Genomic DNA, 139,429 nt, shown 5'->3' with positions numbered 1-139,429 from the left:
GTAATAGCTATAGTATAGTCTCCTTTATATAATACCGGTTAATACTAAATTAATATAGCTTATTAGTTTTTTATAAGAATTTAAGGTATTTATTAGGTTTTAATTTTAAGTATTTCTTTAAATTCTTTAAAGTATAAAGCGTATTCTTTAATTATAGCTTTTTCCTTTAATAGTAAGGGTAGTAATATAAGTTTATTTTTATCTTTTATTTCTCTAGGTATTTCTTATTCTTTAAAGCTTATATTATCGATACTTTATTATTCCTCCTTAAGTTATTATCTAAGTTTTATAAGTATAAAGGCTACGTTTATATCTTTTTTATTATATTATTTATAAACTACCTATTATTATTATTAATTTTTATTTTATATATTTTCCTAGAATTATTTACTATTCTTCTTAATTTAATCTTAAGAAACTCCTTTAAGATAAGGGTATTTTAGTTCTATAAATATAACTTATTTTTATATTTTAAGATCCCTTTATTATATTATTATAAGGGTTTTCCTTAGTAGCTTTAAGAACTATCTAATACTATTTTTATTACTTAGGTATATTATATATTTATTATTATAGTATATAGTCTAACTAAGGAGTTTATATTTTAGTTCTTATTTATTAATAGCGTTTAAGTATTTCTTACCTTCTAGGGCTAATACTTAGTAGGTTTTCTTCTCCTTATAAAGTTATCTATATTCTTTAAAGTAATATATAAGTTTCCTATAGTTAAAATACTTTCCTTTACTTTTTTATATTATATTTAGATCTATCCTACTTAGGTTAGTTATATAGGTATAGGTAATAGGAGTTTCGCGCTTCTTTTTATAGTTAGCGCGTTAATTAAAGTTATTCTTATAAGAAAGGTTCTAGTTTCCTTTTCCTTATTTCTTTTCTTAGTATTACGTATACTATTTATCGTTAATTTATACTACTATAGTAATATAGTTTAAGAGGTTATTAAGTCGATTTTCCTTATAAAGCTCGTCCTTAACTTCTTCTTTAAGCTTATTATAAAATTATAATATAAGAGGTTTATTATCTTAATTAAGTTTTAAGGTAACTTAATAGAACTTTATAGTATAATTTAATACTAAGATTGTAAGAAGGTATAAGCAATAAGCGTAGAATCGGGTAATCGATAACGTAAGCGGAAAGATCGGTCGAAGGAGTATAGGGTAGGATTTTGTCCGGAATTTATAACGAGCATATAAGGGGCCGAATAATATATTAAAAGAATAGCGTTGTAAAAGATACATGCGAACTTACTTATTCTATCTACTACTCCTAGGGAAATCCTTCGTCTTTTATAGACCATTGCTCGCCTACTAGTAGACCAATTAGTTATCTTTCTAGCACATTCTATAGTGCTTAAAAAGCTCTATCTATAGTATATCTTCCTAACTTAGTAGGTGGTCTAATTGTAGCGTGATGGTTAACGTAAGACTATAGGTTCTGGCATAAGTAGTGGATTTAACTAGAATGTTCTATGCCCTACCTATTCTCGTATCGCGGATATCTTCGGAACCGCTAGGCCAAAATAGGCAATAAGGTATCCGTTCTGCTCGTAATTAACTTATGCCTTTTATGCATATTTTTGTTTATAAGGATAGGCTTATCCTAACCCGCTTTTCCTAGAGGAAGGTATAGATGTTTAGTAGAGGTCTTTGACTTTTAAGGGTTATTCCCTTAGACTGTATTATAGAGCCTCTTTTTACTAGCTTATTCTATAAAGCCTCCCTATGCCTATTATTTCTTTATAATAGTAGAATAGGAATATAAGGGTATATTCTTATAAAGATCTTTTATTAAAGTTCTTAAAGTTTCTATTTAGCTTTTCGTTCCTTATTAGTTATTTTAAATACTTTTATAATAGCTTCTTTAAATCCTTAGAAACTAGTAAAGACTTTATTTATCTTATTATCTCGTTACGCTAGTTAATTATTAAGAAAATCCCTTATAATAGGTCTAAACTAAGTAAGTACTATTCTAGATAAATAATTTCCTATATAAAGTACCTTTTTAACTAAGTCTAAGAGTTTAGTAGGGTAAAACTAGTAGTAGGCCTTAAGTTAAGTAAGAAAGTCTTAAAGCGTACTATAAGTACTATTAAATAGTCTTAGCTATTTTAGTTTAATTACTTCTCTAAGGTCCCTAACTAATCTATTACCTCCTTTATTCCTAAGTAACTATACTTTATATCGAAGGGTAATAATCTCGCGTATTATATCCTAAGGCGATATAGTAGCTCTAGAGTTAGTTAATCTAGATTCTTATATAGGTATATTAATAGTTACGATATTACTTAGAGTAACGCGGTATTATACTAAATAAAAGCTTTTAATATATAACGACTAGTATTATTCTTAAGGGATAAACCTATTAAGGGGTTTATATTAATAGATATAATAAGGTATAGTCTAAGTAATAATAAGTATATTATATTAGTAATAAGTCGGAGGTTATAGACTATAGACTATAACTAGGTAATTAAAATTAAAGATAGAATTATAATAAAGATCTATATTAAAAGCTAAAGAGCTATCTATTTAAAGGAGTAAAAGTAAGTAGCTATATATACCTATAGAGACTATCTTTAGATTATAGACCTAGCCGTGATCCCCTTTATAGCTTACTATAACTTACTTATAAGCTATACTCCTAAGTAGTAATCTATTTATATAAGGCTTACTTAGCTTATATATACTCTAGGTAAGCTAAGCTTAAGTAGCTTCTTATTCCGACTATTATTCCGAGCTATCTTATTATATAACTATAGCCGGCTCTCCTATGGCCTACTAACCGTAGTCGTAATAATAGATTACTTATTACTTTAACTAAAGAGGAAAAACCTTTCTTTTTATAAGCTTTAGTCTTATAATAAGGAGAATAGAATATATATAGCATAGTACCTCTAGCTATCTTTACTACCTAACTAATTATACTATAATATATATTCCCTTATAAAGAGTATTATAAGGGCTATACTAGAGCTACCTAAGGAAATAGCCTCCTTAGCCTATAGCTTATACTTTAAAGCCTATAAGTATAGGTTTATTCTAGATAGTTATAGTCTTTTAAGACCTCCCTATATAGCTAACGATATACTTATCTATAGTAAGGTATACGCTTAAAGCCTAGAGCTTAAGGCACGCTCGTTATATATAGTTAGACTACTTATTAACCTACTTAAGGGGTAATTTATAGGCTTAGCTAAGGTTAAAGGGTCGGGTATACTATTAAAGAAGCTAGAAGCGGTTATATAGTATAAATTATAGTATTAGGTATATAGGAGCGATACTAAAGGGGCTTTAATAGTTAGTAACTACCTTTTCCTTATATATTCCTATATAAATTAAGGTACTAAGCTATAGGAAGATCTCTTTATATAAGGTTTCTTCCTATACGTTTAATCGTAATTATTCTTACCTTAAGCCGAGCTATTATATCGCACTTATATTTATATAGCTAGCCTATTCCTTTACTAGGGAAATAGGTATAAAGAGCTAGAAAAGCGATAATAGTATAGGTAGCAGTATATAGATCTTAAATTCGCGCTCTAGTATATAAAGGGGCTTAAATTAAGCCCCTTTTTAAGGCTCTAGGGGAAAGTTAGGCCTAACTATGCTATCAGCTGCCTACTCGCGCTAATAGTAGTCTAGCCGTATAAAGAGGGCTTTATCGAAGCTATTTATAATAGCTTAGGAAGGCGTTGACGGCGGTAGGTCTTATTGCGGCTCTATTAGGAATTGCGTAAAGCTTTATAGTAGAAAATTAGCTGCGTAAGGTTTTCCTACTACTACAGCCAACGTGGCCTGTATCTATATTATAGCTACGTACTAAGGGGCCCGTGACCTTAGTGCGGCCTTCGCGCAGCCAAAGGGATAAGAGGTAAGGTTTAGTGCCTAATTAGAGGGCGGCATTTATATAGGGGGGATTTAATAGCGGCGTTTTTATCCCGGGGAAAACTAATAGAACCTTTCGTCACCACGTTCCTCAAGGCATAGGCTCTGCTTGTCTCCACCTCGTACCTGGTAGGTCTGGCCTTTGTCCTATAACACTGGCATTCCTAGCGCATTCAGCTTGTAATGTTGCGCGCCTCGCCCAGCTATATCTTATAAGCCGGGAAATCCCGCTTCAAATCTTCCCTTGACCTCAAGCAGCCAGATGTCACGTCCACTTCGCCTTATGCCCTAAGACGCACAGCCCTAATTCCCGAATCCATCACTTCTGGGGCGCAGACGGTACAAGCCACGCATCACAGCCGGTGGGTAATTACCTGGCCACGCGCAGGGATCACAAACGGAGGAAGTCAGCCGATTATGGGGAGAAAAAAAGCAATTACTCGTCGTTATTCGTCGCCACTACAAACAGGTAATACCTGGTCGGTACAGCCCACTTGGCTCACAAAGGCCGAGTGGGTAAGTTATAGATCCCGCTCATAAGGCTCGTCTAGTCCTATCTTGATGTGCTTGAAGGCTCTAATGCTACGGGGCTGGTACTCCGTATTCGTAGAGTGGACCCATCTTTATTATTAGTCTTCGAACATTGGGGTGCGCTTGTGGCCCTGGCCCTTTGTGTGCATAAACTGGGTCAAGAACCCCTTGGCTCTTTACACGGCTCCTGTGTACGCGTTCAACCTCGGCCTACTTTATTAAATACCATGCTAATTGACTGCTCAACCGTCTTGCCCACTCGCCGAAGACTACCCCCAAACCGCGCCTCCCAGGGGCTCATCATCAGGCGTCAGGAAAAAGCCTCCCTGGCTCATTACTGGTCCGAGCCGTTTCCCCTCTTTCATGCTTGTTGTTATTGTTCTCCACGGAATGCCTAATGCAACCGGCCGTCTAGTTAGGTAGCGTCTAAACCGGACCACCTAAAGACCAAGGTTGTACCCAGTATAACTTATACTTCGTACCGCTGGCACGTGGACGGCATTTGGGCTTGTGGGCCGGCTTCGACAGCATGAAATGGAGCTTGAAATTTTCGTGGAGCCTCCCAGCGGTAGCACTGTTTTCCGTGGCCACCTATCTCCGGTACCCATGCTGGTATTAAAAAGTCAATTTCAACCCTTCAAGAGGCGAGGAATGATGCTGGCTAGTCATTGGCGCCGTGGAACTATGTGGGCTTCCTATAACACTCAACGCGACCTATAATGGCCAGTTCTAATGTTCCCTAACCTCCTCTTCCCCTTCCTCCCCTTCTCTCTCGCTCCTCAACCATCATCACAAACTCGTTCCGTTAGTTCACGTCACTCGTTTTACGCACGTCGCTCCTTATTGTCGTTTGTTACCCTTGCCTCGTCGCAAGCACACTCCTTTTTAATCCCAACCAGAATTCCATTTCGCAAGAAAAGCCTCGAATCACTCAGCTTTCTGTAAAATCTTGACCATCATGTCCTTGTTCAGGACATGCGTGGCGGCCCTCGTCGCCATGCAGGCCGTCGTCGGTCTTGCATCGCCGTCGCAGCCCGCTGACGCTCTCGAGAAACGCTCCGGAGCCTCTTACGTCAACATGGTCTACTGGCCATACTGGTATGATCCCCTCGTCTCGTCTGGCTGCCGAGCCCGCTTTCGGTTTTGCTGATCCGGCGTGTAATCTAGGGCTAACAAGGAGCTGCGGGACGTCGATGCCGCCGACATCTCCCACATTATGTACGCCTTCGGCAAAGTCCTCCCCGATGGCACCGTGTAAGTGTTCGGCCCTTGTACCACCGTGCCCAACCAGTCAAGGGCGATCCAAAATAGCAAAATACTCATGGCTCTCGCAGCGAGCAACGCGAGCCTGTCGCCGACGTTGGTTCTACCACCCAGAGTATGTCCGCCTGGAGGGACCCCCCCGTCTCTGCCTTGAAACGATTTCTCCCTCGATGCAGCATCGTCTAACTCGGATGATAGCCGAAAACGCCGGTGGCAAGTGGGCTCAGCTCTTCCTTTTCAAGCAGGCCAACCCTCATGTCAAGACGGTGCTGTCCATTGGCGGATGGCCTAAGGACGAGGAGAAGGCGTGGTTTGCCTCTGCCGCCAGCACGGTTGAGAGCCGCGAGCGATTTGTCGAAACGGCCACGCAGCTCATGCTCGACGGCGGCTTCGACGGCCTCGACATCGACTGGGAGTACCCAGTGGGGGCCAAGGAAAGCAAGGACCACGCAGAGCTTCTCAAGGCCCTTCGGCAGAAGCTCGACGGGCTCAAGGAGTCCTACAGCGGCTATCACTTCCTCCTTACCCTAGCGACCTCGGCCAGCTCCTGGTGGCATAGTCACCTGTCCTTTGATGACCTCATCCCCGTCCTCGACTTCTGGTACATCATGGCGTATGACTATACCGGCTCATGGGGAGATGTGCTTCTACATAATGCCAACCTCTTCCGGAGCAAGAAAAACCCCAACGGCACCCAAATGTCCACCGACGAAGGCATTGAAGCGCTTAAAACCAAGGGCATCTCTGCCAGTAAGATGGTTCTTGGCCTCCCGTCCTACGCTCAAGTCTTTCGCGACCTTTTGCAGCCAGGAGACAAGAAGACGACGAGGAATTTCGTCGCGTCCGAGTCGCTCAAGGACATGAAGCTCGACGAGTTCGACATAACATGCGACGACGAAGCCGTAGCCTGCATTGGCTACAACAAGGCGACGAAGCAGCTCGCCAGCTTTGATAACACACAGACTATTGCCACCAAGGCACAATACGTCAAGGACAAGGGCCTTGCCGGCACCTTTATGTGGGATGTCAACCATGACCTGCCCGGCAAGAATGCGCTGTATGTCGCTGCCGCCAAGGCGCTCGGCCAGCTTGATCGTAGCCGTAGCTGTCAGGAATACCCAGACTCGCGCTACGCCAACATCAGGGGTCAGGCCAAGCCCAAGACGACGGCGTCCACCACGACAGCGTCCACTTCCAAGGCCTCTTCTGCTACTTCAAAGCAGATGACCACGTCCACGGCTCCGAACTCGAGTTCCGCTCGCATCCTGACCTCCAGCAGCTCTGCCTTGGCCAGCTCGGGCAATCAATGGGGCAACAAGACTACGCCTGCGCTCCCTCGGCTGTCGTCATCGTCGTCATCGGTCGTCCCGACTAGCTCGCTCATGGCTTCATCGGCTTCGTCGGCTTCGTCGGCTTCGGACGAGACCGTCTCTTCCTCCGCCTCCTCCGGCACTCAGTCGAGCCACGCTGCCACCCGGACCAGCGTCACCGTTCCGTGCGCGCTTTGCAACCTTCCCGATTACATGATCCCGGCCATCAACGCCGACGGCATGGTCGTCAAGACCGTCTTCGTAATCGTCATCAAGCAGATCACCGTCGCGTGCCCCGACAAGGCTGCCTGCGCTGGCCCCTCGGCCGTAACCCTCACCCAGTCCGTCTTCACCACCGTCTGCCCCATCGACGCTAGCCCGGCGACCCCGACTGTCGACGTGGCTCCGGATGCCGGCGTTGAGCCCATCTCTGTGTCCGTGGCTGGCCGCGTCGTCGCCATGTGCGCGACGGAGCTCGGCTGCCACGCTACTGACGCCGCTCCTACTTCTGGTCCGGGCAGGACCGATTCTCGCTCCGGCAAGGCCCATTCCAGCGGCCCCAACGGACACCTTCCCGGCGGCTCCGACGGACAAACCTCCGACAAGCTTGCAGAACCCGCCCGGGTCGATATCCAGGCCAAGGTCGACGTCCAAGCCAAGGTCAATGGCCAGTCTGGTGCGAGCGGTGCCGGCAAAGAGGGTGAGCACAACCACCAGAAACACCCTGGCTCGCAGCCCCCCGTGGGCGGCTCTGCCTCCGGTGCTGGACGCCTCTCTGGCTCCAAGCCGACCCTCAGCTGCACCCCCAGGCCCAGCCACCCTGTGTCGGCCCAGGCCAGCTCTGAAGCCGCCCTGCGCGTTTCGCCCCAGTCCAACCCGGAAGCCGGGCACGGCGTCTCGGCTCAGGCTGACTTGGAGGTCAACTACCGCGTTTCGCCCCACTCCAACCCGGAAGCCGGGCACGGCGTCTCGGCTCAGGCTGACTCGGAGGTCAACTACCGCGTTTCGCCCCACTCCAACCCGGAAGCCGGGCACGGCGTCTCGGCTCAGGCTGACTCGGAGGTCAACTACCGCGTTTCGCCCCACTCCAACCCGGAAGCCGGGCACGGCGTCTCGGCTCAGGCTGACTCGGAGGCCAACTACCGCGTTTCGCCCCAGTCAAATCCTGGAGCTGGCCACCGATCTTCGACTAACGCTGAAGCCAATCACCGCGTCCCGGCCCAGTCAAATCCTGAAGTCAACCATGGCGTCTCACTCATGGTCGACTCTGAAGCCGCCCAGCGCGTTTCGCCCCAGCCCCACCCTGAAGCCGCCAACCGCGCTTCCACCCAGTCCAGCCCCGTCGCCGGCGCAGAGTCTATCCATCGGCTCCCGAACAGCGCAAACACCACGGCCATCCAGCGCGTCGCTTCGGCGGCCGCTCCCTCGGGCGCCCTCCCCGTCGACGGCCAGGCCAAGGCTGTCCTGACTGCCGGTGCCGCACAGACTTTTGTCAGCGCCTGGGCTGCGTTGGCCGTCTTTGCCATGCTTTTCTAGACTCCTTTCTAGTCTCGGTCCTATAGTCTTGCCAGTTGTCGATATACCTAAGCTTGAAAGCGTGTAATTTCAATTCCCCTTGCAGGCGACACATTTGGACGAATTGGATCTCTGGGTTATCTTGTCGAGAAGAAGGTCCGAACGAGTTGAGGTCTCTAGGTCTGTCTAGGTAGATCGCTATAATAATCCTCTTTTATTTGCAGCAATGGCGCAGTGGGGTACGTTACCTAATACGGATTAGATATAGGGAGGATAATACGGGCACAGAGGACACCTAAGGGGGGGGGGGGTCGATGTGGATGGCCTCGGTACCTCGTACGCTACTATTAACCACCGGGCTTCTGGATTCGGAAAGTAGCGTCCCCACGTGCCCGTTAGGAAGTGGTCGCGGACGGCTAGTTCCGCTAATGGAGATCTAGGGCATCGTGATAGCTCTGTAGGTAGCTATAGCCTATGTAGACGGCTATACCTCTATAGCATCTGGACATCTTCTTTACCAATTTCGCTACTAAGCCGCCTTTAGCTTCGTCTCTTAAAGCTATACATATCTCCCGCCAAGTCTACTATTTATTGCAACAGGGATAATGCATGTGTTAACGGCGGCTCATTGAAGTTACATAGCCAGTTTAAGGTTCCCGCGTTCCGACTCGGATCTACTATATACATGCTTTGCCGATTTTATGCGAGCTCAAGTACATTTAATGCCATTTTTCCTATGATAAGTACTCGGCGCACCACTTCTTTCAGTCCAGGCTGCCTTTCCTCTGGGTTTTTTCCCCCTTCGTCTAGTCACCTCGATCTTCTCGTTGTCAGGGGAGCTGCATTTCTCTGGCATGACTGACTGAGACATTTCTAAAGAGAAGACCAGTTGAACCTAATAAAGCCAGAGAGCGATCCAGTTCTCCAAGGTACCCAAGGGCCATGCCCCAAGGTGATGATGTCAGGGACGCTCAGGTTGGGGTCAGGGACGCCCAGCTTGAAGACTTGCATTCCTGCGAGGCGCTCTGGCCCCAGTGCAAGACATATATACCGTGCACCGTGGCAAGTGGGCAACAGCGGCAAGCTATATACAGCCGGCTCGAGCGGCAGCTGTTTCGTACTTCTTCCTATATGAGCTGCTAATATGATTCGTACAGCCATCTAGGATCATTGAATACGACAACACGAAAACGGTAAATATTTTGACTCGAGAGATGCTGCCTATTCCGGTTTGACAACATCTCCTTAGGACTGTCGTCGGTAATGGGCTTGAAGATGGTTGAGCAACATGTAACCCGGCCATGCATAATTGAACCCCACGGCGCTGTCTTGTCGTACGCGACAGGGCAGTACAAAGGCCGCCGCCTACCCGCCGCATTACGATCTGGCGTAGACAACTTGAAGTGCTCAACTGCACTTCCTTTCATCACTGAGCGTGGATTTGCCTCCTGCTTTCTTGAACGTCGACCTTGTTCCGGCCATGCGATTTCTGAGCCTCGTGCCGAGCGCTTTGAGTGCCTTGGCTCTCACGTCCAGCGCCTTTGCAGAGCCTGTTGCTCTTGGGAACGACACCGGCGCTTCATCAATTGCGCCAAACACACGAGGGCTGTTTTTGAAGGAGCTTCTTTCCAGGTCATCCCACTATGGCGATTTTCGAAGAAATAGGACGTCGTCCGGAGTCTCGAATTTTAAAGTTGGTATCATCGGTGGCGGACTTGCAGGCCTTTACGCTGCAGTTCTCCTAGATAGTCTCGACATCGACTACGAGATTCTAGATTCGACCCAGCGCATCGGAGGGCGGGTATACACTCACCGATTTGACGAAAAGAGGTGGAACGCTTCGAAGCCAGGACAGCCTGATTATTACGACTACTATGTTCGTTGTTACAATGCTTTACTCATGCTGTGGGTCGCTAATAATAGAGCAGGACGTCGGAGCCATGAGGTTTCCAGGGCTGGCTTGGATGGATCGAATCATCGGAAAGGCCAACAATTCTTTAATTCCTTACATTAACTCTAAGCTCAAGCCGGAAGAGCAGCCTATAAAGCTGATCCCTTATATATTCACCGCCAACAACACATTCCGCTTGTTCAATAGCAAATTGGTCTATGGCCAAGTTATCCCTTCAGCTAAGACCTTCAAGGTCCCATCTCGGGAGGCGGAACTATTAACAACGACACATTCTCCACCCTGTCGCCCAATACCGTAATGCTTAATACCTATTGCGGGCGTTGGATGCAGACTTTCACGGAGGCTTCAACACACTACTGCAGCACGATAAACTCTCCGTGAGAGAGTATTTGGTCACGAAGGGCTTCTCGGCCGAGCAGATCAACTGGCTCGAGACAATCACTGACGCCACCTCGCATTTCGACACCATGTCTCTGACACAAGCTGTCATTGAACTGTGGATCTTCAACAAAGCTCCCATCGATAGCTGGCTTTGCGTTGAAGGTGGCATGGACCGCGTTACCTACGGAATGGCCAGCATCATCAAGAAGCCGGTTGAGGTCGGGAAACGCGCGACGGCCATCAAGCCAGCTCCCAACGGTGGCTTAAAGGTTGCCATTGAGGGCTGCAAGGACAAGGTGTACGATCATGTCATCAATACCGTACCCTTGGGCGCCATGCAAGCTATGGACATGACTGAGCTAGATCTCGATTACCGCAAGAAGGCCGCCATCCGGGAACTCCAGTACGATCCTGCCGGGAAAATCGGCATGAAGTTCAAATCTCGATGGTTCGTACCAGATGCAGGCACCCCTCCCCTAGATGCAATCGGCTCACTCTGTCTCAACGTATAGGTGGGAGGAGCTTGACTCCGGCTCCTTCCAGGGCGGGCAATCCTATTCCGACCTCCCCATCCGCCGCTGCGTCTACCCGTCATACGGTGTTGACACCCACGGAGCAGCCGGGACCATGATCGCCTCCTATACCTGGGGCCAAGACAGTGCTCGCCTGAGCTCCTACTACGGCAAAGTAGAGGGGCGTAAAAGAATCGTCGAAATGACCCTCCGCAACCTCGCAGTTATGCATAACGTCACCTATGAGTTCCTGAAGTCGCAGTATGTCGACTCGCATATCTGGAACTGGTACGATGGCGAAGACGCGGTGGGCGCGTTCGCCCTCTTCGGCCCCGATGAGTTTAGCACTGTTATGCCGGCATTGCTGATGCCGGCCGCCAACGGAGCACTACATTTCGCCGGCGAGGCACTGAGCGCTGGGCATGCTTGGATGATTGGGGCTACCGACTCGGCATATAGGACGGTGGCGGAGATACTCGCGGCTGAGGGGATGGACGATAAGTTAGTCCAGTTGGTGAATTTGTGGGGTACGGTTGACGAGGTGGACATGAGCTGGTATTCAAATGCTTTCGCGGGAGAATAAGGGCTCACTGAAGGGGTGCTTGTGACTCGGGAGACACGAGTTGAGCGTATCTCATGTATATGTGCGAGACCAAGGGATGTGGCTTGCTTGGGGAAGGGTACGTGCATATAGTGGCAAGCGTAAATAATTTGTCGTCACTCTCATGGTCATCGAAACGTTGGGTGGTAATGCAATCGGTGTTCATCGTTCTTGAATACATCTTTGGGCGATCATTCGGGCATCTGTCTAATTAAAATATACTAATAGAGTCTTAGGACTCTATTCCTAACTTAAAATATAGTAGAAATTTTAGCTAGCATAGCTCTAGCCCGGGCCCTAGCACTAGGAGGTAGGAGAGAAACAGGAAAAAAAAGTTTGCTCCCGGGGAGGCTCGAACTCACGACCTTTGGATTACTCAAGCTTTATAGCTCGATCATAGAAATCTATGAGACCAACGCTCTAGCCAACTGAGCTACGGAAGCAGGCTTGTTGGTGGTTCGGGCTGATTTAAGAAATACTATATTGTTCTGTAGTAAAGATAAGGAGTTTAGTGTTAGAAGATTTACTTGATTTTACTAAGAGTTGTCAGGGATCGTACGCCGTGTATTTGGAAAGGCCCCAATAAAGGCACTAGCTGGCCAGGCTGGTATTCTCCACGTCTTCCCTCCTGGTAAGACCGAAACTGAGTCGTCTCCCCTTCAGCCCAGAGCGGGGTCGAGGCGCGTCGTACCCAAATGCCGTTAAGCCGTATACGGCCCTACCGGGGCCTGCTAATATTCCCGCAGCTCGGCGAACCTCGGCTCCTCCCTTCTGTAGCCACTTGAATTCGCGCGCCTTGGAACCCTCGCGCCAACGTGCTGGTAAAGCTCATCTGCACCAGAACGATCCCTTGCTGTCGGCGCTTTCCCTGTCGCCGTAGTCGGAGATGCTACCGATCCGTCACACCCCGACCGCCCAAGCCATCCCAGTCCAGGGAGCAGTATACATAGACCAAGGGACGCGCCGGAACTCGCGTCGTAGGCACTTGCTGCTAGCAACACTCTTTATTGTTCTCGGCCGAAATATCATTCGACCATGAGAAAGGCAAACAGCTCCGATCTTGCTTATACTGTAAAGTCTGCCATCCGATTTTCCTGTTGGTGCTGGAGATCTACGGGAAACCGTCGCGTCGAAGCGGTCGTCCCAGTCGACTAGCCTTCCAAGCTCTGGTGGCCGCCAGGTCAACTACTGCGGTCATACAAGATGCTCTTTACTAGGCGGCAGAGACTGGTTAGCAGGTGCACCAGCCATCATCAGACATTGAGCGATTTGATTCCTATAATCCTAAGCAAATTCTCTTCGCCACGCCGCCTGTCGTGATTTTTATGTCCTCCTACTGCCCTCCCTAATATACAACGTGAAGCAGGGCATGCGTAAATTCAAGTGGTACGATACGCCTCCAATGGTATAATGCATGACTTCATCCCACGCACAGCACACCGTGTACGCGCTGGCTGGCTCCCCTTTCCTTTCAGGAGTGGTAAAAAGCAGTTGCTCCTTCTCCGGCGCTCACGACGCGTCCTGTCCCGGAGGAGCCTGGAAAGGCGGAGGGGGAGGGGGTGGAGGAGGGGCTTCGGGCCGCTGTCCCTCTGGCGGCGGCGGCGGCGGCGGCGGCGCAATCGGCCGTCCTCCGTCGACAATGATTTGCTCGTCCAAGCGTCCCGTCAGGTCGCCGTACTCGACTCTCTTCCACGTCGTGATGCGAGCATTGTTGGTGTCCACCTCAAAGACGCGCACCCGCCGAACGTAGTCACCATACCCGGCGTACCCACCAAAGCCCACGCCGCCGGCGTAGCACATCCAAAGCGCGGGCGTCAGCGGCTGGTTCTTCTTTGGGTCCCGGTCGCCCGACAGGGAGAGGGAGCAATAGTCATTGCAGTGGTCGCTGTTGAAGGCCCAAGTTAGCACGTAGTCTGTATGGCATTTGACTTGGCCGTCCGGCGGCAGATGCAATGAAGAGGCCATTGGCCCTGTGGGGAGACGTACTGTCCGGCGCTGACCATGACAACACCCTCCTCGACGAGGGCATTGCGGAAGCCAGAGTTGAACATGGGGGCGGTGACGCCTTCTCTCCACTGTCCGACACGGGGGAGTTGCCAGTCGGCATACTCGGTGAGCGGGATGTGGATGAAGGCCATATCCATGTGCTGATGCGTGTACTCTCCATGCTTCTTCTTCAAGCTCGCCGCCGTGCGCTTGAACCATTCAATCTGGTTGGGCTTGACCCAGTCGTAGCCGGGAAACTTTTTATCGTCGGGAGAATAGGCGTGTGTGTCGAGTAAGTAGATGGTCAAGGCCGAGTGGTCCGAGCTGCCACGCGCCAAGATCTCGACGTAATAATTTCCAACGCCGTCGACCGCGGCGGGCCCGGCCGTGGAGAGGGAGTAGGGTAGCGTCTCCATCAGAGACATTTGCCGGGCTCGAGACATGGTCTTTTCGTCATCGTGATTTCCAAATATGCCAACGTAGGGAATCTTGTGCTTGGTTAGTATCGACGCGTACTTGAAGATGGCCTGCGAGGATGTCGTTAGTGCCGGCATTCCACCAAGAAAGAGGGGGGGGGTTAAGTGGAGTCAAAGCAAGAGAAAAGAAAAGGGGATCGAACCGTCGGCGCGTCGGGAGCTGAGCCGCCATTGACCTGATCGCCGCTCAGTACCACAAAGTCGGGCTTCTCCTCGTCGAGCATCTTGTTGACGAAATCAAGCGTTCTCGGGTCCGCCTCACATTTCCCGTCAGCGTAGGCGTCCGGGATCGGCTCTCGACACTCGCCTACGCCGTTGCTCAGATGTAGGTCGGCAATCTGCAAAATCTTGAACCGTCCGTTGTCCGGTATCCGCGGCTTGGGTTTCTTGGCCTCGGTGACGCTTCCCCGGTGTACGGAGAGATGAACGCTGAGAAGAGCGCCTCCCGTGTCGAGCAGCAACGGCGTGCCCACTATGGCCCAGCCTTGTCGCGCCTCGACGGCATCGTCGCCAAAGAGCACGTCGACGTTTGTGACGACGTCCTTGGAGTCGCTCGACTTCTTCTTCTTGGACCGCCTGATCCACAGCCCGCCGGGCCGGGATTCCCACCGTCCAATATCGTTGGGCTCGTTCTGGACACTGGGGTCGAGTCGGCCGACCGTCATGTCCATGACAACGCTGTCGTCGTCCGTCAGATCCTCCTCATGTTTGCGTCTAACGTAGATGTAGGCGCTCGAGGTCCAAGCCCTGCCGAGATAGAGCTCCTTGTCGATGCGATGCCACAGGTTGGGGTCGAGGTCGCAGGAAGAAAAGAAGTTAACGCTGGAGCAGGTGACGAGGGTGATGTCGGTGACGACGAGGCCGGGGTGGTGGGTCGGCATGTACCCATGGATGGCACTGGGCAGCACTCGGTAGTTGCGGTCGAGGAGGAAGATGACAAACAAGGTAAAGGCGAGGGCGGTGCAGAGCTGGGTCAAAGTGCGAACCTAGTCGAATCAGCCATCGATATTCAGAGCGGGAAAGGAGGAGGCTGGAGAAGAGACAGAGTCGTGGAGAATGAGGGGAAAAGGGATTGGAGCTTACGATTCGTCGTGTCATCTTGGACCGTCGGCCCGAGGGCGAGCAAACGTTGGATAGAGTGGTTTGGAGGCGCTGTGCGAGGGGGACAAGGTAGGGTTTATGACGGACGTCTCTGCCCTCAGGGTCGCGCGCTTGGCCGGCGCGCTAGTCCATGGTGAAGAGTATGGTCGTTGGCCTTTGGGGTTGTCGGGGGGCCAAGGGAGCCGATGATGTTGGCCAGGGGCGATTGCTGCTAGTTGGAAGCGATGGCTGGACGATGATGGAAAGAGATGAGTCGTGGACCCGGACTTTGGAGGCGGCAGACGCGCCAGAGACATCTGGAGTGCTAGAGCATGGGGTAAAGTACTCTTGGGTAGGTGGGTACTTGCGCGGAGTCGCCCAGTTTGTGCTGGGATAGAGTACTCCAAGAGCCCAAGGTACTTGGTGAGCTGACGAAATGCGCTGCTCCGCACCTCATAGTTGCAGCACGGTGGCCGTGCGAGGCACAGCAAAGACTGCCGTTTGAAAACGGCTGGAAACGTTGACTCCGTACCGTATGTCGGTGTGCTCATATTTTTTTTCATTGCGTGGGCGCATACCTGAGCAATGGTTTCGATGTCGCTTGTGGATCATTGTTTAGTGGGTAGTAAATGTATATGTATTGTGGACAGGTAGATGCCGGCGGCGAGAGATGGAGCCCGATGAGCTTCGGCGGAGCGAAGCCTACCTTGCGCAAGCTACATACGAGCTTCAGTACGCAGGCAAACAGAGGTATGTACAGTGCCATCCTCTTCTCTGTGTTTTTATCTTTCGGAGAATAAGTCATGCTCTAGGTGTAGCACAATACCGGTAGGGCGACTGTGGCACCACTCTCTCTCCTGCTCACGATTCGCGACGAATGCTGCATTCCCAGATTTGAGTTTAGAAGAGCGAGAGGCCAGAGAGGTTTCCCTCTCTGTTGAATCCTCTGTTGAATCCTCTCTGTTAGGCCCCTATCTTTCTTTGTGCCTTGCTGGGTAGGTACTAGTACTACCGAGTGCAAGAACAATGAAGTCGGTGGCCAGGTCTTTTGCAGCATGTGTTTACAGTACAAAGGGCAGTGAGCTCAGCATGGTGCGCCCTTGAGGTACTTGTCAGGTACCCACACCAGCACCGACCCGACCGTTTTTCCCTTTTCATCACCACGCGCGCGCCATCATCACAGCGCCATCCGCGAGCTGCTCCCTCCGCCTCTCCTTCTTTTCGCACCTTCATCCTCCGTGCCTCTTTACCTCCCGCTCCTCCGGCACTCCTCCTGACCTCCGTACTAACGATCCACGCCTTTTCGCCATCCCGCGATAGATGAATCTGCGCCCTTGATTCAACCGCACCGTCTCGCAGTTTGCGCGCGCACGCACCTTGTTTTGGCGCTGCCCATCTGCACCTCGCGCAGGTCCAGCCCAACGCGAGCCTCGACGAGCGCAACAGATAAGCCCTCGCAGTCATGGCCGAGTATTCCACCCTCAAGGTTCCGGAGCTCAAGAAGCTTCTGGCCGACAAGAAACTCCCCCAGACTGGCAACAAGGCCGACTTGATCGCCCGCCTGCAGGACGACGACGTCAAAAACGCCAAATCCCCAGGGGCTGCCGCGCCCAGTAAGCACCCTTTTCCTGGCCAAGCTTTCCGCGCCTTGGTCTCGTTGAGGCGCGCCGCCTTTGCCTGCCTCTGCAGCGCCCAGCTAATCCCTTCGCCACCAGCTCTCGCCCAGCTAGACAAAGAGGACGAGATCGACTATACTGACGACGAGGACATCACTCCGCTGCCTGCAACTACTCCTGCCACCGCGCCCAAGCCCGTCGAGGTCAAACAGTCCGAGCCGCAGGACAAGAAGCAGCAGGTGCCCGCTGCCGTGCCCGCCGCCCAGGAGTCTGTCGCCCAAGGTGAGGAGCCCAAGGACGAGACGGCCCCTGTTGAGTCGGCGCAATCCTTCGCCATGGGTCTTTCCAAGACTGCCGCCGATGCTGAGGCCAAGAAACGCGCCGACCGGGCCAAGCGCTTTGGCATCGACGAGGACGAGGACGCAAAAAGGCGCGCCGAACGCGCCAAGCGCTTCGGCATCGACGAAAACGAGCTTGCTTCGGGCCTTGACTCTGCCCTACCCGAAAAATCGCTCAAGCGCGGCCGTGGTCGTGGGGGAGAGGACGATACGCGCGCCGGCAAGCGCCAGAATGTCGACCGGCGTGGCGACCGACAAGGACGCAACGGGCGCAACGCACGCGCCCCTCGACAGGCCGGCAACAAAGGCCCGCCCAAGAGGACCGGCCTCATGGACGATCCCTCGGAGAGAGCCAAGGCGGAGAAACGAGCGGCCAGGTTTGCCACGGCCTAGGCTCGGCTCTATGGCGGGTGAGTGACGGTCTCGACACGTTGGGTGCTTACTGAAGAAGGAATCTCGGACTTTGCTTGTACTCTACTCGGATCGGAATAGCTGCAGGGGACATGGCGTTGGAGAGGCAGAAACCAGGCCGGCCGGAAGCAAGCCAGGGGGTAGCGACAATGCCAGCCTAATTATTCTCTTGTTTTGTGGCCATTTCTCAGCAACGACGAACCCCGTGGAAGTCACGAAACCAACTGACAGACTGTGCTTTCTCCCAGATTTGTCGTGTGCCGCTGGCCGGCATCGCTGCATGGCGCCTTGCAGAGGACGACCGACCGAGACAGACTCGCCGTAAGACGGACATTCGGGTTTCCAGTCCGTTTTTTTTTTCGATTACGGTCTCGGGAATCATGGTCTCGCTCGTCTATCGCGGCTCGGCCGGAGCCTGCCTGCGGCAACGCGATGCTGCTGCGCCTTCCCAAGTCATGTTGCCTTGCATGGCTGCCTTGGAAGGGCATGGCTGCCTTGGGAGGAGCGAGGGGGGTTCGTGAGAAAGTTCCCCGGGTTGGGGAGGAGAGAGCTGGATCGTGAGGACTGGTGGCCCGACAGCCCCCATCGAAACGGGCTTTCTTTCTTTTTCTTTACTCTTACACCCCTTTCCGCTGTCCTACCCCCCTTCCCCCCCTCTCTCTCTTCCGTTGACCCGCTCTCTTTTCACTTCAAACACCCCAGAGTGCCGTCTCGACATTCTGAAAGAGAGGGAAAGATGCTCAGTGTATCAGGTGATGGGTGGGGGCTGGGGAAAGCGGAACCACGGAAGTCAGTCTGCAGGGAGGAGGAGACTTGGAACACAACGTCGAGAACGAGTCTTTGCTCTGCGACAGCGCGTTAGGGGACGATGGGCTCCAGGGCCTGGCATTGGCGCAGGCCGTCTGTTCTATTTAGGTCGCGGCTATCCCCCCCTTGCTCGTCGCATTAGGGGCGCCCGTTGATGCAATCAGCGGTCTTGCTCGCGTCTCGCTAAGCCAACCAAGCAAATCAGGTGAAGTGAGAGGCCTATCGTCCCCATCGGCAGTGACAGGCGCCACGGATTGTCTGTCTGTCTACGGAGGACTATCAACCAAGACCCGTGCCCGTATTACCGTAGCGCATAACCGCATACACATACACACCCCCTCTCCTTGACGCGCACGCCAAGAGGCCGCGTTGTCCTAAGCTAAAGTACGCAAGGCCGACCTATCGTTTGGCCCCTGTGCTCTCGGGAAAAATGGCGCTGCGGCCGTTGTGGTCGCCTTCGCCGGCGCGCTTGCTGGGCAGGAGTACACCAATGATTGGCGGTAAGTGGGCAGTCGGCTGGGAATCCTTATTTTACTCGTAGCTGCGCAGGCGGCTGGGGCGGCGACTGGGGCGCGAGGGTCGTGGGGACGTCTTCCTCGTCAACTTGGGCGTCATCGTCGCTGTCGTCAACCTGGCTTGTTCTAGAGACAAGGTGGCTTCTTGCCCCATGCTAGAGCCGTCCCGGTGTCCTTGTTTTACGGGAGTGCTAGCGGCCGCGGCCATGGCCAAGGGCAAAGGTAAGGAGGCCGCGTGGGAGTATGGCGGATTTTTCTTTTGGGGAGACTCTGACACCTCGTGTATTCCGTACTCTGCAGCTTTTCCTTCCTGGCTCCCTGTCTCACTCGGTTTGTTCCATTTGTTCCATTTGTTTTGTTTCGTTTTATTTCCTTCTTACCTGATGTTATCTGCTGCAGAGTGCTTATCAATGTGAGTGCCGGGCAGAAGGGCATTTGCCGCGTCGTTCACCGCCAAAGCGATTGCGAGCAGGAAAACGAGACATGGGTGTCGTTTTGGCTCCATCATGCCAACCTCGCAGCCAAAGCTGTGAGCACTCGTCATCTTCCCCGTCATGGCATAGGCGACCAGGTCCCTCGTCAAGCATCTTGGTCGCCCCGGGGTTGATTCCCGGATCTGGCACCGGCCGATGCGGTGATTCGGCGGCCATCTGCCGTGAGACTTGACCTGCCGCCCTTGCGTGATGCCGTGCTGGGCTGGCAGCTGGATACGTTAGCCACACCGGCAGTGGTCCGCGGACGCCCGGCGACTCCAGCCACGCGTGATGTGCCACGTCGCCAATCCAGCTCGGCCCGCCTCGGACCCACTCTCCCGCGTGTGGCGGAGCTCGTTGCTAACAGTCCTGGCTGCCTCCGGCCTTCCGATGCTCGGATTCGACTCTGCGCCGGGTCACACAGGCGGGTTGAGGTTCCTTGAGCTGCAGCTTTCAGCTGTCATTGCACTGCTGGCCCATATTCGCACTGCCGGTTCGGCTCTTCTTCCCCCTGTTTGCGCCACGGGCCCTCTGGCTGCCGCCATGCTGGAGACCGGTCGACGTCAGCGCAGTAACCGTTTACCAGTAATGTTTGAGCGCCAGAGTTTCCCATTTACCGGTAACTCCCTTGTTTCGTTTTTCGTCTTCTTCCAATACAGTCATTTGCCTCCGTGCTCATCGTGCATTCGCCTGGACTCGGGCACATTCAGTGGCCGACGTATGGCGAGGCTTCTTGGACAGTTCAGCCGCTCAATTGTGTCATGTGGTAGACCTGGGTCGCCCGGTCTACTAGCGAAACAAACATTAGCTTGATAACACACCAGAGAGGAAGAGGGTTGGCACGCGGACGAATCCTCATGTGCTGCTCATCCCATAGAGGTAAGCACTTGCAGCAAGGAGAGACATGCAGGCAGAGAGGGTTGGGTGCGTCGAGTCCATATACTGTACTCGAAGACGTGTGAATATCTCGGGGCAATAATGCTCAGTATGGATTATACCGCTAATGTCTTAGCACATCACTGCCGGCCACCGTCTCTCATTGGCGGCAAATGGAGAGCAAGTCAGCCTGTTAGGAGGTAGAGAACAAGGGTCACTCTCCTTAGCCGAAGGAGCTTCAACGAATGGGAAGTGGAAGAAAGGCGTCTCGCGTGAGGCACGTGGGTGTCTCGTCCGTCGTAGAGACAAGAAGTGGACGAGGGTCTGTGGAGACAAAGGGGGGCTGGGGTCTGAACTTCCAGAATGTCTTGGTGGATCGGCAAAGGCTCGGCCAACCAACGCTGGCAAGGGCCATGGCTGGGCTTTGTTCTCGGAGCTGAGCGTCTGGGACCAGGACGGTCTTGCAGGACTAGTCCCACGAGGCGCACCCATGGCACAAGCTGCCGTTGCGGCGGAGCTTGAATTTTCTTCTGACTCCCGCGCGATCTAGCCCGCAAGCAGTAGAAGCTCCGACTCTGCGCACAAATGAGGCGTGTTGTCGCTGCAGAACGTCACACGGTTGGCAGGCTGGCAGAGGAAGCAGACGAGGTAGATGAGATGGCACGGCCAGCGAGGGCATCGCGCGGCCTCGATGACGCCAGGTTGCAATTCTCGGCAGCTTTCTGGCGCGTGACACGACGGCACGACGAGTTTGATTCGAACCATGGCGTCTGGAGAGGCAGTCGTCCAATGCCACACCACCAAGGACAAGCGCCGGGGCGGCAGGGTTCCAAGCCTGGTCTAAGACAATCATCAGAGACATGCGCCTCCCAGATCGTCCTGTCGGAGCCAGTGGAGTGAGACATGCAGAAGCGCCGCCCAAGATAGAGAGACGCTGTCCATTTTGCAGAGCGTAGTGGGTGCGAGTCGATCGAGGGGATTTCTGGTCGAAGGATTGGGAGAAACAAGGCCGACTCGCTTCAGGAGACCCAACATGGGTTGTTGCATGCATAACAAGACGAAATGATGCTTACATGCATAGTGGGCACCTCGAGTCTGTACAGTACATTCAGTACAAGGATACGAGCGAGAGTGCGGGGTGAGGGCGTCAAGAGGCAAGAGGCAAAATCAACTCCTCGATGCTGTGCAGCAGGCAGCAATATGGGAGGGAGAAAAGCCTCGTCGACCAACAAGCCGCCCTCGGCCTATTTCCCCTGCGGGCCGTTCAAGGCTTAGGTCCCCATTTGCGCCGTCAGTCCGAACGTCGCACCACTCACCGTCGTCGACCCTCCACCACCCCGAACCCTTGCAGGACCCTGGCCTTGTCTCACGGGCTGTCTACTGTGCGATACCGACAGTCGCCGCTCCAAGTCCCCCCGCCTGCCTAGACATCCACACATCGTCACCGACGGCTGTCCCTTCGCGGCCCTCGCCACTGCAAGACAGCCAGTCAAAGCATCATGTCCCCATCCATCGTCGCTTTCGTCTGGCTTAGCAGAAAACCCGGCACTAGGGCACCTTTGCACCATGTGGCTGCAAAGTCGCCCCCCTGCACAGGGCTTGACGCCCAATCGTAACCTCATCTTGCGTCTCGTCACCTCTCACTGGACGCTTCTATCTGCACCTTGCAGGCACTTTTCTCGACGCCCATGGCAGTGCACTGCATTTGCTCTTGCGGATTTCAATGGCAGCGGCAATGTCTTCTCTTCGGCTCCACAGCAAGCACCGGCTAAGCAGCCCTTGACTCGTCCTCGCTGCCTCCTCACCCTGCCCAGCTCCCACAATTAATAAAGCTGGAAAATACAGTGCAAACATGTCATCTTGGGCCCTTGCTTTGAACTGCCTGGGCCGCTGAGCCTTTTCAAGCTTCATGACCTTAAGGGTCTGCTTGTCCACACCTGCCCTCTTCCCAATGACCTACATCTTTGTGGCAACAACCATCACACTGCTTCTCCTTCACAGGTCATTGTGCTGATTCTCGCTTTCATTGCCTCAACCGAGCAGGCCGCCCACGTCGAGGCCATCAATCCTTGTCAGCAGGCGCCAATGCTGCATTTGACGTGGCATGTTGCCATACACCCACACCCTACTAGCCCCCCCCCCTGGTGGTGGCCGCATCTTGAGTCTGCAGTCGTTGTCACCTCGAGCCAGCCTTGGACCAGGGCCGCAAAAGCCGGGATTTAACAGGACATGTCCACTCGACCTTTTGACCTGGCCCTTCACCACCTAACTACTGCTTCTGTATAACCTCTTTGCAGCTTGCACACAAGTCTTCTATTCTATCCCCTCTCTCTTATCCCAGTGACCTTTTCCAGCCCACCTAATTTGTAATACCATCCTTCAGCTCACTCACGTAAACGCCACCGACGAGCAATCGCTTTCCCAGCCCGGTGCTGCCCAGTACACTGCGCAGCTTGCCGCTTCGTCCCCGATTCGAGCAGATCTGGTTCGGTTTGACTGTTCATCTGATTTGTGCGCTCGCCGACTCGACGAAACTGCCGATCCAGAGCCCGAGCATCACATTGCTTTCACCTGCTTGGTCAAACGATGGGCTGGTCGGGGAACGTGAAGGCATGTTGAAAGCGCTGGACGCATTTGATCAGATCGGATGAGCATGGCGTCTCTCAGAATGGGTTATGGGCTCCCGTCCAGTCCATCAGAAGGGATTCGGTCACTGAGAATGGACCCAACACGAGGCCGGCCCGGCATGCCGAGAACGAACAGTGTGGCACCGAGGGAAATGGTGACACCGAGGGAAATGGTGACACCGAGAACAGCCAATACTCAGCACTCACCACCGCCGCAGCCGCAACCGTCCGATAGGATTCCTCGAGCCTTATCGACGCGGCGCACTGGGCTCCCTAGGCCTCCTCCAAGGTTGCCTTCGGATTCCCCGTCCAATCCATGTGGTTTAGCGAGCAGACCCTTGGGCGATCACACTCGGAGTCCGTCGTCGTCTTCATCAGGGCTATCTCATCATGCCGGCCGCAACCCCGTCCCATCGCCCTTGAGAAACAACGGGTCTTCCCTTTCCCGCGATACGGCAAGCTTATCAAAGGACCCTATCCACCGGAGCTCTTCATTAGCAAGACGCGAATTGCAAGGCCCGCTCGAGTCAGGCACAAGCACCCAGTATGTCCGGAACGTGAATCGGAGCCCGTCTTTCGCCCGAGTTGCGGAAGGGGGGGAAATTCGCCGGCCTGCGATGCAGCCTCCCGTCATATATCCGGAACTGGATCGCTACCAAAAGCTGCAGCAACCTGGGCGCTCGGTTGACCGGCACGACGTCGATGTGCTCCACCGCTTGGCAACCCACGACCTCTCGCCGCCAACCCCGGCTTCCATCTTATTCTCAGGGAGTAGCAGTCAGGTGAGCGCCAGCCCCTCGACAAGGCTCTCCGAATCCCCAGGGCCAGGCCCGTATAGCCGTGACACGACTCCGACCTCTACGTCCTCTCAGTCCCCCATCCTCACTGCACCGAGCCGAATCATAGCCACGACAAGGGATCAGCAAAATGGCTCTGCTTCGACCAGGCCGCCTGTTACCCGGAGAGGGCCTGGGAATATACCGAGCGAAGACGATGCGACGACCAGCGCCAATCCCCATGGCCTCGCCCCCGTACGTGAGTCCATAGCCTCTTCCTCGTCAAGCTCAACGGTCCGCGACGGCGACAAGAACGTCAAGAGAGATAGGAAAGCGGATAGACAGCCATCCCCACTGTCGCCGAACCCCATGCCGGGCAAATCGTCTCAAGATTCCCCGAGGCGCAAGGACAGGATCGCCATGCCCCTCCCCGCGCCTCGAGAGATGCGCAAAACGAGCCCGGCGAATCGTTCCCTTCCCAGGGCCGAAGACACTTCCCCATCAAAGACGCCTTCGTCGCCAAGGACCGGGCCGCCTCTTAGGCCAAGCCGGGACGGCACCCAGAATATGCCCTCACAGTTCTCGAAAGCCACTCATGTTATACACAGCAATATCTCTTCGTTACCAAAGCCCTTTGAGAGGCGGGTCAGTGAGCCTGTAGCTTCCAGGTCGCTGCCTGTATCATCGACGTCGCTGCATCAAGCCAGGAGGAACGCATCTACCCCACAACTCCCCGTTTTACGACAGGCATCATCAAAGACTGCAAGCCCCGGAGCTCCCGCGGAGCCAAGACGAGTAAACTCCAATGAATCTTCTCGATCCAACCAGACTTTAAGCAAGGCTAGCTCTTCCTTTACCACTCGATTTCCCTTCTTCGGCCGCAAGAAGGCAACCCCGGAAAGCCTCAAGGACGACAAAAGCGAGCACTCTCCGCAGAGAAAACTCGGCCGCAAAGGGCCGGTAGCTGGCACAGGCCACGAGGGATACGGAAGGTTCGGCGCCGGCCGCAGACGAAGCAGCAGTGGCTCCAGCATGAGCAGAGGGTTGGCTGAGTCCCAGCCCTCGGAGTCCAGCTACGCTGGCAGCGACTCCTTCCTCGCGGATCGCGTCCAGCCCGTTGTCATCGCTGGCGGCGAGGTGGTCGAAAACAAGAATGCCACTGCTGACCTCGGCTCACTGGAGAGTGAAACGCCCCTAGCCCATCGCCGCCCTGGCGTGCACCAAAGGACTGCTCCCGAACATTCTCCCCTCGCTATTAAAGCACAACGGACGACCCTCTGGCCATCCCCGATATCCTCCGATGCGCGAGTTCCTCTCAACTCTGCGCATCTACGTGGAGGCAGCGGCATAGACGCCGTTATGGCAAAACCAACAATCGCCTTCCGTCGCTCGGTGCAGCGACTGAGGTTGTCTGCCGACAACCCCTTGAGGCTACCCCAGCCCATCATCACAGACACCCGGGCTTCAGCATCGCCGCCAATGACTAGCATAGACGCAAGCATCGCTTCTGAGGGTTCTCGCCTCCAGCTGCGTAAAGAGAGCTCGCGCGGATCCAACGACTCCTACCTGACAGCCAAGAACCCTCAAAAGAGAGCGCGCACCTCTCGCAAATGGAACCTGTTTGGTCGTTCCCATAGCCGGCCAAATACCAAGGGCGACGGTGAGGAGGTGCAAGCTACCGTCATTGCTGTCGAGAAGAAACGCGTGGCTTTTTACGCCATGATGGACTCTGCGGAACAGGCCGATGCTAAGCCTACGAGTTTCGTCGAGAACCTGCTCGAGCATCGTCCGTTGGAGATGCCACAACCTACCACAATGGCTAGGTCTCAGCCTCCATCTGCCGGCACGCATGACGCCTGGAACGAAGCAGTCCCCCTCACGAGCCGATCTCAGGTCCCGGGCCCCACGCCGAGCTCAGGCAAGCGTGGTAGGCTGCCTCAGGTCGGCCGGATACCGCACGTTGTTTCCCGTCGCCCCGACAATATTTCTCCGCAAACCTTCTCGCGTCCCTTCCGAAATAGCCTGCAGGCTTCTCCCAGAATCACCTTGGACGTCTACGACCCGGAGTCTATCGCGACGGGTCCCACCCCGCCGAAGCCCTCCACACCCGTGTTAGGTTGGACCACGGAAGAGCCTGCTGCCGACAGCGAGATCAACTCCTCTTCATATCGAGACTCCATCTCCAAGCTCTCTTCGGAGGTAACGCGGGGCGAGCGAGAGTTTCTTGCCTTTCCCTCTCGAAAGTCTTCGGTCAAAACAGTAGACACGAGCTCCAGCAGCTCCCGGGATATCTGTATCCTGGCCGATGCGACTGCCGTCATCCCCAAAGCTCATGACCCGCCAGACGAGGATGAGATTTGGGACGAGTACAACGATCTCCTCGACGAAGACAGTGGCAGGATGCTCTCAACACCCATGACTCTAGGAGTTGGACCGCTTCGGCTCAAACGTCACCACAGCAGGTCGATCAAGGCATCTTCCGTCCAGTCTGCCGTGGTTCCAGGAGACTGGCGCAAAGCGTCGACGCATTCAAAAGCGCCCACTCACTCGACCTCTGGTAGTGCCGACATGACGGAGAGGATTCGGAGGGCATTCCAGCCACATCCCAATCAGACAGCGGTTGTACGAGCGTCGGACGGAGAGTCGAGCCTCGACAAACAGAGACACGATGCTCTCCCGGCCAATGTGCATATTTCCGGGTCGAACAGAAACAGCTCGGCGTCGGGCAAGACTATTTTCACGGATTGTAGTGCAATTTCATCTGATGAAGAATCACCCCTGGCACAAGTCAACCTGCGAGTCGGGTCCATGACTGTAAGCAAATGGCTCTCTTTTGGGCACGTCTTGTTCAGCGACATTCGACACGAGCTAGATCTCGCCAAGGACCCCCCCAAGAAACATTCCATTTTGGTCATCGATGGCCTCGGCAACGACGATTGGTCGTTTTACGCCGCCGAGACATATCCAACGGCTTCTTTCTACAACCTGTCTCCGCGCGCGGCACTGCCAGCCGAAATGCGGAGTTCTCCGTCCAGTTTTCCTCTCAGCCCCCCCAATCACCACCAGGTACAGTACACATCTCACCTCGATAAGTTCCCCTTTGCAGCGCAAAGCTTCAACGGCCTGGTGTATCGCTTCCCCGTTGCCGCTCCGGAGTCGCACTACCGCAACATTATCAACGAAGCTCGCCGCGTCCTCCGACCTGGCGGCTACATCGAGCTCTCTGTGTTGGACGTTGACCTCAACAGCATGGGCAACCGAGGGAGGCGGACAGTCCGGTGCCTGAAGGAGCAAATCCACGACGAGGCTGCCGAGATCAACCTGGCCTCAACTGCGGACTTGATCCTGCGCCTGCTCGGCAAGGCCGGCTTCTCGAGCATCAGGGCTGCACGTGTCGGCGTCCCCGTGGCGAGCTCGATTACCCGCTCCAACGTTCACAAAACGGAGCGCAAGGATAAGTCAACATCGAGCTTGGCGGATATGATGCGGGACAAGAGCCCCATGGCGGACGAGAGCATCACCAAGCTCGTAGCAAGAGTTGGCCGCTGGTGGTACACGCGGTGCTACGAGAGTGCCACGGGCACCGAGACGGACAGGAGCATCTGGGCCAACAAGGCTCTACTTTCCGAGTGTGAGGAGCTGGGAACGAGTTTGAAGCTCATGGTGTGCTGCGCACGCGCGCCCAACCGAGTCCCCAGTTTCTAGGGTATACAATCCCCGATCCCGACATCCCGGCTCTCATATATAGAAAAGGTTGTTTTCCCTTAAGTCGCCTTCGGTGACGCGCCGGCTTCGGATTTCTTTTGAGCACCAAAGACATGAGGCGCGAGCCTGCGTTCGGAAACGTTGCCGGCAATGCTTGGACAGTCACTGACAAAATGACGAACTGAGCTGGGCGTGGACGAAGACACAAGCCACGCTCGTCAGTCTACTTTTTTACTTCAAGTTTATTATTACAGTTTCATCGCCAAGATGATGAGCTCGCGCTCCTCGAACGGTTTCCAAGTTGCATATTTGGTTCATGGAGGCAAGAAGCGACTGATATTAGCCGCCGGACGGCAGAAGACATGTTTAGGCGCCTTTTTTTCTCGATTTTTGCATTAGCTCGGATCACTGGAGCTTTCTTATTTCTGGTTCTTGGGACCGCTATTGAAGGTTGTCTCGCGTTGCTGTCCTTGCTGCATACTGGTGTTGAACAAAGAAGGCGGATAGCAAGCTGTGCGTGGATGACGGAGCATGAGTGATGATTGAATGGGCAAGGAAACGTGGCCGCAGCGTGTTTATGAGAGATACCCATATTCTTAATTCTGGATTTTAGGAAATAGACAGCAAGCATGATGATTAATGCGCAGTCGCCTGGAAGCAGACTTGCCAAGTCCATGCATCCATCACGTTGCTTCACTTGTACGTAAATGCCAGTCTTTCTTTAGGAAGCAGGTCGGAGCTTTGATGTATTATTTGTTGAGTGTTTGGGCGATTTCCTGTTTAGGCAAGTAGACGGGCGAGGCTTGTGGGGCCGGGGCGGGAGTTGCCGGTGCACCAGCCCCGCCGTTTCCGGTGCGTAATGTACAACCTACGGGCGACGAGATGTAGTCCATGTCACCGATTGATACATCTAGAACGCCAGCCTATATATTCAAGGCTCGGCTTCACTCAATCCTCCTTCGTTCCCCCCTTCATCGGCCATGGACGCAGCGGGTGTCCCTCCGACCGGCCACCGGCGGAACACGGCGACGAATCCGCCCCCGCCGATGCGATCGCCGACCTTGGGACGCAACACCTGCACCATTTTCTCCGATCCGGCCTGCTGGACTCTAGGAAAAGTCATCCGGACGTCCCATTGCCTGCCACCGGCAGAGTCGTTGAGGCCGTCGGTCGTTGTCGTAACGGGTAACTCGAGCACCTTCTCGAGCCGCAGGGGTTGGTTGGTTTGCCTGTTCCATGCCTCAAATTCGGCAATCTGGCTGATGGACGGCTGGAAGACGATGAGAAGGCCGTTGGGGTGCAGAGCCTGAACGACGCGCTCTGCGTTGTCCTGTGCCCCGGGGAGGTCCAGCACCGCGCGAGACAGGAACGGCTGGCCAGCGGAGTGGGCGAGGCGCTCCGATATGTAGGCGTCGATGGAGCCGGCGTGGAAGTCTATGGACGGGAGGTAGAGAGCACGGCGAAAGTCGCGCACGAGCCGGAAGGCGGCGTTGAGGTGCTTGAGTTTATTGTCGAGAGTGTGGAGAATGGCGCGGCGCGAGGCGGCGTAGGCGTCAAGAGCGACTTGATCGTCGGGAGAGAGGACGGGGCGAGCATGGCAGGCAAAGCGGTCGGATGCGACGCTGGCGATGCAGAGGGCATGACGGAGGGAGGAGGGCACGGGAGGATTGGCGGCATGAATGGCGCGGGCCAGGTGCAGGGTCAAGCTGCCCATGCCGGTACCGGCCTCGAAGATCTCGATGGGCGGTGCATGCTCGTCGTCGTCCTCGCCCGGGCGGCAAGGGTTCAGATCGAGCAGGGAGACGATGGTGTTTGCATCGTGGGGGTATATGGGGGTGGCGGGGCGCTCGCCTGGCTGGTTGACGACGTAGCTGGCGAGCGAGGGCTCGTGCAAAACGACCTTGTGGCCGCGGCTGTCTTGGACAACGTCGAGGAAGTTGCGGCCGATGAGGTCGGCGGCGGGGACGGAGGAGCCGTATGAGAGCTTGACGAGGGAGTCGGCTCGGATGGGCGCGGTGAGGTGCCACTTGGGGTGCTTGGCGCCTTGTTGGCGGAGGAGGAGGACGTCGTGCTCTGGAGGAGGCACGAGATGGGGAGGAAGAGCGGACTGGAGTCAGTCGAGGTGGTGCGAGAGAGAGAGAGGCTAAATGGTACCCTTGACGGTTCGGTTCGACGACAGTGATCGAAGGCCCCGGGCAGCGGCCAGCAGGCGGCTGGAGCTGGGCCGCCGGATCATGGTCGTGGTCGGGCTGGAGGCAAGTTGGCTCAATGGTCTTTTTCCTCGAGAGTGGGTGGTTGATTCCTTTTTTCGGGGGGGGACGTATCGGGAGATGTTCGGGTATTTCTTCCTCTTGCGCTGGGCTGGACTGTGTGTGTGAGCAGGTGCGCAATTCGTCCATAATGCTGTCTTTACTTGGCAACACATCATAACTGGGGCTTGACAAGCTGTCTGTCGTCGATTGCATACGGCTCTTGCACGGATCCTCGTTCCTTCTTTGCACTGTCGCTTTGGGCGGTCCCGGACTGCTTCGTAAAGGAACCCAGCATCGGCCAGGGAGCTTTCGCTTGCCTATCTCTTTTTCTTGTCTTTTTTTTTTCTATCCCTTTGATGTATATGTTTTTTGGTGAATAATTGTCTGCTGGGGTATCTGAATCGCCGCCTCGCGGGCCAAAGGCACAACAAGGAAGTTGCCCTGCCTGGCTGCTCCTTCTGTAGAACGCCGCGGGAGTCCTCAGGCAGCCACAGGCACTCGTCTGCCCCCTGCTGTGATTTTTGTCTTTTTGCTTCTGCCAGGCTCTTCTCCGTCTTTCGTCATCTTTCATCGTCAGGGTCGTGAAAACATCGCCGTTCCCTTGCCTCTCTTGCGCCCGGTATCTTGCTGCAGATAATCCCGTCCCGCTATTGTTACAAGCCCAACAACTCCCCTCAAATCGCCCCAAAACGCCGGCCCAATGGATTCGCAGCATGACCAACGTTCAATCAATGCTTGGGGAAAGCCCCAGCCATCGGTCCATAATTATGCACCCGTCAACGATGTGCCAGACTCCGGCCGCCGCATGGCATGGTTTGGACAAATATGGAACGCAGACGGCAAACAAGGGGGCCGCCTGGCGCTCACGTCCCTTTCCTGCCCTCGAAACCCTTTCCCACCTCCATCGTGGTCTGCCGGCCTCGATGTTGCGCGCTTCTTCCGCCACTGTCAGCTCGGCAAGACGCAGGCTGTCGCGACGCCCGTTCTGTGCTTTTCCAGGGGCCAACAACGCCCATGGCCCGAACCGACGACACGGCTTGACCCGTCAGGAGCTTCCGCTCAGATATATGCCCATTTAGCCGCCTGCATATGGTCGAGGGCCGCTGACCATGCTTCCTGAGAGTCGGGCGCATGCACCGTCGTGTGGAAGTCCTCCTCAAAGTAGGGGAGGACCTTGACTCCCACGTGCTCCTCCATAATGGCCACTCCCGAGTCGTATCGCCGCCGACACCGCTTCGTCCACGGGTCCACCTTGAGGAGGCTGTGGTAGCAGTACACGTTGGGCTTGGCGTCGCGTACCGAAAACACGACGCCCAGGCCCCTCACATGATTCCACAACTCCACGGCCGCCTGCTTGGTCGGCTCCGACTGCGGCCCCGCTGCGTACAGAAGCTGAAGGATCGAGTACCGCAAGCTGAGCACCTCGACGCTGTTGGCTCCGTGCCGCTGCTCCAGCTGCCGCTCCTGGTCCCGGAGCTCGTCAACGAGCTTGCCCAGCCGCTCCGGGTGGATGTGGTTGTAGAAGAGGGCCAGGTCGATCCACGCCCGCGCCACGTACGGGTGCCGCCGGCTGTATATGGCCTCGAGCTCCTCGGCAATGGTCGGGATGCTGCCCCAGAGCAGGTCCGACAGCGTCCCGGGCCCGTGCTTCTGCTGAACCTCGTACAGACAGGTGAAGATCTGCCGCAGGGGGTGCGACCGTTCCAAGTTGGTCGTCGAGTATGCCGCGAGGTATTTGCAGAGGGCCGTCATCATCCCCGGATCTCGCTGCACCATGCCCAGCAGCAGTTCATTGATGCCCACTGGGGACAGTTTCCTGAGATCAACCTCGAGCTGCTTAAACGCCCGCATGAGGAAATGTCCCCCTTGGTCAGCGTCTCGCGCCTCGAAGTAAAAGTTGGCCTCCATCAGCAAGTCGCTCGACCCGGCGCCCCAAACCATCGTCGTCGACCAACCAACCTGTGTGTCAGTTTCCACCTCGACTTGCCGACAGTGCAGGAAAGCCTTTCTCATGTTCCCAACGACAAGCTCCTGCGCTCGCACGAGGTCGGGCGATCGCAGATACTCCGGTGCAGGAGGGGGCGTCGGCGTCCGGCACTTGACGTGAGCTGGCAGGTCGGCCGGTAGCTCAAAGTCGATCAGGTCGTACTCGGTCACGCCTTTTCTCTTCAGATAGGTTCCCAGATTCACCACTCTCCCGTTGCGCACAAACTCGGAAACCTTGCCCTCGGCATCGCGCTGAAACTTCATGGAAAGGAGCCTCTTGACCTCATCCTCGGTGTTGTTCTTGACGAAGCCCCACTGGGAAAACCGCGTCTTGTACATCTTTGGCCTGCAGTTGACGATATTAGACTGAAGCGCCAGCAGCGGGGGGGTGCCTGGGTGGGAACTTACGTTGCCTGAAAGTTGTACTTTTCGGCCATGACGTTCATGACCTCCTTGAGTGGTCTCCGCTCATCCAGGTAAAGTGCTCGAATTGTCGACTTGAACTGCTCCCAGGCCTCGGCAGGCACCTGTTCCCGCGACGGGCGAGTCCCGGCGGCATGAGCACGGAGAGAGACCGACCCTTGCCTTTGGGCCTGCTTCTGCGAATGAGATGGGCACCAGCTCACACTTCTGGGAAAACAACAGGCACTACTCACCGGCAGGGCGGTAATCGATGGTGATAGCTGGCTTGCGTGGGGTGTCGCTGGTTCCTGCTTGATCTCGGGACTAAAAGGAGGAGGCACGGATGGCTGAGGGGCTCGCAGCCTTGGAGGCTTGGCTGGGGCTTTGCCTTTGACTTTGGCGCTAGGGTTGAACTCGAGGATGAACTGGTTTCCGGAAGCGTTGACGTTCGGTTTGGGCCTGTTGGGCACGGGGGGCTTGCCGTAATTGCCCGCGGGGAGAGCAGAGGACGTGGACTGCGGCGCCTCCGACTTGACGCTCACAGATCCCGGCGGGCGCCAGATTTCGAAGCCAGGAGTTCCCGATGTCGGCGGCGATGGCTGGGCCGGGGACACGACTGCCGATGGGCTGACCATGGGAGACGAGGCGCCCTGAGATAATGACAAGGAGGGTCCTGCCGAGCTTTGAACGCGGTTTCCGGAGACGAAATCGTCCAGGACCCCAAACTGCCCTGTTAGCTGGCCTGCTCCGGAATTGGAGCCTCGGGAAGCATCCTGAAGGCCAAAGGAGTTGGTGGCCACGGGGCTCGTCATGCGCGACTGCAAGCCAAAGACCCCCCAATGGGTTTCGCCCGGACTCTGGGCGGGAGTCACAATTCGGTTCGGGTTGAAGGACGACGCGAGGCCGGGGCCGTTTCCAAAGTATCCCAGGTTGTCGAATTGAGCCCGGGGAATGGATTGCTGCGTCTGGGCGCCATGAGCAGGTCTGGGGGGAAGGGGAGGCGCATAGCCCTTGTTCTCAAAGGGCACGAAGCCCTTGTTCTCGAAATGCGCCACCAGACGGCCGACGCCGCCTCCGGTTTGAACGGGGCTCAGGGAGTTCAGTTCGACGTCGTTTCCCCCGTGGCCGTCATGGTGATAGCCCGAGGGCACCTCTGATGAAGTGGGCGTCCAGTCCATGCCGGACGACGAGTTGAATGATTCAAGGGCTGCATGATGGGAGTGCGAAGGGTCGACCGATGACGACACGGCCTGGTTGAGGTCGAAGCGCGCCCAGGGCTGGGGAGAGAAGGCATAGGGGTCGCTGGCATAGGCCGAGGCATGAGGCCTGCTTGTGGGATGATTAAACATGGCGACGAGGCGCCGAGAAGCGAGGCCTCGTGGGCAGGCAGGCAGTTAGTCAGTTGGCGAGACTCGAGCGAGTCGAGAACCCCGGCCGGATGCTCATTCACCGACACAAGGACTCATCACTCGTGGCAGTGTCTGGATGGGTGTGTGGCCAGGAGTCGGGACGGAGACGATGGGACGGCCAGGCGGGCAAAAGTGCCCATAATCGCCGTTACGAATAGCCAAGTGATTGGTGTGCAACTAAAGGAAGGGGGAGAGAGCCAATGCAAAGGGAAAGGGGCAGACGTCGATAACGGTGCGGCCAGGATGGACTGCGAAGGTGTGCAAGGCCTCTCTCGATAAGGCAGGCTGGGCTGGGGAGGCAAAGAGAGTTGTTTCCTCGCTACCCGCGCACAACGGCTGTGGAGAGCAAAGCCACAGACGGTAGAGAGAGAGAGAGGGTGAGGGTGAGCAAAAGTTCCTCGCCTAAGTATCCTGGAAGGGAAAGCCAATAGCCTGGCCGGAGAGAACCTGGGAGGGGGGCGGTGGGCGGCTCTACGACAGTACAACTGCTGGCAGTTCACAGCTCCTGCAAGAAGCGCACAGCAAGCGCACCGAGGGACAAAAACCTTTCACGGACGGCAGAGTGGAGAGAATTGGGGGAGCCAGCCTGTGAGGGGAGGAGACTGGGGGGGGGGGATGTAACCTAATGCGGGCTGGGCTGCCATTGCGACCGATGCTGGCAAAGCAAGATGGTGAGGAGGAGCTGGAGTGCTGGACCGGCTCTGAAGAGCGAGAGAGAGAGAGAGAGAGAGAGAGAGAGAGTGTGTGTGTGTGTGTGAGTGAGAGGAGGGGGGGACGGCATGTGTGGGAATGCAACCATGGACCTGAAAGAGAAGGTGATATTTTGGAACCCGAGGCACCACACGCGAGGCCAAGAGACCAATCAGGACGGCATGACGGGCCCCCCCTGGCGGACCTGGGGCCGGGGACAGGCCCCGGGCATTCCACACAGCAACGGAGGGTCCTGAGAGGCTCGCTGGTGGGCGCCGGTAGCGATTCCAGAAGGATTCTTGCCGTCATGATTCGCCGGCGCGACGGAGCGAGAGATGCGGCCGGCGTGGCCGGGAGGCTTTGGGGCGTCACTGCCAAGCACCGATGAGAGGCACGGACAGGAGATGGCATCCATACAGAGCACTGATGACGATGCTAGCACGAGGGTCCAGACGAGGTGAGTCTTGTCGTGGATGACGTCCGGAGACGAAGCCCGAGAGCAGCCTGGATTGGGCAAAACGGCCCGCTGGCTGGAGCCACAATTGGCTCTGGTGCCTCGGGTAAAACCGCATCAGGCGACTTTTTCTCACTCCTTTGGCCCGCGCTACTCGGTGCGGTAATGTCAATACTAACTTTGGGGCAAGGTAGGATGAGCATCTCATGTTTTGATCCAAGAGGTCAAGGTTGCCAAGGCGAGCTGTCGCTCGGGCCGTTCCTCCTCTGGTGCCGAAGCTCTCACTCGCCCACATGCACATGACATGGCCAGCCAGTGTTCCAGAAGGGGCCACGGCCGAGGGCTGAAGCTGAAGCCTGCCGTAGGACGACGACGGCGAGACGAAGGGGGAGGGGAAGGGGGGAGGGCAAAGAAGAGGGGGGCATCAGCGAATCGCCAAGGCCTGATGACATGGGCGCCGACCGACGACGACGGAGACCCAGCACGTAGGTAGCAGGTATTAACACCGCCGCTGTACATGGGTAGATACAGTGCTGTCTTGCATGTGCCGGTATACATGCTCGGTATCTCCCTCTTTTCCATCCTTTCTATCTTTTTTAGCCTTTTTTCCCCTTGACCCTTCCGCTTGGCATGGGCGGAAGCGGAACGTGTCTTCCGAGGCAACGCTCGGCATCCCGACATTTTATGATGTGATTGCTGTTGCTGTTTTTTCTCCGGAGACGAGGAAGCGTTCGTCTATGCTGTCGGGGGTTTTTCTGCACAGACAAGGATACAGGCGTGGGTGTGTGGGTGTGTGGGTGTGTATGTGTGTGTAACTATGTGTGTGTATGTGTATGTGTCTGTGTGTGTGTGTGTCTATGTGTCTATGTGTGTGTGTATAAATAGGTATTATGTAAGTAGGTACTGTAGGTAGGCAGGGAGGGACGAGGGGAGCCGGGTCTGCATGGCTGTACGTAGGGATCCGCGATGCACGTTATTTGGCACACACAAAACAGCCCTGTGCGAAGTCATCTAGTGTGGCTCTTGCACGGCACGGCAACGGTAATTTGCAAGCTCGTCCAGTCATCAGCAAGTGCGTGTGCGACATGGAGGGGGATAGATTCGGGGTCCTGGGTGTGGAGAAGACAGTTGACAGTTGACGGCGGGCGAAGATGCTGCTCTGGGGCATCGCGCCCGCTGCCTGGCGGCACGCCCAGACAATACTGTACACTGTACATACGTCCGGGAGCGGCATGTCTGTACGGTACGGTACGGGACAGCAGAGGAAGAGAGTGTGTGTAGCATCGGAGAGCTGACTTGAGACCCCGTCTCGGCGGGGCTGGCTGTATGGCTGGGCTACGGAAAGGCGAGAGGGGAGGGCAGGGGGGAGGCAAGGAAACGTAAATAGACGGGGCTGGCCGAAGGCTCGCATGGGCGGACGGAGCAGCAGCGCACGGCGGGGGGGGGGCAATGCCGGTACTGAGCTGGGCTGAGCCGTGAGTGTTATGTATGTGTTGTAATTATGTGAGTATTTGTAAGTGTATGTGTACAGTATGTACGGATATGTATGTAAGACGTGGACGGCAGCTGGCTGGGTTGTGCCCTGGGTTGTGCCCTGGGTTGTGCCTGACGGCAAATGGCATGGCCAAGGCGAGCAGCGGACGGTGCTGTAGGTAATAAACCTTATACGCGGCTGCGGACATGGCAGTGATGGAGGGTGTGGTGGAAGGTGTCCTCCCCTCGGATGGATGCCTCGTGGCGGGAGCACCGGGCGAGGCGAGGCACGGCGGCCCGTCGGCACGTGATGTCGAGGCGGCGGCCGTTGTTGCTCACCAGCCACGACCTGATACTTCCATCTCTTTCTCCTTCTCTCCTTTTCTATTCCTGCCCTCGGTTTCTGTCCATCAGTCTTGTCGCCCATCTCTCTTCCCTCTACGCGCCCCCTCTTCGATAACACCGTTCCGCCCCTTGTCCCCCGCCCGTCCATCCCCCCGTCCATCCCCCCGTCCATACCCAAACCAAAACATGAATCCCCCCACGTGGATCGTTATGAGCTAATCTAATCCCCGTGTCCTCGCTGTCCGAGGCCTCCGGTCCCGACGAGAGGCCGAGGCGCGCGGGGCGGGGGCAGGAGAGCGGCTCTTGTCTCCCTCTGGGCCCGCTGCGAGGTGCTCGTCCTCGGACATATAGGCCGTTTCCCCCGCGCCCGGCGGGGGGGGGCCAAGGGGCCGACGACGCAACGAGAGAAATGGTCGCCTGGAAGCCATCATCGCCGGGGCGGCTCGTCGCGGCTCGTCGCGTGGGGAACCCAGCCTCGCAGAGTATGCCGCCAAAAAGAGCCGACGAGGATGATTCGATCCGTCCGGCGCGGGGTCCTTGCATCCTTCCCCTCTCCCCCACTGATGAAAACGAAATGTCCGGACGAGGAAGCTCGGGCGTGGGGGGAGGGGCATGAGGACGAGAGAGAGGCATCAACCTGGGCAGAGCGGCCAAGAGGCGGATTCGGACTGGGACGTGATATCGCGCCAGCCTGGGGCCCATCTGGCGTGGGCGTGTACCCGTCACGAAATATGCCAGGCCGTGGGTGGTGCGCGCGGAGGGGGCCGAGATCCAGACCGGGGCCGTGTCATCGATCCAACCTCTGGGCGCCGCGCCGATGTGTCTTGCAGGCCTGGCCTGGTGCCCCGGAGGGGGGGGGGAGGGATGCCGATAACATCGAGCGTCTCTATACGTGGTATATTCATTCATATATATGTGCGTGCGTGTGTTTACTGCACAGGTATATCGTAGACATCTCTATACCCGGATCCATCGCCCTGCCTCGTCTTCTCCCTCAAAGCAAGCAGAGGCAGCAACCGTCGCGCAGAGGTCGGAAGCAACATGGGGCTCGATGGATCCCAGGACCGCGCTTCCGCTTCCGCTTCCGCTGGTCCGCGGGCAGCGCTTGGAGAGGGATGAGAGCGTGGGAGCCAGCAGCGTCACGGTAACGTCCAGCGTCCTTGGCCCAGTGGCCAGGCAGAAGGGGGGAGGGAGGGAAGGTGCTCGTTCAAGTCGAGGCCGACGAAGGGTGGTGGGATCACAGCCCACGACAAGGACAGCTGGTTATTTCCTAGGCCTTGGTTTTTAGTGCCGCGACGCCCAGGCCCAGGCCCTCCCGGACCTCATCCAAAGAATCGAAGAAGCGAGAAAAGAAAGGAGAAAACGAAATAGACATCTCGATTGGGTTCCAGCAGCGCCGAAAGCGGGGGCCTCTTCATCGACGCCAGGCCGGGGCCGCCCTTGCTGAAGAAGACGCGAGCTCGGCCCCGGCGCGACGTGATTGGCCCGCCGGCCTCGTCTCGATATCTCCAGGCAATCTTGCGTTATCGAGCTAAAAAGGAGCAGACAGAGAAGAGTCCTCTCATCTCCAGCCGCGCCCCCGTCCAAGTCGTCGGCGTCCCGCAGGGGCCGACAATAGCCGCGCGACGGGTGTGCTGTAGGGAGCAGGCATGGCCTAGCGTGCGGGACGACGCCTGTTCGAGCTGCTTCTGGTTTCGTTGCGGCGGGCCGGCCGTCGTGGGTGATGGCGGGCGGTTGTTGGTCGTGGCCATGATGACGGAGCAGAGACGCATTTGCTCTACCTACTGGAGCGGGGGAGGAAGGGAGGAAGTGGGACCATGTCCTGGAGGCTTCTGCGTCCAGGTCATGGTCCCCCCCAAGCATGCACATGCACAACATGCGTAGCGATGTTGCATCGCAAAGAGGGCTGCAGCCTGTTGACTCGGGCATCGCGCGTCACCATGATGAGGGCCCTCGACGCTGCTGCTCCCCACGGGGATGCTCCAGACTCCTCCCCCTGATGTCTCTTCATCCTCGTGCCCTGGTCTGTATAACCCATACACATGTCCCCACGCCCAGCAAGCACTCCGACCGGCCGTCCCGAGCGTCCTGCTACATCCCAGCGCCCCCGAGACGGGACGAAACCTGGAGCTGATTCCTATCCAACTCCTTCGCTGACCGGCTCACCCGTGCTCTCTTCGTCTCCTCCGAAAGAGGCGGCTCAGATTCCTCGCCCTCCGCTGCTTGGGCCCCCTCCGCCGGCCCAACGCCAGCGGACGGACCAACAGAGAGTCGCATCGCGTCCGTGTCTCGCGCCGGCCCGCCACCCCAAGTGAGGGGAGGAGGGGGCCATGTTCCCTGCCGCCAAAGCGCCCGAGCCCTCGGTCAGGCCTCGTAGGCACCTCGCGCAGAAAACTCCGGACGTCGTCTCAGGGCGTTGGCTCTGCGAGTACTGCTGTCACCTGCCAGTGTCCAGAGCACGTCTATCTCTTGCATGGTAGGGGAAAGAAAGGCTTTCGCTGTTTCATGTACGCCGCAAAACTCCACACTTTAACCGGGAACAAGACTGCACAATCTAGCAATGTATTGCTTCCCGCTGCGCCAGCCTCGGCTCAATCATTCTTGCGTAAAACGAGTCGAATCAGGCCGAACCAGGTCCTCTGTCAAGAGTTCCTATCCATCACTGCTCCCAGCTCCCTTTTCCTATCCTGTCCTGTCCTGCGCGACCGTCCATCCGCCTGTCCGAGTACGTCGTGATCCAGTCAAGCTCCTTGCGACAAGCGCCCAAGGGGAAGAAACGAAAGAAAGGGGTGCTTGGAGGAACAGGGGCGCGAGATGAAGCGGTTGTTAAAGGTATAAGCATATGTAGATGAGAACGCCGTCGCGTCATGCCAGAAGAGACGAGCGGGAGAAAGAATGGCCGTCTGCTTTAGGCGGGGGAGAATAGAGAAAATACTTGAGAGAACTGGTCCCATGAAAGAGAATGCATGCGTTGCACAAATGTCAAACCTGGCCTTGCCTGTTGAACGAGTGCGTTGGGGCCGAGAGAACAGAGGGAGAGGCACATGTGCCGCCTCTACACTTCCTCGGCCTCGTCCTCTTCCCAGAATTGAAGTCCGCCGTCGACCTGGACGGCGTCTCGCACCCACGGCTGCGCAGTCACCTTTTCAACGCTCCAGCGGCTCCGCGCCCGCTTGAGGAGCCCCTCGGTGATTTCCATGGCGCCGGCGAGGCCCCGCTCCTCAAACTTGGCCAAATTGCCCTCGTGGTCGCCATCCTCCCCGGCATATTCGATCCAGCGCCACTCGACCCTCGCGATCCGATGGCTCGTGCGACTGCGCATGCGATGGGCGTCGCTCATGCCCGGGTGGGGGTCAAACGGCAGCCGGGCCTCGAGGAGGGCGTAGAGCAGGACGCCCAGAGACCAGGCATCAATGGCCCGGCCGTCGTACGGTTGGCCCATGATGACTTCGGGGGCTGCGTAGTCGTCCGACCCACATCGAGTCTCGAGCTTCTCGTCGTCTGCGACGCGGCGGGAGAGGCCGAGGTCCGTCAAGGTGACGACCGACTGCGGCAAGGTAGCCCAGTCCATTGTCGGGTCTGCCAGCTCGGCCGGGCTCAGGTTGACGAGGACATCTAAAGAACAAGCCGGTCAGCCTCGAGTTTCTCCGGGTGCAAGGGGCTCAATCAGAGTCGCCCGGGGGAGGGGGAGAGAGCGCTTACTCTCAAGCTTGATGTCTCGATGCACGATCCTCCTCTCGTGCAGATAGTGCACCGCGCCGACCAGCTCGGCAAACATCCTCCTCAACAGCGACGAAGTCAGAACCGCCCGGTGCGCCGTCGCCACCTCGAAGAGATCGCCGCCGGGGGAATAGTTGAGTACGAGAATGGCCCTCGTGGGCTCTATGCTCCAGGCCTTGAGGTTGACCAGCGACGGGTGGTTTATACTTTGCAAGATCTCGAGCTCGCGCTTCAGGCTCATCTCGACGCGCTCTTCGGACGCGCCGCCCCGCGGGCCGTGCTCGCACACCTTGACGGCCACGAGCTTCCTGCGAGCCACGCTGCACTCCGTTACGGGCGTCGTTGGTGTGGCTGCACTGGGCTCGCCGGAATCGCCATCGGGAACCGCCTGGCTAGTTGCCAAGATGACCCGGCTAAAGGTGCCCTGGCCGAGAAAGCCAATGGACCTCCAACGCCGCATCTTACGGTCGCTGCGGGCGCGGGCCTCAAAGTATTCATAGCCTTGATCCTTGAGCTTGCTGCCGTCGCTCGAGTCTCTCGACGACTCGCTCGGGGGAGGAGTGGGAGGCTGTGTGACGGTCGGGGTCAAGCCTCGAGACTCGGCATAGTTGAGCTCCCTTCGCATTTGCGACTCTTGGTCTCTGGCGCCAATCTCGGCGTGGGAGCCAGAGACGATCACCGGCCTCTTGGGCCCACTTACGGGATTCGGAATGTATTCGCTGATGCTGCGGTTCTTGGGCTGGTGTGCATGCTGCGGCTGCGGCTGTTCGGGATGCGGGGCCGTGTTGGCCGCGTCCATTGCCGCGTACATCTTGCGCTTGGGCGCGTTTGCGGCAGCCGACTCGACCGACTCGCCATTGTTCGTGACGAGGACCGAGACCTGGCCCATGCAGGCCAACCGAGCACGAACCAGAGGTGGCGACCCGGAGCCGATGCTTAGTCTCCTCCACGGGCCGGGGGAATCGCTGGAGAGGAGGGGGCTCGGAAGAGGCGTCATATCGCCCATGGCGGCGATGACGGGGCTCGGGATGGCGCTACTACTTCCGCCCGCGGATCCAAAGCCGTGTGCGACGGAAGACCTAAGGCTCGGGGTCCTGGACAGGGGCTGCAGGCTGTTATGGGAGGCCTTGTGAGTCACGGCTCGAGGCGTGGAGAGGTTGGCGTTGGCGCTCAGCGAGCCGCGGCGGGCAAGGCCGGCGGTGGCGAGCGCGGGAACCGAGATCTCGGTGGAAATACGCAGCGGTGTTGAAGGGCTTTGTAGAGTCTTGTCGTCTGCGGCCGGCAGCGAGGCCGAGGAGGCGGCGTCATCTTCAGAACATGTCCGGGCCAGAGGGGGTGCTTGGACTGGGGTGTCGGTATCGGAGCGGACCAGGGGAGCCGTGTTCTGGACGGCGGCGTCGGAGTCATGGGTAATGGTGACGAAGGGCTCGTGGGAAGTCGTCGGCGGGGACGGGTCGTCGTCCATGGTTGGTGGCAGGCAGGCTGTGGAGGATGCGGTGCGTGTGCCCAGAGTGCGTGTGCCCAGCGTGCGCGTGCCCAGGCGCCGAGGAAAACAAGGGGCTCGAGGCCGTAGGTTTCTTGGACCGGGACCTGGGCAGAGCGTACAGGTGGACGAGACGGGGGAGGAGAGGCTCCTCTATAACGAGGACATGGGGGCGGTGTTGTGTGCCGTGGCGATGGCGGCGGCGGTGGGCGGCGGCGGTGGGCGACGGCGATGGGCGATGGCGCGATGCAGGGCAGCGAAAGGGGGCACGAGGCGATGGGGAAGGGAGTCGAGGGGATTTGGTGGCGCGTGGTATGGTGTCGCGATGCGGTGCGAGGCGATGCGATGCGACGTCGTCGCTGCTGTCGTCTGTCGATGAGGTCAAGGTGAAGAAAAGAAGGGAGGGCGAAATGAGTTTGAAGTCGACGACGAGGAGCGGGAGTAGTCAGCCGCCATTGGCTGTCGGGAGTGGCCCGTAGTGCCCGTACCTGTACCAGAGGTAAGAGGTACTCGCATCGACAAGCTCCCCGGCGGCCGTGTCCAGCGTCCAGCGGGTAGTTCTGCGGTACCTGGGTGCGCCAACGTGGGAGTCTGGAGGGCGCCATCTGTGACCTACAGCGCTAGCTCAGCGCCGTCGCTGTCCGTCGGTTGTCAAGGTTCGGCCATTACGTCGCCCGGCTGGCCACTTTGCTCCTGCGCAGCTGGCTCTGTGTCCCTCTGCAGCCGTCTGCCAGCCGTTGAATATTTACCCCGGCATCTTGGCCTGCGGAATGCAAGGCCTACGGGCATGGACCTCTTGTCTGCTCTGCGCTGCACTGGCGGGCCAATGGCAGTGGTGCTTGGGCCCGGGGTGGAGGCGGGGGCCTGCGGAGCTAACAGGGGCCAGGAGTTTAATTGACGTGGCCACCAACAGGAATGCAAATCACGGCAGTCGAGTCCCATGCCCGCTGTACTGTGTGTCTAATACCTAGGGCAGTTGTAAATCAATACACGAGAGTAGCTTTGCGGCGTCAATATTAATAATAGGGGCTCGTCAGATCGGTCTGCCTTGTCACTCTACTCTACAGGCGCCAGCGCCAGGGGCTCTATCCAGTATCCCAGGCCGCTGGAGAGGCGGGTCGGACCAGGCAGGATGACCCGTCTCTTGGGGGCCGAGGGCAATGCGTGGAGGCGGCGTTGGGCCGTCCTCATTTCGACAAAGGGCATCTGCCATAGAGACCACGTGGGCCTGGACAAACGCATGACAAGCCCCGGTTGATGATGATACACAAGCTCATAACAAGCAAATTGATTCGGAAACTGAAGATCGTGATAACAACGCTGTGGAGCCCCGGAAATGAGACAGCGGCAGCCATCACTCCGGTACAGAGTACGACGAATTCAGTCTCCAACACATCCCGCTCATGGAGCAAGTCCCTTTGCCCCGTCGAGGCCCAGCTGCAGCTGCCTACTACGCATGCGGAGCGGGTGGCCGAGCAGACACGGACAGCTGCAGGTACGCGTCTCTTCCCCGGCCCTCGCCCCACAGTTGTTCGGCGGGGCCCGTCATCCCGGTCCGTCATCCCGGTCCGTCACCGACCTTCTGTGCCTTTGACCGGGGATGCAGACCGTAATTGGTGCCTCATACGAAATATCAACAAGCCTGCTGCGGCACAGGCATCGCGCAAGAAGCAAGAAGCAAGACTTTGGCCCCTACATGTTCCTGGCCCGTGGTCGATGAGCTCGGAACTTTCTGAACCCTGTCTTCGTCTGCCGTGCTTCGAAATCCCTCTATCCCTGCATCATGGCCTGTCGTCAGTCGTCGACGGTCCCGACAAGATGCCCTGTACAGAGTACCCGTGAGCATCTCTCGGGCGGAAACGCTTGAGCAGGTCCTCCAGTCCGCCGCAGTCGCACCGGGGGCCGGGTGAGGAGGCGGCCCACTCAGCCCGGTGTGTCCGGGGGTCCGGTACCTCCAGGTGGCACAGGGCAGCGGTGCGCAGCGGTGCCTTGCATGAGACGGATAGCAGCACGCCGTCGACAGGATTTGCTTGACCGAGACATTGCATTAGTATTTCTGGTGGAAGCTGGAGAAGCGGCGAATGTGTGTTGCCGGGGTTTGCAGTCAACTGTATTCTTTGTCAGTCTGAGCTACAAGATGGACACGGAGCTCTTACCATTTCAGGCGGGATGAGGAAAAGTACTGCACTGCGACAATCACCCCCAGGCCCCGACTTTGTTCTTCGGCGAAGACGAGGCGGCATGTTGACGGCCATGACGAGACATGACGAATGACTGCAAGAATGACTCCAAGAATGACCTCCTTTCCCCCAGGGAACAGGGCAACAGTATAGGGTAGGTAAGCCGTGTCGGGGGGGAAATTGCATCGCATATGATTGGCTGACCGCTTAATTGAAAAAACCCACTCTCGCCCGACGCGTTTGACCCGTCGCGTCTTCTCGACGCTCACCCCAGCATCCAATCTCCACGAACCCCCTCTCGAAATCGACAGCCTCGCGGCCACGGAACCGAAGAGGATCAGACAGGATGCTGCGACACGACCACAACCGCATCGACCCCAAAAGGCGCAATGTCATTGACCACCGCAAGAAGCAGTTTGCGACGCCCCTGTACAAGGACGCCGAGTATCCGCACCGCCTCAACTTCTACACGGACGCGCCCACGGCCGACATTACGCTCGAGCAGTTTGAGCAATGGGCCATTGACAGGCTGAGAGGTCCGTTTGACGAGCAAAGAAAAAGGCGGCCGCGGGAGAGCTGACCCTTGCCCACCATCTCCAGTCTTGGCCGAGCTCGAGGCGTGCTCGTATCGCAACAAGTCGCCCGCCGAGACGGCCGTCCACATCAAGCCGGCCCTCGACAAGTTCCTGCCCCTCGAGACCAACAGCTCGGCCTCGACAAAGCTGTTTGCGCAGCGGCAAAAGGACCACTACAGCCACTTTATCCTGCGGCTGGCGTTTGCCTCGACCGAAGACCTGCGCCGCCGCTTCAACCGCCTTGAGACGATGCTGTTCCGGCTGCGCTTCAACAACGACGACCTCAACGAGCGGTCCGCCTTTGTGTCAAGCCTCGACCTAGACTGGTGGGAGCCCGTGACCGACGACGAGCGGCGCGAGCACGCGGCCGAGCTGGCGGCCGTGGCGGGTCCCAAGAAGAGCAACAACAACGCCGACGTGGACGAGACCTGGTTCAAGGTCGACTGGGGCCGGGTGCCGGACCTGGTGGAGCAGCGCCGCGTCTTTCTCAAGGCCGGAAAGGCCTTTGTCCCGGGCCGGGAGCAGTCGAGCATGGTTGTCGCCGAGTTTTCCTCGCGACTCGAGCGACAACTCGAGGTAAGCAGGGACGCCGGAGTGTTGGGAGCAAGAGCAGCGGGCTAACGCGGCGCACAGCTGACGGCGCGTGCGCTGCCACGGCTGGACGAGGACGACCGACTCACGCCAATCCTCAACCACCTCTCCAAGAACTTCGTCACGCCGGACTCGGCCTACGCGTCGGACTCGTCGGCGCCGGCGGGGGCCCAGATGACGGCGGCCAACGTGGACAAGCTGTCGCAGCACTTCCCGGCGTGCATGTCACACCTGCACCGGACGCTGCGGCGCGACGCGCACCTCAAGCACTACGGCCGGCTGCAGTACACGCTCTTCCTCAAGGGCATGGGGCTCAACCTGGAGGAGTGCCTCGTCTTCTGGCGCAGCGGGTTCCACAAGGTGACGGATGACACCTTCAACAAGGAGTACCGGTACAACGTGCGGCACGCCTACGGCGACGTGGGCGGCGACGCGAACCGCAGGGGCGGCGGCTACAGCCCCTTTAGCTGCCAGAAGATCCTGACGGAGCACCCGCCCGGGCCGGGAGAGGCCCACGGGTGCCCCTACCGGCACTTTAGCCTGGAGAACCTGACGGCCCTGCTGCAGCAGATGGGCGTGGCAGACCGGTCGGTGCTGCAGGGCGTCAAGGAGGACAAGGACAGCACAAAGTACCACATGGCGTGCAATCGGTTGGTCGCCCCTTCTTTACCCCTCCTCTCCCATGCTGGAGGGTCCTTTCTGACAGAGTGACAGTGTGTTTGAGCATCTCCACAAGGCCGAGATCAAGAAGGCCAAGGACGAAGCCATCATGACGTCGAACCAGCTCGAGACGATAGCCCACCCCAACGAGTACTTTAAGCGGAGCTATCTGCTCAAGAACCTGGGCAAGGACAGCGACGTCAAGATGGAGGAGAGCTGAGCTGCCGTACGTCGTCACGAGAGAGGGGGGGAGAGATAAGGGGATGGATATCAATGGTGCCGGCGGACAAAAGGGGGGGGGTTACGACTTGCAAGCTGCATGCAATAAGGGCGACGATCATGCATACTTGACCGAGCTTTGGGGATCGAGGAGTACATGACATGCGACGGATGGCGTTTTGGGGTTGGTTGAATCGATGCCGCATACTCTGAACAGAGCACGTGCATGAATAAAGACTTCCTTCTGGATGAGAGGAGAAGGTCCTGCAGGACACACTGCCGAAACAGTCTTCTTTCTTGACGACAAGATGTGCTTGGCCGTCTCTGATGTAGATGGACATGCCTGATGCTCGTCTCCCAGACCGGGAACTTGGATGTAGGCCATGATCGGCGTCCGATCTCCGATCTTGAGTAGCTTGGGCCATCTTGCTCAATGCGACGTGGACATCTTGAGATCCCTCATCGATCGACAGCCGTCTAGTCCACGAGCACGGCTTTTGCGCGTAACAGCACTTCGTATCGGGTGAGGCATACCAGAACCATCATCGCCAGCACTCCCCCCACCATCACCAATAACGACATCGACACACTCTCCTCCACGGCAGCCAGCACACACACATGCACACTCGCAAAGTAGACCCTCAGCCCAGCCTGCAGCCTCCCCCTCCCTCCCTTTAACACCCCCCAAAAGGCCGGGGGAGGGGAGTGAGGGGACAAGCCAAGGCAAAAGGAAGCCTCTGTAATTGCATCTCCGAGCCACACGCCCCCTCTTTCTCGGGACGGATTTCGCGTGAGACCCTGCGTCTCGGGGGGAAAAAAACAAGGTGACAGGCCAGGCCAGTGAAAAAGCAAGGAAAAAAAGGGCGCGTGTCGCTGGAGAGGAACGAGGGGGATGCGCGATGAGGTCAGGCGGGGCAGGCACGGGATGACGACATGGCGACGTAAGATTTCCGATTCCAGAGTCTTCTGCGTCGGTTTACTGCCGGTGGAGATGCGCCCGTTTTTGCTTCTTTCTTCCTTTCCTTCATGGGTTTTCGTGGGGGATGGGTGAGGTGGATATGCGGCCCTGCGCAACGTGCTTCTGGCACGACGCGCATTGGGGGGGGGGGCTTCATTCGTGCTGTGCGTCGCGTGTCTGTGATATCGCCGTGGTCTCGGTGTTGGTGTTGACGGCTTCTTCTGCACCAAGACAGTGTCCCTAAGCCCCTCCCTATCTGCGACATGATCCGTACATACAGTATACACAATCAGGCTTCCATTTCCGTCCCGCGCCATGCCCGACGGGCCCCATACCGACGCCATGCCGCCGTGTCCTGTGCAGCGCAGCAAGGTGGACAATGACATGGCTGCTACGTGCCAAGTCGCGCTCTCTCTCCCCTGCCGCTCGCGTATGTATGTATGGATGTATGAACATGTGCACGCCCAAAAGTACGACACGTTGCGGAAAAAAGGAACATGCATTGGCTCACCGCCGCATTGCGCCAGCAGTCTGGAGGAAGCCAAGTGGGGGAGGGCTGCAAGTGGGTGAGACACAGCTTTGAAGAACTTTGGCGATGGCTTCATGTTGGGGGGGTCGGTCAGGACGCGTACATGTATGGAACTGGCTAGATCGGGCCGGTGGGGCAGGAGACGAGATGTCTATGGCTGACGGGCAGCCATAGATACATACATACATACGTAGAAGCAGATGCACGCATCGAACATACATATTCAGGTCCGGCAGGCGTGCATGCATACGAGGCCAGAAACTTGTTTGCGCACGTACATACAGGACAAGCCAAGCTCCGGGCTGCCGCCGTCATTCCGCGGCTGAAAGTTGAATCCCCCCACCACGCCAACCTACAGATTCATGTATGTACGGAGTAATACAGAACTTGTCACAGCACATGCAAAATGCACACACGGCGAGCGGTAGTGCGGCATCCTCGTCTCGGGCCTTGTCAAAGGGTGGGTAGACGGGCACTGGCTCCTCTCGGCCCGCTCGCGCGAGAGATAGGCCTGACACGCTGCATCCATGTGCGTCAAGGAGCAGGTGTCATGCAGGCATCTGGCCGCCGTGCCGTGGCTATCGGCACCCGCGCGGATCTACGGCTCCGGTCCCCCGCACCGCCTTTCTCCGGCCGGACCGGTCGGCCCACGGCCGGCCACCCACGGCCGGGCTTGTCATGGTCCTTGACCACCAAAAAAGGGAAAACGGGCTGAGACGAAACTCACATTTTGCAATGGTGAGCTTGGAAGCTTGGCGGTTGTTGACTCGAGCACCCCCCACCTCGTGCCCCCTTTCATGTCCAGCCTTGGTCATTTTCCACCCTCATCCTCTCTCCCGCCCTCTTTTCCCGCGCAAAGCCCGCCGGCCCCGAACAGGGACGTGCACATGCTTGTATGTGATTCTTACACCGGCCTACTATGGTGCCATTCCTCAGGGTCCAAGGCAAGCCGTGGAGACAGCAGCCCCCACGGAGGCAGAATGAGGTTTAGACCCGTCACGGCATCCGACGATACCGCGAGTGACGTGGGGGTGCCATCACCACGCAGATGCATGCATACATACTGTCGTGGTCTCTGCGGCGGCACGGGAAGCCATTGCCAAGAGCCGAGGGGGAGCCATGATGCCCGCTCAGTCCACCGGCCGTCTCCCTACTGAGGATAACTCGCGACGTGGGCGACAACAAACAAGAAGAAAAGAAAAAAAAACGACGATATCTTGCCCTCTCGCATAGTGGTCAATGGCCCCTCTTCCCTGCCCAAAGCCAGCCCAGGTATCCTGGCCATGGCAGCGCCCGGCAGTGGGCCGGACAAGTCAGTCTTCCACCTCGTTTCTAGGCTGGCACGGAACCGGGAACAGGATCACTAGCCATGTGATCCATCTCGTGCATTATATTCACATGGATTCTACGTAGCAATGGTCTCTTCCTCCCGGCACAGGGGCCAGGTCCAGCCATCATCATGCAAAAAAAAAAAACACAATTCGCACCCTCCACAACACCATAGAAACTCCCAGGGAACAAAAAGAAGAAGAAGGAAGAATAGCGGGCATCCCAAAACAACAAACAGAACCCCGGTGTTGAATCGCGCCCATGTGAACGTGCATGAAACAACTCTTTCTATCGCAGGCCTCCCCCCCTTCTGACTACTCTACCGTATTGTCGCGGCCCACCGAGTCACGCGCTGTTTCACGACTTTCTTCAGGGCCATGCCGGACCGGAGGACCCTCCATCCCTGTGCCAAGGCACGAGGTGAATGAAAAAAAAAAACCTCAGGCCAATCGCAATCGCTGCATTCCCGACGCTGCTTCATGCCCATTGCGCCGACTGTGCATGCTCCGTATTTTCGTCGCGCATCTTTCTCGTTGGGGCGCAGCAGGGACTCGAGGTGGCCAGAAGCGCCAAGACGGAGGAGATATAAACAACAAAGCAAAGCAAAGTTTGACCGATCATGACAACAGTCACCCGCCCCGGTTGGAGCCCTTTAAGCGTAGTCCATTCGAGGCCCACAAGCTTCTGGAGAAATTGGCCAAGTCAAGCCAACAAGAGTCATGCCTAAGCCACGGCGCCCTACGGGGCATTGGGCTGTGCAGTAGAGTGCCTTGACAGTTTTGCGAGCTGCGGAGATGCACTGAGGCAGTGTAAACGGTAGATGGGAAAATGGTCTTCTATTTCTGCTACATGCAAAGTTACCCCGTTCTCAACCAAGGCCATAATACGAACAGCCCACGGAGTGCCGTGGCCCTTGATCGCCATTGGCTCGGCCTCGCGTGGCTTGCGCTGCAACATCTCCGGGAACCCCTGACATGCAGTGACTTGGCCCCAGCAAATGGTAGCCCGCTACATCTCGTACCGCCGGAAAGCGTACCGTCTCCGGCTCGGCGCGTCCTGCCTGTCGCACCCTGCCGTCATGCCCAGCACCGCCATGTGTGGCTGCCGGTTCGTCGGTACATCCTACCAAAGACACTGGCAATATGCAGTTGCCTTTTGTGATCGATCGACAGGGACATGATCGTGACCGGCGCAACGTTGCGTTCTCGAGACGGCTCGTTGCCAGCAGTGTGTTGAGCTCCGATATGCCAATCGCCTGTGGCACCAGGAGCAGAGGCATCTACCCCTGGTTGTGTAAAATCTCTTATACACACGGCCTTTCCGTGCCGTGGTCATGCAAGCCCCAGCCAGTGGAATAATGGAAAAGTGTGGAAGAAGAACCAGATATAATAAAAAATGAAACAAGAAATGAAAGGTTGGCCGGGACCGCGGCAGCCGATGTCGTCGCAGCTCTGGCACAACTGAAGGTTCCCACAATGCATTGGTTGCGGGGTACACTCGGGGCGTAGATGAGAAGCCGTGTGCTTGCGCGTCCGGCGGCACATTGACCGTTTCCCTCTCGACTCCCATGGTCCCCAAGGGTGGGAGGTCGGGCGAAGTTCGACAGGGCGGACGAGCGGGCGCTGTCAATGGTCCCTCGATATGTCTCGGCGTTCAGAAAGTGACGGCATCAGTTCGTCCCGACAGCAAACAATTCCTCTCGCAACTGTGCACCTGGGAGGAAACAAGGCGAGAGGTCCGTAGACGGCGAAAGGTGAGGTTGCGAATCGCGTGCGCATGTCTTGGGTACAAGACATTCCCGGCTGCCGGCTGCGACAAAGGCCTCTAGGCCCGACGCCTGATTGTCGTGAAGAAGTAACCTGCAGTTGCTCGGGGCGTTCACGCAGCGGCGTGACTGGAGAAGTCCGTGGCTGCTCCAAAAGGGGGGTATCACAAGTTTTGATTCGCTGGAAAGAGCATTCTCGTGCGCGCGTTTCATCAATGCACCAGCAACACGCAACAAGTTGTCGTGCATGCCGTGGTGTGAGATAGGAGGAGGAGGAGGAGGAAGAAGTCGTCATCGTCATCAGATGTTGCTGTCCGTGGATGGTGGCAGGCGCGTCCCCTTATTTGTAGCCCACCATCTTGGCGCAACGTTGGCAGTAGTAGAGGTTGTGGGCGATGCGGACCATGCCCATGGTGCTGATGTCGTCGGTCGAAGTCGTCTCGACAGCTCGGGCACAGCGCATGCAGCGCAGCACCTCGACCGAGGCAATGGCACGAGGCCGTCTCGTGGCCGTCTCCATGCTGTGACGGAAGGAGGCGGAGGAAGCGTCGGTGGTGAGGTCCGAGTCGGAAGAAGAGGCCGAAGAAGAGGACGAGGTGGATGAGGAGGAGGGAGACCCAAAGAGTTTGCTGGGCATGGTGAAGATGTGTCTGGGTTCTGTTTGTTGTGTGTGGTAGATGAGAGAGCTGGAGGACGGGATCGAGGAAGACGCGGAGGCGGCAGGGCGACGGGATATAGTATGGCTCGAGTCGGGTGGTCGTTTCGAAGAGGGGACGTTGGCCAGCTGATGGATGGGGAAGGGGCCGACAGATTTATGACTCGTAAACGGCCTGGAACTGGGAGCTGTTCGGCTGTGACTGAGGGTGGATATGCGTATCCGTGGTAGTGGTGGATATTGCCGGGTCGGTCTTGTCAAGGATCTGCGGGGGAGAGTGTCGCGCGGCGTCCGGGTTGATATATATCGTGGGAAGAGCAACAAGAGAGAAAGAGAGAGAGAGGGGGAGAGTCGGCGGGGCGCAAGGAGGGGGCGTGTGCCTGTATGTATGCCTGTATGTGCGGAAGGGATTGGGCCTGTTCAACAAAGAGGTTGAAGCGAAGAGGCGGAAGGGAGGGAACGCTTGGGCTTGAGCCGTTGCGCACTGCTAGATTGGCCAAGTCTAGGCTGCCTGGGCTGCTGGGCATTGGCAGGCATGGTCGGGGGGGGGTGTGGCAGCGGCGAGCGTGGGATCCACGCGTAGGGGGTGGGCGGCTTGATCGACGATGATAGCATGTATGTGTGTATGTATGTAGCGGGACGCCCGTCTCTGTGCCGCAGTGCCGTAGCACGCTGTATGCATCTGCCTGGAACCTTGTCCAGGCGTCGCAGGAGTGGGATTTGAGTTGGGCATCGGGTTTCATGCAACTAAAGGGGCAGGGCGTGCGCGAGAACAGGCCCGGAGATGCCCAGGAACTGTATTGAGTACAGGCTCGGCAGGCCGCGGCGCGCGGGGCATCCAAGTGCCCGGTACACAGAGTCACCTCGCAGCCAGGCACAAGGAGAGAGAGTTCACCGAGGATGGTTCCCCAGCCCAGCTCCGTGGAGAAGAAGCCCAACTGGCCCTGCCTCCAAAGTCAAGCTAAGCTGTCTGTTGGGGAGAGACCTTTCCGGGTGTTTTTGACTCTGGTCGCAATCACGGTGCACTCAAGTCAAGCAGGCGTCGAGAGTTTCACCGAGCGGGCAAAGAGGGTCGTCTCGGCCTTTGTGACCATGAGTCTCTCGACAAGGAAGCCCCCATCGTGTTGGCGGCAGAGGCAAATGGTCCAGGGCACCTCCATCACCTCCATCACCACCCTCACTTGCGGCAGCCATGGCTGATGCAAAGGGTCCCTGTTGCGCGCGTGTACTCTGTACTGTAAATGTAATGTCAATAGCCAGCCAGGATCGCATGTGGACCCGTCAAACTGCGGATGGACCGGAGGCCTAGGACGGCGGAGAGAGCGCAAGGGGCGTGGCCCTACCGCGCGAAGTAAAAAGGCGAGGGAGGGCGAGCGCTACCGTACTCACGACGGCCTGTTTCTTCAGTGGGTTATTGACTTTTGCTGCAGCGGACTCTCGGCACATCTGGCCTGGCCCGTCAGACCCGCCCCGTCAGCCCGTCAGCCCGTCTGCCCGTCTGCGGCAACCTCTGGAGAGAGGGCGAGCGAGGCTTTGTTTCGTCAAGTTGGCCGGCCCCGGTTTGCGAAGCCGATTGTTTCGAGGCATTTTTACTGACTTGTCCGTGAAACCCCTTGGGCCCTTGGGGGCCATCTCGAAAGCCGAAAGGGGGAGAGAGGGCGAAAAAAGTCGACGGCCGCGAGACCAAGGGGAGTAACCGGGACCGGCCTTGTTGGTCAGGTCTACGAGGCAGTACCGGTAGTTGAGGGGGGTGGAAGGGGTGTGCGTGATACAAGGCATTTTGCAAGTCATGTCTCTAGCTGTCTTGAATGCTTATTATCCCGCTGCGCTACACCTACATACCTACATACCGGCCGAACGGAGCATTTGTGCAGAGGAAAATAAGAGATTAAAGTACAAAAACAAAGAAGACTCAGCCTTGCCAGCGGCAGATTTGATGCTCATGCGATTCAGCCGGTTCGCGACTGCATGAAGCCAATTTACACGGAGCGGGACGCGACCATGGGGATGCAACGACATCGGATGCCGAGAGGGGAGTGCATGCCGGTCGCGTCATGGATCGGGCACGACGACGACAAGGAGGAGCGCGGTGAGAGGGGAGCAGCGGTCGTGGCACAGGCAGCAGGCAAACGTACGAGCCGTCATCTTGGTGAGTGTCTGAGTGTGGATGGATGGGGGCATGGGTGTATGTATGTATGAATGTATGAATGTACATATGTATACTGTAGTGCGTGAGAGCAGGTACAGTATGCTCGGATATAACATGGACTCGTGACGAGCCGGGCGCGTCGTCGAGCGATGTGCGAGCCATGCTTGGATCCTGGGCAGTCAACTGCCCGACCTGCTCCGTCTATATGTATGTACAGTACAGTACTGTACCATGAGCCCGGGCTGTCAAGACGGCTTGATGGTGCTGACCAAGATGCTTGTGAGTCACGGCCGTCATCCTGAGCCCAGCCTGCGCCGCGCCGCGCGGTCTCGAGACGCAAGATGCCCACGCCAGCACGGAACTCAGGTCGAGGACACGTCGCAAGGGGGCATGTAGACAGACATGTTGTGAGCAGCCGTGCGAGACGTTTGCCGACGACGAGGCAACACGCAAGCTGCTGTCTCGATAACGTGGATTCGGAGGATACAGTACAGTACAGTACAGTACAGGACAGGACAGTACAGCACAGCACAGCACAGCACAGCACAGTATAGCACAGTACAGTACCGTAGTTGGCCTGGAGAGCAGAGCAAAGGGGGCAAAGGGGGGGGGGGGGGGGTGGGCCCGGCAAAGGCCCGTATGCATCTATGGGAGCAGCCACCACCACCCCCTGTTGGCTGCCGTGCATGCCTGTAGACGATGCTTGCCTGTAGACGATGCTTGCCTGTAGACGATGCTCATGCAGCTAAGTGGAATGCCAAAGAAGAATCGAAGGAAGCCAACGGTTAGAGGCCGGCGCCCAGGGGGGGCTTAGCTCCATCGGCAGCTCCTGATGGCCCTGCGAATCCCCGATCCGGAGCACCACCACGGCCGTGTTCGCAGGGCAGCTTTCGGCCGGCATCGAGTCATCAAGAGGGAAAAAGCACTTTGGCTCCCCCTTTTGGAGCGTCGCCCGCCAACAAGACGGGGGGGTCAACGAGCATCGGGCCAGTTTGCCCCGAATCGGACCAACGGGCCCCGATGGCACAAACTCTCTGCAGCAGCACATGCGCTGGCGACTCCGTCAGCCCGGCGATTCAGTAGAGAGGCTCGGAGCCCCGATGCTCGGATCCCGTGGGGGGCGGGCGGACGGCGACGGCGACGACTTGGCTAGCCCGGCGCAACTTTAATATTTTTTTTTTCATTTTCTTGCCACATATCCGGCCTTGCGTCTGTGCTCCCTCGCCACTGCGCCTTGCCAGGCGAGGGCGGGATGGCCTTGTTGAAGATGGGCGTGGGGGGGGAGAAGCGCACGGCCAGTCTCCTGCTGCTGAATGAATCAAGTGTCGTCCATCTCCTGTGCAGTATTGTACACATCGACGATGCACCGAGTCCCTAAACAATGGCTGATCGGCGGGCTCCCCCTCGCTCCCTTGGATAGCACGCTTCTCCCGCTGATCGGACAATGGATGCCTGCACATGACGGCCAGGGCCGGTGACCAAGGCGCCGCAGGGCAAACGAGAACAAAGGCACACCCCGCGTCGCTTGGCCATCTCTCGCTGTCTCCTTGCCACGGACATTCCCCGTTTTGACACCATGGCCGTCCCGATGTGGCCCAGGCGGCCATGTTTATCCCCCTCGGCACGGGGGTCCGTTCTCGATGCGGCCCGCGATTCACAAGATGAGATCGCGATACGGAGCATTGGATGCGACTCTTTCTCTTTCTTGCCCGCCGGCTCAAAGTGCCCGGCGCGAAACCTCGAAGACGTGTTGTGCTGCGATCGCTGATCTCTCCAAGGGACTGCATCAGGGGCTCGCATTGCCCCCGAACTGAACTTTGCGCGTGGCCCAATCCACGTGCGCCGTGGCCAGTGGGGATCGAGATGGATTATTCGCCACGAGATGCGGCACCGGAGCCTCGATTTGCGGCAGTGCTCTTGTGAATTGCTAGTCGAGGACAGTGGTCGCGGATCACACATCTCTTACTGTATACGTTGTTTGTACAAAGCAATCGAGGCTCCCAGACAAGTTGCATCATTCTCCGCGTCCCTTTGCTGGTCCCCGCACGTCCTGCATCGAGATGATGGCGGCGTTGGATATATTTCATACATGACGCCTCCATTTCCTCCGATCAACCCCGGCCGGCCACTTACTCTTGCAACCGCAAAACCCTCCCTGCATTCACCCACCGATGCTGGCTTCATCAACCTGGAAGCCTGCATGTGCCTGTCTGTGAGTCTGTACGTACTGACATCGTGAGTCATTACGTCCCTGCGCATGTGAGCAGCCGTCCTCCTCCACATGTTCGCGCCCCGGACTGCGAATCCCGAGACGGAGAGTGCTTCAAAGGGAAAAGATGCCAAGCCAATATTCAACAATCGTGTCTTTGGGCCTATTAATACGCAGCCGGGAAGTTTGGCTCCTCTCCTGCCATCGTCGGCCATGCCTGGATTCGGCCCCTCTCCAGAGGCACGGGCGTGGCCTGACGTGCGCAGACCCTGCTGCCGCGCGTTCGGCATTGCGCCTCTGCGGAAACCATGGTGGTGTTTGCTTCCTTTTTGCATCTGTTTCCCGGCCCCCCGTGCGCGTGTGCCTGGCACGGTCCAGACCATTGGATGCGCCCACTCCCTGTCATGGCCGAACGGCTTGATGGTGAATGAGACGACGCGGCGACGTGTCTCCGCCCTGCATCTTCCCCATGCTCGGCATCTCGTCGCCGCACACAAAGTCGCATGTTAGATTACCGGGGTCGGAGAATCCACTTGGCTCTGGCGCTTTTTGGCTGCACGTCTGCGGGCGGCGCTTGCTGCCATCGGGAACCCTGTTGTGCACCCTGATGTGCACCCTGATGTGCACTCACACAGACAGACGGACGGTCCTTTCCAAAGACCTTGGAAAAGACCTTGGGTCGGGTCAGCATAGGTCTGGACCCTCTCGCGACCATTGCCAAAGTTGTTTCCTCCCGTCCATGCACATACATGGCTCCACCCCCCTCCTGACGCCGCCTAGGTAGAGCCCCATGGCCCCGGGGGGGGAAACACACCCAAAAGGATGAAAAGACTTGGCATGCCGCAGGTCCTGCGGGCTCCACGGAGAAGCCGCCTTTCGCACACACGGGCAGGGACAGGCAGGCTGGTTGGCAGAAAGACGGCAGGTGTCCGACAAGGCGGCCGCTTTGGGTTTCTCCTCTTGCCCGCCCAACCATATCGTGCATGGACTGGCTTTGGGCTCTCCCTCGCCGCGGGTGGAGAGTCAGTCGGGTCCTTCCGTCGAGGGATGATTTCTTACCTAGTGTACATAGGCAGATGATAATCTTCTGTGTTTGTTGTAGTTGGACGCTGCCTACTTTGTGTGCATGCACTACGAGTGTCTGTCTACCGTCACGGGGAGAAAGACGTATTGCGTTGCGTTCATACATCTCCTACATGGTCCTGCGTACGCGTATACATGGAGGACAGGAGAAGCCGTTTCAACACCGAGCGTGCGAGAATTGCCAATGACTCGCCCCGACCAAGTGGAAGACGCGGCCGTGGACAAGGCACCACGAGGCACCTGATGCAGACCATGATAGGCAGAGGGCTCGTGGCAGAGAGTGCCAAAGTATGCATGCATGCATATACATACGTACATGCGGCAGAGTTTTGGCGGAGAAGCCGGCCGGCCCTGATCGCCATCCCTTGCATTGCTGCCATGACAAGAGTTTGCCGAGGGCGACGTGTCAAGACTCAAGACCGGCCTTGACACACGAGCGTGTGTGTGTGTGTGTGAGTGAGGGAAAAAGAGAAAGTCTGCGGCCCGGCAACCTGGCGTGGGCGTCGTTCTAGATCTCAGCAGGGTTCTGACAGGGCCCCTGGTTCCCCAAGGCGATTCCTCGGCGCCATCTGCGAGAGGTTTCACAGGAGCCCTGAAACCGACCTTTTTCTTTCTTTCTTTTCCTTGGTTGCTCGGTGAGCCTCGGCCACCCTGTCAGGACACACACAGACAAGCTTTTACCCTTATCCTTTGCTTGCGCCGTAGCTTGCAGGTCATGCTTTCACACGTCGACGAAGCTGCTCCAAGCCTCTCTGCTCAAGCCTTTTCTCTGCCCAGCCAACTAGGCCTTGGCAGGGAGGGGGCCAAGGGGCTCGGTCTAGAACAACAGGGCGAGAGAAGATGTCACGCTGTAAACAAAACGCCGCCTGATGTTGCACTTCGGGGAGGAGGGCATAAGCTAGCCGCCACACAGTAGAGTCGAGACCGGGAACCAAGAGCCAGGGGGGGAGGCAAAAGAAAGCAACGCCGGGCTCTGCATCCCGGCACCGCACGGACGCGTTCCATTTTCCCTGCACGCCTGTATGCTTCAGCCAGCCCGAATTCTCGGGCTGGCGGCCGACTTCTGGGCCGACGAGGAGGACCCCTAAAACAAGCGGGGCCGGGGGGGGGAGAAAGGGGAAGCCTGACTAACTTAGCAAAGGCCCTTGCCCTCGACAAGGCATGCACGACGGTCAAGGGCAAAAAGAACTGTTCAAGGCCTGGCTGGTTTGAACGGTTCCCCCCTTCTTGTACTCCGTAATCTTTTTGATCCGCCGAGTCTTATCCAATGGGGTCTTCCCTTATTCATGAACATCCCCCCCCCCAAGACCTTTGTTGAAACGACAAGAGACGTCCTCTCTCCACGACAGCTCCCCCTCTTCATCAAACCCTTCTTCTCCCTGTTTTCTCTCTTTCTCTTCCAAAAGGGGGGGGGGGGGGAGAGGGGGAGAAAGGCCCCGACCAAAAGCGTCCCAATGCCCAGTCCGCAGCACCAACAGGGCTGAAAAGAGTGCCCAGCCAACAAAGAAGAGGGCACGGCCAAATGGCAACTGGCGAAATGCGACTCCCGTAATGATAAACAAAAGCAACAAAGAAGCCTTCACTTGGCCTAGCACAAACACCCCGGCTCCTGTTGGCTGTCTTTGATTATGCTCGTAAACATTCTTTTATCCCGTCCAACCGTCGCCGCCTCATCAATGCAAACATCGTCTCTTCATGCTGCGGGTCGGACGACGCCCATGCTTTTCGGCCAACAAAACGCCATGAACCCAGTTGGCGGGTAAGCATCTACCAGCGCATCTTGTCTTGCTTGCCCCGGGGATTCCTGTTGGTCCTCGTCCAGACTTAGGCTCATACCCGTGGCTTGTTGATTGCTCAATCTTGTTCCCATCACCCATGTTCCGCCGCCATCGGTTGGGCACAGCACAGGGAAACAAAAATTGCTTCTACCCATCAGGCTGCCTGCCGCTTCCAGTCTGGACCGTAAGTTAGAGGTTCCACCGCCGCGGCCCGCGTGCGAGCCAACAACGGCTGGCTCTTGCGCTGCCTCGTGCTCGACAACCCCGTCTCTGGCTCGCAAAAAACTCACTGTACCTCGTTGCTTATGGCAGAGCCCGACACACGATCCAGACGCGAGACGAGAGCCGGAGTATGATCAGGTTGACTTTCTTTGCACCATCTCCATTATCTATAAGCCCCTGTGCCAGACGACGCCTGACCGGCTAGGAATCCTCGAGGCGTGCTCCGGACCCGAAGCAGCCTGCCGGTGGTGCTGGTAACGATGCGTCAAGTCAGACGTCAGCTGGTCTCCTAGCACCCTCTCCTTCCGTCTCCTCCATCACACATAAAACTCTATCCGTCCCTCGGCCGTTGGGGCTGGGAAACAAATCCAAACAGGCGTTTCGCCGCAAGCATCCCTCCCCATCCTCGACTCCACCCAAAGGCATCCAAAATGCATGGTCAAGGCCGCAGAGGCGCTCGCCCTTTGAATCTCGACCACCCAGTCGTGCGCCAAGCTGTCCTCAAGAGGTACATTGAGGGCGGCGGCGCAACAATCCTCACGAGGGCGCCAAGAGGATACCGAGACTTCCTAAGCCACCTCCAATTCGAGAGCGGCCGCCCATCAAAGTCTGGGCACAAGTCACCAGTGACTTAAAATTTCGGCACGGGAGCCAAATAAATCGTCTTGACAATTCCGAGTCCCGAATCCCGTGTCGGCAACGGACCGTACGCCGTCCACATAGTTGCCGTTGAGTGTGCCCTCTCCCAAGCCGTGGGATTGCCGAGCCGGGCATCCGTCATGTCCAAACCGGTCCGATCGGTCCGCAACTCCGTTCATGCGAGTTGCCGGCCAACGAGTCCGTCGACCCTGGCTTCTGCCTTTGGATCGCTCATGCGCCCGGGACTGGTCCCTCGGTCTCGTCCAGCTCGATGGTCGCTTCGCCTCACAAATCAAGCAAGGCTTTCCGAGACTTCGCCAGCGAGGTGGTCAGCTCCGTCTGATCGTCATCGTCCGGCCCCCGTGTCAGCCCACAGCCTCCGCGACGTCACATCACTCCGCCCTGCAGCCTCTGTCGACCCGTCCAAGGCATCACCGCATCAACTGTCGCTGGCACAGAAATAGCCGGCATGGCCACACCCCGTATATATTCCAAGGAAACCGCCTGACAGGAACGGGTCCACGGAGAGTAGCTGAGGGGTAAAGAGACTAGAATAAACAATGACAATGCTCGCCCATGCAATCGCAGTTTATGCTCAAGACAGGATATAAAATAGCAGAAACGATGGATGGTCACCTCGAGGTGCCTACCCTTGTTCTTGCTTTGCTTTTGGACTCAACGGCATCAAATCACTTTGCATTGTAACGCCAACGCCTGCCGTTGTCCTTGACCCACCAACGGCCCATAAAGGCCGCCCTCTCTGTCCATTGGGCGGCCTCGATGCCGTGCTTCTTCTCCACCTTTTCCAGAAACGGGGGGAAGGCAAATGCGACTACGGCGTCGTTCTCGCGCGGGTCCTGGACCGTGTCGGTGAAACGCCACTCGACATCGTCGATGACGGGCATGATGAGACGCCACTCGGGTCGGCGGGCGTCTCGGACAGCGACGGTGGCGCGGCCGGGGTTCATGACGGTGAAGAGCCAGTTGGCCTCGCCCGTCTCGAGCGAGACCTTGCGCTGGGGTCGGATCAGGGACTGACCCTCGTAGTTGTGCATCAAGTCGTGCGCCGCCTGACTGGCCCCCTTGGGCAGAGAGCCCGTCTCGACGAGCAGGTCGAGAATGGTGGGCAGGATTTGCATGGAAACGACGGCGTCGTTGATGTCGACGGGCGGCAGCTTGGGGTGCGACATGACCAGGGGGACGTGGAAGTTGCCGACGTTGCCGTTGTAATAGGGCGTGACGGCGCCAGTCTCGGGCAGGGACAGGCCGTGGTCGCCAACGAGGACAAGCAGCGTTTCGTCGGCCACGCCCTCTTCGTCGAGGATCTCGAGAATCTGCTTCAGCCAACGATCGACGTAGCCGACGGCGTTCATGTAGTGCGACAGGTCGTTGAGCTTCTTTTCGGCCGTCAGAGGAACGTACTTTTCCTCCTCGGGCATGCCAAAGGGATGATGGGTCGTGCTCGTCAGGTGCGACAGGAAAACGCGCTCCTTGTTCTTCTTGGCCTCGGCGAAGGCATCCCGGATGTAGTCCTTGATGGCCACCTCGGGCATGCCGTAGTAGTTGATGTCGCTCATGTTGACTTTGCCGAACTTGGCTTTGCCGCCCTGCAGATACTCCTTGTGGACGACATTCTCGGCGGCGTATCCCAAGACGGGCATCTCGGCGTCCTGCTTGTCGTATCCAATCGTCACCGACTGCATAAACTTGGACGTCCAGTTGTACGAGGTAAAGTCGTCCCCATCCTTGGGCTTGTCGTCGCTTGGCTTTTCATCTTGGTTGTCGAGCTGGTTAAAGGCATTGAAGATGTGGGGGAGGCATGGCTGATAGACGTGGTTCGCCTGGTCGACGTTGAAGTCGGCGACAAGCGGGTACAGGCCGCAGATGGTGCCGAACAGGCTCTTGAGGGTATAGGTGCTGGTGGTGTGGACGTTGTTGGCGTTGATGCCGCCGCGGCGTGGTTGGGTCGGGTGCGTGAAGCCATCGTCATAGTCGCCGGTGAGCATGTTGGCCGTCGGGGTCAGCGTGGCGAGGCGCTCGAGGGCCTCGGCGGGCATCGACTTGTTCTTAAAGGTGCCAATGAGCTCGTCCCAGATGGTGCCGCTCTTCTTGACGGGGAAGACGTCCTTGCGTGTGCTCTCGAGCTTGATGAGCACCACATGGCGGATCTTGACGTCACTGAGCTTGCTCTTGATCTCGCTGATGACACCGTGGTCCAGGTTGGAGATTCGGAGGGGATCGTCGGCTGCGCGGTAGTGCTCCTTCTTCTCGTACCAGTCCTCGAATCCCGGCAGGGGCGTGTCCTTGGGCAGCCAGGAAAATGGCACGGGGTCGGCAAGGGCGGTGCGGTTCCCAAGGTCGCCGTTGATATCGGTGCCGTACGAGGGGATCAGGTCGGCGAGACTGGGGGACGCGTTGATTAGGTCGACAAAGGGCATCAGCGGCAGTGTCCAGGACATGAAGACCAGGGAGTTGTCCTCGGGGCGAGAAAGCGTAGTGACGATGAGGGTGAGCAGCGAGGCGCCGACTGCGACATGCAGCCAGGTGAACCACTTGGATTGAGCCGGGCGTGCGTGGGCGGGTTTGTCGGAGGCTTCGCAGCTGACGTCGTCGAGCATCTTGCGCTCGGAAGCGCCGCCCTCGACATCATCCTGGGGGACGTGCTGGTAGCTGACATTTCGCCGGGCGCTCCAGCGTTTCGAGAGCTTGGCGAGGAGGAAGACAAAGGGCCATTGGATGATGGCAAGGGCGGCGTTTGTGATGACGAAGCACGTATCCTGGAGGAGCCAGGCGGCGACGAGGATGGAGCCAACGGTGAGGGAGCAGGATAAGAGGCCGGAGAGCAGCATGGCCCACGAGGACGAGTCACCGGCGACGCCGACGTTGCGCCAGTGGAGCTCAGTGCCGGCGACGAGGAAGAAGGAGATGCTGGTGGCGGCGAGAACCAGGGACAAGGCGACAATTGCGGAAGCGAGCGAGGCGGCGAGGAACCTCAGGGGCCGCATGGCCAAGGACGACTGGGCGTCGAGGAGGAGGCGGAGGACGAGGAGAAGGATGACATCTTGGGCAAAGAAGGACAGGCCGTACGCGAGCACGTCGGAGGGAGCGAGGGCCTCGCGATGGGCGTATACGTGGACGACTTTTGAGCCGAGGATGGAGGCGGCGGCGACGGCAAAGGCGAAGCGAGAGGCGAAGAAAACCCGTCGGGTGCAGAGCCAGGTGGCTAGGGACGAGGGAATGGACGACGCGGACGGGGAGCTGGCCCGCGCGTGTCGGATACGATGAAAGACCATGACGACGGCGTGATTATTCCCGAAAGAAATCCAAAATCGACCTGCCAACAAGAGAGCCAAAAGTAAAAAAGTTAGCTTCGGTAGAGGCGGGTGTTTTGGCTGCGGCGTAGCTCCCCAGACGCGAGGAGCTGAGGCTGGGGTGGGGGGGGTTGGGGGGGGAGCTCACGTCAAGCACAGGCGGCGCCTTGCCGGCGTCTTGTCCCGTCGAGACCAAGGAAGGGTCTCTCTCTGTTGAGGAGGATTGGCGAGGCCAAGAGGGAAGAGAGAGCGGCTATAGGAAAGAGAAGGAAAGGAGGGGAGGGGAGGAGAGGAGAGGAGAGGCGAGGCGAGGAGAGGAGAGGCGAGGAGAGGAGAGGCGAGGCGTGGGAGGGGAGGAAAAAGAGGAGAGCTGGGAAAGAGAGGAAGGAAACGGGAAAGAGTGGTTGGTGACGGGAAATCTGTTGTGTTGGCTGCACGTGTGGCCACGAACCTTTTGTTCCGCTCGAGAGCCGGGCAACCCGCTTTGTCTCTGGCCCTGGCTGCAGGTCATATGGAGCCTGTCTGCTGTGGCGACGACGACGACGACGACGACTGGAAGGCTATATAATGTATAAAGTAGTTGCGTAGCATCGGGCTGACGAGGGCGCCGTTTGTCTCGACGGTGGTGGATGATATATGGACAGGTGCTGCCCTCCGGTTACAGGCGCCAGCTACAGGGGCCGGCCCTCTACAGCGCTGGATGTACATGCCTGCTGCCCAAGGCAATGGCCGGTATGGCCAAGCAGTGAGACTTCACCTTGTCTCATCTTGCCCTCTTGGACGCCCGCTGCTGCAGATTCTGCTGCGTCCCTGTCTCGTCTCCATTCCCAACCATACACGGATGGGCTATGTGTCCGCCCCAGATGCTGGCCGCACGGAGTACATACATGCAGACTATCCAATCACGGCGCAATCGCATTCGGCAACAGACGAAAGCGAGGCTTCTGCTGCCAGAGGAAACGACTTTGCCATGCGATGGCGGTGCAAAAGGGGGACATGGCGCTTGCCAAGACGTGCACGCGACCAGCATCCACCTATAGCAGACACTATTAAGGGTGCGCGCCCTACAGATACAGCATGTGTATCCGTCGTGAGAAACCTTCTAAGTGGTATAGCCACAGCAATCCGCTGGAGATGAAGAAATAAAAAGGGGGGCGAGAGGGATACGGCAAGCAGTGGGGGCAGTTCATGGCCCCCTTTATTGGTTCCTCTGGGGGATAATTAGTTGATAATTAGTTGATTAGCCTCCGCCCTCTCTGCGTCAATGCCGTCGACGATCCCGCTTGCACCTCGTCGGACAGCCTCCGTCCGAACTCGGCGATGCACGTGTCAGAGTCAGCGCTGCTGCGTGCCTGCCTGCTCAGGACCAAAAACCAAGGACGAATGCACGTAATTATACGAGTGTCCAACCATCCATCTACACATACTACCACGACAGTCATCTCTTCCCTTGCAGCGCAATGTCCGACGCCCTCTCGTGTGTGTAATGGACCTTGCTCTGGTGGGCATTGTTGGGCAACAATGCGGCCCGCCAGAAACTTACTTTGCGGCCATGATTCGTACTGTACAGTATAATTACTGGGTAATTACGTCTTGTTCAATTTCCAATGACCACCTTGCAATCATGTCATCCGCAAAGGCACTGTACGCGGCCTTGGCAAATGCTCGTCTTGGCAAGTGTGCGCGTGCGCAGTGCAGTCTTCCGAGCACTTGGGTAGGGTAGCCTCGCTTATCCCCCCTCTGCAGCACGCAGACGCACCGCTTGCAAAGGCATTTCCGTCTTTGTCGCGAGACGGCCCCCGAGAGCCAATGCCAGCTCGCCTCCAAGAGTGTCTTTGCGCACGGAGTACATGTTTCGTGTAACAATAAAATACGCATGCATCGCCACAAAGACGCAATCCTCATTTGAGGGCGACGTGGACTCTCTGCGCTGCGCGCCCAAAGCTTAATCTGTTTTCTCATCGTCGTCATGATTCTTGTCCAGAGGGTGCCCTCCTGGCGGCAGTGGCAACATGCACCGAGTAATCAGCATGCCAGCAACGCTGAAGCCTGAAACTTTGGCTGGTCAGGCCGCCTGGAGGGAGGGTCACGATGAACATCAAGACTACCTACCTACCTACCTACCTAGTAACAATACGTACCTAGCCAAAGGCGCGGTGTAGTCGACATGGCAGGGCCGCCGTCTGTCACGGACCGACGGGACTGACGCTCCCCTACTGACAACTGTATACATACATGTATACCGGTACGTTATACGCCTCGTATTGTCTAGACGGGTACCTACAGGTGCTGCTAGTCTTTGGATCCTCCACACGGAGAAAGGCACCGGAGACCGGAGCGAGCCCCGAAGCGTCGGATTGCACCGAGTCGTTCCTTGATAATAAAGACGAATGACCCATCCTAATAGATCGGCTGGACTTGCTAAGTGGGCAGATCATCGTGACTTGACTCATGTCCCGCCTCGGCCCTCCACGCCGGCCGACTCTCTAGTGCCTCTGCCCAGAATGCACCCTCATTCCGACCCCAGTGTCTGCCCCTCTTTTGGGGGGTGGCAATGTTGCATCCGTTGGTCGTCTAGTCGTCGAGGGGAGGAGGATTCCTCAACGAGGGCGGCCGACCAGAAAGGGAGATGGGGAGATAGGGGAGATAGGGGGGAGATGGGCAAACTATGGAAGAGAAAGAAAGCTCTGACGTCTTTGCTTGTCTCGAGACATTTACCCCATCAATAATTAGAACATTGTCCAACTACTCGAGGCCATTGAATCACCTACGACAGTACATGGTACGTCCCCAATGATACCCGCGTCATCAGCCTCTTTTGTTCAACCCATCACAGATTGCCTGATCGCATCTCGTCATCTGCATCTATGCCTTTTCCATTTTCGTGCTACAGAACACAAACACGTCCGTGTCCATGATTGGAGAAGCGCCCTCGTCACGGGCTGGGGTTGCAACTGCTCGCGTGCCGGCTGACATGTACGCCAATGGGAGCTGGACCGGCCCAGGCCGCCGTGGACCAGTGGATGCGCTGTCGTAGCTTTCGGCACGAAGCTCGAAACGGCAAAAGGCCCAGTGGCACCTACGTACAGCCAGCCGCTTGGCTTACCCTTGCATGCATGTGTAAGCACGCGCAAGCACCCCAAGGCATCGACCCCCAGTCTGGACCCCAGTCCGACCCCCAGTCCGCTGCAAGGCCATCGGACCATTGGCCGCCCAAACCCTTGTCCGGCGCCTCGTGATTCATCCCGCGGCGAGAACCAGCTCTTCGGTGGACATGCATCTGGCTGGTATCTGGTACAAGTAGTGGTTAGTGGCCGCCAGCAGCCAACACGCGAGCGAGCGTGTCTCGTCCCGAGGTCGAGCGCCCGAGTGGTGGCCGGACAAAGGCCGGGGTGCATCATGATGGCCGACCATTGGCTGCGAGGCTCTTGACCAAGCGAGGGCCCAGGCCTCGGACTGAACAGACTCTAGCCTGTTTGGTGCGTGTTTCAGGGCCGTGGGATGAAAATGGCGACTTGGCATTCACCATCTCCGTCCCCCGAGGACCCGTCCATTCTATATCAATGGCAATGACCCTCTGTCATGGCGATAACAGGGCGGGACGGGCATGCTATCATGGCGCTTACACATCCGGCTCCGGACAGAGGGGAAAGGGACCCGTAATTCCCGGCAACTCCAAGACCCGACGGATGCGTCATGGGCCCCCGTCATGGGCCCCCGTTCCCCCTCAGTCTTTTGCAGGTCGAGACGAGGAGGGGGCGCGCGGGCAACGGTTCATGGACCAACCAGTCGTGACGGCGACGAAGGCCCCTGAAAAAAAAAAGCCAAAATGTCCAAGCTGTCGCCCTCGCTCAAGGCCTTGATCAATGCGCCCTCCGCTCGGCCCGGGCCCGTGGGAGCGCCGCAAGGGATGCGGGACGTCTATGAGCGCATCGCCGCCGACGCCGCGCGCAAGAAGCTGGGCACGAGGCCGTGGCTGGCCATCTCGGTGCGTTGATGATGATGATGATGATGATGATGATGGTGATGATGATGACGATGATGAGTCATTGCATCCACGACTCGGCGGCCCGTCTGCTGACGCTCCGGTCCAAGGCCGCCGCCACCTTTACCCTCAACTCGCCCGACTCGCTGGCCATCCTGCACGGCGTCGCCTCGGCCGACAGGGGCATCGTGGCCGCGACGCAGACGGCCGAGCTGATGCGCGACGTCGGCCTCAAGTGCATCAGCTTCAACGGCATCCCGCGCACCATCAACTGCCTCAACGCCTTCCGCGCCGCCCTGCCGCCCGCCCTCGCCGCCGCCCTGTCCACGACGCCCGAGCGCGCCCTGACGCCGCACAACCTCGACGCCGTCCTCGCCCGCGGCCGCCGCCTCTTCGACTCCGTCTACGCGCCCCTCGCCGACAAGCTCGTCGACCGCCTCGCCCGCGCCCACCCGGACCTGCCCGTCCACATCCTCGCCAGCCACTACGCCCCGCTGCTGGCCGACCCGCCGCTGCCCCCGCCGTCCCCGGCTGCCGACGCCGTCGCCGCCGCGAGGACCGGTCGGTTGCTGACGTCGGCCGTCGCCGTGGCCTGTCTGCGTGCTCAGACGGGCGTTGGGCCCCAGGTTCTGTCCCACGTATACGGCCTGCGCAAGGCCGTCGACGATGGCTCCTGGAGGGCTGGTTGGGTCGGCGAGAGGCGGGACGAGGCTGACGAGGAGGAACTTGTGCGCTGGCTTGCCGGAGACGAGGGCAGCGAGTGGATATTGAAGACTGTCGACAGCATCGTCGAGGCCTTGGGGGGGAGTAGCTTTGCCGCCGGACCGGGGAGGCAGTCAAAACTGTAAAGGCAGATGAACAGCGGGGTGTTTATATCCGCGGCAGACAGGCTCAAGAAAGCTCCTGTCTCTACAAAGACCTGCCGGCTTCTCGGATCCTACATCGCTCGTCGCAGTCCATCCTCGCTGCATGAGCCGTGCCTTGCACGAAACCCACAAGTCCAATACGAGCATGACGCTTAGGTATATAACATGAACAATGCCCCCAGTCTATCCGTCTATCCCGTCCATGTCTAGTTCCGCGTTACACCCTCCCGAAAACGCTGACCCGAAAGAAAATTCACTCCATCGCCTCGACGCTATCCGCCACCGCAAACTTGGCCTCGGTCTTGCTTCGCACCTCGTCCACGCTCACGCCCGGCGCCAACTCCGTCAGTGTCAGGGTGCCGTTGTGGCGGTCGACCTGGAAGACGCACTGGTTTCCTGTCAGTGTCGAGGTCTGAAGGGGGGGGGGGCGAACGACATACCAGGTCGGTGATGATGGTGCTCACGCAACGGGCGCCCGTCAGGGGCAGGTTGCACTGCTGGACAATCTTGGACGAGCCGTTCTTGGCCACGTGCTCGGTCGCGACAATGATCTTGGTGTTGTCCGGGTTGGCCACCAGGTCCATGGCGCCGCCCATGCCCTTGAAGATCTTGCCGGGGATCATGAAGTTGGCCAGGTCGCCGGCGGCGCTGACCTGCAGGGCCTGTGTTTGAGCAATGTGTCAGTGGGCGGAGGTCAGATATCAAAGCCATCAAACGGGCCAACGGGAAACGAGGAACACACCCCCAGGATAGAAACGTCGACATGGCCGCCCCGAATCATGCCAAACGACTCGGACGAGTCAAAGCACGACGCCCCCGGCACCAGCGTCACCGTCTCCTTGCCAGCATTGACAATGTCGGCGTCGACCTCGTCCTTGGTCGGGTGCGGCCCCATGCCCAGGATGCCGTTCTCCGACTGGATCCAGACGGTGCGGCCGGCCGGGATAAACGTCGCCGCCAGCGTCGGGATGCCCACGCCCAAGTTGACGTAGTAGCCCTCCCTGAGCTCGCGCGACGCTCGTCGGGCGATGCGGTTGCGCCGCTGCTGCGCGGCACCGCCAGCGGCGTCGGCCTCGGCTGCGGCGTCGGCGGCCGGGTTGCGCGTCTTGAGCACCTCGATCCTCTTCTCCTCGGTGGCCGGCACCACGCGGTCGACGTAGATGCCCGGGAGGTCCACGGCGTTGGGGTGGATCTCGCCCACCTCGACAATGTTTTCCGCCTCGACGATGGTGAGCCGCGCCGCCTTGGCCATGAGCGGGCCAAACGCCTTGGTCGTGTACCTGCGATGCGATTGCGCGCGTCAGCTTCCGCCATGCTTCCCGCTGGCATGGGCTGGATTGTTGGACCAAGGGCAAAGAGGAGAGGCATCGTGACGTGTAAGTGGCGGCAACTCACCGGAACTGGCAGTTACCGGCCTTGTCGACCTTCCAGGCGCGCAGGATGGCCACGTCGCCCGTCAGAGCCGTCTCCATGAGAAACGTCCGGCCGTCAAACTCGCGCGTCTCGCGTATGCGGCCTGGCTCCAGGGCCTCGCCCTTGGGGTTCAGCCGGATCGGAATCTTGCCTTCTTGCAGGAGCGTGCCTGTCGTCTCCCGCCGTCAGCCATGACGTCCTTGCTTTGTAGTCTGCATCTGGCAGTGTGTTTGCCATGGAAAGAGAGAGATATAGCGCAACGTACGGGCTCCGGTGGGCGTGTAAAAGGCCGGGATCCCGGCACCGCCTGCGCGCAGGCGCTCGGCCAAGGTCCCCTGAGGACACAGCTCGATGGCGAGCTCGCCGCCGAGATATTTCTTCTCGAGCGCCTTGTTGTTGCCGAGGTACGACAGAACCAGCCGGTTGACCTGCCCGGCCTCGGTGAGGGTGGAGAGGCCGCCGAGGCCCTCCATGCCGGCGTTGTTGGACACGGCCGTCATCGAGTGCAGGGCGTTGGTGCCTCTTCGGTGGAGTGCTTGGATTAACGTCTCTGCGAACCCGCAAACCCCATGTTAGCTGAGATGGAAGCCCGTGTTTCTCAACCAGCTCCTCCACGGGCCAAGAGAGACAAAAAGGGCGGGTGAGAACGTGCCGGCAACACCGCACAGGCCGAAGCCGGAGCTGAGAAGAGTCGAGCCGCTCTGCACGTCGGCAACGGCGGCGTCGGCGTTGTCGAAGAGCTTGGAAACCCGCGTCAGCGGCTGAGAGCGCCTCGGTATCGTCGTGACGAAGCTCCTCGCCGCCCGGACGCATGGCGCCGTCGGGGCTTGCGCCAAGAGCAGCCTCGCCGGGGCGCCGCAGCCCGTCCGCCGGGGCAGGACGGGAGCGCGCAGTGTTCTCATCAGTGTCGCAGCCATGGGATGTGTCGCCAGTCTTGGTTCACATAGGACGCGTTGCAAAGGGTGTGAGCAGCGGGAAAGGGAGGAGAAGCCAAACTGCAGTGGATTCGTTCCACGCGGGCAAGAGTAACCAGGCGAGCCCCTGTAGTTATATGAAGCTGGATACCGGCTCTTATTTATATAGCGCACGTATATCCCAGTTTATATCGCGTCCAGAAAGGAAAACAAAAAAGTGGCGTGGTATCCCTTTTATTCATGACCTGGAGCTCCGCTCTCCACTGCCGCGGCGCATGAAATTCTGGTAGCCGGGCCCTGGCTGAGGGTCCGTTCGGCCGGGGGGCGGCCGGCTCGGTATGGCATCGGCCGGATCGGATGTGAGGGACGAATGCCGAACAATGCCGACGGCGTCCTCTGCTACGCTGGTCTTGCATCTTGTACCAGCCATATACTGTAGCATTGACTGTTTACTTTGTAGAATCACTTCATACTCGCGCTTGCACTCACAGTCCTGCTCCAGGTGTCCGGCCCATTGCACACCGTAGAGTGACGTCGATGATCGCCTCTGACGCTGCCGCATGGAGCATAACCTTGTCCAGTCGCCCGGGACGGACCGGCATTTGTGACTGGTCGACCTGGCCTCGCCGTGGAGCCCCTTTGCCCCTCGGCTGCCACGAGGGTAACACTGCAGCGTCTTTGCCAAGTCCCATCTTCGCACGCGGCAACCATGAGGGGAACACGAACCAGCTACCGGCTACAGACATGGACGGCAAGGCTGAGTTTGCCGAGCTCAGTGCGATGCGTGACCCGGCGACGGCCAGTCTGACCCGCAGCGTGCTCCTCAAGACGGATAGCCGGTGAGCCGCGTCCGAGCGCGGGCGTATGAGCTCAAGGACAAGCAAGACTTGAAGGCTCACTTTTTCCGCCAGCGTCTTGCCGGTGCTGGCACTGCTGTTCCTCTGCTCGTTCCTGGACAGGACAAATGTTGGAAATGCCCGCATCGTTGGTCTGGTCGAGGACCTCGGCATGACGGACCTGCAGTTTACCCAAGGCCTGGCCGTCTTCTATGCCACCTACATTTTCAGGTTCGTCAGATGCCTCCACTCTGGCTGCGGCCGTAAGCCCCCTCCCCCCCACATCCCTTCGAGCTGACACGGCAAACGTAAAGCGAGCTGCCGAGCAACCTGGTTCTCAAAAGGGTCTCGCCCCGGATATGGCTCCCCTGCCTGGCCGTGGCCTGGGGCCTCGTCACCATGTGTCTCGGCTTCGTGCGGGGCTTCGGCAGCTTCGTCGCCGTCCGGGCCATTCTCGGCGTGGCCGAGGGCGGCCTGCTGCCGGGCATGGTCCTCTATCTGTCGGGTCTCTACACGCGTGGGGAGCTGGCGCTGCGCATCGGCATCTTTTACACCGCCGCCTCTCTCTCGGGAGCCTTCGGAGGTATGCTTCCCTTGATCCGAGCCGTGCCGTCTGCCGGGCCCGGCTGCTGACGACACACACAGGCCTGCTTGCGCGAGGCTTATCGGCCATTGGCCCTCGAGGCGGTCTCGAGGGCTGGCGATGGATCTTTATCATCGAGGGGCTAATTGTCAGTCTTTTTCCTCCTCCCTCTTTCTCCTCCATCCCCCCTCTTACTTCCTTTTCTCCTCGACACGTTTATGGATGAAAGCCCGGCGCGGCGATTAACCGGTCGTTGCATATCAAGACAGTCGTTGCCGGCGCCATTGCCTTTGTCGGCCTTCCTAACAGCCCGGCCACGGCCCGCTACCTCACCCAAGAGGAGCGCGAGTGGGCGCTGAAGCGTCTGGCGGCGAACGAGGGCGGCCGGTTCAAGTGCGTCGTCCCAGAAGCAAAGCTATCAGCGAACAGCAGGCAGCTGACCGACGCTGTCTCTAGTCTTGCGAGCGAGAGAGAAGAGGGCTTCCGGTGGTCCGAAGTCGGCCGCGGCATCCGCAATGTCCAGGTCTGGCTCACGTCGACGGCATACTTTGCCATTCTTTCGGGACTCTACTCTTTCGGGCTCTTTGTACGTGATCCATCGCCGCGGCCTGGCTCCGGAGCCCGGCGACCAAAGTCTCGACGTGCTCCAGGCCATTGAATTGAACAGAACCGCCCGCTGACTGTCTCGCGTCCAGCTGCCGACCATTGTCAATGACCTCAATATCGCGTCGAACCCGAACACGGCCCAGCTCTGGACCGTCATTCCCTACGCAGTGGCCACACCAGTGACAGGCAAGCCTCCATCCCTGCGCTGCCGGTGGAGCCTCGAGGGCCGGCGCGAAGCTGACATGGAGCCGCAGTCGTCGTCGCTTTTCTCTCAGACCGCCTCAAGCTGCGAGGCACCCTCGTGCTGTTCGTTCTCCCCGTCGCAATCGCCGGCTACGCTGCCATGGCCAATGTCACGGGCGCGTCACCCCGGTTCGCCATGACGTGCCTCATGGCCATAGGGCTCTACGCCGCCGTCCCCTGCATCCTGGTCTGGAACTCCAACAACTCGGCCGGGCACTACAAGCGGGCCACCACGTCAGCAGTGCAGCTCGCCGTGGCCAACTGCGGAGGCTTTGTTGCTAGTGAGTGTTGCTCTTTGTGCGGCGAAGCTCTCATTCGCTGTTCGTGGCGGGAGGCCGAGAGTAGCCTGGCTGACCCAAGCGTGGGCGTACAGCCTTCGTCTATCCCAAGAGCGACGGGCCGCTCTATCACAGGGGCCATACGATCATTTTGGGCCTCCTTTGCTACGCTTGGGCTGCGTGAGTGGAACCCCTCCGCTAATTCCTTTACTCCCTGCCCTATGTACTGACGAACCATTCGTTGCAGGGTCTGGCTTAATGTCCTCTGGTGCGCCAAGATCAACCGCGGCAAGCAAAGGGGCGACTACGACGAGTACATAAACTGCGGTGACGACCGCGACCCCGGGTTCAGGATGATCCTTTGACTGAAGCCCATTCAACCTCGCGTTCATGCTGTCCAAGGTGTCGACGTGACATGCCTCATGGTCGTACACACTTGAGACTCTGGGACAATGGCAGGGCCGAGAGAATAATGCGAATAATTAGTTTATATGAAGGCATGTACAGGCTGGGAACAATCTCCATGCCGAAGAATATGACATTAGTGATTTGAACACGAACTCTTCCAGAATCGCCATCGCTCCAAGCCAAGGCGCTTTCGCCCGACCTGCCGCCAAGTTCCTCCGCCTTAATATTCGCCGACGGGGTCCTTGCAAAACAAGGCAAGACCGGCCTATGGAAAAGTGTTAGAGTCCTGGCTCGTCAGAGCAAAAGCTGACGGCAACATGGCGCTCACAAGAGGAATAGAGCAGCACTTGGGAGTCCTGCCCTTCGCAGCGCAGATCTTCGAGAACGGGGCTTCCAGACTTGGGGCTTCGGGGGCTAGGATTTCTCGTCAGTAGCTCCTCTTCCCTCCACCATTTGCTTCTCTCTATGAAGACAGAACGTGACGGAGAAGAGCAACGCGTACGGGAACGGCAGTCAAGGACGGCAACGTCCAGGACGCTGGCGGCGCAACATGATGGAATGGAAAAGCCGACGCTAACGCCGCAGGGGCCAAGCAAGGAACGAGACTCGATGTCGGGGGTGGGCACGGCCAGGGCCGATGTGAGGAGCGCGGCGACGGCGAAGAACTTCATCTTGAAATTGCTGCTGTATACTTGGGGGTATGTGAAAGATAAAAAACGAAAATCAGCCGAGAGCGAGTGACTGTATTGGACGGCGGCTTGTATCGACAATGAACGGAGTGCAATGCTTGACGGAGGACTGTTTGAGCAAGGACTTGCTTGAACTTGATATTTATAACCGAGGTGGTCGAGCTGAGTCCAGGGCCCTCGGCGGTGACGCTCCGGAAGAGCAGGGAACAGGCCGGCAAAACTCACCGTCCCGCTCTCTAACCGGCTAAGCCATGAAATAAGACTTTCGTGTGGCATTGTTACGACAAGCCACAGAAGCCATGGCTGTCTATGACACGGGATGGGCCGCCGTCTCCTGACCGTTGCTGCACGTGTCAAGGAGAGAGAGTTAGAACGGGGGAAGAAAGGGGCACCGCCAAGTAAAAGGCGTCCAAGGACTAATATCGGCTCGGGCAGCATTAAAAAACAGGCAGGCATTGACCTCCCGGTATAGATGCTATGGCGTCTATTAACTAGACAACGTATCTGAAGATGCGCCATGTTTTGAAAGCAGCGCTCCACGGTGTGGTGATCGACGATCCATGTCGTGGGATCAATCACCGGGAGAGAGTAGCATCGAAGTTCGGGAAGTGGGAGAACAAGGTAACAGTAAGAAGATAAGACAGTGGACAACGAAGATCAACAACTCTTGTTTGGAAAGATATGCGAGCCCTAGCGAAGCAGAGAACATACTGTTGACATGACGACGTCACGGCATGAGCCTTGGCTGCATCGGTGGAGAAGATCTGTCACCGTTTCGACCAATCAACATATTGAAGCCGGACATGCCTATTGTTGTATTATTCAGACCGAGGAGACGGCGCTCGAACAGAATGGCACTCAGCCAGCCGCCCCCTAGACCCTTTCCTGCGCCTCCTGCCCAGGCCGCGTCATCGTGACGGTTTTCAGTCTGCCAGGGAGTAAGGTTGAAGTCGAAAACTCATTTGGCGCGGTTGCCGGCCGTTGTTTCCCGACAGCGAGCGCGGCTGGCGGAGGCGGTAGGAGATGACGAGGATGACTGGGCCGTGTTGATGCCTATTCGCAGCACGATATGCTACTGTCGCCGCCAGGTGTTCGCGTTGTCTCGACGCCAACTTGATCTCCTCAGGCTTGATCCCCTTGTGGCCAGGGTGGTTTTCCATACCCAAGTATGGAAATACCCTTTCCATACTATGGCATGGACAGGGTATGGATATGGATCCATAGTATTTCAATGCTCAGTCAATAATTGGCCAAATTGCGCCACTGACCGGGACCCCTACAGCGCCATCGTCCAGGGGTCTGAGGGCCTTGAACCCCGCTAATTCCCACACAAACACAAATCGCTTTCCCACCACTTTGCACCAACGCGTCGGACGAATCAGTTGTCGAACTATGGATTCTGCAAGTGTGCTATCCTTCTTCGATGCTGAATCTATATTGTCGGACTCTACGACATCAAGATCTCGCAATACAAGAGGCAAAGCGGCTATCGCAACGTGGAAGCATGCTCGCGTTGCAGCAGAGGGGGAGGAAGAGTTTAAGGGCCGAAATCGTCTTCTCTATTGCAGCCATTGTCCCCAGACGAACCCGTACAGCACTTCAGTTACCACTAACTTTCGAAAACATCTGGAGGGTAAGCACGATATTCGAGTCGTGGAAGATTTGACTCCTCTTCAATCATCCATCTTTGAGGGGTTTGAGCAACTCTACCAGCAAGCACGGGAATTGGGCCACACAACGGAGATTGAGTCGGAGGTCTTCAAACGCTACCTGGACCAAGACAAGATAAACAAAGCCTTAGCTTGGCTGATCGTCGCACGAAACCTTCCTTATCGAATTGTCGAATCCCGCGAATTTCACCTCTTCATTTCGACCTTGAACCCGGTCGCGAAGGACCATCTCCCTTCCGCCCACTCGACTATTCCACGAATTATCGACAATCATTTCCAGTCGGCCAAGGATATCGTGCGAATGAAGCTCCAGTCAGCAAAATCCAAGGTTCACCTCTCGCTTGACATTTGGACGTCCCCCAATCGGCTCCTTCTTCTCGGAGTTTGCTCCCACTTTGTTGACCACGCACAAGAAGCACGACGGAAAGCTCTCCTTGCACTTCGGCCTGTGGCGAACCATTCCGGGAAGGAGCAATTCGTTACACTTCTACCCATCTTGCGGGACTTTGGTATTCTGCGACGCCTTGGAAGCATCGTTGGGGATAATTCGAGCACGAATGACACCTCTGCCGGGCAGTGAGCACGTATCTCAAGGAAGAGGGCGTCAAATGGGATCCTGAAGTTCACCGCCTCCGATGCCTAGGCCACGTTATCAACTTGGCAGTTCAAGCTTTCCTGTTCCAGAATTCTATTGACTTGAAAGAGGGCGAAATATGCGAAGACGCAGATGACCTGGCAAAGTTCAAAGGCAGCGCACCGAATTTCGCCGCCTTGGACCACTTGGTAAGCTCCACAACCTGGTTGTCAACATCCGGAGTTCATCAGGACGCAGTGGAGAGTTTATGGAACTCGCTGAGAGGGGCATTCCACTTGACAATCGTACGAGGTGGAATAGCTGGTATCAGATGCTGCATGTTGCCACTCAGCAGGAAACTGCCAGCGCTCTGGACACCTACACCAAGAATCATTTCGAAGATCTTTCTGCGGATTTTCTATTGCCGGAAGATTGGGCCCGGCTCCGAATAATTGAGAAGATCCTTCAACCGTTCGCCCGAGCGACATTAGCAACACAAGGGGATCATGCGACCCTGGACAAAGTGCTCTTCACGATGGACGTCTTGATCCGATGCTTTGATGAAGCCCTGGTACCATGCCTTCCATTCCTCTGATCTCCTTGTGCAAGCGCTGAGATGGTGCAATAGGTCACGTACAAATCAGACACCGAGCTGTCCTTTAGGATCAAACGAGGGTGGGAAGTCTTTGACAAATATTATAGCAAGACAGAAGCATCGCCCTATTATGCAGCTGCCTTGATCCTTCATCCCAGCTATCGCACAACATACATCCAGGCAAATTGGAAGAAGAAGTGGCAAAACCTGCGTTCAAACAGGTCAAAGACCTTTGGCTCACATACCGAGACACTGTGGATGGCTCCTCTCGCAACATTTACTAGATGACGATGATGACGAGGACCTTGACGCGTTTGATCGCATTTCAAGGAACCTGCAGAATTGCACTCGACCGTCAAGCCAGGACGAGTACGAAGATTACATTTCATGTGATCCGTACGACATTACGCCGACGACGGCCTTGTCATGGTGGCTTCAAGAGCAACAGAGAAAACGATGGCCCAAGCTATCACAAATGGCCATAGACATCCTATCAATGCCGGCGATGAGTGATGAACCTGAGCGGGTGTTCTCAGGGGCGCGTCGCACAATCTCATGGGAAAGAGCCCAATTGGACGCGAAACAAGTCGAAAAGGGAGAATGTTTAAAGCATTGGCTCAAGAACGATATCTTGCAAGGGGCCGAGGGTGGTGGCGGGTCCCCAGATTTTGGGTAAAATCCTGGCTCAACTTCTACGCCTGTTTCCTGCAAAAGGAGCAAATTTCTGCTTGGCATCCCCTTGACCGGTCGTCTGTCATTACGTTCACGTTAACTGTTCCTTGATTTTCATTGATTCATGTCGTGTTTGGCACGTTTTGCCGAGACCATATAGGTGAGCTGTTGCGGGATGCGCACGGACCAAGAATGGAAAGGTGTATTGCAATACTTGCAATAAATGTGGGGCGATACTCCAGTATGGATTGCACACCTTTCCATATATGGAAAACCACCCTGCTTGTGGCTCTGCCCGGATAGGATGAACCGGGTCTCTCGCTGTCGTCCCGATGCCAACATACTGAATTGCTTATTGGAATCCTGCCGTACGAGGCAAACACCTCGCTGCCGAGCAAGTCAAGTGCTTGGACACGTCACCACGGTATCGATTCAGCCTCCAAGTCCCCGTTTCTCTGCTTGATTTCCCCCGTCCGGACCGAGGCCATCGGGATTCCCGACAAGTCGTATATGATGAAGGCGCTTAAAGCCGATCGAGATTTGTGGCTTTGTGTCTTGGACTCATGAAGGGCCTCCACGAGATGGGCTGAGACAGGTTCGTCTGGCACAGCAGGACGTCAACCGTACCTTACTTGCCGGGAAGCGGATTTCCCTATACGTACTTTCATCCTCGTTACCGATTTACAGCCGACTATCCATCATTGGTACCGGTGGCCCCTTGTTATTTGACTGCATGAGAAGCACTTACTCCTCTCCCATGCTGGTTGCAAGGGTGCCTCGTGCCTTGCGCCACAGGCCCAAAGCGTCAGTATGGGCGGCGCTCCGCGTAGGATGACTGTATCATTGAAGCCATATTGAGAGCCTCAAGAAACAAATGGCAGGTCCACGGCTTGCACATGGGACCCAGGCAAAGTAGAAAATCAAAGCAGGCCAGCCCGCGATAGCCATGGCGAATGTTGGGCAGTAGCTTGAGATTTCCCGCACACACCTCGCGATCCTTACTGCATTTCAGGCACATATGTCATGAAGAGGGCTGGCTTCGACTTGGTGGATCACCCTTTCTTCTACGTTGTACTGGGGAATCATCACTTGCTAATGTCGCTTCATGTCTCCCGAACAAACCATCGGAGATTGCTGCCGGTGTCACGGGCTAGCCACCAATGTCACCATTGGTGACCTGGTCATTCTTTGTGAGAGGCGGAAGACGGAGGGGTTGAGATCTACCGGTGCTCCGTGCCTCGGCTATGCAGCCTTCAAGGGCAGCTATAATCTGGTTCTTCCAATTCATTGGTTCTCGGGAAGCAAGGTGCATTGCCCAGGAGTAAAAACAGCAAAAAAAGCAAAGACCAAGTGTCAGCTCAAGCCCTTGTCGAGTGCGGAGTAAGTTACGGAGTAGCTCGATCTCATCTCTCTCCACATCATGCCGCCTGATCCGAAGCTTCAACTCAGTGACCGCATCCCTTGGAGCGAGCCAGCTTGGTATGGCGCGCTGGCCTCGCCGTACTACAACAAGTCGCACCGCGAGCTCCGGGACAAGATCCGCCAGTACGTCGACGCCAATGTGCTGCCGTGGGCGCTCGACTGGGAGGAAAAGGGCGAGGCCCCGGCGGCAGAGGCTGTGAAGTTTGCCCAGTCTGGCATTCCCTTCGAGGACGTGCCGGACCGGTATCGGCCATCACACATCCCGCGGCTGGCCGGCGTTGGACGCGAGAAGCTGGATGCCTTTCACTTCCTCGTCGGCTCCGACGAGATGGCCCGCATTGAAGGCGGCGTCGCCGTTGCCCTGGCCGGCGCGTCTTCCATCGGGGCACCCCCCATCATCCACTACGGCACCGAGGAGCAAAAGGCGAGGTGGCTGCCGGGCCTCTTTTCTAGGGAGACGAGCTTCTGCCTCGGCGTGACGGAGCCCAGTGGCGGTTCCGACGTGGCCCGAATCAGGACCACGGCCAAGAGGTCCGCCGACGGCACGTTTTACACGGTCAACGGCGCCAAGAAATGGATCACGGGCTCTCCCTGGGCGACGCACATGACGACGGCGGTGCGGACGGGCGGCCCCGGGATCAGGGGCATCTCGATGCTCGTCATCCCCATGGACGCAGCAGGAGTCTTTGCGCAAAAGATTTACAACAGCGGACAAAACGCCGGCGGCTCGTCGCTTGTGCACCTTGAGAACGTGCGCGTCCCGGCCGAGAACCTCATTGGCGAGCAGGACCAAGGCTTCCCCATCATCATGAGGAACTTCAACAAGGAGCGCTTCATCCTGGCGGTCCAGTGCAACCGCAAGAGCCGGACCTGCCTGGCCCTCGCCTTCTCCTACGCCCTGCAGCGCGAGACGTTTGGCCAGGCCCTGATCCGGAACCAGGTGATTCGGCGGAAGCTGGCCGAGGTCGCGCACCGGGTCGAGGCGCACTGGGCCTGGCTCGAGCAGGTGGCCTTTCACGTGGACCGCTCGCCGCTGGGCTGGCAGAGCCCGGACATTGCGGGCCGCATCGCGCTTCTCAAGGTCCAGGGCGGCCAGATGGTGGAGCTGGCTGCCCGCGAGGCGCAACAAATCTTTGGCGGTGCCGGCTACCAGAAGGGAGGACCGGGGGCTACTGTCGAGCAGATTAGTCGCGACCTCCGCATGCTGGTGAGTCTCGCCTTTTCTCGCTCGCGCCCAGGCATGCGTGATGAAGGCCTGAGCGGGGACCGATAAGTAAATTGCTGACTGGGTACAGGTCGTTGGCGGCGGAAGCGAGGAGATTATCACGGACCTTGCCATAAGACAGGAACTGTCTTTGGCAAGCCAAGAGCCGAAACTCTAGCATGTTCCGCTACGATTGGAGTTGAGCGGGAGGCCAGGCGTAAAGGACGTGACATCCCTGCACAAGTCCTGATGGCCGAGTTGCTCACCCTGAGGAGCGACCTCGTTCGGCAATGGCATGTTGTTGGCGAGTTGGCAAGTTGGGTTCTGTCAGTGAGCTTCTTGAGAAGTAAGACTTTGTGCTGTTCTTTGTAGATTGTTCGTTCCTGTCGCCTGCAAAAAGAGGTTGGGCTCAGAGCTCAAAGAAGGATTGAACATGGAGCCCAGCGGTCCATCATCAACTAGGCTGTGTATTACCCGGAGCAAGTCAATCGTGTCGCAGCAGGCCCCTGCCTCCCATTTACTGCCCAGGTAGTGATGCTGCCCTGACCTCACCGCGTTACATCGGTGCTTCTGTTGATTTGCTGAGCCATAGGGTTAACTTCAATGATGTATGCAGGACAACGATAGTCAGTAACAAAGCGGCAAGGATGTCTTGAGGTAGACATTCTCCCTTGGCGGGAAGAAGTGGCACATTTGGGTGCGAGAAAGATGGTCGCCATCTTCGGCGAGACCGTCACTCGCCCACCCTCTGTGTACATTAATGGAGAAAACTCGTCCTGTTCAGCCTATGTGTCTCTAAGTGCATACGATTTTTGTAATGCCTTGGACAGTTGGTAATCGCGGAACTAGCAGGCACCGAGTGCCGACCAAACCTTGGAGAGCCAGCCTGGAGACGCGGCTAGTTTCGATATTCCCACGGCTCAAGGTGCGCCGACGCCGACGCCGAGCAAACGTCATTGTGCACAGGGGGAGCGAGCAGTGAGAATATCGGTTGCCCATGAAAGCGACGGCACGGATATGGCGGGTATTGCGCAGCTGACGGGGCCCCCGATGTCGGCAGTTGACATCCTCCCCCTTATTTTCCGCGGCATCGAGATATGATCTGCGGAAGGAATAGTTTGCGGTGACGAGACACGCTGCGTCTTCCGAATAGGACACGTAGTCGTGCGTTTTCTCTGTTGCTGGTGGCTATGAGGCCTTCTATTCCCATTCACACGCATTTTCACTTCGTTCCGTGGTGTACTTGCAGGCGGCTGCAGACTTCCACCTTTGTTACCCACCCTCGTTACCCACCCTTGCCTCCCCAGCCTCGGTTGATTTGCATCTTACTGTAGAGAGGAGGGGGGGAAGGGGGAGGGGTGTCTCATGTCTACCCACTTATCTCCGCTCCGCGGACCCTCAACGGACTTGGGCCCGGGCACCGATCCGCCATGACAAGCATTTTCCCCCATCTCAAGACCCACTCCGATACCAACGTGCCCGCCCTTCTGCTCCACGGGTTGACGAGTAAAGAGTGGGGGTGGGCTCCTCGTGGACCGCGGCCCGGATGCCGACCGGGGGCTGCCGGGCAAGGAGGGGCCCACCAAGCCGCGGCACGGAGCTGTGGGGAGTATTGGCCCTTTTTTCTTTGGCTGAGGCACGAGGTCCGTGGCGGGAGAACGGCAACTCCTACCGACTTCTTATGCAACTTGATATCATGTGGGCTATATTGCTGCCGAAGACTCCGTGCTTACAAGGCCCGCCCTGACAGCGATATATAAAGGCCCACGACGGCTGAGGAGCAAATCCAACTTGTTTCCTTTTCGGCTCAAGCCTCAAAGACTCATCTCAGCGACGCCTCATTGGCTTTACTCGGTTTCAACCTTGCAGCTCCTTTGAATACATCAACAACCCAAGTCTGCGGATCGCCGGTTCATTAAACCCACTTGACCCCGACTCCCCTCTTCGACCTCGTCCAAGAAAGCTTGCTCACCACAGACACCAAAACTACCCCTTGACCGACCCTGTCATGGCATCAGAAGACGAGCCAGCCTACGGCCGCCGGCTGCTCGTCAACGTTGTCGACGAAACCGCAGTCGCCGAACCATCTCGCCCCTTCGCGTACGCGCCTCTCTCAAGCAAGCCCGAGGATGGCTGGGAGCCCATCACCTTTCGGCAGGTCGCCAACGCCGTGAACCACGTTGCTCGCCTCGTCGCCGACACGGTAAAGGCCGACTCCAAGGACGGCGAGCCTTTCCCGACGCTGGCCTACGTCGGACCCAGCGATATCCGCTACGGCATTGTCATGCTGGCCTGCATCAAGGCCGGCCGCAAGGCTCTGTTTGTCTCGCCGCGCAACAGTACCGAGGGACAGCTGAGCCTGTTCGAGCGGACCCGCTGCGATCATCTCTGGTACGCCGAGTCGTTTGAGTCGCTTGTCCAGCCGTGGGTTGGGCAGCGGCCGATGAAGGCTACCGTAGTGCCGGCAGCCGAGGAATGGCTCAACTCCAACCCTGAACCGTTTCCCTACAGCCGGACATTCGAGGACGCTCGCTGGGACCCAATGGCGGTCCTTCATACAAGCGGCTCTACCGGCATCCCGAAGCCCATCGTCGTGCGCCAGGGCTCTCTGGCCATTGCCGACGGCCAGCGAACCCTGCCCGAGTACCATGGCTGCGACATTCTGTGGAAGCACTGGGAGAAAAACGCGACGAGAATGTTCATGCCCATGCCTTTGTTCCACGCGGCCGGCCTCAAGGCAGGCTTTATTCTCGCCGTCTACTACCGCATACCCATCGCGCTGGGGATGCCGAACCTGCCTCTCACCCCTGATCTCGCACTCAAGTGCCTGACTCACTCGGGCACCGATGCGGCCTTCTTGCCGCCTTCCCTAATCGAGGAGCTATCGCGGAGCTTCGAGGGTGTCAAGGCATTGAGAAACCTGAAGTTTCTGACTTTTGGTGGAGGTAAGCGCCCTCCCCGTCACACACGGGGTTTCCCACTGCTTCCATCAATGGGGTTTGCATTCGTTGGAGAGGGACTGACGATTTCAACACAGGCCGTTTGTCAGAATCCGTAGGGAATGCCCTTGCCCAGCAAGGCGTTACCCTCAACAACGTCATCGCCTCTACCGAGTGGGTTTTTCCATCGGCCCCTTAATGTCAGCTCGGCAACTAACCAAGGTCTAGACTGATGCCCTACGCAATCTACTACCAGAAAAGACAGGACTTGTGGCAGTACTTCATCATCAACAGCGACGTCATGGGGGCAGACTGGCGCTGCGTCGACCCAGACGAGGGCATCTACGAGCTATTCGTCCGCCGCAAGAATCCGCGAGACCCCGCCGGGCAGCCGCTCTTCTACACATTTCCCGAGCTGGACGAGTGGTCGACGGGCGACCTGTACAAGCCTCACCCGTCTCTGCCCGACCACTGGATCTACCACGGCCGCGGCGACGACGTCATCGTGTTCTCGACAGGGGAGAAGCTAAATCCCGTCACCATCGAAGGCACCGTCGCGGGCCACCCGGCCATCAAGGGCGCGCTGGTAGTCGGCCAGAATAGATTCCAGCCAGGCCTCATTCTCGAGCCGCACGTGGCGCCCAAGGACGACGCCGAGGCCAAGGCCCTCATCGACGACGTGTGGCCACTCGTCCAGGAGGCCAACAAGGCCTCTGTGGCCCACGGCCGCATCACCCGTCGTCTCATCACGCTCTCGGATCCAAACCTCCCCTTCCAGCGCGCAGGCAAGGGCACCATCCAGCGGGGCGTGACCCTCAAGGCGTACAAGTCGGCTATAGACGTCCTGTACGAGCACGCCGACGACCCAGACGCGCAGGAATCCGTCCCGCTCGACTTTGGGAGCGAGGAAGCACTGACGCAATCCATCGTGGCCCTGTTCGCCACCAACGTTGGCGCCCGAGACGTGCAGTCGGACACGGACTTTTTCTCAGTCGGCGTCGACTCGCAGCAGGTCATGAGCGTCTCCAACATCCTGCGAAGCAGCGCCAAGTCGGCGGGCGTCTCCATCTCCCGTGACGCCCTGGCCCCGCGTGTCATCTACGCAAACCCGACTCCGAGAAGCCTGGCAGCCCATCTCCTTGCCGAGGCCCAGGGCGACGGCTCAGGAAGCGGCGAAGTAGCGCGCGAGATTGAGAAGACAAAGAGCCTTGTGGAAAAGTACACCAAGGATCTGCCTGCCCCCGCCTCCGCCGACAAGCCGGATCCCCTGGATGAGGGTCAGACGGTCCTGCTGACGGGTAGCACCGGCTCGCTCGGAGCGTATCTGCTCGACGGCCTCTGCACGTCCGCGCATGTCAAGCGCGTCATTGCCATGAACCGCGGTGCTGACGGCGGTGCATCGCGCCAGGGTTCTATCAGCGCCGCCCGCGGCCTCGGCACCGACTTCTCCAAGGTCGAGTTTGTCGGCGTCGATCTGTCGCTGCCGGACCTCGGACTCGGCCCGGCCAAGTACGCCGAGCTCCTGACCTCGGCGGACCGCATCATCCACAACGCGTGGCCCGTCAATTTTAACATCAGCGTCGCCTCCTTCGAGCCGCACATCCGCGGGGTGCGCCGCCTTGTCGACTTTGCCAGCGCCGCAGCGAAGCGCGTCTCCATCATCTTCATCTCGAGCGTCAGCACTGCGGCGGCCTGGACGTCGCCGGACCCGGTCCCGGAGCGTAGCCTCGATGACATGGCGATGGCTGAGATGGGCTACGGCCGCTCCAAGATGGCCGGCAGCATGATCCTGGACGCGGCGGCGGCCCGTTCCGGGGTCCCCGCGGCTTCGGTCCGGGTGGGGCAAGTGGCGGGTCCACGCGGCCTCAAGGGCATGTGGAACAAGCAGGAGTATCTCCCGTCTCTTATCGCCAGCTCCGTCTACCTTGGTGTGCTCCCGGATAGCCTGGGGTCCGGCGGAGTGGTGGACTGGACGCCCGTCGAGGACATTGCCGGGCTCGTCCTTGACGTCTCTGGCGTTACCGTCAGGCAGCCCATCTCCGCTATCAGCGGCTACTTTCACGGCGTCAACCCAGCCAAGACGACTTGGGGCGTGTTGGCACCCGTGCTGGCGCAGTACTATCAAGGCCGCATCAGGAAGCTCGTCGGCATGGGCGAATGGGTCGATGCCCTCAGGGCCAGCGAGAGCGCGAGCGCAGACGTGGACAAGAACCCGGCCATCAAGCTGTTGGACACATACGAGGCAATGTATCAGGCGTCCGAGGCAGGACAGGGCCATGTCGACTTTGACATGACGAGGACCGTGAGCCACAGCCCGACGGCGGCGAACCTGAGCGCCGTGACCGTGGACTTGGTGAAAAACTGGTGTGCGCAGTGGAATTTCTGACCCGACATTTATTGTATCATTGTGCCTAAGAGATCCTCCGCATTTGAGGCAGCGTGTTTATATCCTTCGTTATAGAGTTTGGCATTTAGAAGCATCTTAATATACCGGTGTCAGTTCTTTTCGTGGAGTGGCAAGCATAGCCCTCCGTGCATCAGCCTTCACCCCCTGGAACCTCATCCCTTGGTCTCCCAGCGGCACAATGACGCTGTAGCTCATGGGACTGCCTCGTGGCTGCACCCCCGTCGTCAGCAGTAAAGGCGTCATCTCGCCATCATCGGAAAAGAACAGCTGCGGCCTCTCCCTGCGGTAAAAGTCGACGCGGGTGCCATCATCGTACTCGACCTCGGTGCTGAACGCCAGCGTCTTGCTCCCAAACGTCCACGGGCCCGTATAGTTGTGCACCCAAGCGTGACGCCCGACCTTGGGGCCGTTCCCAAACCCGCCCCCTGGCTCGAGCGAGTGCAGGAGCATGTGAAAGTGCCCGCGCTTGTCCCGCCACAGGAACGGATCCTCGCCAGGGTTTTCCAGGAGAGGCTGCGACTGGATCTTGGTGTAGGGGCCCTTGTAGCCCGCGCTGGAAATGGCCATGTTGATCAGCTCGGTCCCGAGGCAGTTGTACGAACAGCCGCGGTATGCCAGCAGCACGGCTGGCGTGTCATGATCGTGGCAATTTCCGCAGCGCCGGCGGTGGCCCGAGTGCAAGGGGAAGGCTGACGGGTTCGTGACGGTGGCGTCCCAGGTGTTGGAGTCTTGCCCTCTCAGGACCTGGCCTTCGGGCCGCCAGTGTCGCAGATCCCGACTTGTCGAGACCGAGATGCCGCTCTCGCCATTGTTGGCGTTTCCGGGCCCGCATGTAAGCCTTCTCCCAAGGCAACGGCCTGCATCGACGTCAACACGGCAGCCAATGTAGTACATCAGCCAGCGCTCGTCAGCCGGGCTGTAGACGACCGTCGGGTTGTGGGAAAAGGTGCCGTGGATCTCGGCGGCAAAGGCGTAGGGGCCCGCGGGACCAGAGCGCGACTCTGCGCGGACGATGCGGCTGTACGGAGCCCAGTAGTCGAGGCCGCAGCCGTGCGTAAACTCAGCAGCGAAGAGGTGGTGCAGACCTGGATCCCACGGATCCCGGACAATGGTCGAGCCCCAGGAAGACGTGCCGCGGGCGGTCAGATTGTATCCGGCTGTTCGTTTGGCCGGACGCACGTCGAGGACGCCGCAGTCTGAGGCCTTCCATCCCGCATCGCAGTGACAGATGGCCTCGCGACACATGCCGTTGAGGCTGCAGTCGCTGTCGGTGGAGCAGGCCTGGTCAGAGGACGCGAGGACGCCGAGAAGCAGCGAGAGTAAGACCGTCAGTGTAAAGGGCATCTTGACGCCGTTGCTGGAGTCGATGAGCGTCGACGGCTTGGCGGCCCTGCAGCGGACCGAGCCCTTTATTTACCCCGGCAGCCAACCCGATGCGGGGACACACGTAGTGTTGCATCGATGCCATTGTGCCTCCCGATCAAGTGTGCTTTGGCGAGCAACCGTAATGGATGGCGAGGAGGGAGGAGGGAACCGGACATCGGGCGGTATATGACTGGAAAGCATCGGAAACCGAGACGAGGGGCTTGGCACCAGCTGGGGCGGCATTGGGCTCGAGCCGCCAACCAGTGTCGTCTTGTCGGGGTAAAGCTGCGTCTCCTTTCCTGCGCCATGGGGAGGCGGATGGTGTGTGAGAGCCAATGCAAGAATTTTGCCAATCAAGGCACTCGCATGACGTGGAAACGGGCGTGAGGGAGCCATTCGACAGTCTGATACGCCCGTCATCAGAACTCATGGTGCCGTTGAGGCTATACGTATTAGGCGTATCAGACGGACAATTCATATGCACTACTACATTAAGCTTGAGCTACTTCCCCTTGGCTTGTGGTGCCGTGATCTCAACGAGAAACTGGCTCGCACCGACTGACGCTGAGGGGCTGTGAACTTGACGCTCCACCCTTATTCTAGAGTCCACCAGCAAGACGACTGTGATAAAAGAACTGCTCGGCTTTAGGAAAGATGACAGATGACGGCACACCAGCGTCCCTAAGAAGCTAGGTGCCCTTGTTGAATTTTGAAACTTCTAGGTTCTGCTAACGCCTTAGAGAGGGAGCCGAGTTCTTATAAGCATGCAATGATCTAGGATAGCATCCCACTTACTAGACTTAAAATACCTATAGGTATTTGCTTATAGGCTACCTATACCTACCTACGGGCTATTTTATAGCTACTATAAATACGTAGTAGATAGGTAAATTTAAAATAGGTACCTAAAATATATATAGGTATATTTAAGCTACCTATAGGTATTACCTACTTAGTTTTATTATACTAATTATTTATATTTATCTAAAGTACTTATAAATTATATAAAAGCTATATAGCTAAAAGTAGTATTAAATTAAAAGGTAAGATCCTATAAATATTATTTATCTTTTACCTTAACTATTCTTTTAATATTTAAAGTTGTAGGAATGTATCTATCTAGTGGTGTGACCAACCATGGTTGGCACGTGACCCGTACGGTCACGTGTGCGGCTGAGGGCAGCGTGCCCCCTTTCTCCACGCTGGCCTCTGCCTCCTTAGATAGAGAATCAAGACGAATACAACATCACAGGCTAACCCTAGTACCGTCTCATTGCAGCAGCTGCCGCAGGTGCCTACCCACACTGATCAGTGACCGGCCCACGCCCGTCACAGACAGCTAAGTAGAAGAGACAAATTCCTCAACCTTCGAAGGTGCTATAGTCCGCGTCACTTTACTGTGGCCCTGAGTAGCGCTCAGAAGAAGGTTATTTGTGCTAAGAACAAGGAATCTCCCGCTGGTTTGCCCAGCCGCGCGAGAGTCCTTCCAACTGTTGATTACGATCGCCCGCTAGTTTGCCTAGCCGTGAGCACCGGAATCGACAGGCGACCACATCGCAAACAACTAGTAAGAACGTTCGACCCTTGACGTTAAGTAGCAAGATCCCCGTCAGTTCAGTCTGGCCGCGAACGACCTACTTAGTACGCGACGCTCGACCTCCTATTAGCGACAACTCGTATACGAAGAGACCAATACGAACCCCACATCGTCTCATTCATTTGATCACGATAGCCCTGACCGCCCGAGCTATGTCCCCAGAAGCCCAGCTCGAAGAAATATGCGACCAGATGCAGGCACTAGACATCCAAGCATCCGCATTCCGACAAATTAATATCGACCTTTGGGACAACGATATCACACACGACGAAAAGGACAAGATCGCAGTAACGACATATGTGGCAAAGTTCATATTCATCGTTCAATCTGGCAGTGATCAAGGATACGACCTCCTTGGTTACTTCCAACAGCATTTTGAAGAATGGACCGAAGACACATGGGACCGCGCCCCGAATGAATACAAGAGAGCCCTCAGAAACTACTAAGGAAAAGAGGTATCTACACAGGTTCACAAAGGGGAAATTCGCAACACAATTTCTCATATTACAAACTATCGAGAACCCACAAACCTGGCCAGAGCAGGAGTTTACGGAGATGGTGTTTGATGAGAGGACTGCTGCCTTCAGGAGGCAGACAGCATTACTAGGATCAAATGCTTCCACTAATCCCCATCCGTCTCAACCTCCTTCACCATCAGTTACGCCCTTAGCAGCACCTCATCAAGGTCTTAACGAACCACAACCTATTAAGACCCTAACGAGCCCTCCTAACGCACCTACTCCTGCTCCGACTATCCAAGATAAACCTGCTCCGACCTCTCTTACTATTCATCCGACTTCCTACCGCTTCCAGAACCCCGATCTCGTCCAACCCGTCACCAACCCCATCCCCGAACACTTATCCGGCCCTGCAACCTTTGGAGAATACATGAAACTCCCCCCGGATAACATCCCGAACGCTATCGTCGATAGCGACATCCAGCAGAAGTTTATGAAGACCTGGAACAAAGATCGGAACTACACAGGAGAGCCGTACGATCTCCTTGATGATAAGCTCCGCCTCTTCTTAAGCAACTGCTCTCATATCCAAGTGAAACCGTCACAATTTCACGCACTCTTTCCCCGGATCCTTGATGGAAGAGCCCAAAGATTCTATCTTGATAAGATCACATGGGCTACGACGTTCCGACAAGCGTATGATATCTTCAAACAACACTTTGACACGGAAGTCAACCATGTCCACTACCATACTGACTGGACAACAATAACCTTTAACTCCATCCGTGCCCAAGATGCTTCGAAGACCCCCCACGAAGTGCTTCAAATCCTCTTTGATAAGCTTCAGCTCTGCCAACGAGCCCTTGGCAGGGAGTACGCAGGAGACCTCCAACTGCGTACAACGCTTATGAAAGCATGCCGTGAGTACCCGACCTCCAATACGTTCTTTTCAAACCCGCCGATAACGTCGAGCACCTTCTTGCAGATCTTCGTGCATCCGTTGAAACCCATCTTGCCCTCATAACAACTTCTCAATTTCCCTTGACTTTGCTGGATCATTTGATCATAACGATCCACACCATCAGTACTACCTCGACCGTCGATACAATAACAACCGCTCTCGAGGTAGATACGGATATTCAGGTCAACGACCCAGCCGCGGATACAGACAAAGCTACAACCGTGAAACTACCGGCCTCAAAGCCGTAGTAACTACAATCATAGCTACAGTAACCGAAACTGGACGAAGAAGTGTTTTGTTTGTGGACAAGAAGGCTGTTGGTCAACTAAACACTCTACGGATGAACGGCAAAAGGCCAAGGACCAACATATCACTCAATGTCACTTCATAGGTGTACAACTCACGGACATCGGAGGCTATATTCTAGACTACGAAGGTCATGAGATGAGCAGCTTTGATGACACTGAAGATACATGGGAAGAACATGACAATAGCACCAACGATCACCCGGAACAATGGCAAGCAAGCCAAATGCTCTGTCAACAGGCATTCAATCATTTGATCACAGGAGAAGACGTCTATCAGACGGATCAAACCGTTGTTCCAGCCTCGCAATTTATTATTGAAGATCGCTATTCAAGGGATAGATTCCAAGGTATCATGATCGACACAGGTGCAGCAACATTTTCCACAGCAGGATACTCTCAGTACATCGCCCTACAACGAGAAGACCCTTCTGTAGCTCTCGACAGCTCCACATCCGGCCAGGCCTCCATCAAATTCGGCAACAGCGACGCCATCCACTCCTCGGCACAGTCGCCCTTAACACACCCCTCGGAAGGATCACGTTCCACGTCCTTCAAACCCCAACTCCCTTTTTGCTCTGCCTTGCTGATATGGACCGGCTTGGTATCTATTTCAACAACATCACAGATACCATCAATTGTACTAATCATTGTACTAATCGCCCTACAAGCATTCCAGTCGTACGCAAATGGGGACATCCCTGGTTCTTCCTTACGAAAGATGAAGAGTCCATCTCGTTTCTTACGGAAACAGAGATTCGTACACTTCACCGACGCTTTGGACACCCAGCAGTCCCTAGGCTCCATCACCTCTTGAAGCAAGCCGGGCACAGTGACGTCTCGATAGACACATTAGAGACTATCTCTAAGTTCTGTCACCACTGTCAAATGCACTCACAAGCCCCACGCCGCTTCAAGTTCACCCTTAACGATGATCAAGAGTTCAACTACGAAATCATCGTTGATGTGATGCACCTAGGAACACCACAACGCCCTGTTCTACACGTTGTGGACTCAGCTACTGCTTTCAAGGAGCCAGATTTTTACCGTCAATGTCAGCTAAAGATACATGGGAGACCCTCCGGACCCTCTGGATCGACACGTATCTTGGACCTCCTGATACCCTCCGTCATGATGCAGGAACTAACTTTGCTTCTCTCGAATTCCGGAACGAAGCAAAGATTATGGGAATCAAATGCTCTCAAGTACCTGTTGAGACGCATTGGTCCATTGGAAAGATTGAACGCTATCACGCACCCCTCCGACGCGCCTTTAACATCCTCCATGCTGAGATTGGCCACACCACTTCCGCCGAAACAGTCCTTCAAATGGCTGTTAAAGCAATCAATGATACGGCAGGACCTGACGGTCTTGTGCCTACGTTGCTTGTTTTCGGCGCATACCCTCGCGTATCTACAGACTCGCCCCTTCCGCTTCTACCCTCAAAAGATCGGAAGCTATGCAGAAAGCGATGAAAATGCTCCGCCAACTCTCGGCAGAAAGACGAGTTAAGGATGCCCTCCATGCACGCAACGGCCCGAGCACGACAGAAGTGCTATCCTCCCGCTGCAAAGTGAAGTTCGCGTTTGGAGAGAAAGACGGTTGGCAAGGACCCTTCAAGATTGCATCGATTGATACCCATAACATCACCATTGACACAGTCAACGGCCCCAAGTCTTTCGATCGACCCTTGTACAACCGTATCTGCGTGATGATACCACTCTTTCCGACCCTACACACGACACAGACCCCTCAGGCATTCGTTCAGATCTTAATGAACAACCGGCTCAAGACCCCGTTAAGACCCTAACGGACCTGCCTGCCCGACCCGAACCCCCGCCCCCGCAGAGAGGACGCCCACCAGGATCAAAGAACAAGCCAAAGGATTTGATCATGATGGCCCTGCCGTAGACCAGAGCTTCTTGACCCAAAAGGAGGAAGATGCACAAGCTCTTTCCCTCAAGCTACGGTCTGATGGCATAATCACCTCTCCTGGTGACCCCTTCGAAGAATCCGATAACAAAGAGATTACTGACCTCGTTGGCCGCGGTGTATTCCAATTTGAACGATACGATCAAATGAGTCATGGAAACTATAGAATCTTTCGCTCTCGAATGGTTCGTGAAGTCAAAGGAATCAACACTAAGCCCTACGAAAAGTCTCGACTTGTTATTCAAGGACATAACGACTTTGAGAAGACCACCCTCCTGACGCAATCTCCGACAATTCAACGCGTTAGCCAGAGACTCATCCTCGCTATTGCCCCCGGACTTCTTCAAAACTACGGCATAACCCTCTCCCTCCGTGATATCACTCAGGCATACCCGCAATCCCAGACCAAGCTTTCCCGGACCATTCTTACGTATTTGCCCACGGAACTACAAGGCAAATACCCTAACGGAACAATTATTCGTGTTATTAAGCCCCTGTACGGTATCGCAGAAGCCGGAGTCCATTGGTTCCGCACATATCAGCAGCATCACCTCGAAAAGCTGGATATGTCTACCTCCACCTATGACTCCTGCCTACTGATTTCGAATACTGGCCCTGACACGCTCGGTATTGTTGGAATGCAAACTGATGACACCCTCATCCTTGGAACGAACAACTTTTCTACCCGTGAAGAAGAAGAGCTACAAAGGCAGAATTTCGTTCCAAGCCCAAGACTGACATCACATACGGAACAACGGTTGACTTTAATGGTGCAAGACTGACGTTGCTGAATAATAACCCCTTAAGAAAGGATCCCTTTACTTCAACAGAAGGGACAAGCAGCAAAATGACCACCATTGACCCTAAAGCAATTGATCGTCACCAGCGCTACGTTGAGGAACGAGCGCGAGCCTCATACATTGCTTCAATTGCTCAACCGGAAGCTTCTTTCGATGTTTCAGTCGCCGCCCAAGTACAGACCCTGAGGATAAAGATTACGCAATTTTGAACAAGCGACTGCAATGGCAAATGGATCACCAACTACGTGGCCTCACGTACAAACCAATTGATCTAGCTACTGCAAAGCTGATGGTTTTCACCGATGGTTCTTTCGCAAACAACAAGGACTTATCCTCCCAACTAGGATTCGTCATTACCCTCGTTAACGAGACAAACCACAAAGAAAAACAGTTCGAGATTAGTGGTAACATCGTACACTGGAGTTCAACAAAGTGCAAACGTGTTACCCGTAGCGTCCTAGCATCAGAGATCTACGGTATGGCCAACGGATTCGACATAGGCATCTCCCTTGCGATGACTATGAAGATAATTACGGAACGACTCAACCTTCCTCCTATCCCTCTCATCGTCTGTACGGATTCGTACTCTCTACGAATGCCTAGTCAAGCTCGGTACGACGAAGGAAAAACGATTGATGATTGATATCATGGCCCTTCGCCAGTCATACGAGAAGAGAGAGATAACAGATATTCGTTGGATCAACGGCGCAGACAACCCAGCAGATGCAATGACGAAAGCATCACCAAACCGAGCCCTGGAACGCTTCATCGATACCAATAGTCTGACAATTCGAGTCGAAGGATACGTACAACGTTCCTAACCGCTCCTTATCCCTATGATCAAATGATTGCTCCTATCAGGAAGACCCCTTCACTTCTTCCCCGATATCTACAGCTAAGAACAAGACGTCGGACCCACTTTTTCGCAATAATGACACACGCCCCTCACGGCACATTCCTTCACGGCCTTAACGCTACTATCCTTTAGACCCGTTCAAGGTGTTGCTGTGCTTCTCACAGCAAAGAAGAGTTGCCTGTGTAGGAATGTATCTATCTAGTGGTGTGACCAACCATGGTTGGCACGTGACCCGTACGGTCACGTGTGCGGCTGAGGGCAGCGTGCCCCCTTTCTCCACGCTGGCCTCTGCCTCCTTAGATAGAGAATCAAGACGAATACAACATCACAGGTTAACCCTAGTACCGTCTCATTGCAGCAGCTGCCGCAGGTGCCTACCCACAAAAGTCCTATTATTATAGTTTAATATTCTCCTTATATTTAGTTTTCTTTATAAAGGAGGCGACTATTACCTTTATTATTATATAGCCTTTTTATTTTTTCTTATAGCTTTAAACTTATTCTTTTTAATAAAAGTTACTTTCCTTTAACCTTATTATATTAAATATTACTTAGCTAAAATAAGGGCACCCTTAAGTAAGAATAATATTAATACTTATTATATCTCTTATTTTTTATTATATTAGTCTTATAATATACCCCCTAGGGACCCGCCTAGGGTAGTACGCGGAGCGAGGGAAGGAGTAACCTAGGACTTATAAGGAGTATAGGGACTACTACTACTACGAGAAGCCTAGCAACGGCCGGCTAAACCTAACCCCGAACCTAAACCGGAGCTAGTCTAGATAGCTAGCCTATAAGATAGAGTAACGACTAAGGACTATACTAAGGCAGGACCTATACTAGCGGCGGCGCGGTATCGTTCGCTACGGCCTATACTATAGCCTTAGATCTAATTAATATTAAGACTAGTAATAATTTTAGCTAAGACTAAACCGCGATAACTATAGAGACGCTATTAAATAAAGTCGGGAGCGTTAATAAGGTTAATAGGCAACGCGAGGTAAGGACGCTTTAATGCGGGCTTAGTATAACGACCGGTATTATTCTTAAGGGATAAACCTATTAAGGGGTTTATATTAATAGATATAATAAGGTATAGTCTAAGTAATAATAAGTATATTATATTAGTAATAAGTCGGAGGTCGTAGACTATAGACTATAACTAGGTAATTAAGTAATCGGAATTAAAGATAAGATCGTAATAAAGATCGTAATAATTATAATATTAAAAGCTATTAAGCTATCTATCTAAAGAAGTATTCTATTCCTTTTTTATATACCTTAAGAGCTTCCCTAGATCGCTAAGAGTACTAGGTAATCCTATCGCTTAAGAGCGCTAGAGCGCTAAAGCGATCCTACGATCCTAGCTATAGAGTATTAGAGCGCTAGAGTAACCTATCGCTTTAAACTTAATTAGCCCGTTCGTCCATCTAATATTCCTTGCTCCCTACGTTACGTATCCTTATAATATATACTAGTCCCTATAGTTTACTAGACTATAGTCGTAATAGGATGCTTCCCCTCCTTTTAGTCTTACCCTTAAGACCTACTACCTTAGCCGCTATATATAAATATACCCTTATCGCGTTATATATAAGTATATTATTATTACGGAGTAGGCAGAGGCGTATACGTAGGTGCCGTCCGTAGGATAATGTTAATAAGCTATATAGAGCTCTTCTATACGCGGCTGGCCCGCCCCTATACTTACGGGATCCGGCCCTCTATACGTAACTATATAGCTTAGGCCGCGGCCTAAGCCTATTACCTATAATAGTTAAAGACTCTTATACAATGCCCTCCCTCGAGCGCGGCGTAGCGCTGCCCTATTAATGGCTCCTATATAATTAGGCCCGTGCCGCGGGCTCTTCCCTGCCCTTTCCCGTTAATAGGGCCGGCCCTACTAGCCTATTATCCCGCGCCGTTAGCCTGGCGAGCTAGGACCCGGCTCTATACTAAATCGGCCGGCTAGCCGTTTAAATGAGTAACATTATATACGCCCCTTTAGTAGCTCGGCAGTCCGGACCTACGTAAGCCTTAGGTTGCCCGTCCTCTACCTTAGGTAGTATCCTCTACTAAGGGGTATATAAGGCGGTATCCCCCCCTTCCCCCTTCCCTTCCTTCTCTCCCTTCTTTAACCGTAGTAGTAGTATTAATAGGTAAGTTCCGCTCTACCTAGGGCGTTAGTCCGTTCCTAGCTATACGGGCCGCTCTATTAACGTATACTTATAGTAGTAGCGGTAGTAGTAATAATAGCCCTAATAATAATAATAACTCTAACTAATAAGTTCCGCGCCTTATAGAGCGGGAGGCCGCATTCCGTCGTGCTAACTTCCGCGATAGATATATCCGCCTCTCCCTCTCCTACCTCCTCCTTCTCGAAGCGTGCGGAGTCGTTCGTCGACGCTATGCTAGCCGCGGCCGACGACGACTCCGCCGCTGCCGCCGCTCCTGCCCGCGCTGCCACCGCTCCCACCGCCGCCGCGCCGCCTCTGCGCTATTCGCTCTTAGTCGCCCCTTAGGGTAACGACGCCGTCCCCGCCGCACCGTAATGCCCGGCCCTCGGCCCCGCCTCCGTCTCCGCTACCCCGTAAGTCCGTAGTTAGGCAAGCGTAATAGACGTTGTCCGCTAACCTCCTCCTAGTATAAGCGCTAGCGTAGGCGGCGCCGCCCGCTCGGCCCCTATAGCGTATATCGTCGTGGGAGCTCGACTACTCTGACTAGGCCGGGCGCGCCGCGGCGCAGCTGCTACTAGTACGCGCGAGCCGGCCGCGCATAAGGCGGCGCCTCCGTCCTACTCGCTGGCGTCGGCGAAGGCCGGCTCGCACGGGTAGGCGCGGGGCTAAGCGCCTTACCGCCGCCGCCGCTACCGTAACCTCCGCGCCCTTAAGCGATAGGGCCTTACACTAAGTAAGTCCTACTCCTCCGCTCCCTATTTCCTCTAACGCGGCGCTAGGGACACTGCCTCCGTCCTTTCTCGGTCCCCTTAGCCGTGCCCTCCGCTACCGCCGCTGCCTGCCGCCGCCGCTAGCCGCCGCCTCTGCCCCCGGAGCCGCCGCCGCCGACTAGCTTATAGGCTTAGAGGGCCGCCTTAGCGCCCTAGAGACCGCCGCCGCCGCTAATAAGAAGGAGGAGGCCGACGAGGACGACGATAACGAAGATAATAATAACGATAAGGAATAGGCCCGGGTAGTCTAGGGGCTCCGCCCTATAATAAACGCTATCTTTATCTCCGCCCGTACTATTGCGCTTATATTGCCTATATTACTATAACTACCCCCTCCGCTATGCCTACTTTATAGTCTTAGCCTAGGCTACTATCGGTAGTCCGCTAGTCCGTCGTTCTCGTTTACTATTCTAAATAAGGCTTTAAACTTATTAAGGGCTACGGTTCCCGTAAACTTACGTACGGGTTCCTACGTAGGGTCGAGATACCCGCGCTACTTAATAAGGACCTCCCGGCGTTTCCCCTTACTAACCTTTTTCTAGCGCGCGGCCTATATCTCTTCGACCTTGAACTTGTCCTCTCCCTTTACCTCGATTACGGGCGGTTAGGCGTCCGCTACTTCTTATCTAGGCAGCGGGTTAAAGGAGGCTCTATAAAGGAGGTCTACGTTAATCTTATTATAGACCCCTATTAGGAGACTATCGAGCTCTATAACCTATAGGCTAATAACCCTCCGTACTATAAACTTTATATATAGCTAGTTAAGCTTCTTTTTTAGCCGTACCGACCTATAGTTATAGAGGTCTAGCTATACCTTATCTCTTACCGTAAACCTATTTACTAGGGCCTTAGTCTTATTAGCGTGCCGCTCCTAATCTTACGCCGCGGCGGCTATCGCGGATTAGTAATAATCCGTGGTCTCCTATAGCTTTCGTACGAACGTAGAGGCGTGGCCCTCCGGTAACGAATTACTATACTACTCCGCTACTACGTCTACGGTAAAGGGAACTAGTAAGGGTAGTTTAAAGCTATACGTTATAAAGAAAGGGGCTATCTTAATAGAGGTATATAGTCTACTATTTAACGTAAGTTAGGCCGCGAGAGCTAACGGTCTTAGTCTACTTAGTTACAGACTCGACGGCTCATAGTAAGCCTACGCCTCCTAGTTAACCCTCTTAGCCCTCTAGTCTATAGGTAATATACCGTGCTAAGTAGCTACGTAATCTAAAGTAGCTAGTATAAGTGCTACTAAAAGCGGCTAGTTTAATTCGATCTCTTATCGCTTATAATAGAGGCTAGCTAGCTATACGGGCGGGCCTAGTACTATAGGAAGCGCTCCGCGTAGGACTCCGTATCTATAGACGGCATCGGCTCTAATACTATAGACTTACTAAGTCGGTCCTTATTACTATATATAGCGGTTGCCGCCCTCTATAAGTAGGAGGTCCGTTATAAAGTCTATCTATATATACGTATAGAACCGGTTAGGTACCGGAAGCTACTTAAGTAGCCCCTTAAGCTACGCCCTCTAAATCTTAGTATAGCCGTAGATATCGTAGTTACGGAGGAAGCGGCGAATATAGTACTATAGGAGGGGCTAGTAGAAATCCCTCGCGAGGCCTGCTACTATGCCCTGCCTACCCGGGTAGCCTACGATACTAGAGTTATAGACGAGCTAGACTAGCTTCCCTCGGAGCTCGTTCCGTTTGTCTAGCTCCGGCGGTCTATCCTTCTCCCTAGCTTCTATAGTATACGGCGCGCCCGGCACCTATAGTCTCCCCCGCTAACGTAGGTGCCCCCGTAGGTCGATATAATAGTCGGCTACTTATACCTTTAGCTTTAGCTTCGGATCGAGCGTCGAGCGCGGACTTAACGGCGCGGCGTACGCTCTTATAGGTGCGGTCTAGAGACGACATCCTATCCTATAAGCGCTAGAGGACCTTATCTTAGAACACCCGCGCCGCACACGCCCCTAGGCCGGTCTATCCTTCCTCGCCGGGCCGAGGCAAAGGTACGGGGGAAGGCTTATCCGTTAGCGCCGCGCCTTCCTCTACTAGGGAAGCTCCTATATAAGTCTATAGCGCTTCTTACGGGATAAGCTATAGATCCCGGGCCTCGATGTCCGCTCCCGTTAGCCGGTCTTAATCCCTCTAGGAAAGCGTATCTAGGACTACGGAGTCCCGCCCTAGCCGGTACTTCGTAAGAGATACTCCGCTTGCGGGCTTACCGCTCTAGAGTGCTAGCGAGTTATAAAGTACTTAAGGTTCTTATAGTCTATAAGAACCTTAAAGCTCTTATAGCTCTAGAGCTCCGCTTACTATTACTTAAGGTAGCTAATAATCGCTAGTATCTCCTTATCGTAAATAGCGTAGTTCCGCTCCGCTAAGGTTAGCTTATAAGAGTAGAACGCTACCGGTTACTTTCGCCCGTCTACCTCCTAGGAGAGCGTTCCTCTAAGTGCCTAGCCGCTATAGTCCGCTTTAACTAACGTAGACCGGTCGAAGTCCTACTAGAGTAGTACTAGGGCTTAAGAGAATAGGTCCTTAAGTGTATAGAACGCTCCTTCCTATACGGGCCCCTAGCCCGGTCCGCTTCCCGTAATCTCGTTTAAGGCATTATAATACGGAGAAGCCTTAATAAATATCCTATAATAGTTCGCGAACCTAGGAAGCTCTATCTACCATTACGTAGTTAGGGCAGCTAGTCTGAATCGCTAGATCTTCGGGATCCGCCTATATACCTACGCCGGCGTAGATAATAAAGCCTAATTACTAACCCTCTTAACCTAAATTCGCACTTATTTAGGTCGAGGAAACCTATAAAGTTAGAGGCGCTCTAGGACCCTCCGTACTTTCCGTATATAGTCCTTATAGGAGCCGCTCGTATAGATAAGGATATTATCTATATATAGAGACGAACTTATCGAGAAGTCTAAAGTACGTTATTAATATAACGCTAAAGGTAGCGGGCGCTCCTAAGAGGCTAAAGGGCGTTATAAGCTACTCGAATAAGCGTAGCGTATATAGAACGCCGTCTTCCTCGTTACCCTCTAAGATCCGTACCTTATAGAACGCCTATTTTATATCTAGCTTCGTAACTACTTTACCTTCGAGGTTATGAGCGTATCTAAGATTAAGGGTAAGGAGTAGCGGTCCGGCCTCGTATTCGTTTAGAAGCCTATAGTCGCTAATAGACCGTATCTACCGCCCAGTTTACGCACGAATAGGACCGGCGCTCCTACTTTAGAGCTACTTACTTAAATAAAACCCTTATCTAGAGGTCCCTTAGCGTCTTCTTTAGCACTAGTAGTTCGCGTATAATATCTTATAGCGGTCCGAATAGTGCGGGCAGTTCCTAACATCGGTGCGGAGTACGATCTTATAGTCTACCCCTAGCTTATATAGGTTAAGCTTGTCCGCTTCCTAGGACTTAAATAGCGGTAGGAGGTCGTAAAAGCGCTCTAGTATTTACTGCCGTAGCTTAGAGGGCGACTTCGGCTTCTTTGCGGAGGCCTTATCGACCGCTTATAACTATATGAACCGCTGCGTTAGCCGCTGCCTTTTCCTCCCGCTCTAACCGTCGCACGGTTCCTATAAAGATAGAGGAGACTTCTTATACCGAGTATAAAGCTCGCACGAGTCTCGCTTACGGAACCGTCGTCGTAGCGACCTACTATTACGTGAGGCTCAAACTATAGCTTCTTCTAGTATAGAACCGAGTATAACTCTATATATAATAACTAGGGTTTCCTGAGGATTAAGGAAACTCTAGTTAGGGATATAAGCTACGATAAGCTTACGTGACCGTCGACCTCTATAGCTAGCTATAATGCCTAATTACGCACCTTCTATCGCGCCTAAGGCGCTTTCGCCTTAGGACGATCTTTTCTACTAGCACTTATATCTTATATAAGCGCCTCGTTAACTACGGCGTAGCACTAGCAGCCTCGTCATAAGGGCGGCGACGGGCAGAGTTATTAACTATAACCTATATTAAAGTAGGCTCCTTCTATATAGGCGGATAATTCCTCTTTCTCCTTTGCTAGTGCTAGTAATTGGGCTCTAGGCCCGTCTTTGCTCAGGCTACTTTCCTCCGGGCCTAAGGGAGCGAGTCCTCTTTATCGTCTAAGGCAAGGAGCGGTTCTATCTTCGCTACTCGAACTACTATAGGCCGCTTAGCTAAAAGGAAGGGGCATTTTAATATAAAGTATATAAACGCGCCGCAATATAGGTAGCGGCCGTTAGCCTTCCTTTTCCCGATTTCCTCGCTCGTTACCTACTTCGCCCGCTACTTAGAGAGCGGGACGGTATAGGGGATATTTAAAGACGACTTCCTACCGCGTTTAGCTCGGTCTATGCGGGTAGCCGATATTAAGGTATCTCCGTTAGTATCGATAGTCGGCTATTCCTCTTATAGAGGGGCGGTGATCCCGTTACCGCTATACGGCGTGCGCTTACGAAGCTTCTAGAAACGGCGTCGCTCGTAGCCCTATACTACCTTTATTAACCGGCTTACGTACTCGCCGTAGTTAGTAGGCATAATTACGGGGATAAGTAGCTCCCGTAGGGCCGGCGTAATTAAGTTCCGTAACTATATAAGCTTCGCGCTGTCTTCCTATACTATGGTTCCCGCTGCTCGTGAGAGCGTCTCTTTAAAGTCGGGGAGGAATTCGCTAAAGGTCTGCCCGTCCCTTTGCTTAAGGGTCCGTAGCCTATCCTACGCCTTCTCCCGCTTCTATACGTTGCCGAACGCATATATAAGGTGTTAGAAGAAGTCCTATAGGTCGCGTCTGCCTCTAGGGCCGCCTTATCTAGAATCGGAGATCCGCGTATCAGGGCTCGACGTATAGGAGGCGAATACCGCTATATTACGATAGCCGTTTAGGCCCTATTTCTCGTCTATTATAAACTTCGTCCATAGCCGGCTAAGGAAAAGTAGAAGGACTTAGGCTTGCGTCCTAAGTCGGCTAGGAAGCGGCTTCTATATCGGTGGTGCCGCCGCCGTAACGTGTTGCTAAGGTTATAGGGTTAACGCTAGTCGTAGACGGCTCCTTAGTATAGCGAGAACCTCGTTCTTCTCGCTAGCCGTCGCGCTTTTAATCGCTTCTAGGATAGCTATAATACTTCCTATCCGCCAGGGGTAGCGGGTGCTCATAGGAGCAGCCCCTTTCTAGGGAGATATCTATTAGATCTATTAGTTAATAGCTTATACTATTACGGAGTAGGCAGAGGCGTATGCGTAGGTGCCGTCCGTAGGATAATGTTAATAAGCTATATAGAGCTCTTTTATACGCGGCTGGCCCGCCCCTATACTTATAGGATCCGGCCCTCCGCACGTAACTATACGGCTTAGGCCGCGGCCTAAGCCTATTACCTATAATAGTAAAAGACTCTTATAATTATTCCTTATTCCTTTATCCTTTTAAGATATACTACTAATAGTATATTTAGTTATATTTAAAAATCCTATTCTTATAATTCCGATAAATCGTATTAACGATTAAAGCTAGTATTTTAAACTAAGATCTATAGTATTAAAATTATACCTTACTCTTATTATTTTTAGCTAGGCTTAACTTATAAGGTCGGCGAGCGTTTTAATTAATATTCTAAATATACCTCTATAGGCCGTTCTTATAATAGGTATAATATAGCGTCTACTTATTTATTTTATCCCTTTCCTTTCTTATTATTCTTTTTTTACTAAAAATTCTTTCTTTTTCTAGTTTATTATATTATAAATTAATAGTAAAAGATTAATTTAAATAAACGGAAAGTAAAAGAAGCGTTAAAAGAAGTAATAGCTTACTTAGCTTAAATTAAAAAATAAAAGCGTTTCTTAAAAGACTAAGGTAGTAAGTTATTTTAGTAGTATATATAAGCTATTAATAAAGAAGATAGTATAACGCGTTCTTTTTAAGATAAATTAATTCGTTTATTAAATAAGGAAACTATTACTATTAGCGAGGTTTAATTATTTAGTACCTTAAACGTATTAAACTAAGATACTATTCTTAGTAACCTTATATTTCTAAGTAAGGGTTTAGTTAATAAAACTATTAAAGTAAAGAACTATAGTAAGTTAAGTACTTAAGTAGTTCCTAGGTATTTTCCTTTAGTCTATATCCTTTTTATTTAATAAGGTATTCTTATTACTATTCTTATTTTCTTATATCTAGTATTTATTTTACTTTATATTCTTAATCGTCGTTAACTTTAATTTTTTCTTATAGTTTAGCGTTTTATAGCGCTAGTTTTAATAGTAAGATATAAAATATTAAGTATATCTATATTATTATTAATAGCGAAAGTTTATAGTTAACTTTTAAAATAGTTTTCTTAACCTTAAATAGTCTAAGTTTCTTAAAATCTAATTTATTACTTAGTCGTTTTATTTTAATATTTTATTATATAAGGTAGACTATATCTTCCTCTTAAAAGATTAGTCCTTATAATCTTTTCTAATTATAATAAGTAGATATTTATTCTCTAATAATTTAAAGTTCTTATTATATTTCTTTATATAATTTTTATAGCTAATCTACTTATAGTATTACTCGTTCCGCTTATAGTATAAGAGCACTACTAGGAGGTATAAGCTAATAAAGCACTCGGGTATATAGTACTAATATATTAGTAGGGTATTAGTAGGGAATCGTGCCTACCCCGCTTATATATTATAGACTACTCGCTATTCTAATAAAAGAGGAAAAATCCCTCTTCTTATAAGCTTTAGTCTTACTACGAGGAGAATATAATATATATAGCGTAGTACCTCTAGCTATCTTTACTACTTAACTAATCGTACTATAATATATATTCCCTTATAATAGTCCTTATTAAGTAACTTTAAATACTTTTAGGTTATATCTATAATTAGCGTATACTAGTAAGAGCTTAGTTATCTTTATAACTAAGCTATTATAAGCTAGTTACGCTATTAGTAGCTATTTAACTTAATTATTTTATTTATAGTTAATATAGTATTATAAATATTATTTAAGCGTTTAATTAAGTCGTTTTATTTATCTATTTATTTATAGGTAATAAGCTATACTAAGCTTATATTTCGTCCCTAATTATACTATAAGAGCTTACTAAAACTTAGCTATAAATATACTTCCTTTATTAAAGATAATCTTATTTAATAGTTTATAATTACTAATAATTATTTATAGGAATATATATACTAGCTCTTTTATATTACTTTTTATATAGTAAAAGTATTTATACTTTATTAATCTATTAGTAATAATAAATATACTATTATACTTAACGTTAGTTATAAGTTCTTTTAATAGTAATAGCTTTATAATATAGTTAAAAGCTATTAAATCCTATAGTTTCTTTAATACTAATAGCGGTTATAATTCTTTATATAGTTTATATTATTTAGCTTTACTTTATATATAAAGTTTATATTCTTTAATAACTTATTATACTACTTTTTTAAGCTATAAGAAGTTATATTATTATTTAATCCGTTTTATTATTCTTTAGATTCCTTAGTATCTATATATTAAATATTTATATATATCTTATATAACTTTATCTTATAATTCTAATAGTATTTAAATTTTATTTTTATATATTAAAACTTTTAAATATTCTATATTATATCTATTTAATACTTTATATTCTTTTATCTATTTTAGGATCTTTTAGTATATTAAGTTATTAGGTTATACTTTAAATATTATATTTAGCTATTATTACTAGTAGTTCTTATTTTTATTAATTTCTAAGAGCTATCCTTTTACTATAAGTGCTCTTATATTATAGTTACTTTATTAACTAAGGGTATTAACTTAACTATTTATTATTATTATTATTATTAAGATTACGCTAAGGACCTAGCTAGAGGTATCTAGAACTTTAATATTAAATAGGAGGGAAAAACTAAAGTGCCTAGGGGAAAACCCTCCCCTCTTTTAGTATAGGTCCGCCTTAAACAAGGTCGTAGTAATAGTATATAGGAAATTTACGCTGGCTACCGCGGGCTCCTCCTACGAAATCACGTCTTAGCGCGGGCCCTCTTAGGCTATAGCCGCTACTATCCCGAGCGGCCGCGGCCCGGGCTCGCTAGCCTAGGCCTAGGGTTATAAGTAGTAGTCTCTCTCTAAGGGCCTAACTCGCGGGCGCCTTTATTTACCCTAGCTCCCGCGTCGTAGCCGCGTAGCCGCGGTCGCGTCGGCTTATTAGTCCGTTAGTTAGTAGGGCAGGTAATATCCGGTTACTAGGCCGGGCGCTAGTATAGGTCGCTCCTAGGTAGGGCCGGCTAATCGAAATTCGGTTAGCTAGCTCCGCTAATCGTAAATCGGTTCCTGTCTAGCTACGCGACTTCCCGATCGGGGGCGCGGCGGCCTATATTTACCTCTATAGTTAATTGCCGCTTCGCTCGCTTTATACCTACCCTCCCCTCCCGGTTTTATATATACCTCCTCCTATCCCTTTATTATCTATCTCTTTTATAGGCCTAACTACTACCTCGCCTACCTTATTTCTATAACTCTAGGTCTCCTTAATACTATATTTAGTTCGCTTATTATCGCGTTATAATATCTAACTAAGAAGCTAACTTAAGTAGTAGCGGCTTGCTTTTTCTAAAACCCCTTCTTTATAAGAAAGTCGCTATAGTAGCGGGATCGGAGCGCTCTATCTTATATTTTATATATATTAAGTATCTTACTAATAAGCTTACCTATAAGTCCTTTACTAGCTATTAAAACTAGTCTTATATATATTAATCCTAGCTTTATCCTAGGTTAGTCCTACCTTTAGTATTTTTACTAACTTTAATAGCTATAAAGGCTAAAGTATATATCGCTTACGCTAACTCTAACTAGTCTTATTATTAAGTAAGTAACCCCTTCCCGCTATAGTACTATTTAAGTTTAGTACTAATTTAAGTTCTAGATTACCTTTAAAAGTAAGGAGGCTATTAGTGCCCTTTACTAAGTATAGTCTAAGGTTAATAGCCCTTCCCTTATTAAGGGTTTAGTATAAGAGCGCTTTTATCGTACTACTTTAGAAACTTATATTCGCGCTAGTTAAAAGGCCCTTACCGCTAAAGGTAAGGGCGCGTTAAGCGAGTCTGCCCTTAGTCTAGCTATAGTCGCTAAGAATATAAAGACGCTTATATTAGCTTTTACTTATTTTATAAATAATACTTACTATATATATAAGTCCCTAAAGAAGTACTTAAGTAAGTTTAGCGACGCTATTAAGACCCTAGCTTAGGTCGGGCCTAAGTCGCTCTTAGTTACCTAGAAGACTCTTATAGCGGTTAATAATCTCGCTAACTATTTCTATCCTATTACTAACGATAGCCTTAATATAAAGGATAGCGGCTTTAATCTTATTAGTCTTACTAAGCTTATTCCGGCCTTAATCCCTATTAATAAGGGGAAAGGTAAAGGTAAGGGTAAGGTAATAGCCGCGTTTAAGGCCCTATCTAAGGCTAAGGCTAAGGTATCTATACCTATAGCCGTCGCGGAGCCGGCTTAGGAGCTAACCGCGTCTCCCTTTAACGCCGAGCTATAGCCCGGTAGTTCTCTTAGCGCCGAGCCCGCCCTAAAGCATCCTTATCTTACGTCGCCTACCGATCTTACTAACGCTCTTAACTTTATTTAGTAGCGTCTTTATAGCTATCGCGGTTTAGTCTTAGCTAAGATTATTACTAGTCTTAACCTCGATTAGATCTATAGTTATAGTATAAGCTATAGCGAACGCTTTTATACCGCCGCTAGTATAGGTCTTACCTTAATATAGACCTTAGTCGTTACTTTATCTTATAAGCTAGCCGTTTAGGCTAGCTTTAGTTTAGGTTTAAGGTTAGGTCCGTTTAGTTATTATTAAGGTTCTTATAGTAGTAGTAGTCCTTATACTCCTCGTAAGCCTTAGGTTACTCCCTCCTATACTTTATATACTACCCTAGGGGGGTCTCGTTATTCCCGCTATAATAATAAGGTAAACGTTACTACTAACGAGCTAGGCTAAGGTCGTAGTTTAAGGGGGGCTAGTTATTAGCTCTATCTTAGTTTAGTTCTAAGTTAGGTCTTATTTAGTTACGGTCTTTTAGTAGTAGGTCTTATTCTATAGCTATTAAGGTTAGTTTAGTTAAGTTATATTAGTTCTATTCGGTCTATAGTTTAATCGGCGAGGTTTACGCCTAGTCTAGGTCCGGTTTAGTTAAAGCTATAGTCTTATAATTATAAGTCCTCTCCCTTTTTAGGTCGCCTTAGTAAGGGAGGTAGTTAGCTAAGGTAGTCTTAGTTAGGGCCGCTCTATCCTTAGCGTAACCCTAGTTTTATTATCTAGTATATCTATATATAGCCTCTAAGCTAGGTCGAACTAGTAGAGCCTACTTAAGCGGAGGAACTATTACGCTAGCGGCGCCGCTATCCTTTTCCCTTAAAGGCCCGCTCTTATATTACCTACGTCCTAGGCCTATATTAAGAGGGACTCCCTCGCCTTTACTATTAATAGATAGTCGATTATCGTATAGTAGATAGTATCCTATCTTTATTTATAAGTATATATTAGCGAAACTATACTAAGGACCTATTAGTCGAAAAGGAAGTTATTAAGCCCGATCTTTCCTATATATATCTAGGTAATTACTATACTAATATACTTAAGGAGGCCCTTATAACGGTCTAGCGTTATTGCCTTATTAAACTAAGGCGGGAAGTCGGTAGGGTAAAGGGTAGTTTAGTATTATTAGATCGCGTCTTCCCTAGCGTTTTATTAAGCGGCCTATTCCTCGTTTAGCCTTTCGAGCGACTTAGCTTTATCTAAGAGGTCGTCCGTTCTTATCTAGCTCTAGACCCCCCTTATCTCCTCCGTAAAGGGGGGTCTACCTAGAGGTAGTACCGCTAGGGGTCTACCCTCTCTCTAGCGTCGCCTCCTTTTAAGTATACCCGCGACCGCGTTAAACGTACGTTAGATTTAGCCTAGGAGCCCTAAGTCTTTTAGCCTTTAAAGGGTATCCGTTATTCTTTAATTTAAGTAAAGGTTAATTAAGGGTACCTATGCCTCCGCTTTAACTTAGTAGACTAAGGTCGCGTAGTAAGTACCTATTACTACCTAGAGGTAGGCTAACTAGTCCTAGGTAAGGTCCCGCGCAATTTTATATAGTTTCCCCCCCGCGGGCGTTATCTTATAGAATATAACTATAGCGTAGGAGATTAAGGACTAGATTACCTTACTATAGACTTCCCTAGCGCGTAGTAAGGTATAGCCCTACGTAGACGCCGCGAGCCCGGTTAGGGCTATAGTCTAGCGCTTTAACTTCGCTTAAAGTTATTTTAAGTATATCTTTTAGTATAGTTTCCGGTATACCTAAACCCTTAGTAGGTAAGCCTCTTAGACCGGGGTTACTACGTTAGCCCTAAGGTAGACCGGCGTCGTTATCGCTTATCTCCTTTATATAAAGTATAGTAATTCGCTTTTCGATAGTTTAAAAGTAACCGCGAACTCGGTTACTTATTCTACGTATACCCTTTAAGCTTCCTTTAAGCGTACTACTATAGTAGCCTTATTAGGTCTAATACTAACTATATTTATATTATTAGTAAAGCTAATAGTATAAATACTATATATTATACTAAGCCTTTTATATAGGGGGGTTATATAGTATAGAAATAAGATCGGGGATAAAAGGGAGCCTTAAGGGACTCCCGTTAATACTTAAGTTAGCTTTAAGGTCCTCTTATTAAAGTAAAGGGTCGATCTCCTATCGCTTATAAAGCTCTATATTAAGCTTATAAGCTACCTAGGGTATCCCTTAAGCTTTAGTTCCCTTATAAGCTTATTATAGTTAACTATATTAAATACGCCCTTAATATCTAGCTATAAGAATAATATAATGCCCTTCTAGGCCTACGTCGCGCGTACTAGTTCTATTATTAGTAGGATCGCCGCCTTTATAGAGCGTTCCCTCCTATTCCTTATTTATCCGTCTAGTAGGATACCGTTTACCTCCGCTACTCCCGCGATCCTCTAAGCTAGTATCTACTTAAGTACTTTTCCTACTATAAGTAAGAGGGAGATTAGTCTCTAACCCCCTACTATATAGTAGGCGTCCGGCCTCTTACCTAGCTTCTAAATAACTATTATATTTATACTATAGAACTAACCTAAGAAATATAAGAGTTAGGTATAAGTATTAAAGATTATAGTTAGTCGCTAAACTAAGGCTAGGCTATACTTCTTAATAAACCTTAAGGGGACGCTATCTAGACCCGCTACTTTCTAGCTTACTATCTTACTTAGCGCCCTTATAACGTTAGCTAGCCGGATCTATTAGTTAACTATAAGGGTCGCCTTAGCTATAGGCTAAGGTAGCCCTTAAGTTATACTAGCCTTTAATAGGAAGAACTTAGCGGCTAATAGCTAGGCCTTCCCTTTAAAGGTTTCCGTTAGTTAGTCCTCGCCTTCCTTAACTAATAGTAGGATATAGGTCGGTTTTAGTAGTAGCTTACTATAGAGTCTTACTTACCTCTTTATATTCTAAAGCTTAGTATTATCGGCGCTAAATTCCTTTAGGAACTCGCGCTAGTAGGCCCTCCTCGCCTCGCGGATAGTCCGCTTTTAAGCTATAAACGCCTTATATAGGTCTTCCTAGTTTGCTTTATTCCTTTCCCGCCTATACTTCCTCCTCGCCCTCTTAGCTTCCCTTATCGCCCTCCTTACCTCTAAGGTAAACTATATATTACCCTTAGGTAATACTCGCTCTTAGCGTAGAACTATAACTATCGCGATCTATACTAAAGTAGCGAAGATATAGTTTAGGTTTTTATCGATATCCTTAGGCATTTAGAGTATTAGCTAGTATAGTCCTAGCTAGGATATAGTCTTAGCTTTAACTAGCTTTACTTTTACTTCTTTCTACCTTAGGGCCGGTTTAGGTGCCTAGGCCTAGGTATCGACCTATAGTATAATAGTTTAAGGGATATAGTTTAACCTAGTTAGGTCTAGGTCGGGCCTAGTATACTATATTCCGATCTCTAGCGTTACCTAAGCTAGGTCGATAGTACTATCCCTTTAGTCGTAAAAGAATCTTATATACTCCCCTCTTAAGGTAGCGAGTTTAAGTTATAGCCTTATTACTTTTTATATAAGTTATATCGCGCTATCTAAGGTTCTATTATATCTATCCTAAAGCGGGTAATAGATATTAAAGTCCCCTACTATTACTATAAGGTACTTTAGTTCGATTATACTTAGGTCGCGTAGCGCTCTTACCCTCGCGGCCCTTAGTAGTAAGTAAATTGCCTATAGTCTAGTACTATCCCCGAAAATCACCTCGCTTTAATTTAGTCTAGACCGGGGCGACTAAGTCCTTAGCCCGAGCCTTTTATATATATATAGCGCGTACCTCCCCTCCTTATAAACTAGGCTATAGGGCGCCGCTCTAAGAGGGGGGGGGCCGCTTCCCGGTATAGCTTTTACTTCCTATAATACTATTAAGTTAAAGCCGGCCTAGTAGTAAAGCGCTAACCGAGCTAGCTTATATCTCTTTTATATATTCTAGAATAATACTTTTAGTTATATATAGGTAGGGTTAGGGTAAAAGGGGTCGTCTATATAAGGAAAGAGGCGCTCTATCTCTTAGCGCTTCTCTATCTACTATACCTATAAATATCGTTCGTACTTAGTTCGGCCTCCTTAGCCTTATTAGCTAGCGGGTATCTTAAGCTCGACCTCTTATCTTAGCGCGGTCTACCTAGTCCCTACTTCCGGACTACGGTCGATTTAAGAACGCCCTAGGTTTCGATAGTAGGGAGCACCTATTACTTAGTATACGTTTAGGTATTCGCGAACTATTAAGGTTAATATAGGTAGTTTTCCCTTGCTTTTTCCTAGGCTTTATTCGCTATAAGGTAGGTCTAGGTCTACGATAGGTAGTCCCTTTAGTATAAGATATAGTTATAAGGGATTTCGCCCTTCTTAGCCCTATATTCATCCTCGCCTTTATTATATACCGTGCTCTTATATTAGCTATAAAGTTATATTAATATATATCGCCTAGCGATATAGCTATATTTATAGTAGTTATAGTACCTCTATAGTTAGACCGACTTATTATAGGGTTTATATCGGAAGATCTATACTTTAAAGACTAGGCCTAGGTCGTAGAGCCTATTAGCCTCCTCTAGGCTACTAACCTTAATAAGTATAGTTATCGCTATCGATATCTTAGATTAAGGGCGTAGCGCTTAGGCTTAGAGGACCTTAACTTTATTCGCCTCTATAATCTTATAGAGTAATCGCTCCCTATCTACCGTCGCTACCCTTAAGGGGACGTTCTTTATAACTACTATATATACGCGGTAGGAGATCGTAGCCTCTAGTCTAAATATAGCCTTAACTTAGCCTTAGTCCCTTTAATAGGCTCTCGCCGCGGTATTAAATATAACCGCGATATCTCTACTTTAAAAGCGCCTCGCCGTTATAGCGCTTATAGCTTTTAAGGCTATATTTACTACCTTTACTATATCCTTTAGTTCGCGGCTTAGGATTTCGGGCGGTGCCTTAGTAGGGACTACGATAATCTCGCGTTTATAGCGTGGTAGGACCTATTTTACTATAGCTTTATATTAGGTCGGTCCCTTAGTCTTAGCTACGACCGCGGCCTAGGTTTACTTAGGGCCCCCTAGGCCTAAAGCGATACCTAAGAGGAGTTCTTCCTTAACTACCTCCTTAATTATATCCTAGATTATTATCTTAAAGCTCTTATCTACGCGGAGCACCGCCGACGACGTACTACTAGCGCGGCTTTTCGCCCTAAAGAGCCGTTCGACTACTACCTATACCTTACCGAACTATACGCTTAAGATAAAGCCCGCGAGTTCGTTATATACTACTTTTTCTATAAGTCGCTCGGCGCCTAGGCTAGTATTATATCGCTACTTTAGGTTTATTAACTCGCTTTATCGGGGTATATAAATTTAAGTAGCGTCTCTTCGCGCTACGTACTTTAATTAAGCTTAGTACGTTAAGGGCCGCTACTACGTCTACCTACCCCTTAGCCTTAGCGTAGTATCGTTACTAAGGGTAATTAATACTACTAAATTAATTCTTAGTATTAGTTAGTATTTTAGTCGCGATATATACCTATTATAGGCGTATATTAGTTTCGCGAGAAGTATTTTTCCGTTTTTAACTATTTTCTATTCTTTTTTTAAAGATTATTTTATAGTTAAATTCTAATAAATATTCGGCTTATTAAATCTATTATCTATTTAACTACTATATTATTACGAAATATAAGATATTCTTATAATTTATATAAACCTTAACTTTATATTTACTTTTAAAAAGGTAGTATTAAAATTCCTTAAAAGCTTAAATAATTATAAGGAACTCTTTATTATAGATAAAGTAATTAAGTTCTATACTATATAGCTTCTTTAAATAGAATATAATCGGTTATAGTCTTTTTTTATTATCTTTTTATTTAATTTATACTTTTAAAGTAAAGTCTAATATATTGGTTTTAAGTTTAATTTATCGTTTTAAATTAAAGGTAGTTAAGACTAGTTCTTATATAATCGTAGTTTTAATATATTTAAAAGCTTTATTAGCTTTATTATCCTATATAAATTCTTTTTCTTTCTTTATTAAGTTATATAATAATACTATAATCTTTCTAAAATCTTTAATAAATCGTTAATAGTAATTTATAAATCTTAAGAAACTTTATATATCCTTAACGTTCTTTAGCGTTAGCTATTCTTTAACTAAGTTAATCTTATCTTATTATATTTATATCTCTTTTAATAAGATCGTATATTTAAGGAAGTTTACTTATTATATATAAAACTTACTTTTCTTTAGTTTAACTAGTAACTTTATATTTTAAAGTACGTAAAGTACCTTATAAATATATTCCTTATATTCTTTTAAGGTATCTAAGAAGATTAAGATATTATCTAAGTATACTACTATAAAGATATCTAAGTATTTATATAAGATATTATTAATTATCTATTAAAAGGTAGCTAGTATATTTATAAGTTTAAATAATATTACTAGATATTTAAATAGTTTAAATTTTATTTTAAACGCTATTATCTATTTATATCTCTTTTTTATATATATTAAGTTATAAGCGCCTTTAAGGTTAAGGGCTATAAACTATTTCTTACTATATAGTTAATCTTATAGTTTTAATATAAGCGGTAATAGTATTCGATCCTTTATTATAATATTATTTAAGCGTTTATAGTTAATAACTAATTATAGCTTACTATTTTTCTTTAAAATAAATATAACTAAGTAGCTTACTTTAGATATTAACGTTTATATATATCCCTTTTATAGATTCTTATTAAGGTAGTCGTATAGCGTTTATAATTACTTTTTATTTAAGTTATAGATCTTATAGAACGTTAGCGTTATTCTATCCTTAAAATAAATTTTATAGTCTTATTAGCTATATTTAAGTAACCTTATCTTAAGTTCTTTCTTAAAGAGTTTATTATATTTCTAGTATTCTTAAGGGATATTCTTTATTTTATCTTATAAGTTTTATTCTTTCTTTTAAAAGCTAGTTTCTCGTAACTTAAGCTCTTTATTAATTTATTTAAGGTCTTTTCTTAAAGTAATAATAACTCTTTAGATCTTTATATTATATCCTTTATTTTATTTATATTAGATACTAGGTTATATTCTTATAAAGAGAGATATAAGAAGTATATAAAAATATATATAGGTAAAATTAAAAGTAAGGGGTTAGATAGGTAGGGCAGAGAGATTTAATTCTTATAGGGGTAGTAATTATAGTAGGGGAATAATTATTATATTGCCTTAATTATCCTTTTTTCCTTTATCTAACGCCCCTCTTTATACCTATCTAGTATCTTAATTAATAAAGAAGATCCTACTTAAAGAAGCTATTAATATCCTTTTAACTACTAAGCTTTTTACTAGGTTTTCCCCTCTTTTCTAGCCGTTACCGGTATATCTATCTTATCTTTCGCTACCTTTATAGGAAGCTATCGCTACTTCTACTTCCCCTTATACCCCTACCCTCCTTTCTATACCTCTTTTTAGCTCCTTCTTCCTTCTTCTATACTAGGTATTTTTAGCTTCCTTAGTCCCTTATACTAAGGGATATCTCCGAGAACTATAAAATTAGGCCACGCTTCGCGATATACCCCCTTAGCTATAGCCTGCCCCTTAAGGGTATAGCTAATACGGCTTTAGGCTAGTAAGCGTATAGAGGAGGTTCTTAACTCTATACTTCTCCCTTTACTCGAGGAAAGCAGGGGCCCTTTTAGGTCCCTAGGCTCTTTTAGACCTACTTAAGGAATAGGGGCCTAAAGAAGGGAAAGTCCTATAAGAAAGGGGGGCCTTCTTAGAAGGGAAAAAACCTAATTAAAATAGGGGGCCCTTTAAAGGGAAAAACCTCTTCCTTTTCTTTAGCTATAAACGTTACCTTCTCGTACGTGCTATTAGCTCCTCTTATAGACTCTTAAGGCAGGCCTTTAAGGATAGCTTTTCTCGAACGTCTTCTAGCCTAATTTACTATAAAAAGATAGCTAGCTTCTACTTTAGTAAGGGCTTCGTAAGACCGTTAGCTTTTATCGATACCGTTAGAACCTAACGGACTAAAATAAGTCCCCTTTAGACTTCTTAGCGTAACTAATACTAGTAGATATCGATATACCGTAGCCGGGTTAATAGCTTACTATTTTCCTCTATAAGAATTTATATAGTCTATATATTATCGTATTTTATAGTTAACGGGGATAGAATTTATAGTTATAAAAATATAAGTAGCCGGCTAAGGAAAATCGCTTCTTTTAATGCTTTTAAAAGAGCTAGTAGCTCTACCTCTATACTTAAAGTTATAATAGTAGCTTGCTTCGAAGCTCTCTAAGCAATAGTTCCTTTAAAAAGGGATATAATATACCCCTATAAGCTCTTTCTATTTAATAAATTGTCCGTAAAGGACGAATCGCTTAAATAGAGGAAGATTTCGGTAGCTTATTTCCTTCCCTACCCTCCTAAGCGTAGACTATATAATCTCGTTAAATAGAGATAAAGGATAGCTCGGTCTACTACTTCTTAGTACTTAGGGCTAGGATTCTAGTTATACTTAGCTAGCCGGGAGACCGTAAAAGAGATATCCGGTCTAGTAGAAATAGCTAAAAAACGTAGGGAGCCTACCTTCTATTAATATTAGTGTTTCTCTTACTCCCTAGCTTAAAAGGATAGATTAAGTAAAAGCTCTTTATATAATATAGGCATAGAGGGAAGCTTTTTATCGAGGGAATTAAGGAGGAATTTATAAGCGACCTTATCGATATAGGCGTCCTAGGTAAGCTAGATAGTCTATTAGGACTTATTTTAAAGGATTTATATCCCTAGGAACTACTTTAGCTCCCCTAGCTTAGTTATCTTATACCTTTATTATAAGCCTCGTATAGCCTCCTTAGTAATAGCCTCTTCCTCTTTTAGGTAGGCCTAGATAATATCGTCGACGTAGAAGAAGACTATGATTTTACCCTTATATATTATACACGGTTCCTAAGGGACCTTCTTAAAGCCTAAGGCTTTAAGGGAACCGGTTAAATACTATTACTAAAAAAGGGGTAATCTTTATAGTCTATATAGAGCTTTCCTAAGCTATAGAACTTTTCCTAGCTATTAAAAGCCTAGTAGAAGGCGTATATAGATAACTTCTTCTTCCTTAAGTAGGCAGTTAATAAAGGCGTTAACTATATCTATCTAATTAAGCTTAAGATCGAATTCTACTACTATAGCTATAAGGGTTTAAAAAGATATCCCTACTAGGGTGGTTGCCTTAGTAGGTAAGTCCCCTTTTTCCTATTAATTCCTATAGATAACTAGCTAGGCTTTATACTTTTAAAAGAAGCTATATTTATTAGTCTTATAGATAAAGACCTACTTATAGCTAAGGACCTATTTTCCTCTTACCTTTTCCTTAAGGACCTCTTTAAAAGACCTTATCTCTTTATATAAAGCTAGGTAGTCTTTTTAGGCCTAGAAAAACTAGTCTCTAAAAGGGTGTCTTTCTAGCTGCTTTTAGTTTACTAGTAGGTCTAGGAGGTCTCTTTTATATACCTTCCTTGCTAATAGCTATAGCTTAAAGAGCCGGCTTACTATAAATGCTCCGTAGGAACCGTCTTTTATAAGCGTTAGATAGAAGTTAGAAAAACGATCGAAATAAAAGAGAAATTAGTCTTCTTTCGTATTAGGCCCTATACCTTCCTTTGCTTCTTAAAGTAGGGATAAAAAGGCAGCCGGGTAATCCTTCGAGAGAAGTGCCTTTCCTACCCCCTTAAGGGTCGAGATAGGAAGACTAACCGAAAAAGCTGCTTTTAGATCTTTATCTTATTCCGTAAGAGGAGGCATAGGAAGGTAAGCGTATTCTAGCTCTACCGCTTTCCTATAGTCTCCTTCTTCGTTTAGATTATTTAATCTAGTAGCTTCCTCTTCTCCTTTAAAGTTAGCGTTATCCTCGACTACTTTAACGTTAGTTTCTTCTTCTATTTCCTTATCTAGGACCTCTTCTTAAGACTATTAAGAAGGGGGGATTTAGATCTTCTAAATTAGCTAACGTTATAAGAGTAAGAGGGGCTATTAATCCCTCTTTTTATCGAAGAAGCTAGATTCGTTAAAAATTATATCCCTAGTCGAAATAACCTTTTATAAAAAAGGAATCTAAATCTAGAAGATATTTATAGAATTATAACTAATAAGGTAACTAATAAAAGCTCTAGGATTAAGCTTTCTTTTCTTCTTTCTTTTTAGCTATATATCGGTAGTTATTACGTATACCTTATAGCTATAGGTATAAAGGTAGGCTAGCGAGGCCCTCTTTTTTATAAAGAGCTTAAGGGGGGATTTCTAGTCTATTCCTTAGTTTAGTTCCCTAGGGTCCTTAGGGTCCCTAGGGGTCTAGTTTTAAAGGTAATAGGCGGTCTTAACGACTTCCCTTTAAAGGTCGTATAAAAGCCTTATAGTAAGTCTTATTATATAGGCCCTTTCTATTATAGCACCCCTTAATCTTTCTACCCCTCCGTTCTAGGCCTAGGTATTCGGTGCTAATAGGAGGGGTAAAATGCCCCTTTTTTAAAGCTATTTTAAGATATCCTTTATAAATAGCTCTCCGTTAGACCGTATCTTCTTTACCTTATAGCTAAAGTAGGATTTTATTTAGTTAACGAAGTCCTAGAGGGCAAACTAGTTATACTTACTTAAGTAGGTCTATAAGAAATAAGGGAAAACCATCCCTAAAAAAGCGTCTATAAAAAACATTACCTTAATAAAGCTTTCTTAGTCCTTAGAGACATCGGTCTAATCGACCTAAATTTCCTTATACGGCTAGTCTAGCTATAAAGGCGTTCGTTTAGAAATTCGTCTCTTAGTCTTTCCTTAGCCGTAGTATTCGCATTTAACGGTCTTTAGGCCCTTTATTTATACGCCTTATTATTAGCCTAGCTTATATAAAGCTAAGGGGCCTAGGTAACTAAGTCGTGCGTACTAAAGAATGCTATCTCCTTAGGCTACTAGAAGAGGGTCCTTTATAGTAGACTTATTCCTCTTAGTAAGGAAAGCTAACTTCTTAAGTAGTTCCTTCCTATAAATAAGTTAGAATTCGAGAATAAATTAACTAAATTTTTCCTCGATAAGCTTAATAGTTTAATTCTTCTAGACTAGCCTTATAAGCTTAGACTTTATATCTTAGAAGATTCCTTCCTTTTAAAGAAAGTAGAAGGAAATTAAGCTCGTTAAAAATTAAGGGTAAAAAGCTACCCTTTTTAGTTAAAGAATTTATATAGACCTATTAAGTAATTTTATTATAAAATTTACCCTTCTATATCCCTCTATCTATATAGTTAATTCCCTAGTAATAAGATATTCCCTTTATACTTTCTTAAAGGACTAGAATTATAAGAGTATATTATAGATATTAAGGGAAGTACTAAAGTTAAGGATAGCTGATTTTTATAGGGGATAATTAAAGGGCTCTAATAGTTAGTCTTAGCCTTATTAATCTATAAGGAAGATAAAGGCTAGATTTACTATACTAACGATTTTTCCTCGAATTTATAGTAGTAGCGTTAGTTACTATTTCTTAGTAACTTAAATCTTATCTATCTTTTTCTATAATAAGGGGTCCTTCTTAAAGGACTATTATACTATTTCTTATAGCCTCTTTAAAAGGTTAACTCCTTTAAGTTAGTTTTCCTCGAAGACCTATTAGTAGTCTTCTAGCTAATAGGGCTTTTTATATACTTAGTAGGTAGGTCGATTCCTTCTTATACGTTATTTCTTTAAGGAATCCTTATCTTAATCCGGAAGGTTTACTTAAAAACCTCCCCTTTTTACCCCTTATTACTAATTTTAAAGAAGAGGTTCGATTTTAACTAGTTCCTTAATTTTTCGACTAATAGACTAAAAGGTCTATTAAGGGACTAGTTAGGCCGGTCTAACTAACGGGACCGGGCCCGGAGTAGTAGGCGGAGCTAGGGCCAGGACTAAGGCTACTATTAAAGACAGGGTTAAGGCTCTTAAGGGAGGAGGAGCTAAAAGAGTAATAGCCGTAGTAGTAGTAGCTAGGGCTATAGCAATAGGGGCTATAGCAGCTATAGGGGTAGTAGGTCGAGCCGTCTAGGTCGAGTACTAGCTATAAAAGAATAAAACTACTTACTATTATACTTTAATAGCCTCTTCGTCTAGTTCCTAGCTAGCCTCTCGAAAGATAGTCGAGTAACCGTTACTAATAGGCTTTATTAGTAGAGATATATCCTATAGCTATTAGCTAGAAAGAGCTTTTATAAGGAAGTATTAGTTAGCTTCCTTAAGGATTTCCTCCTACTTAGCTAGCTACGACGAAGCTAGTAGGTTCCTAGTAGAAAAAGCTCCTAGGTATACTATATAGGTCTTCTTAATACGGTTAGTTATATAGCCTATTAAGAGAGCTATTAAGGTCTTAAGCTTTAAAAGCTATTACTTAGGAGTCTCTTCCTCTTAAAGAGAGACTAGCTTTATAGTACTAACGGATTCTATTATCGCCGTATATATAGTAGTTAGTAGCTTTATCTTATAAAGGTACTCCTTTCGGTGACTCTTATAGTCGCTTAGGGTAGTAGAAAAAGCTCTTTACTATATAGAGGTTAGCTTAAAGAAGAGGGTAGCTCCCTCTATAAAGTCCGTTGCCCTAAGATAAAGAGGGGGCTTAAGGGGGTCCTACTTATTAAAGAAGACTAGATTATAAATAGTTTTATTTATACGAGCCTATAGCTTTTTTACCTACTTATCTTAATCTTAGGGCTTTATAAGAATCGTCCTATAGACTATAGGGATGGTAAAAGAGTTAGTTTTCGTTATTATTATAGGGAAGGGTAGAAAAGTTAAGTAAAAATTAGCTTTTCTAATAAGAGGGGTAAAAGGAAGCTACGAGGGATATAAGAAAGGTGCCTTTTATAGTAGCTAGAAGGTATAAGAATACTATTCCTCCTAGGCTTATAACTCTTATAAAGAGAGATATAAGAAGTATATAAAATATATAAATATAAAATTAAAAGTAAGGGGTTAGATAGGTAAGGTAAAGATATTTAATTCTTATAAGGGTAGCAATTATAGTAGGGGAATAATTATTATATTACCTTAATTATCCTTTTTTCCTTTATCTAACGCCCTTCTTTATACCTATTTAGTATCTTAATTAATAAAGAAGATCCTACTTAAAGAAGCTATTAATATCCTTTTAACTACTAAGCTTTTTACTAGTTTTTCCCTTCTTTTCTAGCTATTACCGGTATATCCGTTTTATCTTTCGCTACCTTTATAAGAAGCTATTACTACTTTTACTTCCCTTTATACCCCTACCCTCCCTACTATACCTCTTTTTAGCTCCTTCTTCCTTCTTTTATACTAAGTATTTTTAGCTTCCTTAGTTTCTTATATTAAGGGATATCTTTAAGAACTATAAAATTAAGCTACGCTTTATAATATATATAGCTATATTAGTTAGTATATAGGTCTTATTAATTAATTTTATTATATCCGCTAGTTTAGTTACTATTTTTATTTATATCGCTAAAGCCTATAATAATTTACTTAAATAGTTATCCCTTTTATCTTATTTAGTAGCTAAATTATCTTAAAATTTTACTTTCTATAAAATCTACTAGTCTTAGAAACTTATATCTTTATTTTAATATAGCTAGCTAGTTTTTTAGTTAATTAGTAAGTTACTTTCTTATAGCTATAGAAGCCTTAATATAAAGTTATATTCTTTAATATTTATAATATTAAAGTTAACTTATTATAACCTTAGATATTAATATTAAGGTAATTAATCTCTATATTAATAATTTTATTATTATAGTTAAAGGCCTTTTCTTTAATATTTATAAGTTTATATAAATCTTTCTTATATCTTTATATAAGTTAGTAATAATTAAAGACTTTAAGTAAAATATAATTACTTATTACGCTATAGTCTAAAAGTATATATATATAATATCTTATAATTTAGTTACTATAGCTTACTATTACTATATAAAGAGTCCTTAGATCTTATTATATCGTACTAGTCTATAGCTTTTTTATAGATAGTATACCTTATTTTTTACTTAGTCCTTATTTATTTTATTTAGGTATTCTTCTTTAATTTATTATTAATATTATTTCTTTATATTTTTATTATATAGTATTATTATTATTATTATTAAGATTACGCTAAGGACCTAGCTAAAGGTATCTAGAACTTTAATATTAAATAGGAGGGAAAAACTAAAGTACTTAATAAAAAACCCTCTCCTTTTTTAGTATAGGTCTACCTTAAATAAGGTTATAGTAGTAGTATATAGGAAATTTACGCTAGCTATTACGGGCTCATCCCGCGCTATTATATCTTAGTATAGGCCCTCTTAGGCTATAGCCGCTACTATCCTAAGCGGCCGCGGCCTAGGCTCGCTAGCCTAGGCCTAAGGTTATAGGTAATAGTCTCTCTCTAAGGGCCTAACTCGCGGGCGCCTTTATTTACTATAGCTCCCGCGTTATAGCTATATAGCCGCGGTCGCGTTAGCTTATTAGTCCGTTTATTAGTAGGGTAGCTAATATCTAGTTACCGGGCTAGGCGCTAGTATAGGTCGCTCCTAGGTAGGGCTAGCTAATTGAAATTTAATTAGCTAGCTCTATTAATCGTAAATCGGTTCCTATCTAGCTATATAGCTTCTTAATTAAGGGCGCGGCGGCCTATATTTACCTTCTATTGCGTAGCTATTAATTACGCGCGCCCGGCTTATATATATATATACCTACCCTCTTTCCTTAGTTTTATTTATACCTCTTCCTATCTCTCTATTAAATCTTTTTTTATAAGCTTAACTACTACCTCGCCCGCTTTATTTCTATAACTCTAGGTCTCCTTAGCACTATATTTAGTTTACTCGTTACTATATTATAATATCTAATTATAAAGCTAACTTAGGTAGGAGTAGCTCGCCTCCTTTAAAACCCCCTCCTTATAAGAAAGTCGCTATTATAGTAAGATCGGAGCGCTCTATTTTATATTTTATATATATTAAGCGTCTTACTAATAAGCTTACTTATAAGTCCTTTACTAGCTATTAAAACTAGTCTTATAAGTATTAATCTTAGTTTTATCTTAAGTTAGTCTTACCTTTAATATTTTTAGCTAACTTTAATAGCTATAAAAGCTAAAGCGTATATTACTTATACTAACTTTAACTAGTCTTATTATTAAGTAAGTAACTTATTCTTACTATAATACTATCTAAGTTTAGTACTAATCTATATTTTAGATTACCTTTAAGGGTAAGAAGGCCGCGTATACCTTCTATTAAGTATAGTCTAAGGTCGATAGCCCCTCCCTTATTAAGGGTTTAGTATAAGAGCGCTTTTATCGCGCTACTTTAGAAACTTATATTTATACTTATTAAAAGGCCCCTACCGCTAAGGGTAAGGGCGCGTTAGGTAAATCTACCCTTAGTCTAGCTATAGTCGCTAAGAATATTAAAACGCTTATATTAGCTTTTACCTATTTTATAAATAATACTTATTATATATATAAGTCCTTAGAGAAATACTTAAGTAAGTTTAGCGATACTATTAAGACCTTAGCTTAGGTTAAGCTTAAGTTACTCTTAGTTACTTAGAAGACTCTTATAGCGGTTAACGATCTTATTAATTATTTCTATCTTATTACTAGTAATAGCTTTAATAGCGAGGATAGCGGTTTTAATCTTACTAGGCTTAGTCTAGCCTTAGTCCCTTTTAATAAAAAGAAGGGTAAAGGTAAGGGTAAGGCGGCTACTATGCTTAAGGCCCTATCTAAAGCTAAGGCTAAGGAGTTTACTATTATCGCTATACCTATAATCGTTATAAAGCTAGCTTAGGAGCTTACTATATCTCCCTTTATCGGTTCTAACGCTAAGCTATAGCTTAGTAGTTCTCTTAGCGCTAAGCCCGCCCTAAAGCGTCCCTATCTTACGTTGCTTACTAATCTTACTAGCGCTCTTAACTTTATTTAATAGCGTTTTTATAGCTATCACGGTTTAGTCTTAGCTAAGATTATCGCTAGTCTTAACCTCGATTAAATCTAAGGTTATAGTATAAGAATATACCCTTATATTCCTATTTTACTATTATAAAAAATAATAGGTATAGGGAGGCTCTATAAAATAAGCTAGTAAAAGAGGTCTATTATAGTTAGAATAACCCTTAAAGATAAAAACCTCTATTAAATATCTATACCTTCTTTTAAGAAAAGTAGGTTAAGATATCTAGTAAAGGTCTTTATCTTTAAGGGTTATTCCCTTAGACTATATTATAGAGCCTCTTTTTACTAGCTTATTTTATAAAGCCTTTTTATACTTATTATTTTTTATAATAGTAAAATAGGAATATAAGGGTATATTCTTATATATAGTATAGGCTATAGTAAGCGCCTTTATACCGCCGCTAGTATAGGTCTTACCTTAGTATAGACCTTAGTTATTACTCTATCTTATAAGCTAGCTATCTAAGCTAGCTTTAGTTTAGGTTTAAGGTTAAGCTTAACTAGTTATTATTAGGCTTCTTATAGCGGTAGTAGTCCCTATACTTATTATAAGCCTTAGGTTACTCCCTCTTATACCTTATATATTACTTTAAGGGGGTCTTATTATTTCTACTATAATAAGGTAAATATTACTACTAATAAGTTAAGCTAAAGTTATAGTTTAAAGGGCTAGTTATTAGCTTTATCTTAGTTTAGTTCTAGGTTAAGTCTTATTTAATTATAGTCTTTTAGTAGTAAGTCTTATTTTATAGCTATTAAGGTTAGTTTAATTAAGTTATATTAGTTTTATTTAGTCTATAGTTTAATTAGTAAGGTTTATACTTAATTTAGGTTTAGTTTAGTTAATACTATAGTCTTATTATTATAAGTCCTCTCTCTTCTTAGATCGCCTTAATAAGGGAAGTAGTTAGCTAGGGTAGTCTTAGTTAAGGCCGCTTTATTTCTAGCGCGACCCTAGTCCTATTATCTAGTATATCTATATATAGACTCTAAGCTAAGTCGAACTAATAAAGCCTACCTAAGTAAAGGAACTATTACGCTAGCGGCGCTATTATCCTTTTCCCTTAAAAGCCCGCTCTTATATTACTTATATCTTAGGCCTATATTAAAAGGGACTTCTTTACCTTTACTATTAATATATAGTTAATTATTATATAGTAGATAGTATCTTATTTTTATCTATAAGTATATATTAGCGAGACTACGCTAAGGACTTATTAGTTAAAGAGGAAGTTATTAAGCTTAGTCATTCCTATATATATCTAAGTAATTACTATATTAATATACTTAAGGAGGCCCTTATAATAGTCTAGCGTTATCGCCTTATCGAACTATAGTAGAAAGTTAATAAGGTAAAAGGTAGTTTAGTATTATTAAATTATATCTTCCTTAGCGTTTTATTAAGCGGCCTATTCCTTATTTAGCCTTTTAAGCGACTTAGCTTTATCTAGGAGGTCGTTTAATCTTATCTAGCCTTAGACCCCCTTTATCTCCTTTATAAGAGGGGGTCTACCTAAAGGTAGCGCTGCCGGGGGCCTACTCTCTCTTTAGTATCGCCTCCTTTTAAGTATACCTACGACCGCGTTAAACGCGCGTTAGATTTAGCCTAAGAGCCCTAAGACCTCTAGCCTTTAAAGGGTATTTATTATTCTTTAGTTTAAGTAAAGGTTAATTAAAGGTACCTATACCTCCGCTTTAACTTAATAGACTAAGGTCGCGCGGTAAGCGCTTATTATTACTTAAAAGTAAGCTAACTAGTCCTATACTAAGTCCCGCGCGATCTTATATAGTTTCCCTTTTATAGGTATTATCTTATAAAATATAACTATAGTATAGGAAATTAAGGACTAGATTACCTTACTATAGACTTTCTTAGCGCGTAGTAAGATATAGCTCTATATAGATACCGTAAGCTTAGTTAGGGCTATAGTCTAGCGCTTTAACTTTACTTAGAGCTATTTTAGGTAGGCCTTTTAATATAGTTTTTAATATACCTAAACCCTTAGTAAGTAAGCTTCTTAGACCGGAGTTACTACGTTAGCCCTAAGGTAAACTAGCGTTATTATTACTTATCTCCTTTATATAAAGTATATTAACTTACTTTTTAATAGTTTAAAAGTAACCGCGAACTTAGTTACTTACTTTATATATACCTTTTAAGCTTCCTTTAAGCGTACTACTATAATAGCCTTATTAGGTTTAATACTAACTATATTTATATTATTAGCGAAGCTAATAATATAAATACTATATATTATATTAAGCCTCTTATATAAGAGGGTTATATAGTATAGAAATAAGATTAAGGATAAAGGGAAGCTTTAAGGAACTCTTATTAATACTTAAGTTAGCTCTAAGGTCTTTTTATTAAAGTAAAAGGTTAATCTTTTATCGCTTATAAAGCTTTATATTAAGCTTATAGGCTATCTAAGGTATCCCTTAAGCTTTAGTTCCTTTATAAGCTTATTATAGTTAACTATATTAAATACGCCCTTAATATCTAGCTATAAGAACGATATAATACCCTTATAGGCCTAGGTTATATATACTAGTTTTATTATTAATAGGATCGCTGCTTTTATAAAGCGTTCCTTTTTATTCCTTATTTATTTATTTAATAAAATACTATTTACCTTTACTACTCCCGCGATCCTTTAAGCTAGTATCTACTTAAGTACTTTTCCTATTATAGGTAAGAGGGAAATTAATATCTATCCCCTTACTATATAATAAGCTTCTAGCCTCTTACTTAGCTTTTAAATAACTACTATATTTACGCTATAAAACTAACCTAAGAAATATAAGAGTTAGGTATAAGCGTTAAAAATTATAGCTAGTCGCTAAACTAAGGCTAGGCTATACTTCTTAATAAACCTTAAAAGAACGCTATTTAAACCTATTACTTTCTAGCTTATTATTTTACTTAGCGCTACTATAATATTAGCTAGCTAGATTTATTAGTTAACTATAAAGGTCGCCTTAGCTATAAGCTAAGGTAGCCCTTAGGTTATACTAGCTTTTAATAGGAAGAACTTAGCGGCTAATATCTAGGCCTTTTCTTTAAAGGTTTTTATTAGTTAGTCCTTACTTTCCTTAACTAGTAGCGGGATATAAGTTAGTTTTAGTAATAGCTTACTATAAAGTCTAGCCTACCTCTCTATTGTGACGACCGGTGATATTCCCAAGGGATAAACCTGTCGTGGGGTTTATGTTGGCAGATACAACAGGGCGTGGTCTGAGCAATGATAAGTATGTCACGTTGGTGATGAGTCGGAGGTCGTAGACCGTAGACTGTAACCAGGTAATCAAGTGATCGGAATCAGAGATGAGATCGTGATAGGGATCGTAATGATTGTGTTGAAAGCTAAAGAGCTATCTAGTCTAAAGGAGTGAAATGGGGCAGCTATATATACCCAACTGCCCGTCTCTGATCGCGAGGTGCTGGAGGTGATCACAGAGGTGATCACCTTGATCGATGAACGATCCGTCGAGCACCGCTCGCTTGATCGTAAGGCGATCCACCGATCACCTTTCGCATGGTCACGTGATCCTTCAGCGGTTAGTCATCCCTGGCCCGTGTCATGGCCATCCGTTGGTCGGGTCGTAACATCCGTTGGTCGGGTCGTAACATCAGGTCTCCCCCTCCCTTGGTCTTGCCCTCAAGACCTGCTTTAGCCGCCGTGTCGCATATCCTGGTCATTTCCTGCGTGAGTGTGTGCCGTTCCCTTTCTTCTTCCTTCATCATGGTCCGTCATGCCGTCTGACCGTGTTTCCAAGAAAGGGCCAAGGCCTCGTCGTCCATCCGTTGTGGTGTCCTGCTTTCCACGATCCTTTCGAATCCCGACATTCTTACGATGCCTTCTTGCTCGGCTTGCGAGCGTCGCGGACTCGGGAATGCCAGGTGTCGTCTTCGGATTCTGATCGCTGTGTCGAATGCGTGCGCCTTCACCTTCCCGCTGCGACGTCCAGGGGTATCGCCGGCACAGCTTCGAAATATTGCAATCAACACATCAAGCTCGAACGCGAGCTTGAGGAGGCCGAGGAAAAGGTTCTGCGCCTTCGAAAACAAAAGAAATTATGGTTTGAAAAGATGATGCGGGCGGTCTCCCGTGGATCGATAACGTTGAGGAGCTGGAACGTGTCGAGAAAGAAGAGGCGGAGAAGGAGCGGCAACGAGTGGAGGAGGCGCGGCCGCCTTCCCCTCACGACGATCGGTTACCCTCGGACTTCGTCGAGGATTGGGATTCCTTGTACTCCCAGGTGTCGTTGTCTCCTTCTGTCTTAGCCCAATTTGGGTTGCTCGGGGATTCGTCGGCGCCGGAAAATCCCATTTCGTCAGGAGGTTGATCTTTGTTGATTGAATTGTCGGAGAAGCGAACCACAATGGGTCAGGTGCTTGGTGGGTTCCCATGTGTTTTCCTCAGGTCCGTATCCTTTCCATTTTACAAGGTATTCCTGTTGCTGACCTTGTTTTCTTGTGTCCAGTATTTGTTCTGCTTCGTATTCTTGATCGTCGTCGACTTCGATTTTTCCTGTGGTTTGGCGTTTCGTGGTGCTGGTTCCAATAATGAGATATGAAATATCGGGTGTATCCGCATTGTTGTTGGTAGCGAAAGTTCGTAGTTGACTTTTGAAATGGTTTTCTTGACTTTGAACGGTCCAAGTTTCTTGAAATCCAATTTGTTGCTTGGTCGTTTTGTTTTGATGTTTCGTCGTACGAGGTAGACCATGTCTCCTCTTGAAAGATTGGTCCCTGCAATCTTTTCCGATTGTAGTGAGTGGACATTCGTTCTCTGACGAATTGAAGTTCTTGTTGCATTTCTTTATGCAATTTTCGTAGCTGATCTGCTTGCAGTATCGCTCGTTCCGCTTGTGGTCCTTGTCGAGTGACCTTGAATGCTTCTGGGTTGTATCCGTAATTGGCGTATGCTGGTGAGAGCTTGGTTGTCTCTGTGACTGAGCTGTTGTAAGCTAGTTGTGCCGTCGGTAGCCATTTAACCCAATCGTTTTGTTCGTAGCTGATGTAGCATCGTAAATATTGTTCAAGCGTTTGGTTGAGTCGTTCTGTTTGTCCATCTGTTTGTGGGTGATAAGCTGTGCTGAGCTTATGTTTCGTCCCCAATTGTGCCATGAGAGCTTGCCAAAACTTGGCCACAAATGTGCTTCCTCTGTCAGAGACAATCTCGTTCGGTAGTCCGTGATTGCTGACAATAGTTCGTAGGAACACATATGCTAGCTCTTCTGCATTGCTTGCTTCTTTGTACGGCAAGAAGTATCCGTACTTCGTCAATCTGTCGGTAATGACGAATATGCTGTCGTACTTGACGTTGGTCATGGGTTCTTTTGACAGTGGTAGCTTCGTGACATGGTCGAAAGCTATTGAATCCATGGTTTTTCTGGTACTGGTAGTGGTTGTAATTCTCCGTATGGCTTGTGTCGTTCAGCTTTGCTTCGTGCGCAAAGTTCGCATTTTCTGATAGTTTCGCTGATTCGTTTCTTCATCCGTGGAAAGTCGTAGATTCGTCGAATTCTTTCCATCGTCCTCCGGATTCCTTGGTGTCCGTGTGTCGGGTGTTCGTGAATTTCGCGTATAACTTCGTCCTGAAGTTCTTCTGGTACAAAGATCTTTCCTTGATGCTTTGCCAGGCCATCTTCCCAAACAACTGGAAGTGGTTCCCAATCAACCTTATCGTAGGCTTGTTGGATCTTCTTCGTAAGGCCTTCGTCTGGATTGACCTTGAAGATTGCGTTAAGCTGTCGTTGTTGCATATTCCCTTCATTGTTGAGCTCAAGGAGTTGTCCTTTCACAATAGGTGCTCCTGTGTCGTAGTCGGATCGTCGGCTGAGGGCATCAGCTCGACCGTTTTCTGTTCCTTTTCTGTGGATTATTTCGTAGTCGAATTCTGATAGACATTCGGCCCATCGGATCTGTCGTCCGTTCAATTGTTGCGTCGTCGCGAAATGTGAGATGTTTTGTGATCTGTGTAGACCTTGATTTTGTGTTTGCTTCCGAGAAGGTAGTGTCGAAATTCCTTAAAAGCTTGAATGATTGCGAGGAATTCTTTGTCGTAGATGGGGTAATTGAGTTCTGCGCCATGTAGCTTTTTCGAGTAGAATGCAATTGGTCGTAGTCTTCCTTCATCGTCCTTCTGTCCGATTTGTGCTCCTAGAGCAAAGTCTGATGCATCGGTTTCGAGTTCGATTTGTCGTTCTGGATCGAAGGTGGTTAAGACCGGTTCTTGCGTAATCGTCGTTTTGATGCATTCGAAAGCTTCGTTGGCTTTGTCGTCCCATGTAAACTCTTTTTCCTTCTTCGTTAAGTCGTGTAGTGGTGTTGCAATCTTTCCGAAATCTTTGATGAATCGTCGGTAGTAATTCGCAAATCCTAGGAAACTTTGTACGTCCTTGACGTTCTTTGGCGTTGGCCATTCTTTGACTGAGTTGATCTTGTCTTGTTGCATTCGTATCTCTCCTGGTGAGATCGTGTGTCCGAGGAAATCTACTTCCTGTGTGTGGAACTTGCTTTTTTCTGGTTCAACCAGTAACTTCGCATTCTGAAGTGCGCGGAGTACCTTGTGGACGTGTTCCTTGTGTTCTTCTAGGGTGTCCGAGAAGATTAGGATATCATCCAGGTATACTACCACAAAGATGTCCAAGTGTTCGCGTAGGACATTGTTGATCATCCGTTGAAGGTAGCTGGTGCATTTGTGAGTCCAAATGGCATTACCAGATATTCGAATAGTCCGAATTTCGTTCTGAAAGCTGTCATCCATTCGTGTCCCTTCTTCATGCGTATTAAGTTGTAGGCGCCTTTGAGATCGAGGGCTGTAAACCATTTTTTGCCGTGCAGTCGATCTCGTAGTTCCGATATAAGCGGTAATGGTGTTCGGTCCTTCATTGTAATATCGTTTAGGCGTCTGTAGTCGACAACTAGTCGTAGCTTGCCGTTTTTCTTTGGAACAAACATGACTGGGTAGCCTGCTTCGGATGTTGATGTTCGTATGTATCCCTTTCGTAGATTCTCGTCGAGGTAGTCGCGTAGCGTTTGCAGTTGCTTTTCGTTTAGGTTGTAAATCTTATGGAACGTCGGCGTTCTTCCATCTTTGAGACAAATTTCGTGGTCCCATTGACTGTGTTCGGGTAACCCTGTCTCGAGTTCTTCCTTGAAGAGTTTGTCGTATTTCCGGTATTCCTGTGGGATGTTCTTCATTCTGTCTTGTGGGCTTTGTTCTTTCTTTTGAGAGCTGGTTTCCCTTGACTCGAGCTCTTTGTTGATTTGTTCGAGGTCTTTCCTTAGAGTGGCAATAACTCTTCGGATCTTCTTGTTGTGTCCTTTGTTCTGTTTATGTCGGATGCCAGGTTGTACAGCCGTGTTGGTCAGTACGTGGGTCTTGTCAGTCGATTTTGTTGTGTCCGCCGGTTCGGTTGCTGTTTTCGTTTGTATCGCTGAAGCCCGTAATGATTTGCTTGAACGGTCATCCCTTTCGTCCTGTTCAGTGGCTAAATCATCGCAAAATTTTGCTTTCTCCCAAATCTGCTGGTCTTGGAAACTTGCGTCTTCGTTCCAACGCAGCTGGCCAGTTTTCCAGTTGATCAGTGGGTTGCTCTCCTGTAACCATGGAAGCCCTAACACAAGGTCGTGTTCTCCAATGTCCATGATGTCGAAGTCGACTCGTTCGTCGTGGCCCTGGATATTGATGTCGAGGTGATCAATCTCCATATCAATGATTCCGTTGTTATAGTTGAAGGCCTCTCCTTCGATATTCGTGAGTTCATATGGATCTTTCTTGTGTCTCCATGGGAGTCGGTAACGATTGATGACTCTAGGTGAAACGTAATTGCCCATCGCGCCGCAATCCAATAGTGCGTGTACGTGATGTCCCGCGATTTGGATGTCCAATACCATTTGGTTGCCATGGCTTGCCGTTGCCATGCATAGGGTCCTTGGATCTTGTCGTGTCGTGCCAGTCTGTAGCCCTTTACAGATGGCGTACCTCGTTTTGCCTGGTCCTTATTCGTTTCATTTGGGTATTCTTCTTCGATTTGTTGTTGATATCGTTTCTTTATGTTTTCGTCGCGTGGTGTCGTGTCGGGGCTCAAGAGACTGATTTCTTGTAGCCAATCGAAGATTTCTTGTTTCTCAACGCTGTGTTGTTTGCATTGTGCTGCTTCGCAGTTGATTGCGTACCGTGCTTCGCAATTCTGTTCGTTTTCGTACCAGGAATCGAGTTTTCGTTCTGCGTCTTTCTGTTTTGCGCGTAGTTCTTCTGCGTTAATTTTTCCTTGGTCGAATGTAGCTTGTAGCCTTCGTAGGTGTCGCCAGTAGTCCTTTGGTGCACCGTTGTGTCGTTTGTGCCATGCTCGTGCCTTTTCGTGTTCGTGAACTTTGCAGTTCGGGTGTGCACATTCGTTGTAATCTTCTTCGTCGCATCTGATTCGTTGCGCGAGTCTTGTGAAGATAGATGGTTCGGATGCCTTAGAGCGAGTGGCGTTGTGCCATTCCCCAATTTTGGCGTGTTTGTGGATTTTGCATGTTTCCGAAAGACATCTCGTTAAAGAACCGTAATCATCGCGGCATTCAAGTGGCGTGCCGTAATCGGGTTCCAATAACATGACTTGGTCGTTCGGGTAACGTTGATCGATTTTCCAGTAGTCCAGTTCCGTGCTTAGGTAGGGTTTCGAAAGTATTTGTCCGTCGAATCTGACTGGGAAAGCGTTGTGTCGTGCCTTCTTCTGAAGTGTATCATGCAGTCCAAATAGACGCATGAGATCCATGAAATATGTTTGTGCTCTTCGTGACTGAGCACTGTTCTTGGGTCATCTGAAAATTCTCCTCGTGGTTGCCATTCTCGTTGTAGAGCTGTAAAGGTGTCGACCGCGGCGATAGCCACAGCGTAGTCTCCTCCGCGTGGTGCCGGTTGGTATCGAATCAATGCAGCTTGTTGGTTTTCCGTGAGAATTTGAGGTATTTGTTGAGTTCAATTTTGAGCATTTCTTCGAATTCTTCGAAGTATGGAGCGTGTTCTCCAATCGTGGCGTTTTCCTTAGTAGTGAGGGTGGTGGTGCGAGTTCATCCTCGTCTTCTGTTTCTTGTAGCGTGTCTTGTTCTTCAGAGCTTGTGTCGTCGAAACTTCGTTGTTCCTCTTCGGGTTGTTGTCCGAGTTTCGTGAGCATAAGGGCTGCGTCCGTATCTTCTTTGTTATGTTGTTTATAGACTGCCCGTCGTTGTTGTCGATCCTTATTTCGCATGTCTTCCTGGAATCGTTTGCCGTTCTTCCTGATCCAGTCTTGTGAGACTCCTTCAGGATAGGGGTATTCTGGTTCTGCGAATTTGACTTGTTTCTGTGTTGTGGGATCTCTTCGTTGCACCATTGCAAGGGTTTTCTTTGGTGGCTTTGGGAACCATCCGGTACCGTTTTTGTCGCTTAGGTGTACCGTGCATTTGTCGTCGTAGCATGCAGTCCAACTAAGGAGTTCATGCTTTGGTTCCTGCTTGTTAGTAGCGTTCAGGTGTCTCTTACCTTCTGGGGCTGGGGCCCAGTGAACTTTCTTCTCCTTGCGAGGTTGCTTGCAATTTCGTGAGAAATGTCCAACTTTCCGCAGTTGAAGCATTTTCCTTCGCCCTTCTTTGTTGCATCCAGGTCCATTTTGCCTGGGTTAGTTGTGTGGGCGTAAGCAATGGGAGTTTCGCGCTTCTTCTTGTAGTTGGCGCGTCGGTTAAAGTTGTTCCCATAGGAAGGGTTCCAGTTTCCTCTTCCTTGTTTCTTTTCTTGGCGTCGCGCATACTGTCTGTCGTCGATTCGTACTGCCATAGCAATGTAGTCCGAGAGGTTGTCAGGTCGATTTTCCTTGTAGAGCTCGTCCTTGACTTCTTCTTTCAGCCCGTCGTAGAATCGTGACATAAGAGGTTCGTCGTCCCAATCAAGCTTTGAGGTGACTTGACGGAACTTCGCAGCATAATCCGATGCTGAGATCCTTTGTCGGAGTTCTCGAAGTTTCTGTTCGGCCTCTCGTTCCTCGTCGGTTGTTCCGAATACCTTCGTAATGGCTTCTTCGAATCCTTGGAAACTGGCAAAGACTTCGTCTGTCTCGTTGTCTCGTCGCGCTGGTTGGTTGTCGAGAAAGTCCCTCATGATGGGTCCAAACCAGGCGAGTGCCGTTCCAGATAAACAATTTCCTGCGTGGAGTACCTTTCGACTGGGTCCGAGAGCTTGGTCGGATAGAATCGGTGGTAGGCTTTGAGTTGGGTGAGAAAGTCTCGAAGCGTGCCATGAGTACCGTCGAATGGTCCTGGCTGTTTTGGTTTGACTGCTTCTCCGATGTCCCTGACTTGTCCGTTGCCTCCTCCGTTCCTGAGCACTTGGACCTCCTGTCGAAGGCTGATGATTTCGCGCATCATGTCCTGCGGCGACACGGTGTGTCCCGAGTTGGTTGATCCAGTTTGCTGTGCAGGCATGTTGACAGTTATGCGATATTGCTCAGAGAGACGCGGTATCGTTCTGAACAAGAGCTTTCAACGTGTGACGACCGGTGATATTCCCAAGGGATAAACCTGTCGTGGGGTTTATGTTGGCAGATACAACAGGGCGTGGTCTGAGCAATGATAAGTATGTCACGTTGGTGATGAGTCGGAGGTCGTAGACCGTAGACTGTAACCAGGTAATCAAGTGATCGGAATCAGAGATGAGATCGTGATAGGGATCGTAATGATTGTGTTGAAAGCTAAAGAGCTATCTAGTCTAAAGGAGTGAAATGGGGCAGCTATATATACCCAACTGCCCGTCTCTGATCGCGAGGTGCTGGAGGTGATCACAGAGGTGATCACCTTGATCGATGAACGATCCGTCGAGCACCGCTCGCTTGATCGTAAGGCGATCCACCGATCACCTTTCGCATGGTCACGTGATCCTTCAGCGGTTAGTCATCCCTGGCCCGTGTCATGGCCATCCGTTGGTCGGGTCGTAACATCCGTTGGTCGGGTCGTAACATCTATATTTTAAAGCTTAGTATTATTAGTATTTAATTCCTTTAAGAACTTACGCTAATAGGCCCTCCTTACCTTATAAACGGTCTACTTCTAAGCTATAGATACTTTATATAGGTCTTCTTAGTTTACTTTACTCCTTTCCTACTTATACTTCCTCTTTACCCTCTTAGCCTCCCTTATTACCCTCCTTACCTTTAGGGTAAACTATATATTACCCTTAAGTAATACTCGCCCTTAGCGTAGAACTATAGCTATCGCGATTTATACTAAAGTAGTAAAGATATAGTTTAGGTCTTAGTCGATATCCTTAAGCGTTTAAAGTATTAGCTAGTATAGTCCTAGCTAGGATATAGTCTTAGCTTTAACTAGCTTTACTTTTACTTCTTTTTATCTTAAGGCTAGTTTAGGTACCTAGGCCTAAGTATTAACCTATAGTATAATAGTCTAAGGGATATAGTTTAACTTAGTTAAGTCTAGGTTAGGCCTAGTATACTATATTTTAGTCTTTAGCGTTACCTAAGCTAGGTTAATAGTACTATCCCTTTAGCTATAGAAAAATCTTATATACTTCTTTCTTAAAGTAGTAAGTTTAAGTTATAGTCTTATTACCTCTTATATAAGTTATATTAAGCTATTTAAGGTTCTATTATATTTATCTTAGAGCTAGTAATAGATATTAAAGTCCCTTACTATTACTATAAGGTACTTTAGTTTAATTATACTTAGATTATATAACGTTCTAGCCCTTATAGCCCTTAATAGTAAGTAAATTACTTATAGTTTAGTACTATTACTAAAAATAACCTCGCTTTAGTTTAGTTTAAACTAAGGCGACTAAGTCCTAAGCCTAAGCTTTATATATATATATAGTATATACCTCCCCTCCTTATAAACTAAGCTATACCATGCCCCACCCCCCTTTCGGTAACACCCACCTTTCGGTAGCGCAATTGAAAAATTCTCCACCAAAAGTCTACCATTTGAACTACATGAAATATGATCAGAACTTAACATTATAAACACAAAAAATATATCATTCCGTAGAGAAATGGACGCTCTTATATGTACCGGCGCTTTTTTACCATTCGCCCGGATCTGGTGGTGACTGGAAGGGCTTCGGTGCCACCTTGACTTCGATCACTGAAGCTGTCTCCACCTCTGAGACCGCCTCCTCCTCTGTGTCAGAATTCAGCACAACGGCTATCTCTTGGCTTTTAATTTGGGAATGGCTTCTCAGCCACCAAAGCTTCACTGAGAGTCATGAACCGTCTGTTCGGGTTCGGAATTGCTCTCCTCTTCTTGCCTCTCTGCAGCCGGGCCACTTCTTCCTCTAGCTTCGCGATTCTGTTGCTGTGCTCGGCAAGCGTCTGTTCTTGGGCTTCAAAGCCTCTAGCTATCACGGCGTATCGTCTCCGGGTGCCAGGAGTCTTGTTCTTTCCGAAATCGCGAATCTGGCGGCTGTTTCTTGGCGTATCATCAGAACCCAAAATGGCGCGGACTTTGGAGACGTCTCTACAATGTCCGCGTGAATTTCTGGATGCCGCAATGCCTTGGATCGTGAGATCGGCCAATTCCCAGTGACCCTCCAGCCGGACAATATATTCTTTGCCGTCATTCCAACCTCGCGCGCTTTAGCATATGCCCGTATAAAATTGACCTTATGAACAGGCGCAGAATCGGTCAAACAGGTCAATTTCTGAAGTTCTTTCCGGTAAGCTGCCTTGGAGGCATTGAATACACCGTTATCTAACGGCTGGAGGCCATGAGAGCAGTGGGCAGGAAGGTAACAGCAATAAACGTTGTTCAAAAAGCATGTGGCCATCCATGCATCCTGGTCCCGGTTAACGGTAATTCCTACAGAGGTGGATAAAGAAACGCACCGTTGCATGACTTCCATGTCCATCTAATATGATCAGTCTAGCATCTGAGGCATCGGCTGGTCGCGTCTGGGGCAAATAGACCCTCTCAAGCCACTCAATAGCGATATGGTTGTCCGTCCATCCGTTGGGCGACGTTATGTAATGCCAGTCGGCTATTTTGCCGAATTCCGTCAAGAACCACTGTTTCTGAAGTTCTTTGCCCTTAAAGATAATGCCAGGGGTAAGGACACGGCCGTCCGCGGTGATAGCTTCAATAAATGAGGTCCAGTTGCGGGACTGTGGCCCTTTCAGAAGGGCCTTCCGTTTTGGGTCTGCACTCCCAACCACAAGACTATCCAAACCTGGCAAAAGAGTCTGGTTAGTAAAAGTAATGAAAGACAAGCCAAATACTCACCAAAGCCAGACATAATACCGCCTTCGTCAACATTCACGGTATTTTCTGGTTTAATCCATCCATACTCCTTTTCCTGATATCGAAGAACCAGTGAACCGCACGAGGCGTAAAAGCATTAAATCGGTTAGCTTCCTGACGTCTCCCACGCTTGTTCTTGATGTCCGGATGGCGATTGATGAATTTAGAGACCCAGTTGCGCCCCACTGTCCGCTCGTTGTTCAGTTGCTTTCAAGAGCCTCCACACATGCGCGGATCTGACTGTGAGGGAGCATAGCCGAGAGACTCTTGGCGGAGGATCCAAGAAACCAAGCGAGCTTCCTGAGACTTACTCAAGAGTTGACGAGGCTGGATCTGATCAGCCAGGGCTACCTGGCCTTTGAGTCTGTCGGAAATAGACTGCTGAGGTATGTCATACTTTGGGCGGCGCGGTACTGCGACAAGCCGTTTTTGTGACATCAATTATCGCATTAGCCATAATATCCTCCGTATAAATACCCGAGGCCGCTTTAAGGTCATTTTGGTCATGTGGTGGAGGAATAACGAGAAGAATCATCGTCAGGAGGCGGAAGGAGATTAGGGGGTTGGATGGTAATTTCGCGTGCAAGGTACGCACAGGCCACAGACCCCTGTACAAACATTCAACCATCGAAAAGTAGAATTCAATCAATCCTCTATCTACTCCAAGTGACGGCTTGTGAATATCTTCAAAGCTGGCTGGAATCGGTGTAAGTGAAATTGATGGGTTTTGGTGGGGATATTTCCTAATGCGCTACCGAAAGGTGGGTGTTACCGAAAGGGGGGTGGGGCATGGTAAGGCGCCGCTTTAAAGGGGGGGGGGGGCGCCTCTTAATATAGCTTTTACTTCCTATAGTACTATTAAGTTAAAGCTAGCTTAGTAGTAAAGCGCTAACTAAGCTAGCTTATATCTCTTTTATATATTTTAAAATAGTACTTTTAGTTATATATAAGTAAGGTTAAAGTAAAAAGGGTCGTTTATATAAGGAGGGAAGCGCTCTATCTCTTAGCGCTTCTTTATTTACTTAAATAGTTATCCTTTTTATCTTATTTAGTAGCTAGATTATTATAAAATTTTACTTTCTTTTGAATCTATTAGTCTTAGAAACTTACGTTCTCGTTTTAATATAGCTAGCTAGTTTTCTAGTTAATTAATAGGTTGCTCTCTTATAGCTATAAAAGTCTTAATATAAGGTTATATTCTTTAATATTTATAATATCGAAGTTAACTTATTTATTATAGCCCTAGATATTAATATTAAGGTAATTAATCTCTATATTAATAATTCTATTATTATAGTTAAAAGCCTCTCCTTTAATATTTATAAGTTTATATAGATCTTTCTTATATCTTTATATAAGTTAGTAATAGTTAATAACTTTAAGTAAAACGTAATTACCTATTACGCTATAATCTAAAAGTATATATATATAATATCCTATAATTTAAATATCTAATACTATTTAGTTACTATAGCTTACTATTACTATATATAAGGTCTTTAGATCTTATTATATTATACTAGTCTATAGCCCTTTTATAGATAGTATACTTTATTTTTTACTTAGTCTTTATTCGTTTTATATAGGTATTCTTTTTTAATTTATTATTAATATTGTTTTTTTATATTTTTATTATATAATATTATATTAAGGCTTAAAAGACTAATTTCTTATAGCTAATTAAAGATTTCTTATTTCTTAACGCTATATCGTTTATATTATACTACTTTATAGTTAATTATATACTATACTTTATAATTCTATTTATTTTTATATTAAAGGTTAAGTTTTTATTTAGTAAAAGTTAAGACGGCTTGTCCGCCTCCGGAAATGGTGGTCTTGGCCCACCACATTCGGTGGTTGCCCCATCGGGCAATCTTCGGCCCCTCCATTCCCCGCCGCTTCTGCGTCACCCATAAAAGCCCAGGTCCTGCCCAGGTATTCCTCATGTACCATGGATGTTCTTCCTTTTTCATGTTGACTTAGTCATCTTTTCAACTAACGCGCTGTTCCTTCGCCCATCAGTCGTTGCCACAAGACGAGAATTACCCTCGCAACTACACTTGGGAGGTTTTGTTCTTCATCCTCGCCATATCTGCCACAAAGGCACCGGCGACTCGAAACTTTTTCTCCCTATGGGCTTGCACGATGTCGGCTGCGCGACCGGCTCGGCCACCATCCTCCTTCTTGGCCGTACAACCAACGCCCCGACATCTCGCCAAAGGAAGAGCGCGGCGGATGTGATGCAACTAGATGCACATTGGTTCGGCTGTTCAAAATTACTGAATCAGGCATGCCACATGCTATGGCCTATTTCCCTATGCGGATAAGAGTGGCCAGACACCGCGGACGCTGACTTCGTGCTTCGGTGTTAACGTTCCTCTACATATCGATTTTGCCTCTCTTGGAAATACTGGATACTCTTAAGAAGTCGAGAAGGTCCATCAATGCGAACGGACCCTGGAATGGGAAATGAGGGCGGAGTCTTGCTCACCCGCTGGTGCTTGGTGCAGGAGTAGGAGGCCTTATCGACATTGACATCAATCGTGGTACGCAATCGCAAGGATTCTCCGAGAGAAATCGAGAGAGTGGGAACGCAGCCGGCCCCTAACGCCGACCCGAAATCACATAATCAACAGTTGACCGGGGTTTTGGGAGACACACCAGCGTCCCATCTCTTCTCGCCTCCCGATCGACCTCTTGGGGCGGCACAGAAGCCTGCGCTGGGCAAGGTTTCCGAATGGCAGGGATCTTCGTCGGTCATACACCGCCTCGACCAACGAGTGACGTGTTCTCACGCATTGATGAATGGATCGTCTCTCCAAGCTTGATTCTCATTATGCAGCGGGGGAATCATCGGCTCGCCGGTTGCGCGGCAGGGATAAATCCCTACGGACTTTTGAGCGAACGCGTTGTTGAAGGTGAGTATGACGAGGCAGAACTGAAAGAGGATGGACTCGCGGTAGCCCACATCCAAGCACGAGGCCCTGACTAACAATCTTGCTCATCAGGCCAAAACACCAACAGGACTTTCCGTTCGAGGGCGCGCGCCCACCACCGTGGGACAGACTCCCGAATCCTCCTAGCTATGAACTAAGATACAGGAACTTTGCAGCGCCGAGCCGATCACGTTTAACCCCAAAATGTGGGAAACTGTACCGAGAAGGATCTGGGTAGGACGCAACTCATACCACATGCCCACCGTCGGCGGGGTGGCAGTTTTCCACGGCACAAATCACCTTGAAGCGTCCTGCACAGCCTGCTTTGTTGGTACTGGACCGGACCGGGTCCTGGACGATCCTCCCGCCGCTATCCCGTCGCAAAGGGGGCCAGGATGGCACTGCAAAACCTGATCGGAGTGTGACTCAACCAGGCCTCCTATGGGTAAGCCCGCAGGATGCAATGGCCCTGCCTTGCGAGGGTGATGTCCATGTTCGCACCCTTGTGAAAGTGTTGGGACGTGAGCGGTCAGGGGTCCCAAGAGGTGCAACCAGCGGCGCCGATGGATTCTGCCTTGCGAATCGGTCGGCCCGAATCTCTCGTTTCGCCGGTCCTGCCAGTCCAAGTAGCTGCAGCGCTGCAGACTCCGCCGTTGGTCGTGCGTTGCAGCTGGATTCAGGCGGGAACGGAAGGTCGATTTAGTCCCCTGTTGTTCCGAGAGCTGACCATCGTCGGAGCCAAATTTAGTAACCTTCAGGGACAGTGACAGAGGGGGTTGACGGGGATGACTGATATGGAACGGTCTCGATCCTGCGGCTCCTACCTCTCGGCGATGGAATTGTTTGCAGGACGACTTGTCCGACCTCAGCTCAAAGTCCCTTGCTGCTGGGTATCTGGTTGACGCGCCGCGAGAGGGCAACTGCCCCCTCAATAAATAGGAAGGCTTCCCACCTCAGCTTTCCTCTCCCCCTTTCTCATACCTTTAGTACAGACTACGCACGCATCTGGTCTCCAAACATTATGGCCGCTCCCCTGAAGTTCAAACCATATGTTCCCCTGCCGCAAAGGCAGCGAAAGAAAAAACACCCAGATCTCGCGCCCAAGGAACGTCGTCATGATGCCACGTTACTAGAAACTTGCGGCGAAGGCCAATATTCACAGCATAATGCAGAAGGCTTGTTGACGATGAACGGTATGCCGCTGAAGGGAAATCGTACTGGAGATAAATTCCTGCTGACATTTCAAAGACCAGGAAGTCGTGATGGCACTCGATTGGTCCGGCCACAATTGGTCCGATGACATGCAGTTTGTCTCGCACCCCATGGACAGGTGTTATGCTTCCAATTCTGGTGGCGAAGAAGTCGACGAACACCTCGGCAGTGCGTTGAAGCCTGTGGCGGCTCAGCTTGCAGCGGACAATCCTCAGGCAAT

At 51.1% G+C, this 139,429-nt stretch overlaps 20 protein-coding genes and 1 non-coding gene across 21 annotated transcripts; 9 read left to right on the top strand and 12 right to left on the bottom strand.

Moving 5' to 3' along the window:
• Positions 1-5,430: 5,430 nt before the first annotated feature.
• Positions 5,431-8,542, top strand: HRG_07264 (glycosyl hydrolases family 18 domain-containing protein; the record flags this gene model as incomplete). The annotated part of the gene is made up of 5 exons (XM_044865735.1): positions 5,431-5,531; positions 5,601-5,687; positions 5,768-5,811; positions 5,895-6,598; positions 6,659-8,542. 5 exons carry the CDS (start codon positions 5,431-5,433, stop codon positions 8,540-8,542), a joined length of 2,820 nt encoding a protein of 939 aa, XP_044718699.1.
• A 1,622-nt stretch (positions 8,543-10,164) lies between these two features.
• HRG_07263 (flavin containing amine oxidoreductase domain-containing protein) lies at positions 10,165-11,909 on the top strand (the record flags this gene model as incomplete). Its single annotated transcript, XM_044865734.1, has 5 exons — positions 10,165-10,214; positions 10,271-10,397; positions 10,450-10,665; positions 10,796-11,262; positions 11,327-11,909. The coding sequence occupies 5 exons, from the start codon at positions 10,165-10,167 to the stop codon at positions 11,907-11,909; spliced, it is 1,443 nt and encodes a 480-aa protein (XP_044718698.1).
• A 355-nt stretch (positions 11,910-12,264) lies between these two features.
• On the bottom strand, positions 12,265-12,370 carry HRG_12113. The gene has a single exon. It is a non-coding gene; the product is annotated as a tRNA-Met (tRNA).
• Positions 12,371-13,436: 1,066 nt separating this feature from the next.
• Positions 13,437-15,487, bottom strand: HRG_07262 (calcineurin-like phosphoesterase domain-containing protein; the record flags this gene model as incomplete). The annotated part of the gene is made up of 4 exons (XM_044865733.1): positions 13,437-13,812; positions 13,914-14,440; positions 14,533-15,375; positions 15,473-15,487. The coding sequence occupies 4 exons, from the start codon at positions 15,485-15,487 to the stop codon at positions 13,437-13,439; spliced, it is 1,761 nt and encodes a 586-aa protein (XP_044718697.1).
• Positions 15,488-16,931: 1,444 nt separating this feature from the next.
• On the top strand, positions 16,932-17,816 carry HRG_07261 (SAP domain-containing protein; the record flags this gene model as incomplete). The annotated part of the gene is made up of 1 exon (XM_044865732.1): positions 16,932-17,816. The coding sequence occupies one exon, from the start codon at positions 16,932-16,934 to the stop codon at positions 17,814-17,816; it is 885 nt and encodes a 294-aa protein (XP_044718696.1).
• Positions 17,817-25,387: 7,571 nt separating this feature from the next.
• HRG_07260 (Methyltransferase type 11) lies at positions 25,388-27,613 on the top strand (the record flags this gene model as incomplete). The annotated part of the gene is made up of 2 exons (XM_044865731.1): positions 25,388-26,633; positions 26,697-27,613. The coding sequence occupies 2 exons, from the start codon at positions 25,388-25,390 to the stop codon at positions 27,611-27,613; spliced, it is 2,163 nt and encodes a 720-aa protein (XP_044718695.1).
• Positions 27,614-28,544: 931 nt separating this feature from the next.
• HRG_07259 (tRNA (Adenine-N(1)-)-methyltransferase) lies at positions 28,545-29,849 on the bottom strand (the record flags this gene model as incomplete). Its single annotated transcript, XM_044865730.1, has 2 exons — positions 28,545-29,686; positions 29,768-29,849. 2 exons carry the CDS (start codon positions 29,847-29,849, stop codon positions 28,545-28,547), a joined length of 1,224 nt encoding a protein of 407 aa, XP_044718694.1.
• A 1,075-nt stretch (positions 29,850-30,924) lies between these two features.
• On the bottom strand, positions 30,925-33,602 carry HRG_07258 (clr5 domain-containing protein; the record flags this gene model as incomplete). The annotated part of the gene is made up of 3 exons (XM_044865729.1): positions 30,925-32,197; positions 32,260-32,378; positions 32,508-33,602. 3 exons carry the CDS (start codon positions 33,600-33,602, stop codon positions 30,925-30,927), a joined length of 2,487 nt encoding a protein of 828 aa, XP_044718693.1.
• A 6,077-nt stretch (positions 33,603-39,679) lies between these two features.
• HRG_07257 (kinase) lies at positions 39,680-41,809 on the bottom strand (the record flags this gene model as incomplete). Its single annotated transcript, XM_044865728.1, has 2 exons — positions 39,680-40,239; positions 40,327-41,809. 2 exons carry the CDS (start codon positions 41,807-41,809, stop codon positions 39,680-39,682), a joined length of 2,043 nt encoding a protein of 680 aa, XP_044718692.1.
• A 2,544-nt stretch (positions 41,810-44,353) lies between these two features.
• On the top strand, positions 44,354-46,053 carry HRG_07256 (eukaryotic and archaeal DNA primase, large subunit domain-containing protein; the record flags this gene model as incomplete). The annotated part of the gene is made up of 4 exons (XM_044865727.1): positions 44,354-44,543; positions 44,608-45,158; positions 45,216-45,827; positions 45,880-46,053. 4 exons carry the CDS (start codon positions 44,354-44,356, stop codon positions 46,051-46,053), a joined length of 1,527 nt encoding a protein of 508 aa, XP_044718691.1.
• Positions 46,054-50,973: 4,920 nt separating this feature from the next.
• Positions 50,974-51,270, bottom strand: HRG_07255 (uncharacterized protein; the record flags this gene model as incomplete). The annotated part of the gene is made up of 1 exon (XM_044865726.1): positions 50,974-51,270. The coding sequence occupies one exon, from the start codon at positions 51,268-51,270 to the stop codon at positions 50,974-50,976; it is 297 nt and encodes a 98-aa protein (XP_044718690.1).
• An 8,787-nt stretch (positions 51,271-60,057) lies between these two features.
• HRG_07254 (sulfatase domain-containing protein) lies at positions 60,058-62,661 on the bottom strand (the record flags this gene model as incomplete). The annotated part of the gene is made up of 1 exon (XM_044865725.1): positions 60,058-62,661. The coding sequence occupies one exon, from the start codon at positions 62,659-62,661 to the stop codon at positions 60,058-60,060; it is 2,604 nt and encodes an 867-aa protein (XP_044718689.1).
• A 3,847-nt stretch (positions 62,662-66,508) lies between these two features.
• HRG_07253 (dol-P-Man:Man(5)GlcNAc(2)-PP-Dol alpha-1,3-mannosyltransferase) lies at positions 66,509-67,512 on the top strand (the record flags this gene model as incomplete). Its single annotated transcript, XM_044865724.1, has 2 exons — positions 66,509-66,667; positions 66,775-67,512. 2 exons carry the CDS (start codon positions 66,509-66,511, stop codon positions 67,510-67,512), a joined length of 897 nt encoding a protein of 298 aa, XP_044718688.1.
• A 271-nt stretch (positions 67,513-67,783) lies between these two features.
• On the bottom strand, positions 67,784-69,860 carry HRG_07252 (coenzyme A transferase domain-containing protein; the record flags this gene model as incomplete). Its single annotated transcript, XM_044865723.1, has 6 exons — positions 67,784-67,918; positions 67,971-68,192; positions 68,273-68,810; positions 68,926-69,112; positions 69,209-69,493; positions 69,596-69,860. The coding sequence occupies 6 exons, from the start codon at positions 69,858-69,860 to the stop codon at positions 67,784-67,786; spliced, it is 1,632 nt and encodes a 543-aa protein (XP_044718687.1).
• Positions 69,861-70,601: 741 nt separating this feature from the next.
• On the top strand, positions 70,602-72,768 carry HRG_07251 (major facilitator superfamily domain-containing protein; the record flags this gene model as incomplete). Its single annotated transcript, XM_044865722.1, has 10 exons — positions 70,602-70,696; positions 70,769-70,924; positions 71,008-71,276; positions 71,339-71,424; positions 71,542-71,669; positions 71,733-71,862; positions 71,972-72,068; positions 72,137-72,406; positions 72,499-72,583; positions 72,651-72,768. The coding sequence occupies 10 exons, from the start codon at positions 70,602-70,604 to the stop codon at positions 72,766-72,768; spliced, it is 1,434 nt and encodes a 477-aa protein (XP_044718686.1).
• A 263-nt stretch (positions 72,769-73,031) lies between these two features.
• On the bottom strand, positions 73,032-73,482 carry HRG_07250 (fungal hydrophobin domain-containing protein; the record flags this gene model as incomplete). The annotated part of the gene is made up of 3 exons (XM_044865721.1): positions 73,032-73,076; positions 73,140-73,225; positions 73,314-73,482. The coding sequence occupies 3 exons, from the start codon at positions 73,480-73,482 to the stop codon at positions 73,032-73,034; spliced, it is 300 nt and encodes a 99-aa protein (XP_044718685.1).
• Positions 73,483-78,431: 4,949 nt separating this feature from the next.
• Positions 78,432-79,815, top strand: HRG_07249 (acyl-CoA dehydrogenase, middle domain-containing protein; the record flags this gene model as incomplete). The annotated part of the gene is made up of 2 exons (XM_044865720.1): positions 78,432-79,640; positions 79,729-79,815. 2 exons carry the CDS (start codon positions 78,432-78,434, stop codon positions 79,813-79,815), a joined length of 1,296 nt encoding a protein of 431 aa, XP_044718684.1.
• Positions 79,816-81,645: 1,830 nt separating this feature from the next.
• On the top strand, positions 81,646-84,962 carry HRG_07248 (male sterility protein; the record flags this gene model as incomplete). Its single annotated transcript, XM_044865719.1, has 3 exons — positions 81,646-82,582; positions 82,675-82,750; positions 82,799-84,962. 3 exons carry the CDS (start codon positions 81,646-81,648, stop codon positions 84,960-84,962), a joined length of 3,177 nt encoding a protein of 1,058 aa, XP_044718683.1.
• A 96-nt stretch (positions 84,963-85,058) lies between these two features.
• On the bottom strand, positions 85,059-86,327 carry HRG_07247 (uncharacterized protein; the record flags this gene model as incomplete). Its single annotated transcript, XM_044865718.1, has 1 exon — positions 85,059-86,327. One exon carries the CDS (start codon positions 86,325-86,327, stop codon positions 85,059-85,061), a length of 1,269 nt encoding a protein of 422 aa, XP_044718682.1.
• A 44,958-nt stretch (positions 86,328-131,285) lies between these two features.
• HRG_07246 (retrotransposon gag protein) lies at positions 131,286-131,912 on the bottom strand (the record flags this gene model as incomplete). The annotated part of the gene is made up of 1 exon (XM_044865717.1): positions 131,286-131,912. The coding sequence occupies one exon, from the start codon at positions 131,910-131,912 to the stop codon at positions 131,286-131,288; it is 627 nt and encodes a 208-aa protein (XP_044718681.1).
• Positions 131,913-134,569: 2,657 nt separating this feature from the next.
• Positions 134,570-135,053, bottom strand: HRG_07245 (DDE superfamily endonuclease domain-containing protein; the record flags this gene model as incomplete). Its single annotated transcript, XM_044865716.1, has 4 exons — positions 134,570-134,597; positions 134,647-134,669; positions 134,728-134,987; positions 135,041-135,053. The coding sequence occupies 4 exons, from the start codon at positions 135,051-135,053 to the stop codon at positions 134,570-134,572; spliced, it is 324 nt and encodes a 107-aa protein (XP_044718680.1).
• Between the last annotated feature and the right edge of the window lie 4,376 nt (positions 135,054-139,429).

This window comes from Hirsutella rhossiliensis, assembly GCF_020360975.1.
Source record: "Hirsutella rhossiliensis strain HR02 chromosome Unknown scaffold00008, whole genome shotgun sequence".
NCBI lineage: Eukaryota > Fungi > Ascomycota > Sordariomycetes > Hypocreales > Ophiocordycipitaceae > Hirsutella > Hirsutella rhossiliensis.
Note: the sequence above shows the minus strand (reverse complement) of the source record. Positions and strands in the feature narration are given on the sequence as shown.